Source organism: Culex quinquefasciatus, chromosome 3, assembly GCF_015732765.1.
Source record: "Culex quinquefasciatus strain JHB chromosome 3, VPISU_Cqui_1.0_pri_paternal, whole genome shotgun sequence".
NCBI classification, from domain to species: Eukaryota; Metazoa; Arthropoda; class Insecta; order Diptera; family Culicidae; genus Culex; species Culex quinquefasciatus.
In genome coordinates, this window is record NC_051863.1 from 145350609 (window position 1) to 145494787 (window position 144179).

The 144179-nt window shown below is 36.8% G+C and overlaps 2 protein-coding genes across 2 annotated transcripts; one reads left to right on the forward strand and one right to left on the reverse strand.

The window, feature by feature from the left end:
• Window positions 1–13577: 13577 nt before the first annotated feature.
• On the reverse strand, window positions 13578–84841 carry LOC6045816 (Krueppel-like factor luna). Its single transcript, XM_038261843.1, has 3 exons — window positions 84046–84841; window positions 83841–83972; window positions 13578–14242 (listed from the first exon to the last, which is right to left on the reverse strand). Exons 1-3 carry the CDS (start codon window positions 84830–84832, stop codon window positions 14067–14069), a joined length of 1095 nt encoding a protein of 364 aa, XP_038117771.1. The 5' UTR covers window positions 84833–84841; the 3' UTR covers window positions 13578–14066.
• Window positions 44270–46131, forward strand: LOC6045815 (leucine-rich repeats and immunoglobulin-like domains protein 2). The gene is made up of 2 exons (XM_001863076.2): window positions 44270–44364; window positions 44423–46131. Exons 1-2 carry the CDS (start codon window positions 44336–44338, stop codon window positions 45912–45914), a joined length of 1521 nt encoding a protein of 506 aa, XP_001863111.2. The 5' UTR covers window positions 44270–44335; the 3' UTR covers window positions 45915–46131.
• Window positions 84842–144179: the final 59338 nt, after the last annotated feature.

A 144179-nucleotide genomic window follows, 5' to 3' on the forward strand; every position in this document is an offset into this window, starting at 1 on the left:
CAGTCAGCTTGAGTTGTTTTGATTGAATAGAACGCGAATTCATAAAGGACGACACGCCCCATTCGACACTACGTTTATGGTAGTATCAAAATGTATTTAGTTAGATAATATAACCGGAATTAGGTGTGCATAAATGCACAAAATTATGGTGATGAATGCTTTCAAAAGGTTGTGATGTCCGATGACATGTTTATGCATATGCCGGAGCTTGATTGAGCTATAGTTTTGCATAAACAGTATGATAACTTTTCCAATTTGAATCTTGAGTGGCAAATTACAGCAAATTCAGTAATCACAAACCTTCTTTCTCTATCTCTAACCGAGCAGTCAATACATGGTACTGTCCAAGTCATTATCCAAACCCGGGCAGGGGACAAGAACCCTTATCATTTTGAACCGACGGCCCCTCAGCGCGTTGGTGGTGGTGGTGTAACACGGAACAACTCCGGTTGTTGATGATGGTTGGTTGCGGATATCGTTCTCGGATGATGTTCTTCACACTCCAGAGGGCCCAAAAACTGTACACTGTGCTGTACTGCTGAAACCAGAGGACCGCATGTGTTTGTGTACGATGTGCGCCGGGAAAACCGGAGAGAGTTTTCATCGTTTTCATCAACAACCGGGCCACGGGAACAAACAAACATTAATTACAGTGCTGTTTTGTGTGTGATCTATGCATCCCGGGGGAGTGATAGTGGCAGCAGCAACAGCATACAGCAGGGAAGAGGACCAGGGATGGAGGTAAAAAGTCAGCAAAATGTTGCACCAAAATGTCGCACGAAACGAGATATGATAACTACTGCTCGTTTTGGAGCGGAGCTGAAATCATGTATTTTGTAAATATGCTAGTCTCGATTAGAAAAAAAAAAGAAATGTAAATATTAAATTTGTTATAATCGAACAAGCCACTTTTCATCAATATTTGTCCGTTTAAACTTGATGTTTGTAACACAAAATGTTGAATACTATGAATTTTAGAAAGACCACATCTTTATTTTTTAGGCGACTTCCATCGTTGCAATGATTTTGCGTTTAGCGATATAAATTTCGCTTAGTTTACAGTATTTTCACAAAATTCTTATTAAAAGTTGTTTTGAATAGCACCTTACACGTGTTGATACTTTTTGGGTAAAGATTTGCCTGAGATCCTTCCTTATACAGTTATGAAAGCCATCATTAATTAATGATTGTTAACCATGAGGTCAATTATTGCTTCACAAATTTATATACATTTTAAGACACATTTGATTTAGGTGAAAAATTCCTTCAGCACCAGGAACGGCCCGTACAACTGGCACGTGCTGATTTTTTTTGGTGCAGAAATTAGTTAAATTGAACTAAATACGATAGGAAAATTTCTTTCAAAGCATTTTTTTATTTTTTTAAATAAAGGCAGAGCAGTGGAGTCGAAATAGGCAAAACTCGAAAACTTTTGAGAACCCTGAGTCAAAGTTATCTAAAATTCAATAAAAAATAAGATTTTTTCCTTGTTCAGTTTTGTTATAATGCAGTTTGATTCTTAAAACGTTCATATGTTTAAAATTGGTTTTTTAAGTCGCATGCACTGCGTTTCCATTTTTTAAAATTATTTTTTGTTTTGTTCAAGAGGTTTATCAAAAGTCAATATGATTTTGAAGCATTTTTATTGTAAATGGAAATCTGTTAATCCTCTCTTACCCTTAAGCATACTATTTTGGTATCGTTGCAAAATATTGTTGGATAAATCTCAAGATTATATTAAAAAAATGCCGTGAACCGTGAAGACATTGAAGGATTTTAATTTATTTTAAAATTCAATTCAGCCTGTAGAATTTTTTTCATAATGTCTGTGGCCACGTAAAATAGTTTCAATGAAAATTGGTTTTTTATAAGCCAAGGTGACTTTTTTGATCACTGTGTTAGCATTAAAGTGAGCAAATTTAATTTTTATGCAAAATCGATCATGAAGGTTATTTTTTTTATGTTTCATTTGAGAAATAGCAATGAAATATTTAAGCATATTAATTTTAAATAAATTTTATGTAAATTTGAGGTTGAGTGAATAAAAAGTTCCAATGATTAACAAAAATCCAATCCAGATTTTCTACTGAAAATGCTTTTAAATCTTGAGATATTAATGGTTTTCGATTTAATATCGTACATTTAGATTATTTACATAATCCTATTTATCAATTTTTTGAATTTATTCAGCAATTTCATTTGACTTTGTTTTCTTTTGTTCTTTTTGTTTATTTCACCAGTTGTGATTTTTTTCGTCGGGTTCTGTGAAACCAATTATTTATAGTGAACAATTGGTCATATAAGAACATTTATGGTTTCTTTAGTGCGTTTGTAATCCTAATTTTTTAGTGTATTCATGAAGTCTTTCCTATCATCGCTGATCGGAAAGCGACATAATGTATTTAATGTATGAAATTATGCGTAAAATGTCCAGATTCCTTTTGCCTTATGAATAAGCCCTAGGGTGACAATAAAAAAAATCGACATCAGGATTACCCACTGATTCGATTCCTTAGGCAAAAATAAGTATATGTGCCAATTTTGAGCCAAATCGGTTAAGATTGAGGGGTCGCTTTTTATCGTTGAAGCTCATTTGGGAAAAATTGCAAAAATGTATGCAGAAAAACATCGTATTTTTCTGCCAGATGCGCGGGTCTCGCTCAAAATTGTCAAACTGTGAGATTCTTGTAAGAAATTTGATTTCCTACAACTTTGTCGAAGGGTGCAAAACGATCCGAGCTGATCCTGATTTTTGGTGATTTTTTTTAGGAAAAATTATTTTCTTATATACATTTTGTATACCCCTTATATTATTCCAAGTATATAAGCCGATTTCTTTTCATCGCATTGATAATAACTCATCAGGATCAACTCGGATCTTCTTGCACTTTTGGACAAAATTGAAGGAAATTAAATTTCCTAAAAGAATCTCCCACTTGGGCATTTTTGGGCGATACCAGCGCCACATACAGCCAAAATACTGAAGCGATGTTTTTTCCCATACATTTTAGTGATTTTCCCCATATAAACTTCAACGATAAAAAGCAACCATCGTAGAGTAGCGTGGTTCACGTTTCTATGAAAAAGACAAAAGTTGTTATTTTGTCTTGCATCAACCGGAATTTCGTTCTTTTATGTCCCCAGAAGCACTCCTGAAAATTTGAGCCCATTTGGTAAGGTCTAGGAGCTCCAGTTTTAATTTGAAATTTATATGGGATTTTGATTTATTTTCCATGGGAAACTATCTTTTTTTACATTGTATTAGGATTTTTTTTTATAAATCGATGAAATGACTTGATTCTTATAGTAGGAGATAGGTTTTGAACTGGGGAACAACTTTGTAGAACATATCAACAAGCTAGGAAGTGACCCTTTAAAGATACAGACACTTTTAGATGGTGGCTGGCCCCTTCAAAAGCCACCATCTAAAAGTATGTGTATCTTTAAAGGGTCACTTCCTAGCTTGTTGGTATGTTCTACAAAGTTGTTCCCCAGTTCAAAACCTATCTCCTACTATAAGAATCAAGTCATTTCATCGATTTATAAAAAAAAAATCCTAATACAATGTAAAAAAAGATAGTTTCCCATGGAAAATAAATCAAAATCCCATATAAATTTCAAATTAAAACTGGAGCTCCTAGACCTTACCAAATGGGCTCAAATTTTCAGGAGTGCTTCTGGGGACATAAAAGAACGAAATTCCGGTTGATGCAAGACAAAATAACAACTTTTGTCTTTTTCATAGAAACGTGAACCACGCTATCGTAGAGTTGTCCTTTAATTGATTACTAACATTTTCCCAAAATATGACGGAATTCGGAAGAGATTCTCCCTGGCTCGATTCTTTAGGCAATAATAAGTAACTGTGACACAACAACTCTACGAAATCTTTTTGTGTCATTAAAATTGTTTTTGTTATTTAGAAATTACGAAAGCTGTTTATTGACGATCATGAATTTTGATTTTATCACATACAATCTTGAAAGTTCTTAACTGTTTTTTTAGAAAAGGCTCATTTTCAACGTTAATGCTGTATAACCCCGCCTCTGGACGAGTTTCGATCTAAATAATCGAAAAATCAATTTTTAAATCAATTTTTGATCTTTAAAAAGCATTGGAAACGTAAGAAAATTTATCATTTGGAAGTTTGATTTGTTTTATGTTACTTTGCCAATGTTTTTTTTAAATGGCATATTTCATGGGACCAACTTAGGCTGTGTTTTTTTACTTACATTTCCTATATTTTATGTAAAAAAAGTATACAGTAATTTTTGTTGTGCTTCAATTTATGCTTCGCAATTGTTTTTACAATTTAAGTGATAATGGTGCAATTCCAGAGCAAAAAATTTAAAAGTAAAAACATGAAAAAATAAGAAAGGCAAAATGTAATAATAGGAGGTGGTGGAATATGCTAATGCTTCTAACAACAAACATAAACTATACAAGATAAATGCAAATTTAAATAGGGGAAAGTGGGGCAAGAGTAACAAGCTAATGAAATTCTCGTTATAACCCATTAAAAACGTTTAAAAACCTGTCGGATTTTTTATAATAATCTTATTCCAGGTCTTGACTGAGACTTTGATAGAACAAGTGTTTAAAAAATCCTGTTTTTAATGTAAAAAATTGATTTTAAATTTTTTGATTTTCCGTACGTTCTACTCAACTAGTGGGGCAAGACGAACAACCTGTTGGGGCAAGAGGAACAATGCATGAAACAACATGTTAATTTGCTATCAATTGAACTGTTATCGCTTAAATACATCAGATTAGACTCGCCCCACCTGAACATGTTTTTTTAATCTCTCAACAAAAATAACCAAAAGATAAATCATACTTTATAATACTGATCTAGGAAAAATAGCATTTTGATAAAATGAGCCTTATTTTGTACTTTCCCTTATTCCCTTATTCTTTGTACTAAGCCTTATTTTGTACTTTCCAAATACTATAAGAAAACAAAGGTTTTGAAAAAAACTTCATTCAATCTTATGCCCAGTGGCGTTTACATCGTTTTGGCGGTTATGTGGTAGTATTATCAGCTAATTGCATTGCTATTAACAATTCCTTATACCAAACAAAAAAATAAAAAATAAAATTACTGCCGTACAAGCGATCGTCCCTCTTGCCCCATATGGTCGTCTTGCCCCACCTTCCCCTACTAAATATAAAACAAGATAATAAAGTTTTTCGTAGAACAAAAGTTGCTCAAAGTGACCAAAATGAACACGTGAAAAATGAAAATTTTCGAAAAAAAAAATTGGGAAGTAGAGGGTTAATGTTTTCCTAAAATCCAGCTCCCTCTTCGGCGCCAACTGTACCCCGGTGATAAACCCAGTTAACAACCAACCGCGCGCGCTGGAACCAGCCACCTTCCGGTCGGAAGCAAAGAAGACAACCACGCAAGGGGGACGGAACCGAGAGCATCCGAAGAAGAAACAGACGATCAACAAGAGACCATGTCGTTACGTAGTTTAGCACTTTTGAAAGGCACACGATGAGGGCGGCGTCCGCGTCGTCAGCTGAAACAAACGGGTGGGGGGAGACGGGAAATCCTCTCTGGGACTAATGTTCGTATAGTTGGTTGGAAAATTAATGTTTTTCGGAGTTCAGAGCAAGACAAAAACACAATTTGGGTTCATTTTTGTAACAGGAACGTACGTTTATTTTTTGTCCTTAAATTTAATATGCACATAGCAGAATTTTAAGCTGTAACTTTCATTCACGTTTGCGTTTTCCACTGCTCTTTCTCTCGTTTGCACTCGCTCTCTCTCTTGGATGAAAATGGTATTTTTTTTTCTTCGTTTCTTTTCAGTGGTTGTGGTGAGAACCGAAAAGGGAACCTCGTCGCCATATTTGAATTTTGGGTTTGGTTTTTGTTGTGGGTAATTTTTTTTTGCTTCAATATAGTTATAATACAAGACTTTGTTTTAATTCTTCTCCTTTTTCTGTTACTTATCGAAATCGAACAATTTTCACGATGGCTGCAGCAACTGATTGTAACACTTGATTATTTGATTAACGTTTTCCTCTTAGCTGTGGCTGGCGGAAAAATTGAGAATATTTTGCCACTTGCGCGTGCCCGATAAAATATTAAGCTTTTCACTTCAATCGATAAATGGTAATAAGCTGGGTTTTTGATTTAAAGTTATATATAATGTACTTAACGTTTCAATTCTATATTAAATATATCTTGCACAACGAAAGCCTGGCTTTCACGATTTTTCTCGTCATTCTTATTGGGTTTAAATGTTCAATAAATATATCTCTTTTTCTTCTTGAATCAGCAGCAGAAAAGCCAGCAAATATACGGTTTTGTGTTTTATACTTACAGTATTACAGCATTTTTCGTTTATCTTTCTTCATGTTGTTTTCATTGGTTTATTTAAAAAGCTAGAACATTAAGATGCAAACAATGAATATCTTACGTGATGCCAAAACATTTAGTAAAATTTGTCATAAAGATTATTTACGATTCTTATACAGTCTGAATATGTCTAAAAAGCAACTTAGACTGATGTTTAAGGAATTATTCGATTTATTTCTGGTTTCTTTTTCATATCAACAATTATGAGAATTTTGAATTCCGAAAGGAGTCTGCTCGTTTAACTTCGTCTTACGCTTTCTTTGCACAGAAATTAACTAAACCATTTACACATTATCTATACACAGAGTCCAAACAAAAAGATCTACGAAATGATGCCGGTTTCTGCCCCGATCCTCCTACTACTGCGCTACACATCGATCTCGATTCAATCCCCCAAAAAACCCTTTCATTTAAATCCCACGTTCCTGACTCACTCTCGCGTCAATCAATACAGTTAAAGTTATAAATTTTCATAAAAATAGCTTTTCTCTCATCTCTCTGTGTGACTCTATCTCTCTCGCATTTTCTCTCTGTTGCGCTCTCCCCACGCTTTCTTACGTACTAATTATTTTCGTTTGAAAACTACTGAAAAATATCACTTATTTACTTATAATTACTTATTTGCTTCATTTTTCCTATGTACAGGTGTTAGTTTTCCTCTTACTTTTTGCATTCTTTCAACACCATCGCTCTAACCAACCACATTAGTTTGCTTTTATTTCACCTTTTTTGCTTCATAAGTAAAGTAACGTCGCAAAATCATTGCATTCTGTTGCGATTGTTATCTTCAGCGTATAGTTTCTTTTTCATTACAACCAACTCAATTAAACAAATACGTGGGTTCTTAGTGTTTCCAATATGGCGACGAGTTTTTCAATATCCACTCTCTTTCTCTTGCTTACTCACGTTCTCTCGCTTGTTTGATTTCTCTTTCTTGTGTTTGACAAAAGAAACTTCTTCTCCTTTTTCTCGATTTGTCTCGATACCGGGGCGGGACTTAGATAATTACAGAATAAAAAACAATAAAATTAATTACGATTCAAACTAGCGGCTGTAGAATTAAAGTTACCTTTGCTTATGATAATCCCTTAAATACAACAAATTACATTTATGGTAATCATTTTTTTGTGTGTTTCCTCACGATGATTGTTCGTGAACGTTTTTTCCTTCTCTCATTTTCTGTAAAATACGCATTCGCTTTGTCCTGGATTTCGATTCGTGCAGATTTTGGATGATTTTGCGCTTTCTTGCTCGCATAAGACGAAATATCAAGATAAATACAGAGAAAAATATCAAGAGTCAAAAGAATGTTTAAAGTGTGTGTGAGGTTGTGTGTGTGGTTTGTATCTGATCTAACATCGTTTCGCTACACTCATTCGAACAACAAAAACAGCTTTTATAAACAGCAAAATGACATAGAATTAGCCTAGCAAGAAAATGGTTTTGCACCACCACTTCAAATCTCTGTCTAAAGCAATCAATTTGCAGCGCGTTCTTTCATAAAAAAATTAAACAATTTCTGAAAATATGTTGTTCCACCAAAAGGATAGATCAAAGTAAGGATTCTTAACAACACCAACTTCAACAAAATAATAAAACGATAATTTTTTGATTTTTTTTAATTATTAATTACAATCTTGAAAAAAGTAAAATCTTGAAAAAAGTATAAAGTTTAACTGTTTTGAGCCTTATCGAGAAATTAAAAGTGAGAGTGTGTGCAACATGGAGTTGAACTTTCTGTGAAAATTATCATGGAACTTTGAAAAGTTTAACTCCATGTTTCACGCACACACTCTCACTTTTAATTTCTCGATAAGTCAAAATCAAGGGTCCTGATTACTCCAAAAAGACTCATTCACTCGCGATCACAAATCGAACGCGGCAAAAAATTGCGCTGACCGTTCCCTACCGTTTGTCGCTTCCACACCTATCGCTACTGAATACTCGCTCTTTGATCTCCCTCTCACTCCAATCGGGTAGTACAGCGAATGGCTCAGAGAGGCTGATTGTGCGATGTTGCTCAGAGCTGACTCGAAATAGTCCGCGATCGGCTTTGTTTTGATCTTTTATTAAACTGCTTTAAATCAATGTTATCAAAAATGTTTTGCAATTATGTTAAATTGACGGCAAACTGTGGTAGCGCAGGTCAAGTGAGCGCCGAGCTGGAATTTTGTTAGATTCTCTTCTCTCTGAACAAATTCGTTTGTGACTCGGGTCAACGGACGGAGTAGGCTTAGAAATTCATGTTTGCTCGCGAATGGTTACAGGCTCCAGTAGGCAAAGTTTCGTTCAGCGATGAGTGAGTGATTTCTGAGCTATGAGCAGAAATTCAGGACTCTTGGTCAAAATTAAAATAAACAAATAAACATCATTTAAAAATAAATGCATAAAATAATAACAAAGCGAACTTCACAACTCGCATTCACTCAATTCCAACAAAGTTTCCTCAAATAATCGCTAACCAGACCAACAAAATGGCTGATTTTTCCCCCGTTTCAATTCAGCACACGAAACAACCCCCGCTTTCTTGTGTAGATCAGCATTTTCACTTGTTCTAGGATAAAATTCTCTGCCGGTGCCAATAAACGGACTTCCTCTTTTTTCTTTGTTTTGCATATGATTGCCCTAAAATTATACGGAATTCAGTTACAAAACCTTCTAGCCTTACCGAGTAGATTGCCCTTAACTTACGTAACATAGAGTGTTTCTTCTGTTTTTTTTTTCAAATGTTTTTGCGTTTTTTCTTCTTCTTTTTTTCTGGTTTGTTTACCATTTCTTTCTTACTTAAATTTTCTTAAATATAGCTTGTATAAAATTCGTTTCTTTATTTTATTGTTTTAAATTTATCTTTAATCGTATTGGATTTTTTTTCTGCTTCACTATTTTACACTTGCTTCTGTTGTTTTTATTCTTTCCGCTTTCGCTTTGCACGTGTGAGTGTGTTTTGATGCTGATGAGGGTTCTTTAAATTTAGTTTGCGAACAAGCTATAAACATATTTAACAGAACTTAAAACTTAAACATTTACGCGGAGCAATCGTTTAAACGAACAAACAACAGTTTCAATTTTTGGTATCATTCAATCGTGATTGTGTGTGTGTGTGTGTGTGTGTTTGTGTGAGTGCTAGTGGGAGGGAAACATTAACCTTAACCTAGGAGTGTGCACCCTTAACTGCTAAACATTCGAAGAAGCGCTTAAAAAGCGGAAAAATTTGTGCTACATAAAGTTCCGTGAAATGTGCGTCATAAAGTATACTTTGTTGGGTAGAATTAGCTAAAAAGAGCAAAGATTTGAAAAAAGATTAGCCAAATTAAAACTAAATCGCACCTTCTTAAAGTGATCAGCACTCGGCCCTCCATTTACAATTTTCTGCTTTTCCCCATTTTACGATTTTTCCGGTTCGAAAAAAAAAAATCGTAAAAATATATTTTGTCTAAACTACGTTTGTTTTTACGTTTTTGCTAGGTTATTTTCTCTACAGTTCTCACCAATTGTTTTGCTGTTTCTTCTTCTCTTTTTCCGATTTCTACACTAGTGCCTAAATATTACACTTTTCATTCTCTGGCTGGTTGCCCCCGTTCCGTGCAAGTCCGCTACTCTTTGAATGTTTTTGCTCTCGTCGAATTTCATCAGTTTTGATTTTGAGTGTAAAAATTGTATTCTGTGTGTGTGTGCCACAAACTGCCACTGTTTTGTCTTGCTCTCTGTGAATATGAAAGAAAATAAATAGCTTTTTTCAAGTGTGTGTGTTTTTTAATGTTTCTTAGTACCTTTCTACCTTCATTTCCGTTTTATTGCATTTTTTGTTTTGTGTTTAACTTTTTTTCTGTGTGTTTTTCTTTGTTCATCCTAGTGCTAATCAGTGTGCTAATGCGATGCTAGAAAATTTTCTGTAAAACTTTTAATTTTTTGGGAATGAAAAACATACTTATACTGATTGAGGAGGGGAGGAATGGTTTTTAAGTGGAACGTTCGAAAAATAAACCTTTATTTTTGTGATGTTTTTTGTTGTGTTTTCTTGGTTGGGGTGATTCCTAACTTTACTTCGTACCGTTACGTGTTGTTTTTTTTGTTTAGATTCGTCTAGTTTGTTTTTAAAATACGTAAAAAATTATCCAGTCTTTGATTAATACTATTTTGACACATTTTTTCACTGTTCATTTTCAATCAGTTTTATGTTTCTTTAAATTTTTGGTTTTACGCTAAATTTGATCTAAAATAGTTGTCATTACTTTTTTGTTTTTTATTTTCAGAAGGGCGTCATCCAGACACTACGTTCGCTCTCTAAGGAGCCGTGGAAATCTTGCGATTAGCACTGCGTAGTTTACGGACGATTCCTTGACGTGGATTGGTGGTTGATTTTGTGTGTTGTTTTGAATGAGGGTGTTTATCGAAAGTGAACGAAAAAAGCAAGATTTACTGTACAAGAACATGCCAAACATAAAGTAGAGTAGAGTTTCTGAAAAAAATAAACTTATGTAAAAGATATCCGAAACAGACAACTGTTCGTTTTTTCAAAGTTTATGTTATCTTTCTTCAAAAATACACCAAAATCTTAGGTCAAATATTGCTTGTTTAATCTTTCGCAAATTGAATAATTTTAGAAGCGCAATAAATTGCAAAAACATAAAAAAAATGATTTTTTTCATTTTAAGAATTTAGATTTGGTTTTTTGTTTTGGATTTTAGCATTTTTTTCAAAAAATCTTAGCTTGGAAAACTTGTATCGTGACCCCTTATTCCTTCAAAATTTTGAAACCTATTTTTCACCAGTTTAGGGACAAAAAATATTTGCAACAGCCTTATTAAATTTAAGAATTGAGTTGGTCGAAATACAGTTGTAAATGATAACATGCGTAAGAAAATTAATTCAAATTATTTTTGAAATATTATTTAAAGGTTTAGTCTCAAGGTTCATATTTTTATTTTAACCTGAATTTCAGACAATTTTTTTTAGTTTAAAAATTAAAAAAATAAATTAAATTCATTTCTTCAAATTGAACACTAGCAAGATTAATAAAAAAATATTTTAAAAATTTACTTTTGAATGTTTTTAACTGAGTTTATTTACATTTATACAATTTAAATAAAAAGAAATTAAAATAAATAAATAAGACGTTGATGTTTTTTTTAAATAAAAATATCCAAATTTGTTTGTTGAAAGCTACTTTTTGAGGTTATTTTAACACATCTTTACCCCATCATACGGAACTTAATTTCAATACCCTAATTTCAAATATTGCAAATTATGTAGGTGTTTTCCGATGTGTAACAATGTAACTATTTATATAAGACAAAAAATGTCCATTTTTTAAAAAAGACAAAAATTTAAATTTTAAAATTTAGTTCAAGTGTTTAGCACTCCCTGTTTTTCGGGAAATTTACTCAACTAATCAAGCACAATCTTTCGTTTTTCCTAAATTTGGTTTTCCACAAGTTTGTGAGCAACAATCTTAAATTTAAGAAAACAAACGGGGCTGTAACATAACCCTACGATTTCCAGCATGTTCTTGCACAATAAAAAAAATCTAAACGCACTATAAACCAGCAATGAACAATGAATTCTACCAATATCGAAAACAAAATTGCATCAATTTCGAGTGTTTGAATGAGTATGTGTGAGTGAGCGTTCGTATGCGCGTGACGTGGACTCTCCGCATGGACTCTCAGGATGGGCCGAAAAATTTGATCTACGATCGTAAAACTCTTAAAAATTGTCTACAAATGCACTCTAATCCGGTATAGAAAAAGGTGTGACCACAAGACCTCTAGTACGTAACGTGTTACATCCACACACCCACACACTGTTTACTGCTGCTCTCTGTTGCACCAGTAGTTGTAGTAGTAGTTATCACCTAGTATTGTACAGGACGAGTTAACGGACGCTTTTTCTTCGCCCACACTACTACATCGAGAGACCTAAATGCCACGGGTACGGTACGAGTGTATTGGTGAGCACTACACGGTTTGCCGTCGACGACGCTGCGTTTCTTTGCATGTGTTGGTGTGACTGCGCTCCTAATTTTATCTTTTTTTTTTCAGAATCTCTTTCCGCTTTGCGTGTATAAACTTGTCGTTCGAAAAAAATGCTGTATGCACATCACATCACAGAATTTGCATATCACGCACACGGTAGACAGAGTATTTTTTTTTGTTGTATCTGTTGTTGTCCATTGTATCATTGTTCCGATCTCTCTTTCCGTTATGGTTGTGAGTGTTTGTTTGTGTGTGTGTTTTGTTTTTGGTGTATTCGTGCAGTGTGAAGCAGTGATGATCGAGTGCATGATTAAACACAAGCTAAATGTTTCGGGAAAGTTTAAAGGTGACGCACAAACAAAATGGCGACTGGAGCATCAAAATGGCGTCCTCTTTTTAGTTTAATTTACACGTTTCGTAATCGTCTACGTTAACATTAATAATTATTTATAATTAAAAGGCAGGATATGTTTAATTTTTCTGTTTTTTTTTCTTTCGAACAAAAAAAAAATCATAGAAATCAACAATTTAACGTAAGAAAACAAAAGCAGAACAGAAAAGAAGACCCTGATTCAAGCGACACTAGCAAAGTTGCGTGGTGGTAACTGTACGGACTAACTCTAGCATTCAAAATGTCACTAGTATTTGTGTGTGTGTGTGTTTTTGGCAGTGATGTTTCCTCTCTCGTTTACTTTGTGTCTGTGTTTGTGTTGCCCGCGTCGACCAACTTTGCATGCTGCGTGAGAACTTAACGTAAACTTGATTGACTCGTGTTTTTGTGTGTGTTGCTTACAAACGAAAATAAACAAAGTGAAAACAAAACAAAATTACACTCTAAAATGGCCACATATCGGTAAAGTTAAGTGAAATTAACGCTAAAATTAAACTACGTGGTATAACAAACTGATGGCGCATTCGTTAAATCTTTTTACAAAAAATAGTTTAAGTTTTTTTTTAATGGGATGGTGATGGGGATTGCAGTGATGCGATTCTTAACAAAGAGTTTAAAATGCACGTTTAAATAACCTTAATATTTTTCTTAATTTTCTTTTATACTAATACCGATACTTAACGTTTTGATTCGTTTCGAAAATGACCTGGAAGTTCACACAAGGATTCGCATATTTTGCTTCTTCTTTTTTGTTTAAACATTTGTTTTACATAATTTAATATTTCGTAGTAAAATCGCCTGTCTCACTCGCATTCCTAATTATAGTTCAACTTACGTCCTGATGTGTGAGTTTGTGTGAGTGTGTTTACAATAGTCTAATGAGAAAACTTTTTTGATTTTTATTTGTCTAGATAATGATGTGTTTATTAGAGGAAGAGGGAGGGGGGACGATAGCGAGCATGAGCGGAAACATTCCAATGACGATTATGTTGATGACGATGGCGATGACAGTGATTATGGCGAGGGTGGTTTTATCCTAAACTTCTGACCAGAGCTCGTGCATTTACCAAATGTTTTTCTTTTCCTTTTTCCAAAACTAATTATAACATGATGACGACAATTGCACCGCACAGAGACACTTCCCCTTCCGGGAATTTGCTTAAAAGTTGTGCCTTCATTGAATGTGTATGTGTTTGTGTTTTTTTTTTTGTTGCTGTGTGTGAGTGTACGTCACTTCCTTTGTGACATTTGGGATGGTACAAGCTCATTTAAAGTCTGGAGCATCCAAACTGCTACTCCTCCTCCTCCTACGTGATGAGTCCTCTCCTCCTCCTTATGCGTGGCGTTTCATGTGCAGGGCCAGGTGGTCCGACCGGGAAAAGCACCGGTCGCAGTGTCGGCACTTGAACGGTTTCGCGCCCGTGTGCTTCCGGTAGTGGCGCGTGAGTTCGTCGCTGCGCGCGAAGCGCCACTCGCAGCCCTCCCACGAGCACTTGTACGGTTTTTCGCCTGGAAAGATAAGAAAAAAAAAAAATAGATTGATTAGAGTTGGTCTAAACTAAATAAACTGAAATGGTTGCTTTGGGCGAATACCAGAACTTGACTGTAAAAATCAACGCATACCTTTATTTCAGATTTCAAGGTTAAATTTATACTTGAACCGTTTTATTACAACTTACATATGTATGCAACGATAAATCTATTCTATCGATACAAAACCCCCAAAACGGTGTTATACCTACTTCAAAATATTTATTTAGCAATTCTATGGTAATTGCAAAATTAAGGTTAGATAAGTTTTATATAGAATTTCCAGAGTTATATAAACTGTTATATTAAGTAGTTAGTTAACTTTATATTCAATCAAACTTATTTGTTTAATCTGTCAAGGATGTCTTTTTGGAGTTGGGACACTGGATTCATGGTGATTTGTCAACAAATGACTTTATTTTTGTTAATTTTTCGAAAGGTGTACAAACTTTTTGTGCACCTTTTTTGCTTTTGTAGCAGTATTTGTTATACAACTTTTTATAGAAATCATATTTTCATGAGCTTTTTATAGCAAAATGTTCGGCATAAGTTTCTGAACAAAACGTAGTACTAGGCAGGGTTGCGAATGAGCGAGCGAGCCAGAATCCATGCTCGCTCATTCATGAGCATGAGGACTTAACAGGTAGCTCGTGCTCGCTCATGCTCAACACATACGCTCGCGTTCAATGAGCGCTCATCAGCAAATCAGGTAGATTTTTAGTATTGTTTATGAATCTGGCACAGGCCAATTGGATTGCCACTTTTGAAGATAATTTCATCGCGAAAAAGGGTCATGAACTCACCAAAGTTGCATTGGTAATTTAATTTCGGTTAACCGCGGTAAATTCATCAAATTATTCGTTGGCGTCGAACTGTCAAAAATTGATCGCGGTGGATTGCGGGGGATACTCTTCTACCCCAGTTTTTTGTGTGATCAATGTGGTAATGATAAATTTATGAAACTTTAATGTTGTCAGCCTATATAATATATATTTTTTTCAGAGTTTGATAATTTAGAAAACTAGTTTTGATTAATTTCCCGATAAATGAAAAATGGCTGACACGCAAGTAAAGTGTCTCAATTTGCTAAGAATCCCAGACACTCTTTTTAGCTTATTTCACTTTCAAATTTAGAGTAAACTGCCAAGGAACAGAATTTTTAGGTCTTAAATAAGCTGTAAATAGGATGGTAATCGATTTTTTTTATATTAAACATGTTTTTACTTGTGAGCACGCTCATTTCTCATTTATTTATTTGGATCGACTCCAGCATATAAATAAGATAATTGATGTAAAAATTATCTAAGACACAGATTTGACATTTATTATGCAAAATTATTTACAAATAATAGACTAAACAAGATGAGGTGCCCAGAAATTAATAAATGACTAAACGTATTACCAAGAAAACATATTTGTATTCCTTAAAAGATACTTTTCAGCTTTATTAAATAGTTCACTTACACGTGTCACTCTATTATCAACTTTTTTTTTATTAATCGAATTATTTCTACACCGTAAAAAAGTGTACATTTGGAAGTTGTAATTTTGTAAGGTTGAATATTACCTCTTGAATGTTATAATTTTACCTCGATTTAGACTGAAAAAGTTGCATTACACCAGAAAAGTGGCAAAATTACACATTTTCAGAAGTAAAATTACGCATTTTTCTAACATAAAAGACGTACTTCCCAGATGAAATATTTCTATGGTTTTTTTTTACTGTGTACAGATCTTAATGTAACACCTTAACCACTTAACTCTGACTCCAAAACAAGTTTCAAAACAAAAAAATATGACAAATAACTTCATCCAATATTATTAAGATTAGCCTATTCAAGCCTCCATTAAAAAAAACAACCTCAAAGCTCTGCTGAAAAAAAAAGTTATTATCGTTTACCCGAAACGAAAAAACGAAACTATTGGCACTACGCCCCCCGGGGCATGGCCTTCCTCTAACGTGGGATTTCTGCTCCAGCGCCTCTGACGAGACAGGAGAAACGTTTACCCGTTACAGGTAAAAAAATACCGCTCATTTTGCTCAATGAGCAAAAATGAGCGCGAGTGCGAGCAATGAGCATTTTCGCTCATAAAATAAATGAGCAAACACGAGCACGAGCAAACGTGAGCTAGCTCGCGTCGCGCTCCTCCTCACGAATGAGCGAAAAATGCTCGCTCATGAGCGGATGAGCGCTCAAAATCGCAACACTGGTACTAGGTGTCTGTCAAACTTTAAATTGTTTACGTGTTTCATCACAAAATGTGCAGTGTGCCCAAGGGGTGTAAATACTTTTTTTTACATACTGTATAATAAATGAATAAATTCAAGAACTTACAACAACTAATCACTCGAAACACACACTTCATCATGACTGATCCAGAACGTTTGGTGCGGTATGTCCCGCATCCTTCTTCTAATGTAGACTTTTTAAAATGTGATCCGTTTACAGAATTGTTTCTGCGGCTAATACAACTCAGGGGGCTTTGCTGCAAAATATTTAGACAAATCAACGGTAATCGAAGAGAAACCAATCACCAATCAAGAAGTTGTTGGCTTGATCCTCGTCCCAACACGTTTTTTTTTCTCCAATACAATCATACAGTCGTCGGTAATGGCGATAATTGTCAGTTACAGACAGATTCCATGCTGTTCTGATATACTTTAATGCAGATTTGAGTGTATAACTCAGAAAGTTATTGATCCTTACACTGGATTGGACAAAATTATTATAACTCTAAGAATCAGTGTCTTTTTACATCAATTTTGTTTGCTAAACGTGTTGCCTGACACAGATTTTAATTCGAAAGCTCCAGGATTACGACTTTTTTCTGTCTGTGGTACTTTTTTTAAGCTCAAAATAGACAAATAAAACGTGTTTTGCCTTTCTTACTAAAGAAAGGTTACAGTTTGTGCTTCTACCCCCGACATCACTTCTATTTTGGTAAATAAAACATTTCATCTAAAAAAAAATTCGGCGGAAAAATCGCTTAAAAATCACAATACACCGATTTTCAACGCTCTATCCTTTGAAAATTACAGAACTCATTTATCTTGCACCCTCAATTTTTGAGTTTGTTTGCCGTACACAGAAAACAAATGATGGTAATATTCACTAGGAAATGGTGACAGATTTTGTGCCAAAAAAAAAAAAAATAATAATAATAAAAAATAATTCAGCCCCAGAAAATGATGAATTTTCATCAGTTTTTGATGAAAATTCAGCAGGTTCACATTTTTACACAGTTTTATGTAATATTACTAAAAAAGGTAATATTCAACCTACCAAATTATCAACATTACTAAATTCAACTTTTTTTCAAAAAGATGTGGCAAAAATTAGCAAAATTTTGTGTCGTCCAGTTCCCAGCTCCCATTTTTTCGGATGTGTGTTCTTTTGGTACATATGAAAGCTGATGTCCTGAGCCTGAACCAGTTGTTGATCTTATTGCGAAATTTTGTTTATTTTTAAGAATACGGATTTTTTTTTCAACAAATCATACAATATATTAATGGAAATTAGGTCGAAATTTTTTCATGTTCAAATCGTGTAAATATTCCATGTATTGCATTTCTCCAGCTTAACATCCTCCCAAATTTTCATTAAAATTCATAATTTATCATAATAGCTGTTTGATAAACCTACCATGAAACATAAAATCCCTTGAAAAAGCCTATTTTTCGACAATCGCAAACATTTTTCTTTTCGAAATATATCCAAAATTTATTTCTCTATTCATAAACCAGACCATGAATTAGCATTACAAATTTTCAAATATATTCCTAACGGTATTGTATCGATTGACCCTTTTGTTTTGAATCGTTTTGCTCTATTATTTTCTGGGAAAATTTTGAAGAGTACACGGAGAAAAATCAGATCTCAAAATCGTGAACAAGCGATTATGAAATTTCGGGACCATGATGGTTCAAAATTTCATGAACGCTTGTTCACGATTTTGGGAACAGATTTTTATATTTGTAGAGAAACGAAAACTATAGGTAAGACATGTGGTGGCCCTATTTTTCTTTTTTTTTGAATGCAATTTAATTTGTGTTTTGTGGTAATTAAAATTTCGATTGATTTCTTTTTAAAAACTATGCGATTTTTTATTGTTTTGAAGTTTTATTTCTTCTATGACTTGACCAAGAATGTCATTTAAAAATTATTCAGTACTTTTTCAGGATTAATTTGTTCTTGATTTACAGTCGAATTTGTAACATTTTGTTTTACAACGTTGGCAAAGTAATACAAAAAAAGTTCGCTTCTTGAAGAATTTTTGAATAAAAGTCATGGCTTTTGAATTGTAGAAAAAAATTGTGTGGTAATTTCAACAGAAATAATTTGAAAAGAGGATTTTGTATAAATGCGATATAATTTATTTAAAGACTGTTTCGCTGTGCTCTTGTTTGCTGCAGTATCCCATCCTTAGCACATTTTGAGCCGCTTAAAATTCACTCCATATTTACGACCATATTTGCCAAAGATCTTACGAAACGTGGCACACCCATCCAACCACTAAGCAGCAATGACATTCACCCCCCCCCCTCCCCCCCCCCAGCCACCCTCACCTCCCAAAAGCTTGGTTTACATTCCCAGCACGTGCAGGGTTCCGGTTGTCTGCTGCAGATCCTTTTATTATAAAGATGCACCACGCCCAAAAAAACAAACGACAAGTGACGGGGGAAGGGTCACCACCGGCGGAAGTCCGTGACCGTTTCGCGGATGCACTTGCCATGCCAGAGCCCAAAATGTACGAGCGAAATCCTTCCGTAAAACCACCACCGAACCCGCATTTTTTTTGCTGCTGTTTGTGGTTGGGTGGGTGATAGTGGGTGGTATTTACAGATCCATACACTTTTCTGAAATAGGGACTTAAATAATAATTCAAAAGCAGCGTTTGATTTGCTTTTGTAAATGTGGAATGTTAAAAAAGATTTTATTTTTTGATTTTCTCCAAATAACTGTACAAAATTTTCACTGTGTCAAATGTCGTGCGAAGAATCACCGCTCTATTGTCGCAAATTTTGCCTGCAAGAGGGCTTAGCCAACAGTTTGCGCATGCATAGTAGACAAATACGGGAAAAATCTAGCCCAAACTGAAGGATGCGATGTGGTTGCCGTTTTTTGTGTTCCCCTACGGCTTGGGAACCACGTTTTACAGAACTTTCTCCCATGAGTGGGACTGAAGTTGGCGGGAGGGGGATGATCAGTTTTGTATGCTGAGGCGTCGAAGCTCAACACGGGCAAATGCTGTGCATATTTGCACAGAGCTTTTGGAGTGGAAGATGCAGCATTTTTCTTTGGAAAAATAAGTTGAATTACTTAAATTCAACATAAATAGAAAGTTAATGGTGAAAATAACAGCAAAACTAAATTGAGCTTCGAAAAGATATGAAGATTTTTAACATAAATAATCACATAAATAGTTGAAAGAGAAACACTTTTTCCTTCTCGTGCCAACCCGTGCCGTATTTTGGCTGTTTGCTCAAAAGTTTTAATTGTAACTAAGCAAATGGTTGAAATGAATTTGTGCGTGTCGTTTGGCCTCAAAATTCCTTGCTTCGACTTTTCCACCCCACACCAGATAGTGTCACAAAAATTGCAAGAGCAAACTTTCCACCCCGGGCCCTTGTTTGAAACAATGTCAACTTTAGCGACTTTTCCTCTCAGACGTTTTTCCACATTCCAGCCCGCAACACCATCATAATTTGATAAATATTTCAATTTCAAACTTTTTTGCTCGAAGCAACGAAAAACTTCACCCTCTGTCAAGTGCGAGTGCGGATTAATTCAGCTCATTTTACAACCACCCTGTATGGTGAATGCAGCGAAAAGTGCATTTTTCAGCAGCCACACCAGTTACCACATCATAAAATTTTCCCTTTTTCCTCGACGCTTTTTGAGAGGAAATAGAGGGAGGGCGGAAAAAAGGGTTCACCGACCACCCGCACCGGAAGTGGTCATGCTCCTGGAGCCAGTTTGGATCGTAAGTTGCAGCAGGATGGGACCTGAGGGAAGATGTGCTGCTTGAAAAAAATGATGGCAATATTTTAGAATTACGGAAAGAAGATCGCATGAATTTGTTTGAATTAATATAGGTTGCTGCAAATAGACTATATTCAAAGTGCATCGTAAAACTGATTTCCCGAGCAGACGGAAATAACTTGGGAAGGTCAGTTTATGATATTGTGAGAAGATCGAAATATGTTATTGGGATGATCGGATTAGTTGTTAAAATAACAAAAATCAATAACAAAGATTTGTTCGAAGAATAACTTAAACTGTTATTATGTTGTTATTGCAATAACAAACCAATAACACAGAAGGAATCATGAAGGAATAACAAAAATTGTTATTTAGTGCGGAGAGGTGGAGCAGCATAATAACAAAAAATGTTATTGCACTGGTATGTCTCCATAACCAAAAAAAGTTATTGTTTTGGTTTATTTGTAATTTGCAAATAAACCTGCAGTTGCCATAACTCCTCTGTACTAGTCAGGGCTGCAGAGTCGGGTAACTCCAAGCGACTTTGAATCCATACTTTGAAGACAACTCCGACTCTGGATGCAGGATATGACGTCAACGACGACTTCAGCTCTCCAAAAATACCCGACTTCACAGATTCCGACTCCAAGTGAAAGTTGCTGAAAATTTGCTTAATCCGATGCAGTCTCCGAGGTCTCACTCCAGCTCGAACTTCAACGTCAGCTCCGACTTCCTGGCTCTGTGAAAATAATAACAGTTGTTGTCATTCACACTTCAAAAATTCTCAATAAATAAATCAATTTCGTTAGGGAATATAACAAAATAAAAAAATAAAAAGAATTCCTTAAAGTTAATTTTATCGGATTAATTTTAGCTTGAAACCCTATTTCATGGTGAAAATAATGACCCCGACGAAATTGGTCAAAATTATCCCATAGTTCTTGCCAATTTTAGCAAAGTCCCTTAGGGGGTATATCAAATAATTAAGAAAATCAACTTGCAAAATTTCAACTTTTTAGAATAAGTTTAGCTTAAGGACCCCATTTCATGGCCAAAATAATGATCCCGACGAAATTGGTCAAAATTATCCCATAGTTCTAACCATTTTAAACAAAGTCCCTTAGGGGGTATATCAAATAATTAAAAAAAATCAACTTCAAAAATTTCAACATTTCAGAATAATTTCAGCTTAAGGACCCCATTTCATGGCCAAAATAATGATCCCGACGAAATTGGTCAAAATTATCTCATAGTTCTAGCCAATTTTAGTAAAGTCCCTTAGGGAGTATATCAAATAATTAAGAAAATCGACTTCCAAAATTTCAACTTTAAGATTAATTTAAGCTTAAGGACCCCATTTCATGGCCAAAATAATGAAATTGGTCAAAATTATCCCATAGTTCTAACCATTTTAAACAAAGTCCTTTAGGGGGTATATCAAATAATTAAAAAAATCAATTTTCAAAATTTCAACTTATCAGAATAATTTTAGCTTAAGTACCCCATTTCATGGCCAAATTATAAATTAATTAATTAATTAATTAATTAATTGATTCCGACGAAATTGGTCAAAATCATCCCATAGCACTAGCCAATTTTATTTTTTTTCAACTTTTAAGATTAATTTTAGCTTAAGGACCCCATTTCATGGCCAAAATAATGAGCCTGACAAAATTGGTCAAAATTATCCCATAGTTCTAACCATTTTAAACAAAGTCCGTTAGGGAGTATATCAAATAATTAAGAAAATCAACTTCCAAAATTTCAACTTTTAAGATTAATTTTAGCTTAAGGACCCCATTTCATGGCCAAAATAATGACCCCGACGAAATTAGACAAAATTATCCCAAAGATCTAAACATATTTAACAAAAGAAAAAATAATAACAGATTGTGTTATGGACACTTAGAAACTTTTCCATTTGTGCGATTTATGGTAATTTTATTTCTAAGTCAGTATACCGAAAGAATAACAATTTTTTTTATTAGGAGAGTTTCTGAAATGTATAACGTTTTCTCTTATTAGCGTGTTATTAAACATTTTCAATATAATATCACTTCAATACCAAATTTTGTTATTTTATCAGAAACTGTTATTATGTTTTCTTCTTGAAGTTGAACTTCAGGATAAAATAATAACACTTTTTGTTATTTTAACAGGATTTGTTATTGAAATATTATTAATTTTGTTATTACCGTCTGCCCGGGTTGTTAAATATTTTTTAAACAATCAAATTCGATCGGATTTTGCATGCAATGAATCGTTAAAGGTTATAAGTTAGTTATATAAACGTTATGATCCTCCTAATTTAAGACGACACCTTGCCTCGTGATGTCACATCGCAGCCTCAAACGCAATTATAACCGTCTTAACACATCAAACTGCTCAGAGGGTGGCACCGGATGGACCAATCTTATTTATGGCCACATTTTTTTTTCTCTCGAACGAATTCCCTCTTCTCTCGGCCAGGATTCCGTTCCGTAACCTTGCCCATAATCCATTACGCCCGAATAATCAACATTAAAAATTCATAAACTGTACCAATTTTCGAAGGGAATGGGGGAGGGAGCAAGGTACGAGTCCGGTCATAAATTAGGTCCATTTTCCAGAACATTTTTTTCGCCCTCCCCCTTATCATTATGTTCTTTCATATTAAAAAAATAACAATTTTTCTTCTCGACATTCCATCGCGAATTTCCCTCCGTGCCGTCAATTTATGGCCATCTTTGGTGGCAGGCGAGGATAGTCTACACAATCCGGGATGAAAGCCCTGGACTATGCGCGGGATCACGCTGTGATGAGGATTTCGATGGGGAGGGGTGGGTGGAAAATCCCTACATAATGTTCCATCGCACACCCAGTGACGGGCCGGGCTTCATAAATGTCTTCATCTTGCAATTAAATTGAATAATGCATCGTTATCCTGACGAGTGCCCCGGTGGAAGGGACATAACTTGCGGGGGAGAAAATATCTTTCTGTTAAGGCGATCGGACACACCTTGTTTGCTTTATAATGTTTTTGAGTTAATCACAAAAAAAAAAACAATTTAATTTTATTGTTCTGGTAAAACTTCAAATAAATACACCGAGTTAAAAACAAACATTTTCCGGGAAAATCTCCTTTCCATCCGAATGACCCTCAGGGTAAAACAAGCTGCAAAACATCCTCAGAGCAGCGTGCAAGGAGTGTATCGAAAGCAAACAAATCGGAGCAGATTTTCTTCATCTGTAACAGCGCCCAGCAAGGCGAATCAATAATCGAGTAACATAAATGCAAATCGACTGAGGGGAACACTCTTGGAGCACATATGGTGCGCGCAGTGCATTTTGTTTGTGGACCCAAGCAAAAAAAAAAAAAAAGCGAGGAAAACTTGAATCAAAGAAAATTCAAACCAAACATCACCATAGGGTAACTGAAGCAAACTTCAATCTTAAACCTAAAGTTGCAGTAAACTAAAAATTCGATCGAAATCAAACGAAGCAACCCCGAAGGAGCCCGGAGGGGTTCGAAATTGCTTTATGTGAAAAGTTTAACCGACAGACAAGAGCAAAGTTTGCCTGGGGGGAGAGGGAGTGATGGGAGGGGAAAAGGGCCAATATTGCAGCAGCTCGGAATGATTTTATAGTCATGATACATGTGGAACGATTTTTCCCCATTTTTTCCCCCGACGAGCAGCATCCAGTATCACAGTGCAGCGGCGGCGGGTAATGACAGCTGAACAAATTAAGTTTCTGAAGGGATGTGTTTCAAAGTGATTTACAAATATATCTAGTCAGCAGAACAAAATTTCCGAACAATGTTTCACCATAAATTAACCATGAACTTTGCAAAGTCTGAGTTTTGTTTTCGTAGAATTTGGTTCGTTTTTTTTGTTTTGAATATTCAACTAAAACATTTATTGTTATGATTCCATTCTTTATGTAAGTCAGGGGTGACCAAAGTATGGCCACGTTTGGCCCGCGGTGTGATTTTGTGTGGCCTGCGGACCCATTTTGAATGAAGCGATTTTATACTTTTTTTAAAAATTAGGTTTATTTTATACATTTTTATGCTTATCTTTTTTGTCATAAAAATAATAACGATTTATTTTTATATTGATCCTCATTTTACGACAAAAATATTCTGTCTAATAATCTTAATAATTAAAACAAATTCACACGTTCAATTTGAGTAAACTAGTAAATGTCGTCAATATTTTCATTAAAAAATTTTGGAAATATTAATAAAATGTTCGAATTTGAAATCTGTGCTAATGGAATAATGACCTTTTTCAATGAACTGATCCTCAAACTTACTTTGCAATTAGAAACCCTCGGGATTCAGTTGCAAAGTAACCACCGACCTTACAAGTCGCATTATCAACGCCAGTCCGCAGTTTGTGTGCGCGTCGCCGCTTTTTTTAAAATGTGCACCGTAGACAAAAACAGTGTGGTTCTGGATTTTTGTCAACTCCATACCCAACCAAGCCCGAAGCTTGTAAAAAAATTCCTCGCAGACCTTCAAGTAAACCAAGAAAACTTGCGAGCATTGCAATTATGCAATAGAAGAAAAATAGCCATGTTGCAGTTCGCCGACGCAGCAGTGGCCTCGTCCATCATCGACAAACCTCTGGTATATCAGGGTTGCAAAATCCCGATTTACCTGGACAACAACGCTACGGAAGTTCGTGTGCTTGACCTACCTCTAGGCATAAGCAATGACGACGTAGTAAAAGTGATGAGTAAATACGGCGAAATTTTGACCATCGCCAACGACCGCTGGATTAACTTCTTCCCAGGAATCCCAAATGGAGTTTGGACCCTGCGGATGTTGCTGAAACAGCCAACGTCGAAATCAATCACTGTAAACAATGCTGCTGCAACAGTGACGATTATAGGCAAAAATCACTTTGCAAACTCAAAGCAAAGAACAAAAAATGTGCGGATTCAACTAAAAAGGTGAACCAAAAAAGCAGTACACCACCGATTGAACCTGAGCCACGTAGCAGCAGCAGCAGTAAAAGCAACAACAGTAAATTAGACCAACATCCAAAGCAAACAAGTCAAATTGACGAAGAAGACAACGATGGATTCGAGACCGTGCTTTCTAAGCACACTCGCAAAACCCGGAAGCGCTTACAAGCATATTTGGACGCGGATGACGAATTGACAACAAAACGAAGAGAGATGGCTGAAGAAGAAACAACAGATGAAGAAGACGAAGATGTCATAAAAGCAAAACATTATAGGAATAAGTGTTATGAGATAACTGTTAAATCCCTGGAGGAAGAGGACGAAGATAAAATTGAAGAACTCGATAATTTAAGATCAAAATTTTCCGCTAAATATTTGAAACATAGAAAGAAATCTTTAGAAAAAAGGCATGGTAACAATTATTGAAATATAGCCAGAAAAGTGATTTAAAACTCTGTAACCTTTCATCTTCCACTATCCACCTTGAAGAGATGAATGCACAATGGTGTAAAGTCTCTATAATAAAACAAAAAAAAAACCCTCGGGATTCAAACTCATGACAGTTGGATAACGAATCTGATCGACTACCATTTGATTCAGGCAGACAAAATATTGAAATCGGATGAGGTAGGCTGTTGAAAATATTTTACAAAGCTTTTACCGAACAACCCTTCCCTCCCCCCAATTAGATCAAAAAAACAGAGCGAAAATATGTTTTTCAAAAATTTCAAAATATAAATGGAAATTTAAATGCAATTAGCTAAAATCAAATGAAAATGCATTCCTCTGCGTTTTTCACTTTGAGCATGTTCGGGGTTATTCAAATAAAATTTGAATTTTCGTCAATTTTCGACGATTAAGTATTTTTCGCAAAAATGTTTTTAATTCATGTTTTGAAAATAATTATTGCAATTCAACTTTACGGGTGCTCAAAAACATTTTCTATACATTTTTGTATTAAAATGTTGAAATCAGTTACACTTAATTAAAAAATATAATTACGCCGTTGCATAAAGTCTTTTACATGTCACCATTTCCAAAACTCATTTTTCAACTTACTTTTTTTAAGATAAAACAATAAAAGCAACAAAATTGATAGAAAAGTGTCCTTTTGTAATTTCTTCTATTTTTAACTCACAGAATTGTTTAAAAATAACAAAAAATGTTGGTGAAACTAGAAAAGAAGATTAAACTCTATCTTCGTGTGTGTTGTGTTACAAAAAAAACTTTCCATGTGGTTTATGGATGGTCCCTTACCAAAAAGTGGATTTCTCAAAATAAGTTTTTTTTTATGTTTTCTAATCTATATTTTTCCTTGTTGCCTAAGAATTGGTAGGAAATATGATACCAGAGTTAAATAAAAAAAACCTTGCTTATCCACCTTTATGTGGTTGGTGCCTTCCTCTCATTTATATAGTAATTTCCCTCATCAAAGTGTCCACGTGGTTATTGAATGCCCCCTAACGTGATTGCAGCACCTAAGAGGAACTAATAAACATAAGTTTCGAATAAAAAAAAAAACAAATTACCTACAGTCTTTTTATCAAAAGTATACAGACACTGCATTTGAAGATAATGACAACCCTTAGAACCAGGCAATTTGAGGTTATGTTGAAAATTTCCCTTTTTTGTGGTCGTATTTTTTTCTTCACAATTTTAAAAACCAAACTGTACGACCTGAAACTGGGCCGAGTGGACCACATCCGTACAAAATTTGTTCAGTCAGAGCTGGGAAAATAAGGTGCATATTTTTGACACACGCACAGACATCGGAATTTGATTCTGAGTCGATAAGTGTAATTGAAGGTGGATCTAGGAGGTCATATTGAAAAATCTTTCTTCAGTGAGGAATATCGAAATTGTTTTATTTTTTAATAATAAGAGCAGATAATTACTCACAAATTAAACATTGAAAATAAAAAAAAAATACGATAAAAAAGAAGTGGTAGGAAATTTTCTCAACTAATTTTTCATGTTTTTTTAAATTAAAAAATAAACATTTAAAAAAAAAAAAAAAAACTTTCAAATAGATTAACGTGAAAACGTTTGATGTTGGTTTGACAATATTTCCGTAAGATTTATCAACTTGCAGTGATTAACAGTCAAAAAAAAATGATAAAAAATATTTTTCACTGTGGGGTCAGATTGGGTTATACACTCAAACGGCGGTCGCATGATTGTGATGCATGGCGGCATGAAAGTAGGGGAAAGTGGGGCAAGTGTTACAAGCTAAGGAAATGCTCGTTTTAACTCATTAAAACGTTAAAAAATCTGTCGGATTTTATTATAATCATCTTATTCTAGGTCTGGACTAAGACTTTGTTAGAACGAGTTTTTAAAAAATCCTGTTTTTTAATGCAAAAAATTGATTTTAAAATTTTTGATTTTCCGTACGTTCTACTCAACTAGTGGGGCAAGACGAACAACCCGTTGGGGCAAGAGGAACAATGCATGAAAAAACATGTTAATTTGCTAACAATTGAACTTTTATTACTTAGATACGTCAGATTAGAATGTATTCGAAAGGTGCTTCCATTTTTAGATTAAATAATAATATTTTACTAAAAAAATCATCGTTTTTACGAAAAAAATATTACTAAGATGATAAATAGGAAATATTTATAATATCACTATATTTTGTATGGACATTTTTTTTTAACAAATGTTTATCAGTTTTTAAGTACGTTCATGTATTTATTTCCCAATAAAATATGTTGTTGCAGCAATTCGTATTTTTTTTCCATACTAAAAATCCATATGGTACACTTGCCCCACCTGAACAAGATTTTTTAAAAGCTCTTAACAAAAATAACCAAAAGTTAAATCATACTTTATAATAGGTGCATGTCATTGGTAGGGACACTACTGATCTAGGAAAAATAGCATTTCGTTAAAATGAGCCTTAAAACGAACCGTAAGCCTTATTTTGTCCTTTCCAAATATTATAAGAAAACAAAGGATTTGAAAAAAACTTCATTAAATCTTATGCCCGTTTACGTCGTTTTGGCGGTTATGTGGTAGTAGAATCAGCTAATTGCACTGCTAGCAACAATTCCTCATACTGGAAATAATCAAAATTGTAAAAATTACGGCCGTACGAGCGATTGTTCCTCTTGCCCCACCTTCCCCTATATCAGAATCTGCATGAAAACTGTCCTCATGCATTTTTTGCGCTATAGGGGTATGACATTTTTGCCCGTTACCGACAATTATCGACATTACCGACGGCTTTTTGGTTGTATTTCACAAAAAAAAACCTAACAGAACGAGGATTGACCACCAACTTCTTGGTAGTTGATCCGACGCGCTACCACCGCGCCATGGACGTTTGATGAAATGTGAATGAAAGAGCACCAACATATTCTTCTCTTTGGAGTGTTTCTCGGGGTCGGGCCAGCCTTATATGTGTTGGTGAGAACTGCAGATCGCTGAAATGTTTACACGCGGTCAAAAATGATCTACGGGCTTGCTGCAAAAAATGTTATAAAACGTGACTTTTTCTGCAGCAAATCCACTGTTGCAGATTTTGAGATATATTTTTCCTTTGGGTGTACAAAAAAGCGCAAATTTGTATGACCCAATCTCACCTCCAGTCGCAATGTCACCCCTGATGACGGTACCTCCTTTTTTTTAAGAACCCTAATCAGAAACTAGAACTTTGGCGAAAACACCAAATTGATCAGAATAACTACCTTAAAAATCTCGATTTAATGTTAAATTGTATGGAATTACTCTACTCAACTGATATTCTGAATTAAAGTATGTTCATGATGAAGAGAATTTGAATAACAAAAAAAAGTTCAACGATCTCGAATGATTCACTTTAATTACACTCAAACCCCGATGGTTTGACACCAACTGTTGTCAAACGAACGGGGTCACTTTTTAGTTTGACACCCCTTTTACACGGAGTTCACACACACTACCAAACGTTTGTGTTGATAGTGTGCGTGAGCGCCGTGTAAAAAGTGACAGTTCGTCACTTTTTAGTTTGACTTTGACCAACCAACGGGGTACAAACTAAAAAAGTGTCAAACGAAAAAGTGACCAACCACCGGGGGTTGAGTGTATTAGTAAAAATTGAATAAATTGAAGCGAATAAAGAATACAGCTTCCTTTGCAAGAAGCATGATAACGCAGGGATTCCCCTATAATGTATGCCTCCATGTCCAAGTAGAACTCTGCGCAGAGCTTCAAACCGGCAGTGAACGAATACAGACAGTATCTCGCCAGCCTCTGAGCGAACCAGATCAAGATGAGGTCACTTTACGCGCTCGCCACGGTTGTTCTTGTTTGCTTGCAACTTGAACCGTGTAAGTCGGATTACTGGTGGTGTAAATGTCCAGTAGAAGATATAAATGTGATGCTCAATCGAGCAATTAGTTTGTCAGGTATGAACCAGAATGGAATCCCGTCCAATTGTGTGCAGAGGACATCCCACGTTCTAAGGCAACTGGAAGCCGACGCGAAGAAATATGAGCGTGACTTGGAAGATTTACGTACGCTGGAAGATGAAATCTACTCCCAGGGTACTGATGTGTCCGGTCAAGATTCGAGTAGTACGTTGCGCTTAGATCGATTGATTGAAATTTACGAGAAACGCGATCTGGAGAAAAATCAAAACATTTTGGATGGAGAAGGCGAGGAAATCGAGTGTGTCAAACTGCAACTGGCGCTGGAGGAAGAGCTGCAGGATATGAACCGGACAGATGGTCGGGACAAAATGAAGCTGGACGATTTGAAGAGACAGATCTATGAGATAACCAAAAAGAACAAGGCTTTGGAGTTGAGATTTCAAGGATCAAAGCCCGTTGACAAAATGCGTATCTCTGAGCGGAACCAAGTCCCTACTGAAGATGGATCAGAAGAAGTGACTACAGATTCCTCAATCTTCTAAATATAAAATTGTCTCCGAATAAAACATGTTTAATTCTTTGAAATCAGCTAATAAATGAACCGAACCTTCATCATAGTTTTATCTTTCCTGCCGGTACAAGTATTGAGCTCCCTTACTGTTTAACAACATCCCAAACATACCCTCATGTCAAATACCGACGAAAATATTTAAATCACAAATTTTAATCATCCTATTCCCAGCAGCACCCGCTGTTGAAACTGCACTTGTCGTCGACGACGACGTCTCTATCATCATGCTAGAACATCGTTTGTTTGGTAAATGCACCACAATTTTGGCTTCAGATTTGGGGTTCCCAGTTTGCTATCCTGAGTTACATTTGTTAGGTTAGGGTAGAAATGCCTGTAACGTGGCAAACATATTCTTCTACTTGTTTGTAATTCAACAGTCCTACTATTTTTATTTGCAGTTGATTCGATCTACTGTTTTTATTGATTTAGTGATATTCTCATTATTGCACTTTAACATAAAGTGCATAATTAATAGTAAAAAAAAAACGATTTTTTAAATTAATAATCTTTAGGGCATCCCAAAATCTTAAACTTGAATACTACTACCCTAGACATAAAATACAATTCTAGATGGAGGAAGGAGGGAGTCTGAAGGTCGAGGAACAACATTCAACTCGTTGCAGAGTGAATGAAACTATTTCCATTAACATGACTATAATCCCACGGGAAGCTTGTTGAAGTAAACATATTTGGCTACACATAATGGTTGTTGACTTGTCGAGAAAGACGTTTGTCTTATGGGAAATGTTGGAAGGTTCTTTTGTCATTTTTTTTGCAACTTTCCAACTTCGATACTACAATCTTTAAGAAGGAATGTTGAAATAATATTGGTGGAAGAATAAAAGGGAATAAAAAGTGTTTTGATTAAATCATTATATTTCAATTCTTGAATAAAAGATTTATTTTAAATTTATAAACTCGCAAGCTTACTATTATCGGACAACTTCAGCAAATCCACGTTGTCCGGCGCTACGCACTCCTTAGCGTCTACCAGGTTGCCGGTGATGACCCCACTCGATCCGTGTAGCGCAGCGGAATTTTTGTGAAGTTTTGCTTGAAACACTTTGTTCTGTATTTTCAAACAATGTAGATAGTCTTGTAGCTCCGAAATCGTAGAAATATTGTCCCTATGGTTTCGTTTCAGCTGATCCATCTCGTGTTCGATAGTTGATCCAGTTCCTTTGCATTTGTTTCCGCGTTTACTCAGACGGACGATTTGATTAATCTTGTTCGCGTGACGATCCTCGTAGTATTTGAGCAATTTCCGCAGCCTGGTTCTACCGCTGATGAGTCCTTCGTTGGGGATTCCCAGGTCGCTGCTTTTGGATTTTATTTTGTCAACCAGCGTATTGTAACGACTTGCACCTGGCATCACTTCATTCAGACGACGACCCAATTGTTCCAAAACGTAACTTGTTTTTATGGGGCATTTTTTCAATTCGCGGTTCATTGATAAACCATTGGATTTGGCTGATTTTTCTACAATATCCTTGATAAGAGATGACTCACACTCACACCCATACTCAATCCCATAACAAGAACTTAGCAAAACAAAACCGGCGACCGCAAAAAGAGCCCTCATTTTCGATGCAAACTGTTTCGCCTCTCGGGACACACTGTCTTCCCAGGGCATCGCTTTTGCTCGCGCAGAGAGCGATCGACAACGAACGAGATAAAGAGTGGTTCAGACGGGGCAGTTGGAAATGATTCTGGGGATTCCCTCGAGTTCATTGTAGTGAGACGGGTATGATTTTTGTTATTAGGGTAATTCTCTACCAACTCAGACGAAATCGGGAAAAGTTGCCCCGACCCCTCTTCGATTTGCGTGAAACTTTGTCCTTAGGGGTAACTTTTGTCCCTGAACACGAATCCGAGGTCCGTTTTTTGATATCTCGTGACGGAGGGGCGGTTCGACCCCTTCCATTTTTGAACATGCGAAAAAAGAGGTGTTTTTCAATAATTTGCAGCCTGAAACGGTGATGAGATAGAAGTTTGGTGTCAAAGAGACTTTTATGTAAAATTAGACGCCCGATTTGATGGCGTACTCAGAATTCCAAAAAAACTTATTTTTCATCGAAAAAAAAAAAACACTGAAAAAGTTTTAAAAATTCTCCCATTTTCCGTTACTTGACTGTAAAAAAATTTGGAACAGGTCATTTTATGGGAAATTTAATGTACTTTTCGAATCTACATTGTCCCAGATGGGTCATTTTTTCATTTAGAACAAAAATTTTCATTTTATAATTTCATGTTTTTTCTAACTTTGCAGGGTTATTTTTTAGAGTATAACAATGTTCTACAAAGTTGTAGAGCAGACAATTACAAAAATTTTGATATATAGACATAAGGGGTTTGCTTGTAAACATCACGAGTTATCGCGATTTTACGAAAAAAAAGTTTTGAAAAAATTGGTCGTCATCGATCATGGCCGTTCATGGTCACCCGCGACAGACACGGACGACGAAACAAAGAGAAACGCAAAAAGTAACTTTTTCAAAACTTTTTTTTTCGTAAAATCGCAATAACTCGTGATGGTTATGAGCAAACCCTTTATGTCTATATATCAAAATTTTTGTAATTGTCTGTTCTACAACTTTGTAGAACATTGTAACACTCTAAAAAATAACCCTGCAAAGTTAGAAAAAACACGAAATTTTAAAATGAAAAAAATTGTTCTAAATGAAAAAATGACCCTTCTGGGTCAATGTAGATTCGAAAAGAACATTAAATTTCCCATAAAATGACATGTTCCAAAATTTTTTACAGTCGAGTAACGGAAAATGGGAGAATTTTAAAAAAATTTAGTGTTTTTTTCGATGAAAAATACGTTTTTTTTGGAATTCTTAGTACACCATCAAATCGGGCGTCTAATTTCACATAAAAGTCCCTTTGACACCAAATTTCTATCTCATCACCGTTTCAGGCTGCAAATTATTGAAAACACCTCTTTTTTCGCATGTTCAAAAATGGAAAGGGTCGTACCGCCCCTCCGTCACGAGATATCAAAAAACGGACCTCGGATTCGTGATCAGGGACAAAAGTTACCCCTTAGGACAAAGTTTCACGCAAATCGAAGAGGGGTCGGGGCAACTGCTGTGTGAGTTGGCGGAGAATTACCCATTAGTGAGTGATTTGAGCTTTCAAGAGTTTTGAAGAAATGTGAAAATATTCATTCCAGACGAGTCATTAGATAATTGTTGTTTTGTTTAGAATAATCTAATTGTTTCATTTTTGTTTGAATCTTCTTGGGAGTCATGAAGTGACAAAATATGCATCTTTTTTTTTGATTGTTTTATTCTTTTGTATTTTTATTTGCAATTTGTCTCTTTAAATCATCCATTTTAATTTTGTCTTTTTTGCTCTGCTCTCTAACTTTGTAGTTGATTGTAAAATATCAAACTTTCTAAGCTCGTCAAACTGCCGGTATTCCGCCAAGAATTTGGTGCTACTTTTTGCCTTTATTTCGTCCTCTAGTGTATGTAACTCTTCCGATTCACGCTCGTATTTGATTGCCACAGCTTCCAGGTGATCCAGAACGTGGGATGTTCTCTGCAGACAGTTGGACGGAATTCCTGTCTGATTCAAACCTGTAGAACGAATTGCTCGATCCAGAATTGATTTTAAATCTTCAACAGGACATCGGCACCAAAAGTAATCCTAACTACATGGATGAAAATGCAAGCAAACAAGGGCAACCGTTGCGAGCGCGAAAAGTAACTTCATAATCGACTGTTTTGTTCAGAGTGTGAAGTGATACTGTCAGAAAAAAAAGGTATTGCTACACAGAAAAAATATCATGGTAAAATTACATCTGGGAAGGGGTACATCTTTTATGTCAGAAAAAATGTGTAATATTACCTCTGAAAATGTGTAATTTTACCACTATTCTGGTGTGATGTCACTTTTTCAGTTTAAATTGAGGTAAAATTACATCATAAAAGAGGTAATATTCAACCTTCTAAAATTACACCTTCCAAAATTACACATTTTTTTGCTGTGTATGTGCTGTACAATACTTGGATTGGGGTGGTAATGAAGTAGGGTAGGGTAGTCATCTATGAGACACTTTTGGTTTTCAACTTTCAATGATTTTTTCTAATTTTTACATCAGCATGTTTTAATGAGCTTTTTATTGCATTTTTTTTCTTTTTGTGTGTTCTAACATTGACCAAAATATGAGATCGATCCGACATCTACATCCAGAGTCAACTGTCTCATTGTAGACGCACTTGGCAGGAACAATGAGACAGCTGGGGAACAATGAGACACTTTACGAAAATCAATTCTTTTCTAGTAAAACATCATGCTTTTGTATTGTTCCATTACAGGTGACTTACCTTGAACATTTTAGAGCAATTTTGCCAACATGAAACTTTAATTAACAAAAGTTATACTAAAAAATATTTAAATTTTGTAAAATCCATATGTTTACACCAAATAACTTTGTATGTTTGGTTAAATGAAGTTAAAACTCTATAAATATGCCAAAAATCACTTTCAATTCATGTTTTGAAAGATTTACATGGATTTTGAAATGTTTAATGAAGAAAAATCAAAGTGTCTCATTGTTACCCATGGGCTAAAATGAGTGGGGAACAATGAGACAGCCCTGGATTCTGGGTATATTCCAAATTTTGGTCAAACCTAATGAAAGGACATTGTAGCCCAACTCATTCCCTTTGGAACGTCGAAAGAAATTTGAAGAAATATTAGTTTTGGTGTAAATGGCAGCCTACGAGCGAAAAAGCATTTTTTGTCCATAATTTACTTTTACACCTCAAAATCAAACATTCATGAATAACTTTTCAAGGGAGCGTCCATAACCAAAGCCACTATTATAGCAGACGTGTATCTAGTAGATACACCTTTCCCCCAAATATGAGCCTGATTGGTTGAAACTACGACTTGTGAGAGCCATTTTATCATTGTTCCCCGTGTCTCATTGACCTTGCGGTTTCGTCAACGGATTCACAGGCGTGTATCGTTCTTTTTGCGACAAGACTCCGCCTCCCGGGTCTCCTAAGTGTGAAGGTATGGCACGGGGAGAGGGCACCGAAAACCTATATTTACACTTAGAATTTTTTTGCGTCCGCCTCGGGATTCGAACCGGCGACCTCTGGATTGTGAGTCCAGTGCGCGGTCCGATTGATCCACACAGGCAGCAATTTTATGTAATTTTACACCCTGAAATATGTAGCCCATCAGTATGGGAAACCCACTTGACCGAAATGTCAAGCTCATATATGCGTTTATCCTTACAGCTTTACATCGGTCTAATGGCCGAGTGGGCTAAGGCGCCAGTCCTTACACAGCAAAAAATCCTGTGGTAAAATCGCATGCAAAAGCATGCACATCACCTTCGTCAAAATAAACACTTGATATTACACACTGCATGTACAATTTTTGCAAACACAAAAAAAAGTTGCAACCGACGGGATTCAAACCCAGCACCAACAGTAAGGACTGGCGCCTTAGCCCACTCGGCCATCAGACCGATGTAAAGCTGTTAGGATAAACACATATATGAGCTTGACATTTCGGTCAAGTAGGTTTCCCATAGTGACGGGCTACATATTTCAGGGTGTAAAATTACATAAAATTGCATAAAATAATGCAATAAATATTTTACACCCAGGCCTTTTACACGCAGCTGGGTTACTACTTTTTTAGCTGTGTAACAAACACTAAGAATCAATATTTTACATATTACTTTGGTAGCACGAAATGTGTTATCCTGGTTAAACTCAAAAGTACCATGCAAATGTGTAAAACCAAACTGAAAAATGTGTAATGCCGATTCTTAGTGTACGGGTGCACTGTTTGATCGACCCAAAGAAAAAAAAGAAAAAAAGGTAAACAGAAAAATCACTTTTTTCGATATGAATTTTCAGCCAATATTGGGATGGAATCTCCAAGGATATGATAGAATTTACCATCAGCATCACAATTCACGTGTTTTTTCAGACATTTATCGTTTGAATTGCGGGAAATTTGAAAATTAAAAACCCAAACAATGATTTGTTATGGGCTACCATTTGACAGTTAGTGCTTTTGTTGTGGGCTCTCATTTGACAACCGTGCTAATGTCGACTGTTGTCAGTTTGCTTAGGTCGGAATAGGGTTGCCATCCCCCCGGGTTTTACCATCGGATTTTTTGCTGTGTAGTGGAGTCACAATGTTTGAAAATGATTTCATGAAGATAGTAGAAAAATAATTAAAAAACAATACTTAAAAAAATCACATTTTTGATTGAGATGAGAAAGGGTAAAGTTTCTACAAATCGTCTCCAAAAAGATTTCAAAAATAGTAGGGGAAAGTTAGGCAAGTGAAACATGCTGAGGAAATGCTCGTTATAACCCATTAAAAACGTTAAAAAATCTGTCGGATTTTTTTAGAAAACATCTTATTCCAGGTCTTGAATAAGATTTTGATAGAACAAGTTTTGAAAAATTCCTGTTTTTCAATGTAAAAAATTGATTTAAAATTTTTAGATTTTCCGTACGTTCTACTCAACTAGTGGGGCAAGACGAAACAACATGTTAATTTGATAACAATTGATCTGTTATCACTTAGATACATCAGATTAGAATGTATTTGAAATGTTTCTTTCATTTTGTAGATTTAATAACAATATTTTACTAAAAAAATTATCGTTTTTAGGAAAAAAATATTACTTAGGTGATGAATATCAAATTATCTTAATATCACTATATTTAGTATGGACAATTTTTTTTACAACTGTTTATCAGTTTTTAAGTACTTTTATGTAACTTTTTCCATACTAAAAATCCATATGGTATACTTGCCCCACCTGAACAAGATTTTTTGAAAGCTCTCAACAAAAATAACCAAAAGTTAAATCATACTTTGTAATAGGTGCAAGTCATTGGTAGGGACACTACTGATCTAGGAAAAATAGCATTTCAATAAACTGAGCCTTAAAACGAACCCTAAGCCTTATTTTGTATTTTCAAATATTATAAGAAAACAAAGGTTTTGAAAAAACTTCCCGGTGGCGTTTGCGCCGTTTTGGAGGTTATGGGTTAGTAGAATCAGCTAATTGCATTGCTAGCAGCAATTCCTCATACTTGGAATAATCAAAATTGTAAAAAATACGCCCGTACGAACGATTGTTCCTCTTGTCCCATATGGTCGTCTTGCCTCACCTTCCCCTATGTCGTTTTAGAGTAATCGAAGAAATACAAAGCGTAATGCCTGCGCACTATGCGAGGTTTAACTATAATACCATATTTTTTTCTGTTTATCTTATCAGGTTTATTGGTCAACCGTAAAAGAAAAGAACAAAAACAATATTTATATTTTTCGTCTTTATTTAAACAAAAGGTTTTTTGATTGCTTTGAATTTCGCTGTTAGTTGTTAATTCTACATCGTTCGGTGGCTCACACGGCTCATCAACATTACTATTATTAATATTCCAGTTGAGACTAGCTGATTGATCTGATAACTAATGTTCTGGTAAATTCCGTCGTGGTGCTCAAGCAATCTGCGCAGCTTATTACGGCCACTCGTCAGATCTTCATTGACGAGTCCAAGTTCACTGCATTTCGCTTGAATTATTGCCATCAGCTGATTGTACTGTTGTGATTCTGGTTCTACCGCAACAACCCTTGCACTCAAATGATTCAAAACATATCTTGCCGTTTCGAGACATGAATCCATTCGAGTTTGGTTCAGCGATAAACCGATAGATTCGGCTGATTTGTAAACTTTATCGTTGATCTCTTGATCATAACACTCGCACCAATTATTTCCTTGGCTCGCCCCAAAACAACTGCCCTCGCCAAAAGAACCTTCATTGTGGTGCAAACTGATTCGATGCTTCAGTTTAACTGCTCACACAGAGCAGGATCCCATTAACTAGATAAGCAGCAGGTCGGCAGAAGCAATTTAAATTTCCTGGGTATTCCCATAATTTCGACTCGTTGAGACTATCATGGGAACACAAGCTTGTTCATTGGAATGATGCAACTGACGACCTTTGGATTAGAGTCAGGTTAGACCGGGGCCAACATTTACTTCCCATCCTATAGAAGGCGTGATCAGGCTATCGAAAAATGCCACCGGGACCGTCTGGGATCGAACCCAGTCCAACTGGGGTGAGAGGCAACCACGCTTATCCCTACGCCATCGGTCCCGCAAATTTATGTAATTTATATAATTATATTTGATTCAATAAACGTTTTTCAGTTTTTTTCAGTGAAAAAATTAATGCAATTCCTCTCGCTGAGTAAAATGAACCAACCGAACGTGTAAACTTTCTAGCTAGCACCCCGGAACCGGATCCACTCAGCTTTTCCTGAATGAATTCAATGTAGGTACAGCTCTTCAGCTAAATATACCCAACAACACTTTTGAAACTCCCTACCAACAACCGGAGCAGTAACGGCTCTCGACACAACCGTTCCGGAAAGTCGCGTTGATGGACGCGTCCCAAAACTACGCTGCCAAATACCTTCGCAACTAATTGGGAAACGTAGTTTCTGGCCGCCACCCCATAAAGTCATTATTCGGCAGCACAGCACACCCTCGAGAAGTTGTTTGTCTTGGTGGGCGATAATGGGTTGGCTGTTCAAACACGCACGAGAACGCAAAGGAATCTCTCCGCTTTCACTGTCTCTGCACGAAGGAAGCACTAATTCAGTTAAATGTTTGTTTAATGCTAAAGTCTAGTATTTTGTAATTATATTATATGTTTATTTCTCTGTTCGCAGGGCGAAAACTTTTGTCGCTTCTGTCGTCGTCCTCTTTATTTTCCAAAAGGGGTTGTAAGGGGAAACGCTGGGGTGCAAAGGGATCGTTTTTCCTGATGATGGTGCTCCAAGCGGACATGACGACGGAATCCGGATGTTTGACGATGTCTCGGAGGAACTCTTCAAACGAAGCGGGGATGCTTTGCTGGTTGTAGTGTGGAACCAGCAGTAGCAGCACGAAACAGTCTTGCTAATGAAGTGTACCGATTGGATTGAGCTGCTTACGAACGGGGATCAGAGCGAATTGTTTACTGTACACTTGACGGTGTTGTGTTTAGCTTTTGAGGAGTTTTGGTAGTTGAGGAAAGCCTGACATATGAATTTATTAAATTAGGGTTTTAAACTTTATTTTGACGAGAATTTTAATTTTGTGTGTCGAACAGTATTGCAAACATAAATTCAGAAACAGCAAATGAAAGGAGCAAAAATCGAAACAAAACGAACGAGATAACGGGACAAAAAAGCCCCGCGACCCGCGACCGGGGAATCCCCGCGAGTTCAATTCTGTCGTCGATCGACGGTGATCGGGCTTCACCGAAGTCAGTTGCTCAGAACGAACGGCCGAAGATAGAGCGGTAATTGAGGCCAACATGAAGCACCTTTTGGTAGCGATTGTGAGTGTGACGTGTTTCCTTAGTGTTGTGTGGTGTTACAGTAACGCACAATGCAGAAGCTTCGATAATGCTCTGCAAGACATCAACTACGAGCTGGATCAAGAGTCCAGAAAGCACAACTTTTACTTCCACTACACACAAAACACCTACATTGCCAAAACGAAGCACGTGCTGAAGGAGTTGAACACAAGAATCAAGCAAAAACAACAAAGTCGAGACTCAACGCAGTGCACCGCCCTGGAGAATGCAGTCAAGGTGAAAAGCCTCAATTACGGGCTGGAAATCGAGGGTCTAGAGGACAGCGTTAGCCGGTTCGAGAAGCTGATCGATTTCCTGGACGAGCGGAACCTCAACCAACGCAACGACACCGATCGGAAGCTGGTTGTCTCGCAGCAGATCGCCCTCGCGTACGTCGACCTGCAGGAAGATCTCAAGCAAGCCAACGCCGTGATCGATCGGCTCAATCAAACCAACAGCGATCTGACCAGGAACTACCAAGTGCTGCAGCAGGAGTACCACAGGCTGCTGGCGAAATTGCACGCAAACGCGGCTGCGATTCATGGAAAAACGGGAAACATCACCGGACTGCACAACGAAACGGCTACAATTAAACCGGAGCTGTTGAACTTGCCAACGGCGAATAATGTCACAACACTGACAAACTCAACGGAAGAGGCAGGTGCTTTAGTTAAGGAGCCATTCGATGTCGATGTTAGGACGAATGTCACTACGAATAAAAACAACTCTACGAACGATGAAACGGATGATTATGAATAATGAAAACTTTATACTGTAAAATAAAGAATGATTTCTTAGTCAATCGTACTATTTCAACATCGAAACCCTCCTACAATATGTCTAGTGTAAACGTATTGTTTAATAAGAGTAATACTTATTAAAGCAATCGGAGATAACACGAAATAGCAATCGGAGATCTACGAAATCGGTCTATTTTTTAGAAATTTATGTTTTGTATTTTTTAAACCGGTCCGGGACCGTGGTGTAGGGGTAAGCGTGGTTGCCTCTCACCCAGTCGGCTTGGGTTCGATCCCAGACGGTCCCGGTGGCATTTTTCGAGACGAGATTTGTCTGATCACGGCTTCCGTCGGAAGGAAAGTAAATGTTGGTCCCGGTCTAACCTAGATGTTAGGTCGTTAGCTCAATTCAGGTGTAGGAGTCGTCTCCCTGGGTCCTGTCTCGGTGGAGTCGCTGGTAGGCAGTTGAACTAACAATCCAAAGGTCGTCAGTTCGAATCCCGGGGTGGATGGAAGCTAAGGTGTAAAAAGAGTTTTGCAATTGCCTCAACAATCAAGCCTACGGACACCTAGTTTCGAGTAGGAATCTCGCAATCGAGAACGCCAAGGCAATGCTGTAGAGTGAATAATTTGATTTTGATTTTTGATTTTTTAATCCGACTGAAACTTTTTTGGTGCCTTCGGTATGACCAAAGAAGCCATTTTTCATCATTAGGTTCCATACAAATTTGGAAGCTGCTCATACAAAAACGTCCTCGTCCCGCCCGTGTGGATCAATCGGACCGCGCACTGGACTCACAATTCAGAGGTCGCTGGTTCGAATCCCGCGGCGGGCGCTCTAAAATTCTTTGTGTAAATATGGGTATTCGGCGCCGTCGCTCCGTGCCATACTTTCATACACTTAGGAGCCCAGGGCGGCGAAGTCCTTGTAGATCAAAAGGAAGACACTAGTGGTTGGTACTAGCAATGGTGGCCGACAGCTATAAAGTCAACTTCGTTTTTTTTTCGTTTTTTCATACAAAAACGATGTATGAAAATTCAAAAATCTGTATCTTTTGAAGAATTTATTTGATCTTTTTGGTGTCTTCGGCAAAGTTGTTCAGTGTACATCGAAAAATGAAGTTGAAAAGTTGGACTACACTGGAAAAAATGATACACGGTAAAGATTTTTTTGGTGATTTTTTATTTATCTTTCACTAAGGCCGATGCAAATATTTAAAAAAGTTTTTGTCCCTCGGCCCTGGCCGAGGTCAAGGGGGGGGGGGCAAAAAAATAAAAAAATATAAAAATTTAAATAACAAGCCATAGTCTTGACATTTAAATGAAAAAAGTGTTTTAAAATGCATTTTACACTAGTTCAGTTGTTTTGCAATCATTAGTTTTCAAAAAATCTAAGATCTGACAAAAACAAAAATTGTATCGAAAAAAAAGATTTTGCATCAAAAATTTTCAAAAAATCTTAAGATTTTTTAATAAACCCAAACATGCTAAAATTGATTTTAAACGCAGAAGAATGTTTTTTAATTTGATTTCAGCTGGTTGCACATGAATTTTCATTGAAATTTTGAAGCTTATTGTAAAATTTTTTTTTGCCCCCTGATTTTTCGGGCCAATTTTGAAGGGGGGGGGTGACAAAAACTTTTAAAAATATTTGTACCAGCCTAATACTTGATTTGCATAAAAACACAATTTTTGATTTTTTTTCATATTCTGATATGTTATAGAGGACATCAAATGCCATGGCATTTTTTCAGAAATTTCCCGGTTGTGCAAAAAATCTTTGACGAAGTTATAATTTTTTTAAACAATACTGATTTTTTTCAAAAATCGAAATATTGGTCGCAAAAATATTTCAAGTATTTTTTGATTGCAAGTTTGATTTTACATCGAAAAATAGAGTTGAAAATTTTTTGCGACCAATATTTCGATTTAAAAAAAACAGTATTGATTAAAAAAATCATAACTCGGTCAAAGATTGTTTGTACAACCTGTAAATAAAAAAACATCAAAAAAATTTACCGCGTTTCAGCTTTTTTCAGTGTAGTCCAACTTTTCAACTTCATTTTTCGATGTACACTGAACAACTTTGCCGAAGACACCAAATCGATCAAAAAATTCCTTCTAAACATACATATTTTTGGATTTTCATACATCATTTTTGTATGAACAGCTGTCAAATTTGTATGAAAAAATTACATGGACAAACTAATTATGCAAAATAGCCTCTTTGGACATACCGAAGAAAGAAATTAATTTTCCCAAAGAAATAGTTAATTGAAATAATAAAAATTGTTTTTATAGAACACAAATTGAACAAAAAATATTGCAAAATGAAAAATAATAATTTAGAAAAACATAAATGCAAAATGGCTGAATGGGTCAATTTTTTCTCATGAGCAAAATTTGTTCAAAATTGCATTTGAAGCAACGAGCAGGTGGGATTTAAAAAATCGATTATCCAAAGTTCTGTTATCCGAAGGTTTGTATGGCATTTTTTTCGTTTTATTTTATTTTCTTGAGTTCGGCGATCCCATTTTAGTCAAATTTTAATAGTATATGGTTTATTAAAAAACACTGTTTTTTTTCAATATTTTGTCACCGCCATATTGGTCGCCATTTTTGATTTAAAATTTTTAAATCCTTTTAATGTAGTTTAAGGGTCATCCTTAAGCTCGACCATTAAAAATCAGACGACGATAAATAAAAATGTTTTCGTGATTCAATTATCCGAAGTGAAATTTTTCCGAGGCCATCGGATAATCGAGTCTGGACTGTACAGATAGTAACATTGTTTATTTAACACCAATAATCTTTTGAAAATTTAAATGTCTTCAAGTAATTCCAAAGCATAGCTAGTCCTGGTGGTCAAGTTTAAAATTTGAATTCATGTGCTTGTGTCAAGCCTTGATTTTTTATACTAAACAAGACACTTTTTGTTACCGAACTGGTATTTAAATTGTTTAGACTATTGAAGCATGATAATTAAAAAAAGTGAGCCTTTAAATTTGTAAAATTAACTAATATATATTTCAAAGTGCATTGTAAAGATCCATTATAATTCGGGTTAGTGAATTTTTAACGATTTCGAGGACAGCGTGAAATTTGTAAAATTTCACAATGTCCACGGAATTCCGTGAAATTTGAAGATTTTTCGTAATATGCATTGATTTCGAAAAATCTTCGAATTTCACGGAATTCCGTGGACATTGTGGAATATAACGTAATCGACAAAGGTTTTAAGTATGAAATGTTATATTTAGTTTTAAAACTCTTGAATTGAACTGTATTCTTAGAAAAGAATACGAACATTAAAATGGAGTTGTTACAAAATTAAAAAAAAATGTTTTTTTATTACCTAATTGAACTTAAAAAAAATAAAATTAATATACATATTTATTCGGAATGATCAAATAGTATTAAAGTGAGAAAAGAAACATTGTAGTTATGTCAAAACAAACTTTATGTCTATATTGTCTTGCTATCTTGACATAGCCTGAAAATTGATGTAAGTGTGACAATTGGCCAAAGGGATTTCGGGTCAGAACGCATTTGACACAGGAATGAGCTCGACAACCGTAAACATTTTCAATTATAACTTTGGACTCTAGCAAACAAATTCAACTACAAAACGTGTTTGTTATTGTTTACGTTAAGTGTTCTCGCAATCCACTACACTCAAACCCCGATGGTTTGACACCAACTGTTATCACACGAATAGGGTCAGTTTTTAGTTTGACACCCCTTTTACAAGAAGTTCACACACACTACCAAATGTTTGTTTTAATAGTGTGCGTAAGCGCCGTGTAAAAAGTGACAGTTCGTTACTTTGTAGTTTGACTTTGACCAACCAACGGGGTATAAACTTAAAAAGTGTCAAACGAAAAAGTGACCAACCACCAGGGGTTGAGTGTATTCTGATAACTTAAAAATTAAGGATTCCATTATCGGCATAGACGCACACATTCCACAACGTTAGAATTTTGCAACTGTATTCGTATTTGACTTCATGAACTTGTTATCACCAAGATTCAGTTTGTCCAAACAACCGCATTCTATTTCATTCTTAAAATGTGGCAGCAAGTTGCACTCGTTCTCAGGTAAACGCTAATAATTCCTTAAAATAAAATGCTTTTTAACAAATTTTGCTCATTTTAGCATCCTAGTGACGCTGTCCCCGGCAGCCACCACCCCCTGGACGTACAACTGTGCTCCCCCCGTGAAACCGGGAACCTGCCTGCTGAAAGCAGTCAAAATCCAGGACAAGGATGTCATCCAACCGGCAGCAACCCCGTCCTCCGATCTGGAGGTCCGTTTCGAAGGCTCCCAGCTAGACTATCTTCCGGAAGCTTTGTTCGGGAAGTTCCCAAAGCTGGAAACGCTCGGGGCTAGCAGAGTTGGGTTGAAGAAATTGTTGGCGGGAAATTTCGCGAAACCTGCCACTTTGAAGCGCGTGGACATTTCGAGCAACTATGTGGGAGCCCTGCCGGACAGTGTGTTTGGGACGTGCGTAAATTTGGAGGTCATAAACGTGGCTGAGAATAGACTGCAGTTGTTCAACGGGGTTGAGTTGATCGGGTGCGGAAAGCTGCGCAGCTTGAATGTGTCTTCCAATCGGTTGATTTATTTTAACTGGGATCCGCTGGTGGATTTGCGTCAGCTGGAGGAGGTTGATTTGAGTGATAACTTGGTTGGTGAGATGGTGGTGCCTAAATATGTGAAGAAGATCGTTGCCAGGAATAACCACATCCATAAGCTGGGAACCGATCGGGAATCGTTTATCTTTATGCTGGAGCAGCTGGACGTGTCACGGAACCGGCTTGGCAACGTTGATACGCTGGCACGGTTCGCCAAGATGACACACATAGACCTTTCGTACAATAGGTTGTTGAGTTTGGATTTCGGTTTGTTCCGACACATGAGGGGGCTTCGTGAACTCAACCTGGCTAATAATAACATTTTTGCTGTGACGACCTCTGAATTGAAACCATTAACTCTGGAGTTGGTGGATCTTTCCAACAACGAGTTGACCCGGTTATCAGCGGTTGATAGTGCTGGAATATCTTCGGTGGAACGGCTTCTTCTGAACAACAATTACTTAGTGAGCCTCGAGGTTACAAAGGGAGCCACCAACTTTCCAAGGATTCGCTCGGTAACATTGGATGGGAATGACTGGGCATGTCGGGATATTGAGTCTACGATTGCGGAGTTGAAGACCAAAAAGGTTGCAGTCCCGTCAAGCGAAGCCAAGTGTAGTCCCAATCAGATTATTCGAGAAGGACTATGTTGTCGCGATTTGGGATCTTCGTTTGAAGAACTGGTCCTACTTAAAGCTGAAAAGCTAGCTGAAATTCAGCAAAGTTCTGCAACGCCTTCAACTTCTACTATCAAATCCGTTACCCAAAAGGCAGCCACGGTTGCAACCCCCCAATCAACAACAACCAACCGTCCCACCAAACCCGACTTGGATCCAACAACCAGCGCCCTAAAGCAAGCCGAAGCCCAAATCGCCACCTTAACCAGCGAGAAGGCCACCCTCCAGGCGACCCTCGCGAAAGCTCAGAACGACATAAAAGCTCTCGGCGAGAAGTTGGCCCGCTGTAAATCCACCGTAAACCAGCGCACCGGCCAAACCGTCCTCATCGACTGAACCGAGACCCCTGAAAGTATGCTGCTGTAATTATTGTCTCAGAAAACTGGTTCCCGCGATGGCAGCCCGACAGCATAATTCTCACTTTCTCCTGCTCGGGGTTGCATAATGATGCTGTCATTACGGAGTGGAAGGGGAGCGCGACGACGTTGGCGATGACGACCAGGAGCAATAAAATAATCAAAATAGGCAATAAAATTTTATTTTCATTGGCCGACTTTAACGTCTTCTTTGGGGTGCAATGTTAAGATGGGGGGTTTTTTGTCACCGGCGGGAGATTAGAGGCAGCTTGTTGATGACTTGGAGGATTGGGATCGTTTGAGATATGGCTGGGAATCCCTTCGATGGAATTAACGTAGCTTTAGGAGTTTAAAAATTTTTGAACACCGTAATCCGTTTAAATTTCAAAAGTTGGTGGATTTTTATTACAAAAATTTAGCTAAAGAGCAGTTCAATACGAAATCGTTTTATTTTTCATTTTAATTTTTCTGGAGCCTTCGGTATGCCCAAAGAAGCCATTTTGCTAGTCTGTCCATGATACATGAAAATTCAAAAATCTGTATCTTTCGAAATAATTTTTTGATCGATTTGGTATCTTTGGCAAAGTTGTAGGTATGAATAACGACTACACTGAAAAAAATGATCCACGGTAAAATAAAATTTGGTGATTTTTAATTTCACTTTTTGTCAGTAAAACTTGATTTGCAAAAAAACACTATTTTTAATTTTTTTATTTTCTGATATGTGTTAGGAGACATCAAATGCCAACTTTTCAGAATTTTTAGAACGGGCAAAAAACATTTGACCGAGTTATGATTTTTTTTAGAAATCGAAATATCGGTCGCAAAAATTTTTCAACTTCATTTTTCGATGAAAAATTAAATTTGCAATTAGTACTTTAGTGAAATTTTCATAAAATGCACCGTTTTCAAGTTAAGCGATTTTAGGTAACTTTTTAAAAAAATAGTATAAGTTATTGATTTTTTTAAATAGTGCCCTGGTTTGCCCACTTTAGATAAAAATATTTTTGAAATGCTGAGAAAATTTTCTATGTTTTGCTTTTTTGAACTCTATTGATACGACCCTTAATTGCTGAGATATTGCCATGCAAAGATTTAAAAACAGGAAAATTGATGTTTTCTAAATCCAACCCAACAACCCACCTTATTCTTATGTTGATATCTCAGCAACTTATGGTCCGATTTACAATGTTAAAATATGAAACACTCGTGAATTTTTTAGATCTTTTCGATTATAATATTTTGAAAAATCTTGAAATCAAGACTAACATTTCAAAAGGGTAAAATATTGAATGTTTAGGTTAAAGCCAATGCATAGTGGGCGAAATTGAACCCAAAATCGGACTAAATTGAACGCGGCTGGTTCTCTGGTATGAAAAATAGTGTTTCTTGCGTAAAAAAATCCTGGAAATCGATTGGTGATGGTTTTATCCACCGCACGAAACGGCAAAGGGTTCATTTTGCCCCAATTGCCCATTTTTTTAATTTTTTCTTGAAAATCGGTCTGTATTTAGAGCGGAGGCTTTTAGCGGCCATCTAAAATGCACTTAACTTATGTGAAAATAACCACTTGCACTGCAAAAATCATCTAGAGTCCGTTTAACCCCAATTCCATTATAAAAGCATTTTTTGCCATTTTCAAATGTTAGGTCAGATTTTACAAATCTGAAAATATTTTTATCGTAAAGATCAGACAATTTTACTTAAGTATGACGATTTGCACTTGATAGTTTAACACATTTATGTTGATAAAAATAAAAATTATGTAAAAGGCAGTTTATTCTGCGTTTGGGAAAATTGGAAAAACTGATTCTTCAATCTTTTTATTTAGTTTAATTCCTATATCGAAAATAAAATTTGTATGAAATTACTATACTATGTATTTTAACAGTATGAATTGACAAAGTTCATTTTTTATTTTTTTATGAAACTAACACCTTAGAAGTATACTTTACTAAACGGTTAGGTCAGAACCATGGACATTGTTTATTATATCTAAATAATTTATATTTTTTCAACTAAATAATTTTATTTTATTCATTGAAAATGAAAAAAAAAATACAATGTCAGTGGTTTTCAAACGAATGTTTGTGGTTACCAACCCCTTCAAGGTGTCATCCCTAAAGTATGTCACTAGAGCGTCCAATTTCCCGTCCTGGGAATTCCCGGGATTTCCCGAAAAAAATATTTCCCGTTTCCCGGGAAATTTGTAAATTTCTCGGGAATTCCCGAAATTCAAGCGGAAGTATACATTTTCTTAAATTGTTTGAACGATTTTTTGAAAATGCTCTGAAAATATAATAAATGAACAAACTAAACATGATTTTGTTCAATTAAATGCATTGTTTGGTTTATATATAATTAATCAGATTATCAGAAATTATGATATCAGAATTAGGCGTCATCCATAAAGTATGTCACGCTCTAGGGGGGAGGGGGGGTCTGAGCAAGTGTAACATTGCGTGTTATTAGTATAGGATCGTGATGAAGCCTTATTTCTGATAATATTATTTTTGAAGCAACTGGAAATAGATCTATTTATAAATATTATTACATTTAGGTAAGTTTTTAACAGATTGATGTTATTTCATCAAATCAATATTAACTCCTTGCCTCCAAATTAAAACTGAGATTTTTTTTACGTTTTTGTTTATCATGATCAAATGTAATGAAAATTGAATTTGTGCAAAAAGAATTAATTCAATCGTTTGCAACTACAGGTGTTAGATGGTTTAATGTGAAGAAATAAAAGACTTTTTGTGGAATGATGTTAATTTATGAAATAAAAGACTTTTTGTGGAATGATGTTAATTTATCGTATAATTTAAATCATATTTCATAATAATACAAAAAAATCATTGAAAAATTACTTTTTATTGTTTGTTCTCAAGAAATGCAAAAATATAATCAAAACTTGCTTCAAATATTTCAAAACATTGAGTTGTTTGGAGTAAAACCAACACTAAAAAGCTTTACCATTTGTTCAAGAGCTGAAACCAGTATTTGTCATGAAAAACATAATTTCTGCAAGTTTTATTTCTCATTTCAATAAACTGGTCACAGAGGCAAGTTTAAAAATTCTCATCAAAAAATACCAAAATACATTTTTTTGTAGTTGAATGATTTTCTACATGCAGTCAAGCTGTTAATCGATCTTCACACTTATTTAAACCATTAATGTTGTATAGGATCTTGTTGCATAATATTAATTAAAACCAATATCATAACAATTTTAAATGAATTTAAAATTTCCCGGGATTTCCCGGGAAATAGGCTGAAAATTTCCCGTTTCCCGGGAAATTTGTAACCCCGGGAAATTGGACGCTCTATATGTCACGCTATAGCCGACCAATTTATTTTTCTTTGCTTGCTGGATTTGGACATTTATGCAAACAACAAACCATATGGCGACCCAAACCAGTTAGATTTTTTCCGGAAAAAATGTTTTTATTTGATTATTTCCAAGATTAGTTTGCGGATATTTTTTTATCTTTTAGAAAAAACAGGATTTTACGATAAATTTGTTGCTGCTGACATAAATTTGCATATTTGTCCAACTTGTTTGAAGTTTTTCTCCACCTTACAAACAAATCTTTGTCTTATTGCCCCTTCCCAATTATGTAAATATTTAACTTATTTAAGATTATATGACAGCATAATTCTTGATTTAATTCTGAAATCCAAGAAAGTAGATTTTGGTTTTTTTTTCTTTTGAAGATTAATTATCATTGAAATAACTTTTCAATGACTCAAATTATGGATTTATCGTTAGTTTGGATCATGTTTTAATTGTAATTTCTTAGTGAAATAAAAAAATGGATATATTTCAAATTAAAACTGTTTTCAGAATTTTTTTTCTTAAATTTGACAATCCTCCGAAGACGAAAATAAATCATAACTAAAATTATATTATTCCAGTATTTTCACTTAACCTTGTAAAAATGATTATTTTTGAAAAAATGTAAGCAAAACTAATCTTAATTCTAATCTCAAAAGTTATCAAATCGACCTACGTGGTTTGCGCCTTCCTCACTTTCAACCAAATGCAAATGGATGGACATCATTTTCATGTAAGTGATTTAGATTTACCTTTTAATAATTTTACAACATCACTACTGTGACTATATCTTGACATCTTGACAAGGATTAGTCACATTCAACATTTATGTTTCATAGAAAAAGTACTTCAATCTTTTATCCAGAAATGTTCCGGTTTGTCAAAATCCATGGAACAGTCAATTTAAATGGAAATGTAGTGTTTAGTTGATTCAATGAAATACGAGGAAATATTCCTTTACAAATGAAATTTATACAATTTCTCTTATTATTTGTACAAAATCTTGTGTTATTTGTTTTAAAACAAGTCCACTGACAATGGGGGCCCAGCTTATGTCACAAGAAAATAAAAAGTCTTCAAATATCAATAATCAAAATGCAGCTCGAGTATTATCAACATTTCAAGAAGATGTTTACATCAGAGAGTTGAAACAAATGCAAACTATCATGTTTCTATTCACTGAAAAAATCTGCAGCAAAATCACAACTGAAATTGGCCCCTGACATGAACGTTTTAATCTGCCAGCTTCGCCGTCATCACCACCTTCCGGAAGTGCACTTGGCGGCTCGGCCGGATGATCCGTTTAGCTGGAAGCCGGCGCGTTGTAAACGGAAGCGCACGAACGGTTTCCAAAGTGAGTTCACTTTGCAGCTTCCCGGCTTCAACACTTGCTTGCGCTTTTTTTTGTGCTGTTGCTTGCTTCTTCACTGCTCTATTAAATTGTGCAATGAAATATGATTATCCATTAAAAGAGCTATAAATTTTATGGACCTCGTTGCACTGAGTTGGTCCGGACACCGACCGGTTCTCCGCTGGGAGGAGCGGGTTGGATCACCGGAGGTCGTGGGGCCACAGGCCGTGGACGGAAAACTGAAACCCTTAATGGGATGTGCGAGGAAAAGTTTCATTAAGCTGGGTTTCTGCAAGTTGGCGGATAGAATTTTTCCTCTCTATTAATCTTTGGCAGCGGGATGTACCCGGCTTGGTTAGAGAGTGTAGTGTTCCAGGCCACAATCGAGTCTTTGCTTGAGCCATCGCCAGGATCCGTTGCATGCAACCTTTGACCGTGCACAGAGTCGTGGGTCGAGGTTGCCGGAGCAGATTGATTTAAATGTTTGCCTTTTAAGGTGTGAGGAGATGATGTTTTTAAATATATATTTTCTACATACTTTAGGATGGTAGGTTGCCCAATTAATCAGAAATTGGAGATTTAGGATTTGGTGGTACTTGGAATGTTGCTGGTTACAAACCTGGAAAGAGAGAAGCAGAAAACAATTTTTAAGGAATTTTTCAATAAATCACAAAGTATGATATTCTGGTAACATTGCATCCGGTTACCGATGCATTGGTTAAGATATCATGACTCAAATGAGTTTTATACTACTTTTGAAAAGGATTTCAACTATTTTTAAACAGTATTTAGCATTTAACTTCCCATTGCCAACAAAAAAAAAAATTACCAACAATTTGGAAGAGTACAATATTCTGCAGTAATTATGCCTTCATAATTTAAATAACACCGAAGGCAGATTTGACGCAGAATCCACCCAAAATCGCCAGTCGAGCGTTGCCGGGAAAGTTATGTTACGTGGCGGTAGTCTCTCAGGCAGCCGGAAAATACCTTTCTCAGCCCAAGGTAAGGTTACGCGAGGGTGGAAATCATTCCTTCCAGAGCTCGAAAGCATTCAGCAGCCGGCGAAAAGCAGCTCTCCACGTTACTTTCGCCGTTCTACCGAGGAGCGGAAAATGAAATGAATTCATAATAACAAAAACGAACGCGAAATATTTTGGATTTTTCATTACGAGAGCAACATTTTGCCCCGCAGGGAGCAAATCTCAAGAATGCCTTTTATATCATTCCATCTGCTTTCCCGAGTGGGGTACGCGAGCATACCTTAACTCCAAACCCTCACCGCATCCCCCTTAACGCGTATCGCCGTTAATGTTGATGTAACATTCGCCATCCCACAACCCACTTTGGCTGGTGGTGCGGGGGATGTTTCATAAGTTTCTGCGCTCTCCCCTCCCCCTGGGATGCCGATTACTAAACGTTTCAATCGGAATCACAGGAAATCGCGCTCTAATTATAGCGCTGTTTGTACAAATCAATTAGCTTTGACGGTGGCAAATTAGCGTGAATCGCGTGAAAACATGAAGGGAAGTGGCATCCGTGATTGGGATTCAATCACCATTCCTCCCCTACCGCGGTTTACTTCCCCCCAGGTTATGGGTTGATTTATGCGCCGCTGATTGTTGATTGGCAAGTAGGCAGTTAACGGTGCGAAAATCTAGTTTTGATTGACGCTAAATGTTGTTGGTGGTGATTGCATCAGACATTATGGAAACCATTTTGAAGAAGCTTTATCCATTATCGGTAGATGCAGTTGATTGACAAAGGTATACATAATTTAATTAGATTTTTTTCTACGAATCAACTTGATAAACTGATTTTTTAATGTGTGCATGAATCAAAAAGGGCAATATTATTTATTTGCATAACTTTGCTAAAAAATCAAGTAGCAATGCCAAATGTGTTATTTTGAGAGCACTTTGCGTTGTGAAATGTTCAAAATGGTCTTCACATAAAACTAACATTCTAACATTTTGTAGAAGTTTCTAGATAAATACAAACATACCGTCAGCTGTGTGCTATTTTGTGACAACGACCATTTAGTACTTTTCGAGAAAATCGATTTTTAAAGTTTGATGATAAATATTTTCAAAACTATGAATGGTAGAGCCAAACTTTTTAAAGCAATCGGTTCGTATACTATCGCTTAACAAACGCTCCAAGTTTCAACTAATTTGGTTACACCAGTTAAAAGATACAGTAAATAATGTAAACAAAAATCTGAAAAGCACGTGTCACAAGTGTGTTTCGAAAGTAAAATTGTACTACGTGTCACAAGTGTGCACAGAAATTCCATACAAAATAAAATAGACTTAAATCAATAGTTTACCCGACTTAATCAGTATATTTTCAAAAACAAAAGATTGCATTGACTTCAGAAAATGTGTATCAACATAAATTTGTGAAAAACAAGGAAAATTTTCTACATTTTCCAACAACATGTATGACGTGTCACAAGTGTGCACAATCATTTTGATGATAAATTGGTCTATGTCACAAGTGTGTATTGCGATATCCGGGAAACGGAAGCGAGTTTCCAAAATCGGGTTAAAGCATCTTGTAGTGTTTGTTTAGTTTGTTAGCAGTTTTCTAGGATTTCGGTCATTCGATTTTTTTTTGTATTTTTTAATCCGACTGAAACTTTTTTGGTGCCTTCGGTATGCCCAAAGAAGCCATTTTGCATCATTAGTTTGTCCATATAATTTTCCATACAAATTTCGCAGCTGTCCATATAAAAATTATATATGAAAATTCAAAAATATGTATCTTTTGAAGGAATTTTTTGATCGATTTGGTGTCTTCGGCAAAGTTGTAGTTATGGATACGGACTACGCTGGAAAAAAATGATACACGGTAAAAAATTTGGTGTTTTTTGCCTTCCTCACTGAGGTAAGGCTATAATCCTGCTCCGAAATTGAACTTTTTATTTTAAGCTCGAAAACCCACCTTGATGTATACATATCGACTCAGAATTGAAAACTGAACAAATGTCTGTGTGTATGTTTGTGTGTATGTGTGTGTGTATGTGTGTGTGTATGTGTGTGTGTGTGTATGTGTGTGTGTATGTGTGTGTATGTGTGTGTGTATGTGTGTGTGTATGTGTGTGTGTATGTGTGTGTGTGTATGTGACCAATAATGTCACTCAGTTTTCTCAGCATTGGCTGAACCGATTTTGACCAAACCAGTCGCATTCGACTTGGTTTACGGTCCCATACGGTGCTATTGAATTGTTTGAAGTTTCGATAAGTAGTTCACAAGTTATGTATAAAAATGTGTTTTCGCATATTTTCAGAGATTGAATAAATGGCAGTAAACTGAACCAAACATCATCATGCTATACATCATTAGTTAGGTAATTGAAAGACCTTTCCAACGAGTCCAAAACATGGTCAGAACTTAAGACAGGGTTGTCAGATTTTCAATATTTTAGACTCGTTGGAAAGGTCTTTTGATTACCTTTCCAACGAGTCTAAAATATAGAAAATCTGACAACCCTGTCTTAAGTTCTGACCACTTAAGTGATACTTATGTACTTTTTTTTTTGTAGCCGGATCTCACTTACATGTATGTAAACAATGTCCGGATCCATCATCCGACCCATCGTTGGTTAGGTTATTGAAAGACCTTTCCAACGAGTCTAAAACATTGACGATCTGGCAACCCTGTCTCAAGCTATGACCACTTAAGTGACATTAATGTACTTTTTTGTATCCGGATCTCATTTAAATGCATGTTAACAATGTCCGGATCCACCATCCAACCCATCGTTGGTTAGGTAATTGAAAGACCTTTCCAACGAGTCTAAAATATTGAAAATCTGGCAAACCTGTCTCGAATTCTGACCACTTAAGTGATACTTATGTACTTTTTTTGTAGCCGGGTCTCACTTAAATGTATGTAAACAATGTCCAGATCCATCATCCGACCCATCGTTGGTAAGGTTATTGAAATACCTTTCCAATGAGTCTGAAACTTTGAAGATCTGGCAACCCTGTCTCAAGCTATGACCACTTAAGTGATATTTATGTACTTTTCTTTGTAGCCGGGTCTCACTTAAATTTATGTAAACAACGTCCGGATCCATCATCCGACCCATCGTTGGTAAAATAATCCAAAGACCTTTCCAACGAGTCTAAACAATTGACGATCTGGCAACCCTGTCTCAAGCTATGACCACTTAAGAGCGAGTTTTTCACCGATGTGAAACAGGTCGTATCGAGGTGCTCCGATTTGGATGAAACTTTCAGGGTTTGTTTGTCTATACATGAGATGAACTCATGCCAAATATGAGCCCTCTACGACAAAGGGAAGTGGGTTAAAACGGACATTGAAGTTTGAGGTCCAAAAAACATGAAAAATCTTAAAATTGCTCGCATTTCCGTAAAACTTCATCAATTCCAACTCTCTTCGATGCATTCAAATGGTCTTTTGAAGCCCTTCAAAACGTGCTATAGACATCCAGGATTGGTTTGACTTTTTCTCATAGCTTTTGCAAATTACTGTTAAAAATGGATTTTTTTAAAACCTTAATAACTTTTCCCAACAGCCTCCAACACCCTTACTCCCATAGGTCAAAAGTTAGGGAATTTCATGGACTATAAGCCTACGGTATTATTTTTTTGGCCAATCGCAGTTTTTCTCATAGTTTTACGGTTTTTCTAGAACAAACATTTTACAACGTTAGTTTTTGCCCTGTAGGCCTCCATAGCGGCACTTTTTGGTCTCAATTTTGACATATTCGGAATCCTCAGAAAATTTTACATTAGGTTGAGGTGTTGTAATTTTGAATTTGATTGTAAAAAATGCCATTTAGAAGTAATTAAAATATTATTAAGCATTTTGTCGGATTAAGGGTAAAACAAATTTTCGCCTACTTGATACAGCATTTGACGTATTGAGCATAGGGTAAATAAGATCTATTTCTTTTTTCAAAAATGTTTTATTTAATTATTTTTTAAAGCAATATTACAACTCCAATACTTCTAACTTACGTGAAATTGTCCGAGGATTCCGAATATGATAAAATTGAGACCAAAAAGTGCCGCTATGGAGGCCTACATGGCAAAAACCAACGTTGTAAAATGTTTGTTCTAGAAAAATCGTAAAACTATGAGAAAAACTGCAATTGGCCAAAAAGTTAATACCGTAGGCTTATAGTCCATGAAATTCCCTAACTTTTGACCTATGGGAGTATGGGTGTTGGTGGCTGTTGGGAAAAGTTATTAAGGTTTTAAAAAAATCAATTTTTAACAGTAATTTGCAAAAGCTATGAGAAAAAGTCAAACCAATCCTGGATGTCTATAGCACATTTTGAAGGGCTTCAAAAGACCATTCGAATGCATCGAAGAGAGTTGGAATTGATGAAGTTTTACGGAAATGCGAGCAATTTTAAGATTTTTCATATGTTTTGGACCTCAAGCTTTAATGCCCGTTTTACCCACTTCCCTTTGTCGTAGAGGGCTTATATTTGGCATGAGTTCATCTCATGTATAGACAAACAAACCCTGAAAGTTTCATCCAAATCGGAGCACCTCGATACGACCTCTAGAACAAACCGAACAGAATCTACAAATACTGCCTCTTAAGATGCCACTTATGAGCCCTTGAGTGATATGTGTGTTTTTTGTATTCCGGAACTTAACGAAATCAAACGAAATTTGTGTCCAAACCCATCATATCACATTTCACCCATTGCTGGAAAAGAGTGAGGAAGGCACCAACCACATATGTGGATTAAGTTAATTTTTTATTTAACTTTTTATCACTAAAACTTGATTTGCAAAAAAATACTATTTTTATTTTTTTTATTTTTTGATATGATTTAGAGGATATCAAATGCCAACTTTTTAGAAATTTCCAGGTTGTGCAAAAAATCATTTACCGAGTTATGAATTTTTTAATCAATACTTATTTTTTCAAAATATCGAAATATTGGTCGCAAAATTTTTTCAACTTCATTTTTCGATGTAAAATCAAATTTGCAATCGCAGAGTACTAGCAAAAATTTTGATAAAGAGCACCGTTTTCAAGTTAAATCCATATTTAGGTGACTTTTTTGAAAATAGTCGCAGTTTTTAATTTTTTTTAATTAGTGCACATGTTTGCACACTTTTGGAAAAAATATTTTTGAAAGGCTGAGAAAGTTCTCTATATTTTGCTTCTTAGGACTTTGTTGATACGACCTTTAGTTGCTGAGATATTGCAATGCAAAGGTTTAAAAACAGGAAAATTGATGTTTTCTAAATCTCACCCAAACAGCCCACCATTTTTTAATGTCGATATCTCAGCAACTAATGGTCCGATTTTCAATGTTAATATATGAAACATTTGTGAAATTTTTCGATCTTTTCGAAAACATTATTTTCAAAATGTTCAAATCAAGACTAACATTTCAAAAGGGCCAAACATTAAATCTTACGCCCTTTTAAAATGTTAGTCTTGATTTGAAAATTTTGAAAATAATGTTTTCATAAAGATCGGAAAATTTCACAAGGGTTATTTTTTCATTTAGAACAAAATTTTTCATTTTCAAATTTCGTGTTTTTTTATCTTTTTAGGGTTATTTTTTAGAGTGTAACCGTGTTCCTCAAAGTTGTCGAGCAGACAGAGTTATTGCGATTTTACGAAAAAAAAGTTTTGAAAAAGTTAGTCGTCCTTGATCATGGCCGTTCATGGTCATCTGCGACAGACACGGACGACGAAACAAAGAGAAACGCAAAAAGTAGGGGAAATTCTCGTATGTTTGGCAGGTTAAGCACTCGCTCCTAACTCCATCCAATTTCACTATTTAAACAACTAATTTAGCAAAATATTTGATTGAAACTTGCTTGCTCACTTCTTATTGAGCTATTTATCACTCGATTTCAGTTGAAAACGCTTTTAATTAGCTTTAATTGAATGTCAAAGTTCTGACCTGCCAACATTAGAGGCACGCTGGAATTAGATGCTGTTCCCCTAACTTTTCCAAAACTTGTTTTCGTAAAATCGCGATAACTCGTGATGCTTATAAGCAAACCCCTTATGTTTCTAAATCAAAATTTTTGTAATTGACTTTTTTACAACTTTGTAGAACATTGTTATCCCGAACAGACGGTAATAACTAAATTCATGCCATTTCAATAACAAATACTGTTAAAATAACATAAAGTGTTATGGAATAATCTTAAAAATCCATTTTTGCATAAGAGTTCAATAACATTTTATGTTATCATAACAAAAATTGTTATTGGTCTGATATTGGTTGACAGCAAAAACAACTTGAGAATAACATTTTTTGTTATGGAAGAATAACTCCAAACGTTATTGGGATGATCGGATTAGTTGTTAAAATAACAAAAAATAATAACAAAGATTTGTTCGAAAAATAACGTAAAATGTTATTAGTCTGTTATTACAATAACAATCCAATAACAAAAAAAATCATAACGGTGAATAACAAATCTTGTTATAAATAACATAAAATGTTATTGGCCTAGTATTTTCAAATAACAAAGAATGTTATTCCCAAGTAATTTCTGTCTGCTCGGGATACCCTTAAAGAAATAACCATGAAATGTTAGAAAAAATCATAAAATTTTAAAATAAAGAATATTTTTCTAAATGAAAAAATGACCCTTCTGGATCAATGTAGATTCGAAATGTACATTAAATTTCCCTTAAAATGGCACGTTCGCAGAGGCACGATGGCACGAAAATCGCAGAGTTTTTAAAACTTTTTTAGTGTTTTTTTCGATGAAAATACGTTTTTATCGAAATTTTGAGCACGCCATCAAATCGAGCATCCAATTTTTCATAAAAGTCCCATTGACACCAAATTTCTATCTCATCACCGTTTCAAGCTGAAAATTTTTGAAAAACACCTCTTTTTCGCATGTTCAAAAATGGAAGGGGTCGTACCACCCCTCCGTCACGAGATATCAAGGGACATTTTTTGAATAATGCAAAGTATATTTTACCCCATTTGGCTTAGAGTAAGGCACCCCTGTACTCTGATATTTTTATCAGTGGCGGGTCGGAATTAATGTTTGATAAAAGTTGATTAGGTCAACTGATTAGGTTTATTACTGAAAAGTTGTTCTAAATTGTTTTTGCTTACCGTAAACTGGGGTGACTTTGATAGCCCGGGGTGACTTTGATAGGTTTTTAAAATGCCCATCAAATTAATATCTAAACATTTTTGAGAATTATGAGTATGCAAGCATTAAGGGACAGCTTATTAACGAACATATAAGCAAAAATGTGACTGTTATATTGGATGTATCAAAATTAGTGGCCAAATCAAATTTCTATCAATGTCACCCCGGGCTATCAAAGTCACCCCAGTTTACGGTACTCATTTATTTCAAAATCAATTTATTTCAAGTTCCTCAAAAAACTTTATTTCGAAGTAAACACTGTTGAAACTGTAAGAATTTTAAATGTTGTTTCTTTTTGTCCTTTGGAAAACAATCCAGTTTTTTCATTTATTTAAAACTTTTACGAAATGGAAAATTTATGTTTTCTTGCGTAATTTTTCAGTTGAATAATTGATTCTAAAAATATTTCTATAGAAATGATAAGAACCAAAAGAATGTCTAAATTTCAAACAAAAACAATTTAAAAAATCAGAGACAAAATCAAAAAAGTGCTGAAAAAGCAAAAAATATATTAAATATAATATGCGAAAATTTGATGTTACTTCTTTTATTAAAATTTAGACAATCAATTAATTAAATAATTAAATATTTCATGTTTAGCCTTAAAGGCTAGTCATAGAACTATTTTGAAAAGCCGTCACGGGCCGGACGTTGGGCAGGCTTGGTTTAGACAATTATTTATTTAATTTCATAATTTGATTCATCGGACATATCTTTTGATAATTATTTCATGTTTTAAAATTAAACCATTATATTTTTTCGCAGTTTTTATTTTTCAACTTTTCAGCACTTAAATGGGTGTTAAAAAGTTGAACTAAAATAATCAAAATAAGGGTCATTCCAGGTCAACTGGGTACACTTTTGGACTCGACCTTCACCGATTTGGACCAAACTTGGAGGGAACGTTCATCTATCGATAGTTGACAGAATTTATAAGTTTGGTGCTGATTGGACCATTCCTCTATTTTTTATTGTTTTGATCATAACTTTGCAACTGTTTGAGCAAAAGACTTTCTAGAGGTTACATTTTATAGAAAATTGTCCAAGGAATTCGATAAAAATAAAATTTTAACCCTATATTATATTTTAACATTTTAGGTATTAAAATTCAGTTTTGGCGAGATACAGCGATTTTACTGAAAAAAGTATGATTTTGCACAAAACCCGTGAATTTTAAACATTTTCAAATGCCACATGTAAATAGGTAGTAATTTATTCAAACGGCTCAATTATGATAATATTTAACTCAATGAAGTAACAATAATAATAAAACACAAATTTCTCCATCACTATACAACTTCTGTCCGCTCCGACGCAGTACATCGAAACATATTTGCAGAAGTATACTTCTTCCGAGGAAAGCAGAGTTTTCCAAATAGAATTTTATGCTGTAAGCTTAAAAAATGTCTGAGGTTAAATTGTTTGCGGTTTTCGTTGAATGCGCAACCGTGTTCGTTCTCGTCGACCGACATTGCAGAATCTCTCTAACGAACCGGCGGTGCCCACGTGGTGGCCTTACCTGCCGGCCGAGGGGAATGGTAAACATTTTCCACCTTTTCTTTTTCCCTCCCCGAACGAAAGTAACAAAGTTCATGTTTGTGTGCTGCGCGTAGTGATATACAAGTTCCTTCTCCGGAGACCGGCCAGCGTAGACGGGTCCGGGTACCGGGTACATAAAATATGATTTTAATAAGCTACCTCCGCCAAAAGGTCGTCCTCGGTAGGCCTGAGTTACGGTCCCAACCCCCAGGCTTTCTGCGGAACGCTTTAATCGTGCGCCAGGAATTTAAAGTTATTCACCGGAGCACGAGATTTTCCTTTGGGTGAATTTCACGGGGCATTCCGCGGGGGCTGAATACCAGTAGTAAATTTGTTCGCCATCAAGCCCAGGAGGGGGTGAGCCTAATGTGTCTTAGGGATTCACTTAGACACGCAGCACAGTCTGCCTCTGTTGGTACGTGACACGTGTCACACAGTGATTTTCCGGTGACGCGCCTGGGGCGGCCACTCCGTGGGTGGTTGGCATCATCTTGTCATTTTCTTAAGCGTTTTCCGGTTTCCGGAGTGGTACGACTCCATGCCGTGTGCGTCAAGCGGAGCTAATATTGGGGAGTTGTCTTCAAGGAATGTCACCGTAATGGATTTGTCTTTTGAACGCTGGGAGTGGAGTATCTCAGTGAGCATTCATCATGAACTTTCATGGTTACTTTTCTGAATCATGTTTTCTTTCAGAATTTACAGTTTTAGTTATAGTAAATACTATGACCATAATACATCAGCTGTAGCAGTCAACATCATAATTCTGGTTTATTCATGATTTCTAGAGTAAGTTTTTTGGTTGATTCCAATACCTTGGGATTCTCTGAATTCATTATGCATTCTTACCAAATCTGATTCATCTGAACTTGTTATGCCCATATATTTTCCACTTGGCCAAGCATTCACCGGATTCTCATTCCGATTTTAGCCAAATCCTGTTCCATTCCCTCCAGAGACGGCACACACAAACTCCCAGTTATCCCTGCACGAGTGACTTCCTACCACTTACATAGCAATCGTGCATCGCATCCAATCCAAACCACTCGAACCATGTCATCCCGTACACCACACATAGTGACTTCCTTTGATAAGCACTGGTCGAGCTGGCAAACCACACCGAGGAAATCGGTTCCATTTCGGTCGGTTCAACAAACCTTTCGCCGTATCGAGTAACAGTAACGTCCTTGGTTCGCGTGCGAACGCTCCGCTAAAAGCTTTGAGGAAGTCATGTACATTTGGCCATGTTCCACGGTTTCGTGCGCCGGATTATGCCTAGAAGATTTGTCGGTTTCTTCTCGGGGTAGGGTAGAGTTACTGTAGTTAGAACGTCTTGGAATCTTTGGAAGAACTATTGTGGTTATGCCAAGAAATGGTCCTTTACCCCGGTTGGACTCTATTAAAAGGCTGCCACAACCGAGCCACAGCAAGTCCGGATTAGCTGTCGACACGTTGACAGATTTGGCACCCGGATTGTGCCTTTATCTGGAGGCCAGCAGCACTACTTCTAAGTCGCACCATCACTCTCTAAGACGATATCGAGCAGTTTTTTTTTCACTCTCTCTTCAGCTTCCAAGGCGCTTTACTTTCAAAAGCTGAAAAAAAAAACTGCGGAAGTCTGCGGCTGATGCGCTTCGGATTCTGCTTCCGGAAACGGGAAATGTAGTCTGAAGGGATTCCAGCAGGCTCTCTCCGGCAAACGCTAATGCCTTTTGGCATGTCACGCCGTTCCCTGCTCTCCGTGGGGCAGGATAACTTAAGAAGCTGAAGTAAATCCATTTCCAAAGGATTATAATATTCACGCTGGATGTAGAGGAAACACTCCAAGATGTTTGCCAGTGCTGCCAGCTGGGGCTAAACTATGTTGACTTCTGGGCGGTAATCTTATTCGGAATAAAGAGCGAAGGAGACTTGAGCTTAAAACGCTGTGATGGTTACTTTAGTCAGACAGCCTAAATTCACGCTTTTAGTCTATATAGTTGAGTAAATTTCACTAAACAATTTTTGTAGCATTACCTTCCATAAAACTTAAAATCAACCGGCTAGGTTCAAAAGCGCTGATCTGTAATAAAACCAAATTCCAAATCTGCGAGTTATTAATCAGCCGATTGATTTCGACAGAAATTGGAGCAAATTTGTATCGCGCCGTAGCGCGATTTACTACCCGGCAAATGTTTCTGCATCGCGTAGCCGTAATTGACCGCAATTACTCTCCAAATGTCGAATCGATGCATCGATTTCGCCGAATTCGCGTCCTAGATTAGCAAACGCACTCGTGCTAATCATTCTTCCACACATGGACGGTTATTGTTTTCTGCGTAAGAGTTTTTGTCAGATTGTGATGTCTTCCCAAAATTAATTTGAAAAAAAAAATCAAATACTTCTCAAAATTTCTAAAGCTTCTAAAATGCAATATGAAATTAACAATTATGTCTTTCTGAGCATCCCCAGTTTCTCCACTGCCCCAAAATTCGTTTCAATTCACGACTGTTTAGTATCGAGAGGGCCTCCCGGATCCCGTGACCACTTCCAAAGCTCATTCATATGCATTTCGATGCAACACCGGAAGCTTTATTGTGCGAAGCTGCAAAGCCGATCGACCGATTCGCGAATGAATTTGACGGTCATAAAATTTGAAAGCGATGCCGATGGTGGAAACTAATCGAACGATCCCATTTATGGTGACCGGGACACGAGAGGTAAATTATGGGCATCTTTCAGAGTTCAATAGGTTGTAAATGGATTTGGGATAGGGGATGGTTTTATGTAACAGTTGGTTACAGTTACACCCAGAACTGGGCATCGGTATACGAGAGGATAAAGAGCATGGTAGTAAAATGTCACTACATCCCGAAATGCACATGGGTTCATTTTCCAAAAAAAAAGTGTCGATACCGAGACTTGAATCCAAGACCTTCGGCATACTGAACTGCGCCTTTGCCGTATCGACCACCATGGTTCAGTGATTAAGTGGTGGTTTGTTCATATAAGCATTCATTTAACCTGTTTTGATGTACACCCAAGGGCTCAGTGCCAAAATCAAAAGAATAATGCTACCAAGTCACACCATCATAACAAATGTGTTCATTCGTTAACTGAAACAATAAATCTCCACAAAGTGTCTTATATCGACTTCTGACCACTCCTTGGTCACCAAGCTGTGGTGGCCGAGGCAGTTGAGTCATTGGGTTAGTCTGTCAAAGGTTTGTGGTTCGATACTTTTGGTGTTTTGTTTGACGGATGAAGTTTTTTTTTGCAAATGAACCTCGAGAGAATCATTCTTTCGTCCATCTCAAGCTGTATTCTCTGTGTCCGTGAATGGAACCACTATTATCTCGACTCGAGGCCATTGTTCTCTCAGACGTTGCTGCCCAGTTTTGGGTGTATGAATGAACACGATTTGTTGTTGTTGTAGCGCGAGAGGTCTTTACTCTCGCCAAATAGTACTTTCCTCTCGTTTCTTTTTTTAAAGGACTATCCACATAATCAAAGATAGCGGTTAAAATGGTGGTGATAGAATATTGGAAATGTTTATACAGAAATGAAAAGGCAATCAACAGGTCAAATTTAACTAATTTTGGGTCGCTGATTTCGAATAAGACACCTAGAATACTCCAAAGTACTCAGGAAATGTTTAATCCAAGCGGCCAATATGACGAAGTTAGAATATTGGAATTTTGGCCTGTTACATTTTTGTAAAAACATTTTTAATATTGGCCGCAATTTCGGATAGCACAATCCCTGAGTACTTTGGAGTATTTTAAGTGTCATATTGGTCATATTGGTTTCAGCGACACCAAATTAGTTAAATTTGACCTGTTGATTGTTTGTTACATTTCAGTATAAACATTACCAATATTCTAGCTTCGCACATATTTGCCGCCATCTTGGATTACACATTCCCTGAGTACTTTGGAATATTTTTGGGGTCATATTCGAATTCAGCGACCAAAAATCAGTTAAGTTTGACCTGTAGATTGCCTGTTACATTTCTGTATAAAGCTTTTCAATATTCAAGCACCACCATTTTGGCCGCCATCTTGGATTACACAATCCCTGAGTACCTTGGAGTATTCTAAGGGTCATATTCGAGTTCAGCGACCCCAATTAGTTAAATTTGAGTAGTTGATTGAACTTAAAAATCCTTTTATTGTGATTTTTCCATTAAGCCGCCATGTTGGACGCCATCTCCCTTTGAGAATCGAAAAAATTTACAGGTAGATTCGGATTCAGGAGGGTGTAAAATGTATTTCAAACACTTTTTTCAATCAATGGCTTGTTATTTAAATTTTTATACTATCGAGTATCAATGGGTAAATATTGACCGATTTTGCCGATATTTGGCCCAGAGTCCTAAAATAGCTCAAGGAACAATGTTCAGCTTGTAATGCGAGGCTTTGGAAAAAGGCCTTTTTTGGGCACCCTATTTAGCCCACATTTATCAACAATCGGAAACAGTTTGTTCGATTTTGAGTGTGTCAAGCATTCGTAAAATTTTCTGCTCAAAGGATAGCAGTAACGAGTAACGTAACGTAACGTAACGTAAGTAACGAGAATGAATGTTTTTTTTTCACAAAATTTCAATTCTAAAAATCTTGTCTCAGCAAATATTTCATTCGCATCATTTCACCTTAAAATATGCATAATTTGGTTACGGTACACTTTACCAAAACATGTGTCGTTTTTAATTGCAATTAAGATATTGCATTCGTAATTTTTATTTCTGGTTTACTTTTTCAAAAGGCCCCATGTACATAGAATTCGAAGCGAATTGTTTGTTTTGAAAAAGTACTCTAAATATTGTTAGTTATTATTTTCAATTTTTCAAAAATAAACTCTAGCGCAAAACATGTTTAAAAATCTCAAAAAATAAAAATACTTATTTCGAGAATTGAACCTTTATTGATAAAAAAAAACAACAAAAAAGAAATTCTGATTTTTTCCATGTTTATATTTTTTCTTAAAAGTCCTAATCAAAACCTACAACTTTGCCGGTGTCAGTTCGATGAGAAAATCCTTCGTGAGGATACAGATTTTCGAAAAATAACATGCCCTGGTCAAACAAGCTTGCAAAATTTTAACATAGGGAACGCATGAACAAAGTTTAATCAAAATCGTAAAAAAATACAAAATTAAAATTCGCGAGATTTTGCTTTGCAAAATTACTCATATTATTATAATTTTGGCTCTGCTTGAGAATTTTTTTTATTGTTTGTGATAAGTTTGGATATAACAAATTTAAAAATGAATTTTTTTTTTCATAAATTAGAAGTTATGAATTAATGAGACTTCAATTCTCAGCTTCAATACCAAAGTTCCAGAAGTCGCCAAGTCCTCACCGATTCACGAAACAAACACGCAAGTATTAACCCTGATTACCATCGATGTTTTCGCATGTTGGCAACCCAGTCGAACGCACGCATCACCCCTAATTATCACCGAATTAGTGTTCCACAAGTATCAAAACCGATGTTCCCGTCTCTTCGCGTCGAGTGCTGTTTCCACCCAATCAATAGTGCTCCATTAGAGACGGGAGCAGCAAGCACGGAAAGTAAACATGTTTTTCGCATAAACTTTTCCCGTTCGACGCAAAGTTCCTGGAATGGTAAGCATTGTGTGCTTCTCAACTGTATTCGAAGATAATAAATACCAGACGGTTCAATGCTGGATGGAGGTGATGCTTCCCATAAAAATATCTTCCTCGGGGACACCTTTGCCTCTCAGCCCGGGGTTTGGTCCAGAGGAAAGTTGGTCCAACGACGGAGGAAGAAGTTTTGCTTGTAGCAAAGGGCTACACTTGGTAGTTTGAAAAAGTTTTGACTTTTGTTATCGCAAAAAATTATATTTAAATTATGTAACTAAATATTTATTAATTTTGAAATAAAAAATAATAATTTAATTTTTTGAGCAACTGAGTGTAGAACATGGAAGATGTCATCCTCGGCAGCTTAAGGAGGTGGTTGTCCCGAAAACTTTGGCCAAAAATTAGTGAATCAGGTCACATAAAACCCCCACTAATTCCACTCAACCCCCTCCCTACACCTTCTGACCATGCTCTATTAATCCATTGTGTCAAGTTAAAGTTTCTTTTACCGTAGAGAGAGATAGAAAGATAGCATCTCCTCCACCAAACTCCGACGACTTTTGCACTAATTTATTCAGCTTCAATCAAGTGGTCTTTGCGGGTTTTCTCAGCTAGGGAAGAAGCAAAATCGCCTCTGCGATAAGTAGTTGGTTCACCACGAATCACCCTAGTTTTTTGGGGCTGGGGGTCAGGATAGGGAAGGAAAAGTTTTCAACCACCCCTTCGTATCCCTCGTAAGCATGTGACGATTTGCGAGATTGATTTGAATAATTAAATGATGACCGGACCCCGAAATGTTCGCAATCCCGGTATGATTGAGTATTCCACCGACGGTTTGGGCAAGTTGTAAAATATTTCGATTGAATATTCATGCCACCGGAAACTTCATGCCAGCGTGTTTCGGAGCGGGGTTATTCACCTCCTCCCATAAATGATTAAAGACGTTTAAAGTTTTCGCCCCCCTCCCAAACTAAACCGCAAGTTTATTTGTCGTTTGGTTAAATTTTGTATCCTTTCCGGATCCTTTCCGCATGGTCTCAAGCAATTTCAGTGCGACGTGATTGATGTAATTTATCAAATTAAAATGTGTTCCGACGCCGCAGGAATGTGTCCCCACTCATGAATGGTGGAGGAGTGGGGCCAAACCAGAACATAATGAAAGTTTTATTGAGTGGTTTCCACCGTCCCGTGTGGAAAAGGTCCATTTTGTGGAAAATTCAAAACGGATGGACGACGGACACGAACATAATTAATTCCACTCTCTAGTTTTGCTGTTTGCAGCTATCGCCCGTGACCGTCAATGAAAAATCCCATTAATGCCCACCGGATTGCCGGTGATCTGCGGACGACCCCGTTGCTATTCATCGGAGTTTACCAATGCAAATTACAGCTCTTCGATAATCGTGGGAAAATTGTGGGAAAGCGCTTGTTTGGTGCTTACAATGCGGTGCTTAATGGGCTTGTGCTCAATGGTAGGAAATTATGGGATTTTGTGGAGTTTAATGAATAGAGGGTGCACGGAGAAAAAAGATTCCCAAAATCGTGAACAAGCGTTCATGAAAATGGGAACCTCGAACAAGGTGTTCAAATCCCATGGTACGATTTCCAAAAACTTACCATGGGATTTGAACACTTTGTTCGTGGTTCCCATTTTCATGAATGCTTGTTCACGATTTCAGGAACTCTTTTTTCTCCGTGTGGGACTGAAACTAAATTCTGTATGCATGTGAATTTCCTATGTATTTGTATTCACTTAGTTTGCGAAAGAAATTTTCAATAGTTTAAATTGAACTTACATTAAGTGTAATGCAGGTGATTTCAGAAAGTTGTCATTTTTTTCAGTTTGTTGGGTTAAAAAAGTAATTCCACTAATTTTCCATTTCTTCCTCGAAACTCTTGTGATATCAAATTACAATAATGAATAACCAATAAAACCAACCAATAATGTGATTTTTAATGAAAATCAGAATTATTCTTGCGGATAGAAAAAAAAAAACCGGATGAAATTTAGCTCAAAAATCTAAGTTTTCATATTATTATTTTTTTTTATTTTTGTTTCAGTGTATTTTTATCAGAAAGTCCGTTCAATTTCCTACAAGTTTGTCTTTGACCACTTTTTGATACGATGCAACGGCTTCGAGATACAGTAATTTTTAAATTGCAAAATACTAAAATATTTAAATACTTTACGCCCTTCTTAAATGTTATTCCCGAGTACTATTGGCTCCATATACACAAAAATGACTTATATAGGCCTAGGATAACATGTCTACAAAGTTTCATTGAAATCGGAGAGGGTCGGGTACAAAAGTACCAGAAAAAATCCTGATTTGAACTGGAATTGCTCTTATTTATTTATTTACTCTTGATATCGCAATTTCGAGGAGGCCGCGTAGTCTGTGAATTTTTTTCTTGGTTATGAAATTTGGACCGCGAAATGTTGAGAAATTCGAAAAAAAATAATGTGTGGGGTAAAAAAAGTTGGCGATGCAACTCCACCGGCTCATACAACCCATGGAAAAAAGTTGGTAACGTTAGTCCGATAATTAAGTGATGGAGACCGTTAAAGGAGCTGTGTTTCCAACAAGATGAGTTTTGAGGGGTAGAAAGCATGAGGTCAGGATTCTCTGTGGTAAGTGATGCGACATTAAGCAATTTGTTTATCGGTTGAAATTTAAAAAATCTTAGGTAGCTGGCTGCGGAAAGATAAAATGTTAATTATTTAGAAAGTTTTTTAATCATAAATGTGTCCTCTAAAGAGAGGCAAAAAATCAAGCGATTTTTGAATTATATTTAAAACATCCAATTCTAAAACAAGTTTGATGTGTTCATAGAAGAAAATTGTTTAAAGTTTCCTAAAATGCAGTACGTTTTCTTATTTAAATCTATTTTATTGGGTAAATCATGGTACTTCAAGAATATTGAAGTAATAGTATTTAACAACATTTTCATATCAAAAGTTATGCCATTGCAAATATTTTGCAATATTCTTCTCTCTCCCTCGCTCTCCCCTTCGAAATTGGCTCGAAACATCACAATATTTTGTTTTAAAACACCGAAATTTGTTTTTGCGTTGATAATTTTTGATCGATATTTAAGAAAATCAAAATCATTTTTTTTTTCAAAAGTGTGAATTTAAAACTCTTTTAGTTGAATGGAATGTCAAAATTCATTATTGTGTAAATTTCAGAAAAAGTCACTTCCCATAATAAATATGCGTGTCTCCCATCTTAAACCAAACATGTATTAAACTCATCTCCAGGAACAATCACCCCGGGAAACCGACACAAGTGTTTCCATTCCCAGCAAATATAGAGAATAATCGAAGGGATCGAAACCTGCAAGCAGTAACGGTGATGCTGCAACACGTTCCCCGGTAAGCTGCAGCTTCATCTTGGAGCATCCAGCCGCACTCCGTCTTCAACGACGCGCGTGCAGCATTATTCATATTTCTCAAACTGAAGAGTGTAATTTTGTAGCAGCGGGCAAAAATAAACACCGAATCTCACACCCACACCGCACAATCCCGACCAACGGAAGTGCATCGTTATGCCGTATACTGCAGCTCCTTGTACAACTGCGATGGGGGATGGAAACAATGGCTTTGTTCTGCTTGAAAGCCCAGCTGGAAGCTCGTTGATCATCGTCGTCGTCTTCGAGCTGTCCAGCGCGCTGGGAGTATCCGTCTCCAAGTCGTTAATCTTGGCGCTCACTGCTGAAGACGAGAGACAAAGCACTGCTGCAAGAGAGATGGCGTTGACCATCGTCATCATCCAACTCATCGTGTCGTTACCGCGCTGAAAGCTTTAAAGTCAATCCCCGAGTCATTCTTGGACTCTTGCAAAAGTCGGCACTCCAAAGAGTTAGACTGTGTTTTACGAACGTATATATTTAAACAACACTCGAGCGCAAAGATCTACTGGAAACAATCACCCCAAATCCCCACTTCCGGACGGCGGTGTCGTTCCCAGAACTACTACGGAAAGAGGTTGGCATCACGCTCGGTACACAGTTTTATTATATTTATGGAGTCTCGTGATAATAACTATATCATATTTATGAAATTATGCTTCCTTGTGCAAGCTCAAGTCTAGCTCTCTTGTTCACCCAGGATGATGCCTCGGGAAGCAGGCACGCCGCGTGGCACAACTTGGCACAACGGTGAAGATATCATGATACTAAGAGGGGTTCGGTAGCGGACGCCGGCAGGGCAATCGCTGCAATAGAATAACAGAAATTGTTGTCATCCGAGAACCACTTCTTGGGAACACCCCCCGGTCGTTGTCCCAGTTTTGGATCCCGGCGTTGTCTCAGGCGAACCAGCATTGTTATGCCTCTTTACCTGAGTGTGTGTACACGTGTGAGCGTGTGTGTGTGTGTGTGGGTGAGGTTTCGCATCAGGTGTGTGTTTGGGTGTGGGTTGCTGGAAGAGGATACTTCATGATCCGTAACTGGTTGGCTATTATGATGGGTGCTGCCGGCATCATTGATATGCATATTCCATGGGGTGGAAGCGAGCGTGCAGTGCTGCTGGTTCGGTGATCCTTATAATGCAAGGCAACAGGAGGAGATACCCAGTATTCATGGTAGGATGAGCTGAATATTGATTATGTTCTGAAGAGAAGTGACGCTGGACTAGGTCCATAAGGGGTAAACAATAAGGGAAGGTCCGAGGAATAGTTCAACGTGGTATTATTAACATGACTTAGGGTCCTTATTGTCTTTAAAATCGTAAATTGTTGCCAAATTTGGATATTTGCGTGTCAAACCATTACCACATTTTAGTACTCGGATATTTTCAAAATTTTAATAATACAAAACTAAGCTGTGATAGGCAAGAACTGCCAGAAATTTTGGTACATGTTCCTATAAAGTCCTTATACCATGATTTCGTTTTTGTCTTCATTCATATACACTCAAACCCAACACACCGACTGTTGTCAAACGAACGGGGTCGCTTTTTAGTTTGACACCCCTTTTACACGGAGTTCACACACACTATCAAAAGTTTGTTTTGATAGTCTGCGTGAGCACCGTGTAAATAGTGAAAGTTCGTCACTTTTTAGTTTCACTTTGTCTAACCAACGTGTCAAATGAAAAAGTGGCCAACTAGCTAGGGTTGAGTGTGTGTTATGTTATTGTATATTTTTCAGATCGAATTATTTAAAAACATATATTTAAATATTATTTTGAGTAGTTTTTTTATGTGGCATTCCACGCTCGCACTGAAGCATTGTTTAATTTCGATGATTAATCAATTTTAAATATTATATTTGAATATACTCTTAACCCAAATTTTACTGTAGTCGCAATACAGTCTAGACTCACATATCTTGAGGATTAAAATCCTATAATTATATAATTATTATGATTATAATATATTTAAGACCAAATTTTGGTATCATATCTATTTTTAGTATTGTTCTGTTATTGAAAAAAAAAGCTGAAACTGACAATTTGGCAAGGTCATTAATTTTGAATCAAACTAAATTATCTAAATGATTGGTATTCTAGAATTTCAGTTTTAATAAATGTCGTAAAATTTGAGAGATTTGTTACTTGGGGTTCAATTTAGTAATTTTGTGGTATAAACGTTTTTCTTAAACTTCTCGGAATCATCAAAAGCATTAATTTTTTTTTCTCAAGTGAGTATTGTTACGAAAACCTCAAAAATTGCTTTTATTTACAAGTAACTTGTTAAACGAGGTATTAGACTATGACAAACAAACGAACAAATTTGGCCGTATTCGTGTTTGAAAGCTCGCATAACTCGAAAACAAAGCTAAATGTATGCAGGCTGACGTTTCTGCAAACAAATGCAGTTTGTTTGTTAGTTTATCGTAGTCCAGTGTTTCTCAACCGGTGAAGAATTCCCCCCTGGGGGGGAATTTGGCCGTTCTTGGGGGGGAATGACGATGTAATAGAAATCCAATGCGTATTTGTGAAAATATAAATCTTTGGTGGTATTTAAATAACCTGTGAAGTTCACAATATATTTTAAATATATGGGAATTTCTGTGATAAAATACCACAGCAATTTTAATTTTATTTTATCTTTGCAGGTATTTCAAAAATATAGCTAACAAAACCTAAAATTCAAAAAAGTTTACTCCTTGAAATTGTTCAGAATGATACCATCATTTTTTAAATATTTGCATTCTCTCAAACATGAGCAATTTTTGAAGAATGGAATTTCATAAATAATTTTATAAATAATAACATTATTTTAAACATGAGCATATTTTGTTATAAATTTAAAAAAATAGCTGTACTAATATTTTTTTTAATAAATTCAAGCTAAATTTCATTTCCTTTCAAAATGAGAATGTTTTGAAAATATTTTTATTTTATGTCAATTCTGCTTTGGTTTTGTTAAGTTTAGTTTTTTTCAACTGGGAAGCTTTTTATAAAATATATTTGTGAAGTTTTTCGTTGATTCGTTTTTTTCGAACATTATTCAAATTAATTCCTGAGAGTTTTTGCATCGTTTTGGGCAAAATTCCATTACTTTGAAAAATAATCGAGCATCAAATATTAGTTTTTGTAAAAATTATATGAAGTCTATTTTGTATTTTTCTTTAAATAAAATATCAGTCATGATTTCTGTCTGTGAATGATAAAAACTAAAACTGTTAGTGTTTATAATATTGCAACATACAGGAACATTTATTAAAAAGATTATAATAAAAAGATTTTTCGGAAGCTTTTGCATTCCATTAAATATGAACAGATAATGAAAATGCATTTTAAAAATGCTGCAAGTATGTGTAAATTGTTGCGAGTGAAGAAAAAATTAAATGTTGTGAAAAATTTAAAGTTTCTGCAAACATTAATACCAAAATTATGACATTTGTGCAATGATACCCATTAGTTGGGGGGAATGATGTTCCTGAAATTAAGCCAAGGGGGGAATGGATCAATAAAGGTTGAGAACCACTGTCGTAGTCTAATACCTCCTTAAGTTGTAGCTTTGTTGATCTTTTAAAAAAACTTGCAACTAGTTTCAATTTATTTACTACATGTTTTGCAGATAATTGGCCTATAATTGAAGTGCCTTTTTTTCAATGACAGATGATAGAGCAAAAAATGTCAGATTGAGTCAAAGGCAAATCTAGAGTCCCTTTCATGAGGCTAATAAAAGGATATTCGAGGGACCATCGAAGAAAAGAATCATCAGTTCACAGAACGATGTAAAATGAACACTCGATTGAAAATATGTTTCGTTGAACCTTGTTATGGAATCATGGCAACGTCCAGCGAACAAAAACATACAAATATGGAGCAACATTTGAAAGGGCCGGTACAAAATTGCTCCTATACGTTTAAAATGTTGGCCCAGAAATGTCAAACGTCCTTCAAAACATCGTTTCGCAAAAAAATGTCCTATGCAAGCCATGGTAATGTGAAATTATTGACAATAGGAGATGACAATAGGAGAAAGAGATCCTTCAAGCAAGAGAAAATATCTAGGAATGAATGTTCGCATAAATGTCGCATGAGCATGAGCATGAGCATGAGAGACCACCCATGGTTGTCTTTCTCCGTTGCTGAACAGGACCATAATATCATATCAATACAACCGACCATACGGTTAAACGATCAAATGATGTTTCCCTTATCAACAGCATGCATGAATGCGCTGAAAAGATAAAACATCACGATCATCAAAACTAGAGCCGTTGCTAATAGGAAACAGTCGTTGGCCACCAACGGCGCCCGCCATGTCAGTTTGTAGATCTCGGGGGATTGGGACGGGAATGTTAGTTAGCACAGGTTGCTACAAAGGGTGGGTTCTATACGATATCCACACCCCCACGTGTGCCGGAAAACTATTTCTACTTGGGATTTTGTTAGTGGGAAAGGGTAATGGCCAGGATTCAACATAGAGGATGATGATGCGACCCAATAATCAATAAATTTTGTTTAATGGTGAGATGTATTATGCATTCTTAAGGCAAACAGTCGGAGTATGCGGATGAGACTATTCCCGGTTATTTGGTGTTGAGTAGAGCGTCCAATTTCCCGTCCCGGGAAAAAAATTCCCGGGAAATCCCGGGAATTCCCGGAAAAAAATATTTCCCGTTTCCCGGGAAATTTGTAAATTTCCCGGGAATTCCCGAAATGCAAGCGGAGGTATACATTTTCCTACCTTTCTGCACCAATATTTTGAAATTATACAAAAAATAATAATTATTAAACTTGATTTATTTTATTCATTGCAATCTACTGTTCATATTGAACTAATTAGTTTGTCTGTAAATTTCATGTCAAGGTTTACTTCAGATAATATTTATTTTTGAATTGAATTTGAATTGACATAATTAAATTTTTCAAAAAGGGTTCTGCGAGACGAATTTGTTTAAAAGTATTCGTGAAATTACAGTTTGAAGTTATAAATTTATGAAACACGTGAGCTACCAAGGGCGTAAGAGGGTTGAATATAAAAAATATCGATTAATTTCAACCACTTCTACACTTAATTTAACTTAACTTAACAAAAATCATACCATAAATGAAACCATGAAAAATCGTTAAAAAACAAATTCGCATAATATGGAATCAACCTAAAGAATGCAACCATATTTTCAAAACTCGCTTCATATATTTGAAAACTTTGAGTTGTGGTTTCATGAAATAGTGTTTCAAGTTAAAAAGCGCCAGAAATTAGATTTTTAAGGCAAATTCAATGATTATCTATTTATTCACATGTAGAAAATACTTATTCTGTTAGAAGTTATTTGCCATGATGAATAATATTTCTGCATGATTTTTTTTCATTTCAATTTATGGTCACTGAGAAAAATTTAAAAGCAATTGTATGTTGCCATAGATTTTAACTGTTCAAACAATTTGATTAAAAAAATACTACTTCTCAACAAAAAATTCAGATTTTTTTTCGATTTGGTACGATTTAAAGACAGCCTAAAAAATTATAAAATTTATTTATTTTCTCAAAGCTGGATGATTTTTTTACAAGCAGTCAAGCAATTAATTTATCCTAACAATTATTTTGATCATTAAAGTTGCTGTTCTATACAAATGTGTTGCAAAATATTGATCAGAAACAGGATCAGAATGATTTTCGTTGAATTTCAAATTTCCCGGGAATTCCCGGGATTTCCCGGGAAAATTGTTGAAAATTTCCTGTTTCCCGGGAACTTTGTAACCCCGGGAAATTTGACGCTCTAGTGTTGAGTTTAGTATAAATGATTAAATCTTAGACAGCCGGCTGTGGAAAGATAAAACCAAATAAAATGCGAAAACGCGAAACCGCCCGGACCGAAAAACTCACACAATCGTGGTGACAACAAAGACGGAAACGGCAACGAAAATCCTGCGTGATGACCGCGACGCGCACCGTTCAAATTTTCCAACGCAACTGTCAAACTGCGTGATGACCGCGATGCGCACCGTTCAAATTGTCCAACGCAACTGTCAAACATCGCGAAACCGCCCGGACCGAAAAACACACACAATCGGGGGGACAACAAAGACGGAAACGGCAACGAAAATCCTGCGTGATGACCGCGACGCGCACCGTTCAAATTCTCCAACGCAACTCAGCCCATGTTCGCATAAATGTCGCATATTGAAAAACAATAAGCTGAGAAAAACGCTTTTAAATTTTGTCCCACGCATAAGGCTTCGTGTTTTAGGGTTTCGTGAAAAATCTGGATTTCCTCCTGACTTCTAGAACAAAGTATTGAATGCCTGCAGGCTATTCTGAAAGAGCACGTTTTTGCCTGTGGATTGCCGTTTATTTATAAAATGCATTTTTATTAATAATTCCACGGCCACTATTCACAGATCACTTAAGATCATTTTGGCGCCATATTGTTAAAAGCTCAACTAATAATATGGACTAAATTTGACTTTTTTGTTTCCTGAAGTAACAAATTATTCCAATAAAAAACATTATTATTAATATAAAACAAAACAATCATTTGATTTTAAAGGGTTTTCAACATCACATAACACCACAAAACAAAATGCATCCTCTTGTTACGTCGATTTACGATCTTACATCATTGATCCGTTCATTCATCCCCAATCATACTCGGTAAAACCCTCAACCGGGCAGCATCGCCAGCAGCCGAGAGAAATCAATAAAAAATCACAATTTACAACCATCTGCATAGCGCTCCGAATCCGAACCGAAACGTCAGAGCCAGACTTGGGGCGGGCCCAACTTCAAGACCCCCAAAATCCGACCAAAGCAGCTGTAAAACATCTTCTTTATGACCAATTTGTTTCCCATGAAAGGGGCGGGGAGGGAACTTCAAGAGATCCAAAATTTTACCTTTTTTGCTTTCTCTCTCTTTTGCGTGTCTTACCACGTGGCCATTTGCGGTGTTGTGTGGCGCAATTGTGGCAATCGGAGGAAAACGGCCGGCGGCTGGTCCACTTTTCGCGTGTCCCAAATCCCTTCCGGAAGAATAATCTCTCCAGGCCAGGCAAATTTCACGTGTCATTGCCATTAGTATCGAGGTTTTTTCCCGCCGGGTTGTTTTTCGGTTGTCTTGTCTTGGAGGATTACTTCACGGACTTTTGCTTCCCAGCAGCTGTTATCTTTGTGGGTGGGTTTTTCGTCTTGTGCCAGTAAGTGCCCTTTTGATTATCTCGAGCCACGCAATTTGTGATGGGAAAAGGAAAAATTTCTGTTTTTGTTTTGAACATTTTTCATGTGTATTAGTGAGCTTTTTAGGCCAGCTGATGTTTACGCACCAAGCGCAATACTTTTCCTCATTGAAAATATCTAATGATTCCAAACCATGACAGAAATTCACTCGACTCGAGAGTGGGCAATTAGGATGCTTTTTGCCTTCCCCTGGAACGATGATAATTGGGGGAAAATTCGATTCCATGAGGATGCTATCGATTCCTTAAAAAAGGATCTGAATGACTTGTAGATTGAAGTCAATGACCTTCTTGTGGGAAAATACAGCAAAATAAGAACGCAAATTTGTTTATTATGAGTTATTATGAGTGTTTCAAAAGCTACTCAAACAGTCTTTAATCGAAAAGTGGGCAAACGCTCAAGACCTGGATAATTCACGAGACGTGTCTTATCGCTAGATCGTCTTATTTACCGCTTAGAGTTCGTGATTTAGAGCTCTTTCGCAAAATGGCTCACTTTTTTTTCTCACACCGCAAACCCCAGACACCATTAGTTTTTACGTCGGCACGTTTCGTGACATTTTAAAAGCAAAATTTCTCAGCCAAATGACGTTTAACAAATTTCAACCCCCAAAAAAATCCAGCATCCATTTCCCGCCACATTTTTTCGCCACTTGTTTCTCGGGTGTTCCTCCTCAAAGTGGAACGTAAATAATCACTTCACGTGCCGAGAGGTGCTTGTCGTGATGATGATGATGATGATGATGCTGGTAAAGCCCCTTGAATTAAGCGCCAGTGCGATGATGGATCAGCTACATCAGATTTGGGAACGAGGCACCATGAAACAAACATTGATGGTGGTGGGTTGTTTTTACTAGTTGTGTTTTTTTTGTTTTTCTTCTTGGATTAGTATTTATTGGATTCATTTCAGAACTGCCAAAATACACGTTTTTGTTTATAATTTTGTATAAATTGAGTCTCTTTAAAGATTTACGAATGTCAAACATTGTTTACATGAAAACATTTCCACAATAACTTTTTTTTTAAATATAAAATAATAAATATTTTTTAAAGAAAAGTGCAAGTGACTATGGGTTCAAAAACGATACACCTTTCGAACTTTCAAAACAATTTAAATAATACCGTAAATCTTATAACGTTGAATTGTTCGTAAATAGTTTACTAATATTTTCCCAAAATATAAAAATGTGATAAACTCTACCATTCATTTGAAAATTGGTCCAAATCTAACCCTTTAGAGGAAGTGACATTGGGTCATAGAGCAATTCCAGCCCAAAACAGGAATTTTTCTGGTACTTTTTTTTCGACCCTCTCCGATTTCAATGAAATTTTGTAGACATGTCATCTTAGGCATATATAAGCCATTTTTGTGTATATGGAGCCAGTTACACTCGATAATGACATTTGAGAAGGGCGTAAGTGTTTTAAATATTTTTGTATTTCGTAATTTAAATATTGCTGTATCTCGAAGCCGCAGCATCGTATCGAAAAGTGGTCAAAGACAAACTTGTAGGAAATTTGACGGGCTTTCCGAAAAAAATACACTGAATGAAAAAAACACTCCACATTTATGAGATTTTTAAATTTTTAAGTTTAAAAGTCAAAATTAAGGGTGAGCCCACGATTTTTTTTCGTTCAAAATTTTTGTGAAAAAAGCCTAAGATGTTACAAAAAGACTCACAAAAAATGCAGGATGGAGCAATTCACCTTAAAAAAATACAAAATCATTTACTGAAACTGTTTTTTTGAAAAGTGCTCTAAACATCAAAATTTTCAAAAACCGATTACGGGAATCGATTTTCCTGAGAATTTTACATAAAAGTCTCCATATTGACCATTGTCCTAAGTCCAATCCTTGTGAAGTTACAGCGGTTTTAAAAATAAAAATGTTGAAAAAATAGGTTTTTTGATGGCTTTCCGGTAAAAATATTTTCGAGACTGAAAAATCAAGTCGGTCATATAGAAATTGTAAAAAACCATCATTTTTATTTTTAAAAACGCTGTAACTTCACAAGGATTGGACTTAGGACAATGGTCAATATGGAAACTTTTATGTAAAATTGTCAGGAGAATCGATTCCCGTATTCAGTTTTTGAAAATTTTGATATTTAGAGCACTTTTCAAAAAAACAGTTTCAGTAAATGATTTTTGTATTTTTTTAGGTGAATTGCTCCATCCTGCATTTTTCGTGAGTCTTTTTGTAACATCTTAGGCTATTTTCACAAAAAAATTGAACGAAACAAAATCGTGAGCTCACCTTCAAATTTGACTTTTAAACTTAAAAATCCAAAAATCTCTAAGTGTATTTTTTTCGGAAAGCCCGTCAAATTTCCTACAAGTTTTGTCTTTGACCACTTTTTGATACTATGCTACGGCTTCGAGATACAGCAATATTTAAATTACGAAATACAAAAATATTTGAAACACTCACACCCTTCTCAAATGTTATTATCGAGTGTAACTGGCTCCATATACACAAAAATGGCTTATATATGCCTAGGATAACATGTCTACAAAGTTTCATTGAAATCGGAGAGAGTCGGGTACAACCGATTCCCTATTTGACATGGAATTGCTCACATATGAAATTAAAATGATGCTCAAATACAAAGATATGGTAAAAATAAGTAATCGAGGGAACCATACTGACATGCTACAAGGTTTGATGTAAAGCTTTTTTTTAACATAACATTAAAGTACTTTCGAGAAATTCCAACAAAAATATTAAAAAGTTGATTTTTCGAGAAGTCATTTTTGGTCAAAAACGTACCTCAAATTATGACAACATTGTTTCATTGAGAAGAACATGAGAAATTGTAAAATCCGTAAAAAATCACTTTGACCCAATCTCACACCCCAGACATTTCAATACATTACAATACAGCTGATTTTTCTTTGAATAAATTTTAAATTGTCAATAGAATTCCTGTTTCCATTTTCAAGCGTCATCAGTTACGATAAAATCTTCTTCCATCATGGTCCAGATCGCAAAATTAAGTGTAATGTGGATTTTGTTGTTGTTGCAAATAAGAAAGGGGAAATATTTTTTTTGTTGAAAAGAAGGGTGGTTCACGATCAGATTGATTTACAAATATTACTTTTCAGGAATATATTTTGGATTTTATTGTCTTCAAGAAAGTTGTTGGGCTTATCAATCCAGGTAACTTTGTCGAGTAAATTTAGAGAAATCATCTGAGCTTACCTTCAAAAATCAGTTCTTCGAGCGTAGCAATTCAGGGTTAAGTTTAAGAGAAAAGTGATTTTCGACGCACTTTAAGAGCTCTAAAAAACAAACTATTTTTTTACAGGTCAATTTGGTCAAAAGTTACAGCCGTTTAGGTAAAAAAAGATGCAAATTGCAGCTTGCATTCAAAAGGGGAGATCTAGGTTAAGAAAAGGCTGAAAAAATCTCATGGGGTGTTTTTCTTTAATCTTGAGATATCTTCATTTAAAAAAATGTTAAAGTGTATGTATATTAGTGTGGGTACGGATTTTGAAAAGTTCTCAGATCAAGTTCTGGTGTGGTTCCCCTTGTAGGGCATATCCATAGGGACTCTCACGCCAAATTTCAGCTCATTTTTTTAAAAACTGGCTTGTCTCAAGCGAGTTCAAGTTTACATGGGATTTGCCATGGGAAATTTTGAATTTTCGTTCATTCGCTCCTACAGGCTTAGGGAAAACATGTAGAAACTTCTAGGATGGCCAGAAATGAGCGGAATCGTCTGGAGAACAACTTTCCCTAAGAGACCAGGCCGATTCGTTCAACCCCCATCGAGCTCAACGGCAATACCTACATCCGGGGTTTTCGGAACCAATGGTTTTCCCCAGAAAAGCATCAAATTTTCTTTAGCATTCTATGAATGCTTGATTAAAACCGCGACGCCACATGTCAAACAGCTACCACGTGGACTAGCATTGACTATAAAAAATACTTTTTATTACTTTTTGAACCATAGAATTAAAATTTATGGTGATCCTGATACTATTTAGCTGTATTGTAAACCTCCAAATAAGACAAAAAATAATTTATGGTGCAAATTTTACAATCACGTGGTAGCTGTTTGACATGTGGCGTCGCGGTGTTCATCAAGCATTCATAGCATGCTAAGGAAAATTTGATGCTTTTCTGGGGAAAACCGTCGGTTCCGAAAACCCCGGATGTATTGCCGTTGAGCTCGATGGGGGTTGAACCAATCGACCTGGTCTCTTAGGGAAAGTTGTTCTCCAGACGATTCCGATCATTTATGGCCATCCTAGAAGTTTCTACATGTTTTCCCCAGGCCTCCAGGAGCGAATGAACGAAAATTCAAAATTTCCCATAGTGAATTCCATGTAAACTTGAACTCGCTTGAGACAAGCCAGTTTTCAACCAAATGAGCTGAAATTTGGCGTGAGAGTCCCTATGGGTATGCCCTACAAGGGGAACCACACCAGAACTTGATCTGAGAACTTTTCAAAATCCGTACCCACCCTAATGTTCGAAAATTGACCAATTGCATGTTTTGCCTTCCTTGCCTTACTGAGGAAAGGCTAAAATCACTCAAAAAGTGAAATTCTTAATTTGACCTCCTAGACCCACCTTCATGTATACTCAGAATCGAATTCTGAGCAAATGTCTGTGTGTGAGGTGGGATGTCGATCAAAAAATTTTGCACTGGGTTATCTCGGCACTGACTGAACCGATTTGGACCGTTTTGATCTCATTTGATCTGTCTTGGGGTCCCATAAAACGCTATTGGAAATTATAAAGTTTAGTTAAGTACTTCAAAAGTTATGCTAAAAAACGATTTTAACAAAAGTCCGGAAGATTGTAAAAAGGGTGGTTTTTGTAAGAAACCCCGTCATGTTATACATTGTACGAAAGATATTCAAAAGAACTTTTCAACGAGATCAAGAGATTGAAAATCTGACGACCCTATCAAAAGTTATACGCACTTAAGTGTCATTTATGCACTTTTGAGAGGCCGGATCTCATATATTTCGATGAAAACGTTGTCCGGATCTATCATGCGACCTGTCGTTGGATGGGTTATCAAAAGACATTTCCAACGAGTCAAAAGACTGAAGATCTGACAACCCTATCAAAAGTTATAAGCACCCAATCAGATGGTATGAATAATGAATCAAATTGATAGAACACTAAAATGTCCACCCTTTTGTATCTATTTTGGAGAGCATTACCTTCTAAATGAGAGGAAGGCATCAACCACCTAAGGGTGGATTAAGTAACGTTTTTTCATGTACTTTTAACCTTTGAATTTGAATCTGCCCTCAGAATTGAGCCAAAGTGTTAAAGTATCAATTTTCGAATCCATAATATAACCAAAACTCGCACATTTATGAATAACTTTTCAAGGGAGCATCCATAACCAAAGCCACTTTTATGGCAGACGTGTATCCTATAGACACACCTTTCCCCAAAATATGAGCCTGATTGGTTGAATGTGACTCTCACCAAATTGATGTTATTTTTGGGGTGAAGATGATGTTTTTTTTTGTCTTCAGTACATGACACCTTCCCAAAAAACCATCCAACTCCAAGTGATATTTACTTGAAGATATCGTGGAGATTTTCCTATCTTGCAGAAAAAGTCGAGCATCAACAATTCCCGACTTCCAAATCCCCTTTCCTTGTCCCTGATGGACGCGGCCGGCAATGGATGGTTGTCATGGTGTTGAGAATCTGGTTCAGGTAGAGTTGATTCTATGTCCAATTATTAATTCCTAATCCTAATCATAATCATTGCATTAATAGGACGAAATCCAGTATGCAATCCGCTGAAATAACCGTTTCCAAGCAAATCGAAAACTCATAACTTTACCATACCAAAATTGACCCCATTAAATAATCTCAAACCCAAACGCCAAACGCACTCTCGCATCTCCAAGCAACGGACCCCATTCAAGTTTAGTACAAAGGCGTCACTGATGTCGTTCGTGTCCAAACTACTTCTCTCCCAGCACACATTGTGTCATCTAATGGGGCAGCAATCAAACTACTTTCCCCGAACACACACACGTTCTATGTGCTCCGTTTGGGCGAAGAATCAAATTCACTTTACATCATGATTGAATTGATGCATGCCGTATGATGACGAACGACGACTCTGTGAAAAAGCTTTTTAAGGCCAGCCAGCAGCTGTAGAAACGAGGAAGAGAGAGGCTGAGGCTTTTCAGGATACAAAGTCACACACACGAGAATGCTAGGAGGAAAGTTTGCCTCCCCCCTGTTCCTCCCATCCCATAGAGATGATGGAAATGTTTGTATACTTTCATTGAAAAATTCAACAATATTTACTGCCAGAGCAACGTTTGTACTTTTGCCGGCATTTTCCAGCAGCTTTTCCGTCTGCCGGCGTCGTCATGGAGTCAGAGAGCTTTCCCACATGCTTCCCCTTCCAATACCCCCAAGCATAGTCGAGTTGCTGCTGCGAGGAGGAAAAGCTTTCGAGCGTGTACAATTTACTGCAACATAAGCACTTTTTGAGTAATAGCAAATCGTCCTCGTTCCGCGGGGATGCCTTCGTCGAAGGGGTGGGCGAGGGTTTTGGGTGGAAAAATGGGGGCAAATCGGTCGCGGTACGATGCTTTTCTTACACTTGATTGCATCCTCGATTTCCTTCTTTCCCGTCGCGAGGCGAGCGTCTTGTTCATGTATTTTTTAAATGTTGCCAAGATTTGGGAGGTTCACTTGAGATGATAGAGTGGGGTTTTTCAATTTTGTTCACAGTTCAAATCTTAAAATATCTAACGGCAAAGCTTGCTTTTTAGCAGAACTTTCAAAATTTATGAAATTATTTTCTCCTCAGTTTGTTGCGGTACAGCTGACGACGAATGCGCCCTGTTCATCTTGCAGTTTCAATGAACTTTCCCGGGGTGGTGGTGGCGCGTAAAGTGACGACGAAACAAGAAGCGAGAGAAGCGGCGAACGGGTTGTCACATTTCAGTGGATGCACAATCAATTATTCATGCACCGCTGATTGATTACACTTCCCAAAAAGGATTGGCGCGGATGGCGATGGTGATGATCATCAGATGAGAGAGAAACTTGGACCTCCCAATGGAAGGGTACATAATACTGGGTTAAATGAGTCGAGCTAAATGATTGAAGGAGATGCCGTTGATGGCACTGAGTTTGGTAAGCATGAAGAGGATTGTCAGCAATCGTTGAATTAGCATGATTGCAGCCTTATAAGATGTACAGGTGAAAGTTACAATGGGTGACTCTACCAAAGGATTACGAAACTGGTGGTTTCAATGGTTCAACCAGTGACTTCAAACATTTAAGAAATTTGAAAGGGTCTCAACAGAATATTTCCTCTTACCTGTATGCGTTCGCTGGTGCGCCTTCAGGTGCGAACTCTTCGTGTAGACCTTCTTGCAGCCGAGGAATTGACACTTGTGTATCCGCCGCTTGGAGTCGGGACTGTGGTCGTGCTGCCGCTGGTGGTGTTTCACTGTTGAATCGGTTAAACAATTATCCTTGCATTAGTATCAAACATAAAATCAAGTCGAGGGATCGTGCAGTACCTGTTATCGCCGCGCTCGGTGAGGACGACGCACTTCGCTGGGCGATCGCGGCCTGCAGCTGGGGACTAACTTGTATCACTCGCGTCACGCCCAGGTGGCCACCTTTACTGCTGGAGGTCGTTGTCAACCGGACGATCGCGTTCCGTGGTATGTGTCCGGAGGCCGTCGATACTCGCAGGATGCCGCCGCCCTGGTGTTCCAGCAACGCAATTTCCGGCTCAGTCTTGATCGTGGCCGCCAGGGTCGTCGTCGTCGTGAGGGGGTTGGACGTTGGGCTGCCGCTGCCTTTGCTGAGGTGTGACTCGGGCGAGGAGGGAGGCGTCAGCGTTGGTAACAGGTCCGAGGTCGTCGCTCGCGCCACTAACCTCAGCTCGATGGCGTTCGGGTGGTGGTGGTGATGGTGGTGCAGGTGGTGCATGGAGATTTTGCTAAACTGTTCCGGCTCGGGCTCGTCGCAGCAGCTGTCCGAGTTGTTCCCGTCGTCTTCTTCGTCCTCCGGGTCGAGGCGTTCCTTTTTCACCACGACCGCACAACTCAACGCGGGACTGCTGTCCCACGAGGTGGAGCACGGCGACGAGGAGGAGGAGGAGGATGAGGAGGACGAGGACGAGGAACTCGAGTGCCGGTCGTGCAGGTTCAGCTCCTCTAAGCAGTACGAGTCTACTTCTACCTTCCAGCCCGAAATTGGCCCGGGCGTGGCAAACAGGTCCCATGGTGTGTCCAGGTCGGCTGGCAGCTTCTTAAAGGTCGTCTGCAGCTTCGGCTCATCCTTCAGGTATCGTTCCATCTCGTAGCAGGTCTGCGCGAGAAAAGAGAGAGAGAGAAAAAAAAAATCAATCAAAAATTCAGAATCGAAATTCGCAGCAGTTGCCCCAGCAGTCAACTGACTTTTTGTTCGCACCCCGAAACGCAAGAGGACAGTTCAAGAAACCCGGAAAGAATAAATAAAAAATGTGAGAATTTGTTGAAAAGAAAGTTCGCCAAGTTTCCCATCCCCCAACCCTCAACCAAAACTTGCCCCCAAAACGTCGACGTTCTCCCCGGAAGTGCTGGGACTGACCGAGGCGAGCAAATATTATGCAAAATGTTTTTGTCACCACAACATGACTGACTGTGGGGGAAAATGGGAAAAATGGAAGCAAGAAGGAGAAAAGTCCTGCGTAAAGGACTATTCTTTTCACAGTTTTTTTTTTCATCTTGCCCGAATGAAAAAAAGAAAACTTTTCTAGGGATCTGTTAGTTTGAAAATTTTATAAAATTCAACTTTTAGACGAAGAAACTTTCATTTCTGGGTGCTCCTTCGTCCGAAATATCTTTTATTTAGTTATGAACGGTTCTATGCCTCGTAACTGAAGGTTCCACCTCTTGGGAAAGTTTTTTTTTTTTTGGGCTCCTCTCATCAAGAGTCTTGCACACGTGTGGTGAGGTACGCCTACTGCTGACAGTCTCAGCATTGAGAGCCACGTGGGAGTTCGTTGATGATATTTATTCTACACTCGACTTGGGATTGATCCTTGGGTGTGTGAAACTTTGGTTCGTGAAAAATTGAAAATTCATCATCTCGTCGCCATCGTGCTAACTTGTCGTACGTGCATTTTGGGCCAAATTAAGTTAAGAACGCCATTTTGTGCAGCTCACAATGCCTCACCTTTTGACCTTCACAGATCCCCAAAATTCGATTTCAATCCTGAGATATTCAACAAAAACCGAAAAAACTCAGTGCATTTTTGTCACTTTACATATGAAAGCAGTTTCAATCTTGTCACTCCATGAAAATTGATGTAAGTGCGACAAAAGGCCAAAGGGAGATCGAAGTAGCCGTGCGCGAGATCGGATGTGAAAATTTTACGAAGCTAAAAATTGTGACAGCTCTTTTGTTTCCCGATTAATTCCCTTAAAACGAGTTACTTCCTTTCGTGTTAAACTACGAAGATTCAGTCCACATTGTTGGTGATGGCAAGTACCAGTGATTGCCAAATATGCTCGAGCAAGTTGAAAGGAAAGAACGGCAGGATCACCAGTCCATTAGTTGGTTGTAATCATGAAGATGCCATCGTTCCTGTCCCAGATGCTCTTCCAGCAGCTAGAATTTACCGTCCGTCATTAGCTGATCAAGTTCAGAAGTCTCAAAAGAATTGCGAATCAAGTGGCATTTTTTGATAGCTTGAGCTGTAGAATCCTAATTTGGTGAGATCATTCCTTTTCATTAATCATTATTTAACAGATGATTTTTCCCTTATGTATGTATGTATGTATGTATGATCCCCATACCCGCAGGCAACTTGGTCCTGGAACACATGTGAGCGCTAGGTGAACAATTCGATCATCTTTTACTCCATAATCTGTACACCCACGTGCATAAGTTTTTTTGCACGAATTTTAATGCTACAAATACCGGCGCATAAATCAAAATAGTTTCCAGTTTCCCTCCCCAAGCGCCGGAAATTTGTAGCGGGTGTAGGACACTTCGCATAGACGCCCTTGCTCCCATCACGTCACTGAGGGTATGGAGCGACGAGAAATTAATAAGCATGCCCCCCCAGTCGAACCTTCATTAGAGAAGCAGGCAATCCACAACTCACAGCGAACGACCAAGGGAACACCCTACCGCGTATATAATAAGGTTGGCGTATTTGTCTTGATTGTTATGAGAGTATGATAGAATAAGTGATAAAGTGTTTGTGTTGAAAAAAAAAGAACGGGCTCACCAAATTTGGAATCGGATCCTGGTCCATTTCATTTTTCAAGAAATTTTGAAACACGAACTTCACTTCCGGCTTCCAATGTAAAGATTCTCAGTTTTAGGATTTGAATCGCTTCCAACGACGTTTTGCTTCTCCTGCTGCTGCTGGGAAAGCTGACCGTGGGGATAACCGGAAGGAGCACCAACTGTTGCACAGGTTGATGATGTTCTTGAGCAGGTCCGGATCGGTCAGCATGCAATTTTTGATAAACTGGTCCAGGAAGTCCTGACGATACTTTAGCACTTCTTGTAGAAGACTTGCCAGTTGGGTCCGATCAGCTCGATCATGCGTTTTCAAAGTTCTGGATGGCAATCAGCATCTTTTGTCGCAGCATGAACGCCGATCGGTACAGCTTGGCCGTTTGCGGCGCGAACTGCTTCGTCCGGTTGACTGGAACCACTACTTGAGCAATTCCATCACGAACAACACCATTGACCACTGCACTGATTAGTTCCGGAACCACTTTTAATTTTTTGGAACGAATATTCATGGAAAAAGCAGCAGCGAAAAAATTTGACGTCTTTCTCCGATTGTAGACTACTTCGATCCAACAGATGATTTTTCCCTTATATATAAAAACGATATTTTATTCTATTAATTGAATGATATATCCCTATAACCCTTCCCTTTCTCCAAACCCAATTTTCTCCCTCCCCCCCCCCTTCTCTCACCCTCACTCCATAAAAATATTATTATTTGCCAAAATTACACTAACACACCTAACCACAACTGATCCGGAGCGTTTGGTACGGTATGTCCACGCATCCTTCCTCTCCTGTTGATTCTGTGAAATGTGCTCCGTTCACAGAATCTATCTCTGCGGTTAATGCAACGCAGTAGGCCTGGCCGCTTTAATTTTTGCAATACGTTTTCGGGGTTACTCAAGTGTACTGCAATAATTAATATTGACAAGAAAGAACTTGGGGCGTAATCTAACCCCAAGTTCTTCCAGGATGCTTTCTTCGGACTGGCTGCGCTTGTGTTCGATTAGATTAGATTAGATTAGATTAGTAAGTGCGACAAAAGGCCAAAGGGATTTCAGGCCAGGAAAGTCAGGATGCGTTTGTCGCACGTGCAAGCTAGACTACCAAAAACATTTGTAATTATAACTCTGGACTCCAGCAACCAACTTCAACCAAACTTCGGGGAAATGCACATAATGGTCAGCCAAACAAAACGTGTTTGTTATTGTTTACATTGCGTGCTCTCGTTTATGTATATTCAAGGTCATACATTAAAATGCGTTTTTCTCGGAACGTCAAAATGGCGGGTGCGACATGATAGCACGACGACGTCGATCTGTTATATTTTTTTCTTAACAAATAAATCCCCTATACGAAAAAATAGTTCACATTATCTGATTTTTTCTCCGTGCAGTATTTTGCAAAGGAATGATCGCACAACGCTTCAACTGAGCGATTTAAAATATTTCCCTTGAGCCAATATTTGCTGACGACAAAGAAAATGGATAGTTTAAATTACAGAAAGAGGTGAAAAACATTTTCATTCGAACAGTCCAGCATGCCAGCATCAGTTAACCCTTAACAATCCAGCCCCAAAATTATGAAAAATGTAAAAAATAATTGCAGTTTATGATGGATTAAGGTCTAACCAGTTTTGAGTTTACAAAATCATAATCTTTTGTCATGAAAAACACAGGAAAAAAAAAGAAAAAAAAATAACAGCAGAGGGTCAAAGCTCGACCCGAGCACTCTCTTTCACATGAGCAAACAGATCAGATTGGACAGCGTTCTAGCTACACTTGTGAATACAAATCACTACCAGCTGATATCATAAGGGGAGGAGGGTAGGAATGGAATGGATCATGCCATTTCCTCGGAATAATGTTTTCTGACCACCTCCTCCCACTTCCATACCAACTTTTTTTCTCCTCCAAAAAGGAACTGACGAAATGAAAATAAATGGATCCGTAATTAATGCTCACTTCATTAACACTTTCCGCTGGGGAAAATCTCGTACATGTGCTGAATTTAATTACTATAAATTCGCTCTAATGAGTACCAGCGGAATACAAATAGTTTGTTTGCTTTGTGTCTTTGTGATTTTGGGCGAGTAATGGTAATTTATTTGTTTGTCAAAAGGTTCAGCAGCTGTGCTGCTTTTATTTTCCAGCTCCAAATTTGAAAGCTTACGCAGAGTAGTTTCTGTACCTGAAAAAGTCACATTCTTCAACATTTGTAATAACTGAAGTTTCCGCTTTGAACAAGTACCAGAAACAATTCCGAAATTATCGCTCTAATTCCACCAACTCGAAGTACGAAACAACAGCATTTACATTTTTCCACCCCACCAACTTTTCCTTGATGTCTGAATATACCTTTCCCGGGCTGTGTTACATATGCTAAAAGCACCCGAACAACGGCACGGCACGAGAAATCTGAGAACTTCTTAATTACAAAATACTTCGCAGGTCGCGCGTCTCAACCTCCCAACTTCTCCGAACAACAACAACCACCAAGACTTTCCCCTCCCACGGGAAATCTCAATTTCATTTCCCTCCACCCCCCATCTTCCTGTAGGGATCACTTTTCTTCCTGGTTTCAAAAGCCAAGATATTCACAACGAGGATGCGTGCTCTGCCACTGACAAACAATAAAAACCGTTTTTTGGCGTTCAGCTTTGAAAATTGTCACGGTGCGACCTGCAGCCTTAGCCGTATTTAAATTTATTTAATAAGAATAATTAGCACACGCTTAGGGTGACTTGAAAAAAGGGGTGTGTGAAGGAAATGGCTTTTTTTCTGAAACTCAAAATGACATTTTTATTTTTTTATTTAAAATTAGAAATATTTTTTTTAAGCTAAAGCAAATTTCGATTTCTAAACTGATTTAATTTTATTTGTTTTCTATTTCCCCTAAAGCACATCTCCCTCTCTCTGGTGTCGCGGATAATGAAAAGCCTTTGACGCGAGCACAAAAGTTTGAGCAAGGGTTCTAAAAATGGAAAAGTTGAGGCATTACACACCGGAACGTTCACGCGTGTCAAGCGAAAAGCGCCAAAGTGTCAGTTTATGTGTAGCGCGCGGCCCCGCTAATCTGGGCTGTAAAACGTGAGGGTGAAGGAGGATTGGATTACATTTTTCAAACAAAACATCAACATCTACCCAAAACTGCTTTGAAAGGTTTAAAATTACCTCGGGACAGAAAACAAAACACGATTGAAACCCGGAAGGCCTCCCCCCCTCAAGCGGAATGCATTAATAAATAATCAGCAAATTGCAAACGTAAGCCAATTGGCCAACGTGTGACGATACGGATGAATGGACCAGGAATGATGACAGTTATTTATTTATTAGATTATTTTCCACATTTTTTGCGCCCCTCAGTCACGGACCGATAACCCGACAGCGCGAGTGGTAATTTCATCTTTTGGCTTCCTCTTTGGAGCTCAGAAGAACCGGGAGAAAACTGAAAGAAGCTTCGCCATGTCCCTCAAAGAGTCAATTTTGTAAAAGCTTTTATAGCAGGTGGGTCCGATTGGATTACGAGTAATAAATTGAAATGACTTATAAACTCTTCCTGTGGACAACGTTCTTTAAAAACTACTGCTTTTTTGTCAAACTTTTCTGTTAAGAAAAAATGGTTCAAAAGTTATTTAAATATAGATGATAAGACGATTCATGGTCACATAAACGACTTGGGTTCTTTTTAGTTTAAATGATAAAAATTCACAGCCCTAAACAGATCAAAACTGGGTAAAATTTGTAAGTGTCAAATTTTCTCAGAAACACGACGATGAAGTCAACAATATGTTTCAATGTGAAAATTAGACAATCAGTTATCATTTGCGCAACACTCCATGAAAACTATTAACAATTTGAAAAATGTATCGCACCAATCATCTTTGCACAGTTTTCGTCAAAATTAGTCCTGGATCAACTTTTTGTCTGTTGATGTTCCAGAGATATTGTATTTGTCCTTTTTTGTTATATTTGTATAAAAACTAACATAATCCACCTATGTGATTAATGTCTTCTTCACTCTTTACCAACAATGGGTAATATAGAGGTTTTGGACACAAATTTCATCTATTAGGGTTGCCAGATATTTAATGTTTTGAACTCGTTGGAATGGTCTTTCGATTACGTAATCAACGATTGGTAGGATAATAAAAAAAATCCCAACATGTTTCTTATACATTTTGGGTGAGATCCGGCTTCCAACAACTACATAAATATCGCTTAAGTGGGCATAACTTGAGACAGGGTTGCCAGATCTTCAATGTTTTGGACCCGTTGGATTTTTTTTTGAATACCTAACCAACGATGTGTCGGATGACAGAACCGTACATAGTTAACATACATTTAAAAGAGATCCGGATATTAATGAAAACATGGATTTATACATAACTTTCGAAGTACCTCATACTTCAAATAATTCAATAGCGACGTGTGGGACCCTAAGCCGAGTCGAATGCGACCAGTTTGAACAACATTGGTTAAGCCAGTGCTGAGAAAACTTAGTAAGAATTTTGGTCACACACTTACACACACATACACACAGACATTTGTTCAGTTTTAGATTCTGAGTCGATAGGTATACTTGAAGGTCGGTCTACGACGTTTCTGATAGAAATTAATTTTCCTTGCAGGATTATAGCCTTACCTCAGGTGAGAAAGACAAAATTGGAATTCTTGCATGATTTGCACTTTTTGTGTACGAATGAGGTGGAATGAATTATATCTATTTAATTATCCAATGTTTTCAGTAATGTGTGAATTTTGTAATCTGATGGAAAAAAAAACTGCGCCAAAAGATGGTTTTGGAAAACGTGATTTTTTTGCGAAAATCGTCAAAATTGTCATTTTTGGACCAACAAAACAAAAATACGTGTACACATTTTTTTGGACAGAAAATCCCAGACCACATTAGAGGCCGATCCAAACACTTTTGTATTAGCCCTCGCCGTTTGCGTAGGAATTGTTGTATTGGAACACCGTAAATATAACATGTTAATTCAATAATTCACTTACGGCACTTAGCAGAATTTGGTAAGATGCGCAATAATTAGTCAATGTGTTTTTTTCACAAATAAAATGAGATTAAAATCTGACTCAGGATTTTCGATTTGACGAACTGGAAATGATCGAGGTGGCTATATTTGACATGAAAAGAATAAATATCACAGAATTTTGAAAATTACCTTCTTTTTTACAGTAAAGTTGGGTTAACTTTTCAGAGATATGATGTAATAATTATCTCAAATTTATTCTAGATGATACTTGCAACAAATCCACACAGTCAGTGATGAATTGAGATGAATTAAAAAAAAATAAATAATGAAAAAGACCTGTTTTGCACCTAATATCGATCAAGGTAATTTTTTTCCTTGATGTAAGATATTAATGACATGTACATTAGGGTGGGTACGGATTTTGAAAAGTTCTCAGATCAAGTTCTGGTGTGGTTCTCCTTGTAGGGCATATCAATAGGAACTCTCACGCCAAATTTCAGCTCATTTGGTTGAAAACTGGCTTGTCTCAAGCGAGTTCAAGTTTACATGGAATTTACTATGGTAAATTTTGAATTTTCGTTCATTCGCTCCTACAGGCCTGAGGAAAACATGTAGAAACTTCTAGGATGGCCAGAAATGAGCGGAATCGTCTGGAGAACAACTTTCCCTAAGAGTCCAGATCGATTCGTTCAACCCCTATCGAGCTCAACGGCAATACATCGGGGGTTTTTGGAACCAACGGTTTTCCCCAGAAAAGCATCAAAATTTCCTTAGCATGCTATGAATGCTTGATGAACACCGCAACGCCACATGTCAAACAGCTACCACGTGGACTAGCATTGCCTATAAAAAATACATTTTATTACTTTTTGAACCATAGAATTAAAATTCATGGTGATCCTGATACTATTTAGCTGTATTGTAAACCTCCAAATAAGACAAAAAAACATGTTATGGTGCAAATTTTACAATCACGTGGTACATTGTACATGGTACATTGTACATGGTACATTGTACATTGTACATGGTACATTGTACATGGTACTCGAAACTAATGTTTTGGTGCAATATGACCAAAAAATATCTTAATTTTAACGATGAAAAAACATTTTTTACAAACAGTTTCCCAGACTCAGGACGGTCCCCAAACAAGCTCCGGAGTGAATTAGCAAGGTTCATTAAAGTTCGATAAAAATCACCTTTAGATAAGCCATGGGTATAGGTTTAAGATAGTGGACAGAACATAAAAAAAAACACAAAGTATTTTGAAAGGTTTGTAGTTATTTGGAATATGAAATGTTCCATAAATGTTATTTTTAATAAATAAATGTGAATATTCTTAATAACTGATTCTAATCATATTTCTTTTTTTAAACGATTTGGAGAATAATGTTTTCCTGAAAAAAGATCATACTTACGAACAAAAGAAAAAAAAGCACACCCAAAGTTGAAGAACGAGAGGATAGTCCTCACGAAAAGAAACGTGAGGAAAGTGCTATTTTGCGAGAGTATAGTCCTCTCGCGTGTTCATTCGTTCATTGGAACAGTTCATCCTATTGAGTGGCTTATATGGACACATGACCGCCACTTTGTCACCGAACCGCGGTGGCCCATACGGCAAAGGCACGGTTCAATATGCTGAAGGTCTTGGGTTCGAGTCTCGGTACCGGTACTATTTTTTTTGCTAGATGAACTTTTTTTGAAGATGAACCCATGAGTAAAGTACTCTCGGTAATTTCGGGATTTATCCTCTCAGTCCGCACACAGTACCATTTTACTACCGAACCGTGCTCTTTATTCTCTCGTATGCCGATGCCCAGTTCTGGGTGCAGTGATAAGTAAACAAACATTGAATTCAGAAAGATAAACCATAACTTTGTCTTAATGATTTTTGTTTTTTTTTGAAATTAAATATGTCTATATTGAACTTTCTTATAATAATTACATTTCATTTACATTCTAAGTGGTATGGCTACATGCTCTTCATCTTTGTTATAGTTTTCGTTTTCTTATTAACTGTTCACATTCATTTATTTACTTCAAATTGTTTTACATTTTTGCATTGAATCGAATACATTTGGGTAAAAAAGAAAAAAAAAAACACTGTAACAACTAATCCTAACTTAAAACTAAAAAAGTAAATTCATTGAAATATTCAAAATCATTAGAACGAGTAAACTACGAACTGTATTTCAAGATAAATCCTCCAAGCGTTCTTACTTGTTCCGCACGAGTTTTGCAACCACGCAGTGTTGTTGTTATCTCGATGAAAATGTTCAGAAGTTCTTGTGGTGAAAACAGGTCACTGCTGCCTTCATCCGTTGATGCTGGTTGGTTTTCCCTCGGTTGCTGACTGTGTTGTTGTATTCTCTGCAACTTTTTGCCGCTGATTCAACGGCAATGGCTGCAGATTTGGAACCACTCGAACAGATCCCGCTCCAGGTGACGCCAAAGCAGGAAAATCCAAGTAGGTGGTGTTTTGCGACGATTTGGTTGGTGCCTCGTCGTCGCTTGCTGCCGAATTTTCACAAACTCAGCACGTTTTGGGCAGCTTCGATTCTTGGTCGAATGGTCACCGCCGCAATTGAAGCATTTGGCTTCAATGTTCTCGTTGATTGTGTTGCAAGCTTGAGTTTTGTGCTCACCTCCGCAGGTTGCACAACGACTCTTGATGAAACAGTTCCTTCCACCATGTCCAAACTGCAAGCAGTTCGAACACTGTGTCACGTCACGGTGCACTGGACGATAACGTTCCCAAGTCACGATGATGTTGAAAATTGCCCGAACTGCTTTCAGCTCAGACGGCGTTGTCGATCCTCTCTCGAGATGAACCAGGTACAGTTGATCACGATACTTGATGTCCTTGTTGTGTCTCGTCATCTTGAAGACTTCGATCACGTTCAACTTAAGAGTTTTGAGCTCTTCTTTCAGCACACTCACATCCATGTCGTACAGGCCACGGAGGACCTGTTTCATGGGGCGTTTACCTGGATCGTCATGGCTGTAGTATTCAATCTTTGTGTTGTTCAGGAAATCCCGAACGTAGTTGTAATCCTTTCTGGTAGGTAGCAGAATTTTGAGTCCATCAGCACACAAGCGAATGGAAGCTCGTAAAACACCAGATTTGATAAACCCGGTCAGCCACTTTCGCACCGAGTCCGATGACGACGTTTTCACAAAAATGGGTGGCAACTTTTCCCGTCGTTCAAATTCTTCCTTCTCGCTCACGTCCACAGGGAGGGTAGCGAACTGGTTTCCAGACAATTTTTGAGCGTCCTTGCTCAATCTGCCTGGCTTTGCAGGTAGCTCTTCGGCATTCTTTAGCTTCTTCAAATCTGCTGATCCTGCTGGTGAGGACCGCCTCTTTTTCTTGCCGTGAGGCATTTTTTGCACTTTTTAGCACTTTTTTGGTTTGTGAGGGACGCACGTCTGACTCGCTTCTCTGCTGATCGCTGACTGATGATTTTTGTTTAAGTCTACCCTAGCGTAACATTTTTTAACTTTTATGTTTTTTATGATTCTGAAACCCTGCATACAACTTTAAGGTGCACAACCTTTATAGGCTTCTGAAAGCTCAAAATATTTTTCGGGCAAGCATTTTAACCTGACAAAAACCTAAACTGGCACCCCTGCCGGAGAAGTAACTGTACTTCGAACCATCAAAGGACGATAGTGGTTGTTGGATAAAAAACCCGGTCACGGTAGCCATGCAAATCGCTAATCCTCTTCCTCTAATCGACCCGATTCCGAGAAATTTCCCCCTACCAATCAGTGCTGCCAGCTGGTTGGCAGTGCGCACAGCAGTCGGACAAAATTGACTTGTTTATAAAAGCGATTTTCGTTCGCAACATTATGCGGAATGAAAGCAGGTGGATAATCCCTGTTTAGGACGGGGAGGTCCTGGAGTAGTCCAATCGGTGGGAGACTATTTATCGTTCCAACCGTCGGGGCTTCCAGCCAGGTTGGATGACTGTTAAGTTCAAAGAGTGTTTGCGGCGAGGGGCATAAAGCATCTCCTTCCCCCTGTGGCCGCAATTCCACGCAGCTTATAGTGGATGAAATGAGGTCTGAAATTTGATTTATTGCCTTTACGGCAGAGTGACATCTTGGGTGGTGCTGCCAATTTCCCCACGGCGGGCGTCATTGATCTCCAACGGTGTGCTGAGTTGGGTGTGGGGAGTTCCACGTGGCATCAACGTGCGAAATAAGCGAAAGTGTTTATTGATTCCGGTCGACTCTTGGTGCTGACGGCGTCGTGTGCCACGTGTGTGTCGCATTTGTTATTTATTGCGTGTTAATTTACACCTTCCGTTTCAAGATCTGACGGGTATGCCACGAGTCACCCAAAAGTTTCCACCCGCCTTGGGAGGCGGCACGACGCGAATATTAATTCGAGTTCTAAAAATTTTAACGATTCACGTGCGCGGCCGGCCTCGAGGCCGGGCCTGTTTTTCCCTAAACCAGGTAAAGACGCACGGAATAAAATATGAGCACCGTTTTGCATCATCGTGCCGCACCGATAAGAGCACCAATAAAATGAACAACGAGATCGCTGCAGCCAACCTTTCCTTTAGGAAAATGTCGGTATTTTGGTTGCAAATTAGGAGGATTTTCTCGAAGAAGGCGGAAAATTTGATCAAGAGGGATTTTGTCCACGGGGATAGCATTTTTAATTTCGACCGTGAACGTAACAGCACAAAAAATCTATAATTTTTTACGAATAAAATCTGTGATAAAAATCACAAATCTCTTACAAACCAACATCGCCACTGAAGAGAATCTTGAAATTTGACATAAAAAGCATTATTTCTTATTTCCATTTACAGTAGAGGTGGGCAAAAAAAGAGCGAACCACTCAAAGAGCCGGTTCACTAAAAAGAGCGAACGAATCATGGCTCACAAAAAAAGAACCGCGGTTCTTTTTTAAACCGTTCCGTTGGAATCATTTTTAAACCTGTTGTAAATATGATTTATTGAATTTCGAGCAAATCGTAGCATAACATTTGTTTTTAGAATTTAAAATACAATTCAAAATTAAAAAAAAGCATTCAAAAATTAATCCCAAAATAGCATTGCTGCCAAAAACCACTTTAAAAGTTTTCAAACTCATTTTCAGTTTCCAACCTTTCTAAGAAAATCCAAATGAAAATGATTTTCTAAACAAAATGAAAAAAAAAACTTTTCATTGAACAACTGACCTTACATTAAAAGTGTTACCCGAATACAAATTTGAGCATTTAAAATTGCTTAGCTTGTAAAATATTACCAAAAAGCTACTAAATATCTTAGAGATTTTGAATAAAAAAATATCTTGCTCGATAAAACTTCAGCGTATATAGACTTTATTATTTATAGCAAAAATAAACGCAATTTTAAAATTGATAGCAATTTCTCCAAAATCTTAGATTCAATTTTGGATTCCATTCAATGGAGCTTTTCCATTCGATCAGTTTTGTTTTTTTTCTACAATGTATTCCTTATGGGAGAACTGTCATTTCTACCACTCGAATCGGGTGCTCTATATTATTTGAACGTTTAACTTCGAGTAGAAATCTTGACATAGAGACCACCAAGACCTAAGATTTTCAAGGCCATTTTTTTGGTTTTAGAGCTTTTTTTCAAATGATTTATAAAAGTACAATGTGAAATAACTTAAAAAATCACACCATTCTTAAAAATAACCTTTTTATCAAAATTTAAAAAAAAAGCGAAAGAGCCGTTCAAAAGAGCGGCTCTTTTTGATGAGCGAACGAAAATGAGCGGCTCCTTAAAAATAACGGTTTTGCCCACCTCTAATTTACAGCTATAACAACTTAGTGTTCGCTCAAAGAAATCAACACGGGAGAGGTTTAAAGATTATATGCTTTGTAAAATTGGTTATTTTTCTTATCAGTGCTTTAGAATACCTAATTTTTCAAATATTTCGTTTTCTCAAGATTCTAAACTAACCTACACGGAGAAAAAAGAGTTCGCAAAATCGTGAACAAGCGTTCATTAAAATGGGAACCTCGAACAAAGTGTTCAAATCCCATGGTACGATTTTGAAAAACGTACCATGGAATTTGAACACTTTGTTCGTGGTTCCCAATTTCATGAACGGGTGTTCACGATTTTGGGAACTCTTTTTTCTCTTCTTTCTCTTCAAACTTTTAAACGCATAGAAAATTGTTTAAAATTCAATAAGTTGGTCAAAAAGATTTAAAAAGTAGTTTTTTTTAAATCTCTTTGACGTTTTTATTTGTTGATTGTTAACTGCTAGATTAAATTTTCAAAAGGTCTTATCTGCATAGGAAACTCATGAGGGATAGGTTGTTTTGAAAATTTAATCTTTACTAAAGTCTGGAAAGTCTCCAGGGTATCCAACTCTAATAAAAGGAGAAGTCTTCTCTAGCTCAGCTCTTTATTAATTTCCTCCCTTCAGGCAATCACTTCGAACCTCCCAAGAGCAAGTACAGCAACTTCAGCTGCAATTCCACCACACAAGTCACAAGCGCTGTCATAATTCTGCAACCAAACAATACCGGACGCCATTTGTTTGCATGATTTAGCTGCTGGAACGCATCTGCGTCAAGTGCCACCATTAACCGTTTCTGCCCTGCCGAGGGCGCCACCACCGGCTTTGAGTGACATCCCGAACAATTCTCTGTCCGGCTCCGGGTTGATTGTTGCGCGGATCAATTAGAAACAAATCACGCCACCAGCAACAATGGCCACCGAGAGAGAGGACCACTCTTCTGTCACAGTAGATCATGACAGTTGGACGGTGCAGGCAGTGTTGCAAGCTTGTAAACAAAAGCTGTCCTCAATAAATTTCCACGCGATTGCGCTCGATGCCTTCCGGCGGGACAAACCAGTGCTGGCGTTCACGTGGACATGGAGTCGTAGGCGTGCTGTCTTGACACCGTTTTGTGTAAATTTGACGTTTCTGATAATGTAAACAAAAGCTCTCTCCAAATCGAATCAACAAATCACTTCTAGTTAAACATTGTAATAGGGCCGAAGCCGAATTGTAAACAAAGAGTCTATCCTGCTAGTTCCTAATGTAAACATCAGAAGCGTGAGCAGGATAGACTCTTTGTTTACACTTCGGTTTCGGCCCTTGTACATTGTTTTGCTTGAGTTCGTGCATCGGCCAATGCGTTTGTTATTGTTTACATAGTTAAAATCGTCAAAAGAAGATATCCGGGAAAAGGTCCTGCAGCAATTCGTATAGATTTGACGTTTGCTGATGGTGCCAAAAAGTTTGGTTATGTTACTGCTTGCAAAAAACAATGCTGTTCAATTTGGCACCAGATTAGATTCGCAGAGAACAAATTGTGTTACACAGTTTGCACAATGGTACGCAGTTCCTGAATAACCTTGTGCAGCACAATTTGTTAAAATTTATCAATGTATCTTTTAAAATGTGTCAAAATTTATGTGTGACAAGATAGTACCATCGCGACGAGTAATGGGACCGGCAAAAGTCGAATCGAGCAAACCGAATTCATAAATTTTACTTCGATGTTCTCTCTGCATTTTTGCGTACATTTCACTGCAAGTGCTGTCTCCTGGCTGCAGTCGGAGGCTGGTTGGCAGTCCCACAACCACAACCAATCAGCAAACGAATTCATCGAACTGTTTGGCAAACAAGCAAGCAAAAAAAAAAAAAGAAAAAGGAAAATCGCACAGGAAGTTAGCTTCCTGCAAACTAATGGCGACAGGCAGCAGTGTGCCCTCGTTGGGAATGCTCGGAATGCTCGCTGGAATGGCAATATCAATTACAGTGCCTGGCATTTCCAGGTAGTCATTACTGGATTTGCAATACCCTTAATTAAGGTGAATCATCTATTTGTGGTTACGGGGCGCGCCAATTAGTGCGGAAGTTTAATGTCAGACGTAATAATTGAACGATCAATAACGACGAGCGTGGAATGCTTTTGATTTAATTGGATTTGATTTAATTTTGATTGTAGTTTGATTGGTTGCATAGTTAAAATCCTAAAGGGACTTCAAAAAAAAAGTTGATTTTGAAATCATTTAACATCAAAATTCAAAATATTTAAAATTTAAAGGATATTTGTATTAAACTTGAATCAATCTCGCCAACCGCCAATCCTGGTTGTTGTTGAGGGGACTGTTCTGAGTCAGAAAACTCCACCATGTGATTTTTCATCAAAAAGTTGTTTTTTCGAGTTTCCTGAACATTTTCCGACATCCTTAATGATGAATCCAATCTTGCAAACAAATTGTCAATCTGAATGAAAAACTAATAAAGGGTATTCAATTTCATCAATTCACATGGACGTTATTTCTATTTTAGCGAATTGTCTTCAATTTTCTATGGTGTTCATTTTGTCCTTGTCATAAACAACTACTTTCGTGTGAGCAGCAGTACCAGGATGATGGTTTTATTGTCGTGTTCGTTTTGTAATTTATTTGTGTTAAAATCTAGCATGGTTCTTTGTGGTGATGGATTTTATTTGGTTGTGGTGGTGTTAAGTAATAAGAACATTCAACTTACTAACTTTGAGTCCAAAACCTCCCTACAAACATCTATACCACTAGGTGACGTAGAGATCTCTGCGCATTCTAGATAGATGTTTACTAACATACCTTCCAATCCCCGAGGTTAGCAAGGTACCGGCCAGGAGCCCCTTATCTTACTGGGTAGTATTACACGCTCATCTAACGATGAAAACATGGTATCTCCCGTGTTGGAATTTCGTGACCGGATGAGAGTCTAGTGCTATTATACGTTTAATTACAGTTAAACAGCAAGATAAGCGTTGTGCAGCCATCCGGAATTGTGCGACCTTTATTGCTAATGCTAATGCTTATGCTAATGCTAATAAACAACTACTAAAACTTTATAAATGAACATGTTTTAGAAAAATCTACTAAAAGTATAACGAAATTGTAGCATAAAGCAAAAAAAAATAAAATTTGCTACGGTCAAATGATTGATCAAATTGAGTTTTAAAATCTTAGCCTTTTTTCGATACTAAACTATAAAAAAAATCATGGGACAAGTCAATGGCAGGGAAGAGAGCGTTCAATTTCCGTAACAAAATGGGATCCATACAAATTTGGCAGCCGCCATATCTATATCTTTTGAAGCAGTTTTTTGATCGATTTGCCGAAAGCAAAGTTGTACGTTGGGATAAGGACTATACTGAAAAAAAAATCAACTCGGTGAATTTTTTTGGTGATTTTTAATTTCACTTTTTGTCTTTTTTAATTCGCAAAAAAACATTATTTTTAATTTTTTTCGTACTCTTTACAGAGATTTCCAGAACGGGCAAAATAAAATAAAAATCTTCTTCATCAAGACTGGTATTTCAAAAGAGCGTTAAATTTAATGTTTGGCCCTTTTGAAATGTTAATATTGATTTAAAAAAAAATGAATATATTATTTTTCAAAAGGACGGAATATTTTACGAATATTTTATGCCATAACATTGAAAATCTGTCCACTAGCTGCTGAGATATCGACATTAGAAAATTAATGATTGTGTTTGGGTAAGTCTAAGAAAACATCAATTTTCCTGTTTTTTAATCTTTGCATGGCAATATCTTAGCAACTGAGGATCGTATCAACAAAGTTAAAAAAATCAAAATATAGAGAATTTTCTCAGCTTCTCAAAAAAAAAAATCATCAAGTGAGGGCAAACATGAGCACTAATTTAAAAAAAAAAGAATAACTGCGTCTTTTTTCAAAAAAGTTACCTAAAAATGGATAAAACTTGAAAACGGTGCAATTTATCAAAATTTCACTAAAGTACTTTTTGATTGCCAATTCGATTTTACATCAAAAAATGAAGTTTAAAAATTTTTGTGACCAATATTTCGATTTTTGAAAAAATCAGTATCGATTCGAAAAATTATAACTTGAACAAAGATTTTTTGCCCGTTCTGGAAATTTGTGAAAAGTTGGCATTTGATGTCTCCTGAAACATATCATAAAATGAAAAACAAAAAACAATAATAGTTTTTTTTTTGCAAATCAAGTTTAATTGACTAAAAGTGAAATATAAAATAAAAAAAATACCTTTTATAATTTTTTAAAGTGTTGTCCTTCTAAAGAAACAGATTTTTGAATTTTCATACATCATTTTTGTCTGAGTAGCTGCAAATTTGTATGGAAAATTAGATGGACAAACTAATCATGCAAGATGGCTTCTTTGGGCATACCGAAGGCACCAAAATAGTTTAAAAAATGTTATTTCAACTGAAATATTCAATAAAAACCTAAAAACCTTCGTGCATTTTTGTCACTTTTCATATGAAAGAAGTTTCAATCTTGCCGTGCTATATTGACACACCCTGAAAATTGCTGTAATTGCGACAATTGACCATAGGAATTTCGGGTCAGAACGCGTTAGACACACGTACAAGCCCGATTGCCGTAAAAATTTTGTAATTACAACTCGGCAACCAAATTTAATCAAACTTCGGGACAATGCACAGAATGGTTAACCGAACAAAACGCGTTTGTTATTGTTTACATTCACAGTACACAATAATGTAAATTTGGAAGCTGTAATTTTGGAAGGTTGAATATTACACTCAAACCCCGATGGTTTGACACCAACTGTTGTCAAACGAACGGGGTCACTTTTTAGTTTGACACCCCTTTTACACGGAGTTCACACACACTACCAAACTTTCGTTTCGATAGTGTGCGTGAGCGCCATGTAAAAAGTGACAGTTTGTCACTTTTTAGTTTGACTTTGTCAAACCAACGGGGTACAAACTAAAAAGTGTCAAACGAAAAGTGACCAACCACCGGGGGTTGAGTGTACCTCTTTTATGATGTAATTTTACCTCAATTTAGACTGAAAAAGTGGCATTACACCAGAAAAGTGGTACAAATACATATTTCCAGAGGTAAAATTACACCTTTTTTCTGACATAAAAGATGTACCCCTTCCCAGATGTAATATTACCATGATTTTTTTTCTGTGTTGCATGCTCAATTTTAGGACGCGTTTTTCTCGGAACGTCAAAGAGCGACGTTCGAAAAGATTGCACGACAGCGTCGAACTAAAGAGAATATTTATGTGGTATTGTAACCGAAGATCTACCATTTAAATTTGAGTAATTCCAAATCGTTGAACACGAAAATATGCCCTTATATGTATCATCAATAAGCAATTTAAGCGTTTTTGACGGATTAAATCAAAGAATGGATGAATTTCGGGCAGGGAACATCGAGTAATCAAGAATTTATTGTCAATAGGAACTTCATGTTGATGTTTAATTGAACGTATTATGCGTTGCATAAACTTTCTCGGTTCTGTGACTTCGAGAGCAGTTCGGTCCCCTCGGAATTCCACCCAATTCATACACCTTTCACCATCTTCAATAACACACAAAACCACGTGGCAGTCATAACAAGCATGCAACTTCCACCGCCCTACCACCAACCTTCCCTCAAGGTACAACTGAAAAGAGGAAACTGCAACTAGACGTTTCTTCATGATCAATTCCCGGCGGTAGTTTTTCTCTGGCCCCCAAAATGTACTGGTAGCTGTGGCAACCCCGTCCATTTTTCTAATGCAGTTCGTTACGTTTTGCGGCATACGTTCGCTGCATTTCAAGTGCACGCCGACTCTAGCGTTCAGCCAAACACGTCCTCGTGCTTCAAGGCAGCCATGAACCACGACGTCTAGCGTGATGAAATGATACCGCGCGGGGGTGAACGATCCTGGGAGAGAACTATGCCGAACCTCACGTACTGACCGGGAACAAAGTATAGGAACTTTGCCGGGGAGGAAACCATTAGTTAGGATAATGCTGATGCGCTGCCTCGGGAACACTGGAAAAGTCCGGAAAAGACTACCCTCTTGTGTCATGTTGGAGAGGAGACAGACAAAAAATGTGTAAGAAAAGCTGAAAGAAAAATGTTGGCGAGGGAAAACACTCGGTTCGGTTCGGTTCGGTTATGTGGTGATTATTATTCTGCTCATAATTTTAATTTCAAGGAGAATTTTTTGTTCGCACCCTTCACATTATTGCTTCGTTGTCATTGCAAGACAAAGGGACCTGCTGCTCAAGAGGGGAAAACATGAGCGAATATGTTTGGTTTATTTACCCAAGAGAGTGTAGAGCGAGCTCGGGAAAGTCTTGAAGAACGTGCTAAACTTGATTTATGCACTACGATCAGTCAGAAAGGATCTTGTACCTCTTCTTACGCCAAGACAAGAATGATTAATTGTGCCACTTGAGGCAGATGCTGCTGAATTACAATGTTTTACTTATTTTCCGCAATGCTCGTGCTCACCTGCACTGAATTTACTTCTTCTCATTAGAAAAGACAACTCTCCCTGCATCGTACTCATTGAACTCAACATCTGTCAGCCAGAGAAGGAATACCGTCCCCCCTGACACACAAACACTTCTTCCAATAAAATGCAATTAATTTTACTTGCTGTCACTACCCTCGTCAGCGCGTCCCTTGCTTCAAGTATGTCAGGAAAAGACTAAGAAAAACTTGTCCTGAACTTCTTCGGTTTTTTTATGCTGCCGACTCTGGGGACGAGTCCCTTCTGGAGTGAGTCTGTTCTTTCAATAATCACTTCTTGTTCCAGTCAATATTTGGTCCCCCGATGGGGAACCTTGTAATAGGCTCCAAAAGGGCCTTCGGGACTACTGATTAGGGGGAAAGTTTCGAGCGCAAGAATTTGCCGCAAAGAGGATGATTTGCCAGTGTTTGGCATGAAATAGTTAGAAAATGGAGACAAAATTCCAAATAAGTTGCATATCATGTATGAAAGGGTGTTGCACAAACATGCAAACACGTGGAGCATATCTATACGGATTCAGATTGCGGAGTAAAAATCGTAAACCAAATAGATTCCTGGGCATTCATTCATTTTTTCTATTTCCAATTAGGTCAGAATCTAGAGGGTGACAAATTTCCCAAAAAATAGCGATTTGGGCTCCCTGAAGCAAAAAAAAAAATCAATAAGAGGAAAAAACATGCCATATCGATTTCACTAATGCTTCTTTGGTTTGAAATTTAAGAAAATCTTTTTATTTTTCAATTAGTGTTTTATTTGAATTTAACAGTTCTGCCCCAGGATGTAACATTTTCAATAAAGATATTTAGAGAACCTTACAACTGAGGTCAATTCATAAGCCTTACTATCTGAGTGCTCTTTTAGGGAAAATAAATTTTGAGAAAAAATACTAACTGATGTATGAGTGTAAGATTAAACTTGCAGAAATTCTTTTATTAATAATTGATGCCACGACCACTAAGTTGGGTAGCCCAAAGTTTACCATAAAAACAAGCAGTCATAGCTTAGAAATGAGAAACTGTAATAATTAAACTTAATAATCTTCAAAGTTTTTCCAAAATTTGAAGGCAAGTAATTTTTAATATCGAAAAGATCCAAAGTCAATTAATATTTAAGTAAAATTCTGGCATTTTGTGTAGTTTTCTGGTGTAGTGCTATCTTGTCACACCCGCCATTTCGACGTTCCGAGAAAAACGCGTTTCAATGTTTGGCCTTGAATAAACAAAAACGAAAGCACGCAATGTAAACAATAACAAACACGTTTTGTTTGGCTGACCAATCTGTGCATTGTCCTGAAGTTTGGTTGAAGTTGGTTGCTGGAGTCCCAAGTTATAATTACACATGTTTACGGTAGTCTTACTCGTACGTGAGTCAAACGCGTTGTGACCTGAAATCCCTTTGGCCAGTTGTCGCACTTACATCAATTTTCAGGGAGTGATAAAATAGCGCGACAAGATTGAAACTACTTTCATATGTGAAGTGACAAAAGTGCCCGGAGTTTTTTCGGATTTCGTTGAATATCTCAGGATTGAAATCGAATTTTGGGGATCTGTGAAGATCAAAAGGTGAGGCATTGTGAGCTGCACAAGATGGCGTTCTTAACTCAATTTGGCCCAAAATGCACGTACGACAAGTTAGCACGACGTCGACGATTTGTTAATATTCAGTTCAGTTTTCCTTGTAAATATTCCTTTACAGTTAAAGAGGTATTGAGAACGATAAAACAACTTTCAAATGATTTAAGGTGAGAAATCACGGACTGTGACAGAAAAATAAAAATTAATGCTAAAAAAAAAAACATTTCGGTAATTGCTAAGGATCCTCATTTGTCACATAGCAAAAATCACGATCTTGCATATATTTTGACTATTAAAGGTAAAAAACAAGTTGATATCTACTACGCTCCAAATAGAATCAATAAACTCAGAAAAAATCATTCAGATTAATAACAAAAAATCTGTACAAAGTAACAAACTCTTGAATTGAACTTTTAATAACAAAACATAAAAAAAAAACATTTTTAACTAGAAGAAAGTCTTTCATTTGATATTTGGACATAAAATTTCTATAGTGTTTCTCACACAATATTAGTTTAAAAGTGACTAATTGATAACAAATTTATGGAAATGTTATAAATTTTTAATAATTCTTTAAGGTTTTGTTCAACAAATACATAATTTTGGTAAAAAAACCGGAAAATGGCAAAGTTCAACTCTTGATTCCCGGGATATCCGAAATTTCGAGAATCGCCAACCATTAAGATTTTTTTTGCGATTCCGCTGTGAAACTGTCAACTTTTCCTGTCCTTCAGGAAAAACGCAAAGGCTAATTTTTCCCTACCAAAAATAACATAATGGAAAATTATTACCTTTTGAAAAGATCAACTTTTCAGCACTGTAATGTTAAGTTTAATCGTTTTATTTGCCAGTGAGCCTTTGGCTCTTAGTGGCAGACTAGTTTTACCGTACAGTACATTTTAGTAATGGGTGCTGAAAAGTTGAACTTTTCAACACTAGTATCGATAAGTAACATTTTTCAATAATTTTTGTTTGCTTTGAACTGTGATTTAATTAAACACCTGAATGTTGCAAAAATTGATTTTTTCAGCACTCGTCGTAATTATCCAACTCGGTAAACTTCGTTGGATAAATGTACGACTCGTGCTGAAAAAACATCTTTTTGCAACTTGTTGCATTAACTACTATTTAAATGTAGATATTACGTTTTAAAATAAATCAATCAATTGTTTACAATGTTTTTAAAATTATTTTGTAGGACTGGAATTTTGAAATAAACATTCACAATACTATAAAAGTTTGCCAACATAATTTATAATTGCTGTCTCAATACTACAGTAGGAAAAAAAAAAACAAAAATGTTAAACGTAAAATATACAATGAGTCTTCTGCCTGAACATTTTGTAATTTTATTAATTTGCGTAAGTGTTGTATAGTTGCAAGACCAAGTTAATTAAATTTAAATATCAAGATTAGTTAAAAAAAAAACAAATCCTAATGTTAGAAATTTTTAACACATTATTAAAGTTATGTTTACCAAAATTAGTAAAAAAAATTAATGAGTTCATGTGTACTTTTTTCCCCAAGTTTTTCTGATCTGTGATCTACAAATTAAAAATTTTGTAACAAACTTTAAAGTGTCTGGTATATTGACAAAAATTATCGTTAACAGTTTTAAATCGACTGAGCATGTTTCATATATGAAAATTCCAATATTTGATAATAAAAATTATGCTCTCGCTGTTTCTTTTGGTAGAAAAATTTGGATTGGAGTGACAAAATCTTTAAACAGTTTTTTAACTGGTCTAAGTTATTTATTACAAAATTGACGTAGCATTAAAAAAACGGATGTTTAACGGACAAAAATCCACAAAAAAGGTGCAAGGCGGTTCAACGCTTTCCAATTTTTCTTATTGATTAATTTCTTGTTTATTCGACAGTTTTTCAAGGTTTTACTTGTAAACATCGATCATAAATTGCCTTAAGAATGATCGGTTTTAATATATTTTCAATATACTGTTTACGATACAATGGCATGAAGGAACCAAATTAACTGAACTAAGCGGAATGAACTGTTTGTTTACATCAAAGTACTTTTTAGAAAGATACATTACAAAATAAACCAGAAATTTCCAACTTAATTCCATATATAAAATGACAATGATATGGAACACTCAACGATTCAGTTGCAAGTTCAGTAATCATCATCCACATAAGCCGTCTACAATGTTTTCGTTCAACCGGATTCAAACGAAATGGAAATTTTTGGACCAGTCATCGCAATTTGACCACATTTTTGCCGGAAACCACCCGAACCCGCACCACTACCGCAATATCGCTCGTCGACGAGCTTTAACATGGTCACTTATTTTCGCCATTTCATGGTCCAGATTCTGGCGCTTCCAGGACGGAAAATTCATCGAGATTTAACCCTATTTTTCCGTTATTTTTTTTGGCTGCCACCCGCGCGATTTCGGTGTCACGTGGCCCTTTTCGCTTTGTGCACTCCCTTTTATCACTCCATGAAGTGTGTGCATTAGGCTCTTTTGTGTAGAGATTTTCGTAGAGATGAGCTTAAGCACTCAAAATTTCAAATGAACAAAAAAAATTAAACAGAAAGTTAAAATTTAAAGACAATAAAAAAAATATTTTATTAAAAAAACCTTTTTGAGGACCTCTACCCTAGCGCAACTCCCCGTCATGTGTGCCGTTCGGAACTGATTCCGGTGGCAACCAGGCACGGCTGGCCACGGCATGTTGTCGTCCACGTGGCAACAACATCCAGCGAGGTCGAGGTTCGTCCGCCTGGTTATGTGCAAATTGCAATAAAGAAGCTTTTCCGCATTTTATCCCCATGAAGACAAGTGTGAAATTACATTCAAATGGATATTACTGGTGTGGTGCTGGCTGGATGTTGTGTGTGTGGCGTTGCCACCAGCTTTGCTCCGGACAACGGAACGGAGTGACGTTCTGTTCTTTTTGCTTTTTTCTTCATCATTGTTGGTTAGAAATGGTAGCTAAACCATTTGAGATTGCTATAAAAAGGTGGTCATGGACATGGGTCGAGTAATTTTACGTAAATAAGCAAACAATAGTTGTTCAGGAATATTGAAAAAATAAGTCGAGTAATCCGAAATTATAAATTTTGTTGAATATTCTTGCAACTAAATGTAAGATAATAAAATATTTCCCAAATCTCTCTTTGATCAAGCTACCAATTTTCCCCCGAAACACATAAAGCTGAAAGAAAAGAAGCCCCGTCAGTTAAGTAAGATCACATTTCTTCACCCATCATCCCCTCCCTCCCAATCCTAAACCGCAGCCTATCACGAGCAAGCATCTGCCGGACTAGAACTTGAAGGCCGTGTGGCACAACAAAATTTCCTCGAAAAGGACGAAAAAAAAAAGCGGCGGCCAACCGACACTGACAAGCGTCGCGCCAAGGCCGTCAGACAGCCAGCGAGCAGCCATTAGCTGACGGTTGACTTGGCTTGACAGGCCCGTCGTCCCCAGCCCTAGAATCCTGCTGCCACACAGGGCTAGGACCAAAACTCGATTCACGAGCGAGTGACTTGGGACGGGATAAAAGCGTTGCTTTCTGGTGTGCAAAATTATATTTGTGTTGACAGCTCATTTAATTAACTTGGTTTCAGTTTTACTCATTTTCGCCGTATTTCGAGGGTGCAAAAAGGGGGAGAAAAAAATCTGGCTGCTCACAGCTGGTGCAGGACAATGTCGTTACTAGATGGGGCGGCCATTTTCCAGCCCAGCAATGAATGAGCGTGGTGACCAATGAATGGTGAACTAATTAGCATTGCTGAAAGGCTGGTGAAAGAGTTGAAAGCCTGGGAAAAATATTACAAAGTTTTGTAGAAAACGCATTTTTCTTTAAATTCTTTATGTTGAAAGTTGGAACAAAAAGGATTTGTTTTAATTCTCAAATATTTTGATTTTAGGGTCATTCTCCCCCAACACACACAGCAGTTGCCCCGACAACTCTTCGATTTGTCCCTGATCATGAATTTGAGCTTCATTTTTCGATATTTCGTTACGGAGGGGCGGTACGACCCCTTCAATTTTTGAATATTGGAAAAGACGTGTTTTTCAATAACTAGCAGCCTGAAATGGTAATGGTTACACGCAAAGAAAATCCGGTGAGCATTGGACGCTCATTCGACTTAACCCATCCGATGTTCACAAACTAGAACATCGGATGTTCAAGCCGCCGTAAACAAAACTCACACGTATAAGATGTTTGATGGTGTGTGTGATTTTTCCGTGTCGCGTACTGTGAAGCGCTGCATACTGCTTCTTCTTTTTTATAATGGCCGAGAGGTTCTTCTTCGCAAGTGTTCGAGAAATGTCAAACAAATAAACGATCAAAGCAAGCTCGACGGAGCAATCTTTTCTGTGAGTTGCGTTTCGGGTTTGTATCATCACGGAATTGCCGGCGCGGCGGAGAAAAGCGGCATCTTAACCACACCGGATTAGATCTAGCGAACAAATAAGTTATAAAAGTGTTGTTTTAAATCATCTAGATTGGCCAATCTGCTGGAGGAGGAACATTATCCGCGACTTGGCTTATTTTTTAAGGTAGGGATCAGCTGACAACAATCGTAATGCATCAAATAAAAAATCATATCTCTGTGCAGAAAATGTACACGTCACCCTACAATCTCAAATCGATCCGGAGCAAAACCCACTGACACGGACGTGTCAACAACGGCCGAGGCCGAACTGGTAGACGATTCAACCACCCAGGAGAAATCTGATGCTTCCGCTTCCGTTCTCGTTGGCAAGCCACAAGAGCTGTTACCGCAACTGTGTGTGGGGAATGGTGAGTTTGCTTTGCTAAGAAATTTCTCAAAATACATAACCTTACTTTCAGATTTGTCGGTACATGATTTAGTCCTAACAAAAGTCTGCGGCCAATCGGTCCCCAACGAGAACGTGTACAAACCGCCGTTCACCTACGTCAAGACTCCCATTATCGGAAGCGGGAAGCTGCTGCGATTCAATCCGAGTTTCAGCAGCCGTTGCCAGCGATTTTGACGTGAGTTGGTTTAATTTTGTTTTTCTTTTTTCCAAATTATTTCCTAAACCTTTTTCCAGACCCGTTGTCCTATGAGCCAGCGTTCTGTTGAGAGCCAGCGGTAAACGGACTAAGCTGAAGTTTGCGGCCAAAGTAACGCCCTGTCCAACACTGCTGTGACTCGACTTGATGTCGGATAGGTTGAAGATCTGCGAACCGCCACTATCCAGCCGAAATTCCCACCGGGTCGAGGAAGCCTTAACGATGCATTCAATTATGGACCGCATCATTTTACGAAAGAGGAATGCAATACCGGAGACTGCAGAACAAGAACCTGTTCCAGCTGAAGAGCTATGCAAGATCCAGCCGCGGCCGGAACCGACTCGTCGTAGAAAGTCCGATGTTCATGAATAAACGTTCCGTTTGAAATGGTATTGGTCAGTACCCACGAACCGGATACCTGGGTCCAAATGTACTAGGTCCGCAACAAGCAGCTCGATCTGGTCCTGTCGCCCGAGTTCAAGCAATCGTCGACAAAACAATCCGGCAAAGAGTCAGTACTAAAAATGTTATTTGTAGATGCAAAATCTTAATCATGTATATTTCAGCTAACCCTGAAATCGTCGGCGGGACAAAGTCGAAGTTTGCCATCGCAAGAATGGCATCGACGGCCAGCTGCAGTTCAATCAATCATCTGTAACAGAACTTCCGGTCGGCCAATGGGATGTTCAACAATGTAATCTGTCGTTGGAAACATTTTAATCTGTCGGGGTGAACTGGTCCTGCGCAATTGTTAAGAGGAACCAGAAGATCCAGAACTTGTGTATAAATTATGGTTGTAGAGATGACCAGAATCTACGGTTCGATTTAGAAATTTGCATAATCAATTAATTGAAAATTTACGTCTTGCGTTAAAAGAATAAAAAGATTGCTGTTTGTTTTCATCGAATAGTTTCTCTCTTGGGAGGAATATTGATCAAAACAGGCAATCTTAGTTGCTGAGAAACCAAACAAAACTAGCTGGAAGGTAACTTTATTTTGACTGTAAAAAATGACAGGAAATAAGTTCATTTTAGTTTAAATGATTGGTTTCACTGCAACATAATTTGTCTGCTTTGATTAATAATCCGATCTCAGCTGATTTTTGGTTTGTGTCCAGGGTAATTGAATGCATCCATCTGGTGGTGAAAAGCGGTACTATTTCTGCTGCGCCGATGTACAGTGGCGGCGCCAGTGGTGAATAGTGCAAACTTCCAAAAACTGCGTGCGACGACACGCACACATTCAAACGAGCTGTCAAAATTTCCCGAAAACACAGTGACCATCGAATGGTCATCGCGCTTTGAACATCGGATGCGCATGATCGTTTATGACCATTCGATGTTTAAGAATTTGATACCGACGTTCAAAAAATTCACATTGGCGGTTTTGCGTGTAGGTGTACGAAGGGCTTTAATGTAAAATTGGACGCCAGAATTGATGGCGTACTCAGAATTCATAAAAAAATGTATTTTTCATCGAAAAAGACAAAAACAGTATCAAAAACTGTCCCATTTCTCATTACTCAACAATAAACAAAATAGGTACATGTCACTTTAAGAGAAATTTATTGGTTTTTTCAAATTTGCAATAACCCTGAAGAATATTTTTTTCATTTGGAAATGTCGTGTATTTTGCAACTTTGCAGAGTTATTCTTTAAGAGTGTAACAAAGAATTTTCAATAATGTTGTAGAACAGACAATTACAAAACAATTCATGTAGAAACATAAAGGGGTTTTCTTGTAACCATCACGAGTTATCGAGATTTTCGAGAATAACCCTCTACCATCCATTTTTTTGACAATTTGAATTGAGCAACTTCTGTTCTACGAAAAATTTTACTTCTCTTGGTTTATGTTTTTCTTGTTTCATTTTTAGTTTTGTTTTATTTGTTTTTATCTTGTTTAGTTTTTGGTAGTGTTTGGCCTATTCTACAACCTCATATCATTACATTTGGCATATCTAATTTTTTTTTTCATGTTTTTACAGTCAGTTTTTCAATGTTTTGCTTGTTTTTCATATTTTCTGCTTTATAGAATGGCACCGTTTTCATTGAAAGTGTAAAAAATGCGCTGAAGCATAGTCTGTGAGGTGACACTACAAAAACTACTGCATACTTCTTTTTAAAATATAGGAAATGTTAGTAAATAACACGAAAAAATATTTTTTTCAAACATTAGCATAGCATAGCATAGCATTGGTGTCTACCCGTAGCTGCTACTTCGTTATTGACCAGAACCTCCAAACATTGCTCCGTGGACCACAGATGAAAAGTAGGAACCAATCATCACCCCTTCGCAATTTTCAAAGGTCCCTAGGTTCAAAGGTCAATACCGACTCCGGCCACAACCAGAGGTAAGACACGGGGAAGTGGATGGGAATGTTAGCCGATACTTGGGTGATGGGACCGCTAAATCGGCTGCGTCTCCGACAAAGCATCACATGAGTTTTGAGGGGTTAGTAAGATGGGTATGAGGTCAGGATTCACTGTGGTAGGTGATGCGACCATAAGCAATTTGTTTATCGGTTGAAATTTTAAAAAATCTTAGGCAGCCGGCTGCGGAAAGATAGCTATCTAGGGATTTAAATATAGTATTAATTCGACCGCGATTCTCTAGAAACTCTCCGTCGGCGTGCCTTGCGATCAACAGTGATGTAGGAAGGGCTTCATTCATTAAAATTATGTTATATCATAAGCCTCAAAACATATTCGTCAACTTGTCTTCCGATCCTCGATGATATGGAAAGGACTTAATCCAGCAATACGACGTACTTGTCTCAAAAAACTATAATCGGATCGTTTGTATCAAAAAACTATATAAAGATAACAAAAAAAAAAAAAAAAACTCATCGGCCAACGAACCCGTGAACTAAAAAAAAACGAAAAAAAAAGAAGAAGAAAATCAATCACCCCATGTACACAAATAGCGACACAAAAGAGACGAAAATAACACGAAAAAGCAGGACTACGCGTCCCCACAAGCACCGCATTACAGATGCCATTATTTAATTATAATGACCAATCACCAATATTTTCTTTAAAACATTGTCATAAAACAAGTAAAATATCCAACCCTAAAATTTTCCAAAATTTAAAAAGTTCTTCTTTTCAATGGTTTTTAAAGATCTAAAATTTGTTAAAAAAAATGATTTTGTATGTTTTTTTTTCATTGTCTCCCTGCTGGCAGTCAATTTGAATGATAAAAAACTTTTATACCATTTTAGAAAATAAAAAAAAATCATTGTGTAAGCGATTTGACTTCTTAGATTTCACAAAAAATGAAAAAAAATATTGTTTACAAAAACACATCGTTTTAAAAACATTCAACTTATAAGCCTCAATTCATTAAAGATAAACTCTTATGCAAGCAAAAGTATTTCTGTTTCAACCCTTTCATGCCTTATGGGTTATCTTAGACCAAAATATAATAAAAATCTTTATCTAGTCTATTATTTTCTGAAACGTTAAGGTAGTTGCCTTCAATAGGATAAAAATATCGAGTTTCAGGATTTTTCATGAATTTTTGAAGGTAAGATTAACATTATAAAAGATTAACATTATTTATGTTTTTAGATATAGCTAAAACTTGGTGGAGCATCCCTATGATCAAAAATCATTTGTCTGTCATTAGTTCGCCTATACAAGGTTTCATGCAATATTGGTAGCTGTCCATACAAAAAATGTGCGTAAATATTCGTGCATCTGTATATTTTAGAGGATTTTTCTGATCGACCGCAAGTCTTCCGAAAAGTTTTAAGGACAAGGATTTTTCAGAAAAAAGGTACACTGAAAATTTCAGTGTGCTGATTTTGAAATTAACTTTATTTTAAATGCATTTCCTAAAATCCATATTTTTAATTTATTTTTTGTATGTTTTACGGGACAAAAGTCCACAACTTTTGATCAATAGAAAATATGCAGAAAAATATGATTTTTTTTGTATTATTTTGTTTTTTTTTTTTTTTAAATAAAACTCTTGCTAAAAAAGTAAAACCTATACCTTTCTTTAGTAAGAAAGGCAAAAAAGTTCGAAGTCACAAAGTGCACCGTTTTGAGATAGAGCCACTTCAGCTCTGTTTAGGTATAACTCAAAAACTCCTATTTATTCAAATTAAAAAAGGTTATTCAAAGTAGTGTCCAAAAATTTCAGGAAATTTCCTTTATGTTTTTTTTTTGTTCTGAGAAACATTGCAGATTGGACCTTTTGTTTATTTCTAGAATCGAAAAACTGTTTTGTTTTAGATTAAATCAATCATTTTTTTTAATGCCCTAAAGTCGTGGGTTTTTGTCTCCGGGTTTTAGAAAATAGATTTTTATGTAAATGGAAAAAAATCAAGAAAAAAAAACAAATAAAATCGATTTTCACAACTCGGGAACAATTATTAATAGCATTGTCATTGTCATATCGACTTTCTCATTCTGTCGCACAATGCTCTTTGAAAACAATTCCAAACACGTTTTGTTTGTCAGACCGTTTTGAGCATTGGTCCGAAGTTTAGTAAAATTTGGTTGCCGGTTTCTCGAGTTATAGATAACAATGTTTACAGCAATCGGGCATGTATGTGTGTCAACCTGGATTAGTCAAGTGGGTCTCGTGGCGCAGGGGTAGCGGCTTCGGCTGCCGATCCCGATGATGCTATGAGACGCGGGTTCGATTCCCGCCTTATCCACTGAGCTTCTATCGGATGGTGAAGTAAAACGTCGGTCCCGTTTTCTCCTGTTTCGTCAGAGGCGCTGGAGCAGAAATCCCACGTTAGAGGAAGGCCATGCCCCGGGGGGCGTAGTGCCAATAGTTTCGTTTCGTGTGTCAACCTGCTTCTGACTAAATTTCCTTTGTCCAGTTGTCGCACTTGCAGAAATTATTAGGATGTGTTTTAGTTCGCACGAGCAGATCGAAGCTTTTTCCTTGTAAAGAGTGACAACAATGCACGGGGTTTTACGGTTTTTGTTGAATATCTCGGGATAGAAATCAAATTTTTGGGATCAGTGAAGCTTGCATGGTGAGGTATTGAAAGCTGCCAAAATGGCATTATTTACTCAATTTGGCCCAAAATTGAACTGTGGCAAAAGTACTATCTGTTAATATAAAAAACGATTTTTTGGTACCTAATTCAAATATTATATTTTCTATTTACAATTCATCAAGTTAAAACATAAAACAATGAAACTTTCTTGAATTTCAATCCAAAATAAAAAATTCTTTATTACTCACATAAGGTTCTTGAATACTGAACCTTACTACATTTGACAACCACGCTCCACCGAAAGAAATTGAAACAAATAAAATTATAAACATTACGTTCCTAACCCTTCCTTAACTCTGTCAACAGTGCACACAGCTAAGCAAACGTAAGCACTCCTTCCATCTAAAACATAAATTGGCTGTTTTCCTCAGTCAAAGAAAAAAAAACCTGTATGAATTTTCTTTTTTCACGAATGAAAACATACTTCCCAACAAGATGAGGGAGTACGACTCCATTCAACTCATCGACGAATGGGCCGCCTTACTCCAAGTCCAACCCCATTCAGCGTGCGTTATAAGCTCTCAACGCCAGCGGCTCGACAAATAATAAATATCGAATAACGCTCTGCTGCTGCTGCTGCTGCTTGGGGGGAAAGCTGAGACCCAAAAGCTCGGCTTCCGCTGTGAGTGCTTAGTCGCATCAAAACATCGCTAATGGCGTGTGGCACACAACACAAAACGGTGGGGGAGCTGGGGGGGGGGGAAGCATTATTGATTTCCCAAATGTAATTGAGCAAAATTATTTTTCGCCATCTTGAGCTTTAAGAGTGGGGTGTGGGTGGCTTTCACGGAAGTTGGTTCAAGGAGCAGCTGCTGGATTGGCAGTGATTCTTGAGGAGAAGGAACTCGACTCTTGGAGTGGTTTTTGGGGATGTTTAATCGAAAAAGAAGAGGGAGTTCTCGTTTTGTTTAGAGTGTGATGTGTTTTGTAAAAGGGATTCACTATTGGCTAATGGATAATTGACTCCTGTTATGAGGTAAAAGACAGCTCTTGGTTTAAGAAAATATTCTTCTATGAAGATTATCTGTAGGCTGATTTGATACAGTTTATTATCTTGAACAAGATATTGATACCTCGGTTAACTTTCTTCGTTTTGAATATCTGGAATGAGGGCATATCATACAATTCCCAACTCAACAAACTTTGATTATTCACAACCAATTAGAATAAATAACCACCACTTGGGCTGGCGGCTGCAAACCACAATTACTGCTGCGTTCCAATGTGAAACCTTGTTCTATATTCTACTGAGAGAGAGAGAGAAACTTATTTCACCTGATTGTGCAAGGAAAATCCACTCCAAAAGAGACTCCCAACCTGTCGAGGCGCCCCTCATCAACTGGGCTCGATAGCAGCAGCAGTGTCCAGACATCTCTGATTGCAACCCAACCCTCCCTCCAAAGAGACTCTCGATGCTGTCTTGTTCGAGCATCCTGGAAGCACAACCGAAGCCGGAGGTACGATGCACCGATGGGAGTACGGCAGAGCTTAGATAATGATACTTAAACAAATTCATTAAAACAGATAATATAACAATCTCAAGGAGCTTCCTGCACCGTTCGGGCAGGACTATTGTTGCCTTCGGGATGCAAAAATCTCTCTTCTCCACACCCTGGCGGCTGGTTTGGAAAGTTCATGTTCAGCTTATTCAGTAGATTTCCTGCCTTTCAGCCCGGAATGCACCATCATACATGCAGGACGATTGCGGAGGCCAAGGGATGCGCCCAGACAATGGGGATCGAAATTGCAATTAGATGGTGAATTAATTGAAACTATCCAAGTACCACTTTTGGGGGGTGGTGCAACTTGAGCGCACGAATGAAAACTGGAGCTTTGGGGTTTCAAATTTCAGGGGGTAGGACCAAATCGATTTTGTTTTGAAGGGGGGCGTTCAGATGCTCGTTGAGAGTGCGAAAGTGAATGTGATCTCCGGATTAGGGTCTTTTCGGAGGAGGGCTTGAAGTTTAGGAAATTGAATTATTGAGATGGCCCTGGATAAACTGGCATGCTTGCAGGTTAGCCTTGCTCTTAAAGTTTGTTTAGTAAGCGGTTTATCTGATGGATGAATTCTACCGTTGTGCCAAAGTTACCTTAATTGCATTTTGCTTGTAAAAAACCTTTATGCTCAGAGTCTTTTGAAGTCAACTTTAGATTATCTGTCAGTAAGATAATTTTAAAATCTGACGAAAAGAATCCAAAACGATCTGTTAAACAAACAAAATTAATGCAAATATCGGCAGAAAGCTTTTACTACGATATCCAATCAACGTGCTAATCCACGTTCATGCTCTTCACCCATCGCCACTTGTGCTGACCGATTTGTTTCAATTTTTAGCGCAATTTAGCCCACAGCGATAATGGTGCACGATAATCGCCCATTTTTTGTTCGCTGCCCCCCTCATCCCAGCGCCTGTGAGTCCAGAACCAAACCGAAACTTCAACTTCAGTGAGGATGATCGTTCCACCAAGAGCAAGACGAAACTCAAGCGAAGCTCAACTTCCCATTCTGATAAATGACGGATAATCATGACCAGGCACGTGCCGTTTTCGCGCCCCGATAATTGAATAATGAATTTCAAATCAGGCTGGTTCAGATGGCCGTTAAAACTGGCCGTTAATGGCGAACGAAATTGGATCGAAATGGTCCTCTCCGATGGAAGTTAATGAGTGAAATGGGACGGAAATTTAATTGGAGCCTAAGCTTAAGCAGCGATTTAAGTGAAGGAGAGGCACGTCTAGTAACGGTTGATTTTCAAGGAGGGTTGAGATCATCAGGTGACAAAACTGAGTTTGTGTAAAAAAAACTGGGATAATTTATTGCCCCCTGTAAAGGGAGCAATATTTCAGCAACACTGGAAGTAATATTGATGTTGCGTATGTGTAAGAGATTCGTGTTCAGCAATTTTTGCAATTTGTTCAATGGAACCATAAATTTTGATAGACCACATCGTTTAGGCATGGGATGTGAAACTGGAGCGATTTGGGAGCACATGAAAATTTTATGCAAACGATTGGTGTCTGCGGATACGTATGATAAAATCAATAAATTTAATCGTTTTAAAAGCACAAAGGACATTCAAAAGCATGTGTTGAAAAAAACCTGTCAGGAGCTGAAGCATGACAAAATAATCCAGTTTGTGTACTTAAGGGATAGACTTTGACATCGATTTGATTATCCAGAATCAGTGTTCAAGCAACAGGGATCAAAAGCAGACATGCATCCGCTCTAACTCCTCTTTTAGAAGAACTTGTTTGGCATTTCACGTAGAAGATACCCAGCATGTTGTGCCAGTGATTAGAATACACTGATTACGCTTGTCTTTTAGGCTCCCGAAGACCCTGAGAGATTATTTTGAAATCCAACCGAGATATAGGTTAAGAACTCTTAATTGCACTCAAAGAGCATTTAAGAAGTTCTTCTTGAGAGCTTAAGAGAACATTTACATGAACATATAGCTAAATTCGGGTTTTCCAATGAACCAAGAGATTTTTACCTAGCAACAAGCATAACATTGCTTTAAACGAAAATGCCATCTATAACAAGCTGAGTGCCGTTAAAAAGAACTCATAGTGCCGATGCATGTCTGATCAAAAGATTAAATTTAAGAAGTTTATGCGAAGGAAATTCATAATCGACGTTGTAGATTGCTTGTACGATTTTTGAAAACGCTGATAGTTTAGAATTTGTAGAACAATAGTTTAAATGCCCAAATTTCAGAAAAAATATGGTAATATTCATCAAGAAATGGTGACAAATTTCGTGTAAAAAAAGTGTAATATTACATCAGAAAATAATGAACTTCCATCATTTCTACACAATTTTAAGATAATATATGAGCAACTCTCGGCGAAATCGGCCAATTTCGACCATTTTTATTTTTTATATTTTTTTATTTGACTCAAACTTTGTGGGGGCCTTCCCTATGACCAAATAAGCTATTTTGCGTCATTGGTTCACCCATACAAGTCTCCATACAATTTTGGCTGCTGTCCACAGCTGTAACTTTTGAGTGAATTTTCTGATCAATTTGATGTCTTCGGCAAAGTTGTAGGTATTGTTGAGGACTTTTGAGAAAAAAAAATGGTACACGGAAAAAAAATTTGCAGATTTTTTATCAACTTTTTTTCTACTAAAACTCAATTTTCCAAAATATGTATTTTTTGATTTCCGAGATTTTTTTATATGTTTTAGGGGACAAATATCCGCAACTTTTGAGCCATAGAGAAACATGGTCAAAAAATCTGCCGCTGAGTTATGAATTTTTGAAAAAATAGTGATTTTTGGAAAAAAATTAAGTTTCATGCAAAAACAAGTTTGACATTACTTTTTAATGCAAAATTGAATTTGCAATCGAAAAGTACTCTACAGCTTTTTTGATAAAGGGCTCCGTTTTCAAGATATAGCCACCGAAAGTTTGATTTAAGCGAAAAATTTGCAGTTTTTCAATTTTTAAAAATAGTGACCATGAGTGACCATTTCTAAAAATATTTTTTTTGAAAAGTTCAGAAAATTTGCTATAAAATTGTCTAAGAGCCATTGAAGATTGGACCTCGGGTTGCTGAGATAGAGCCGCTTTAAGAAAAAGAAACACGAAAATTGAAGTTTTCTAAATCTCACCAAAACAACCCACCTTTTTCTAATGACGATATCTCAGCAATTAATGGTCCAATTTTCAATGTTGATACATGAAACATTCGTGAAATTTTCCGATCTTTTCAAAAAAAATATTTTGAAAATTTTTAAATCATGACTAACATTTTAAAAGGGCAGAACATTGAATATTACGCCCATTTAAAATGCTAATCTTGATTTAAAAATTTTCAAAATATTTTTTTCGAAAAGATCGGAAAATTTCACGAATTCATTGCTGAGATATCGTCATTAGAAAATGGTGGGCTGATTGGGTGAGACTTAGAAAACTTCAATTTTCGTGTTTCTTTTTCTTTAAGTCGCTGTATTTCAGCAACCAGAGGTCAAATCTTCAATGTCTCTTAGACAATTTTATAGCAATTTTTCTGAACTTTTCAAAAAAAAAATATTGTTGGAAATGGTCACTCATGGTCACTATTTTTAAAAATTGAAAATCTGCAAATATTTCGCTAAAATCAAACATTCGGTGGCTATATCTTGAAAACGGAGTCCTTTATCAAAAAATCTGTAAAGAACTTTTCGATTGCAAATTCAATTAAGCATTAAAAAATAATGTCAAACTTGTTTTTGCATGAAACTTCGATTTTTTCCAAAAATCACTATTTATTTCAAAATTCATAACTCGGCAGCAGATTTTTTGACCATGTTTCTCTATGGCTCAAAAGTTGCGGATTTTTGTCCCCTAAAACATATAAAAAAAAATCTCGAAAATCAAAAAATATGTATTTTGGGAAATTGAGTTTCAGTGTAAAAAAAGTTTAAAAAAATCTGCAATTTTTTTTCCGTGTACCTATTTTTTTCACTAAAGTCCTCAACAATATCTACAATTTTGCCGAAGATTGATCAGAAAATTCACTCAAAAGTTACAGTTGTTTGAATATTTACATACCATTTTTGTATGGACAGCTGTCAAAATTGTATGGTGACTTGTATGGGTGAACCAATGACACAAAATAGCTTATTTGGTCATAGGGAAGGCCCCCACAAAGTTTGAGTCAAATCAAAAAATACAAAAAATAAAAATGGTCGAAATCGGCCGATTTCGTAGAGAGTTGCTCTGCTTTGGGATTATTGAACAAAGTCGAAGAGCATTAAAATTCAAATAAAAGTCTCATTTTTGCGAAAATTTGGATGAAAGTAGTGCATTCTACTGACTAAACCGTAAATTTATTGTGTTTCTTTCATTTTCAAGTTCTATTTTGTGAAAAATACAATATAAACAATATTCAGCTTGTGAAGAGAGGATTTGAAAAAAAAAATCCAATATTCTAGGCAACTTAATATGTGTCCATATCTTTTTTAAGCCTTTGAAAATCGGATAAATAAATGCAAAGATTTAAAACAATTTTAATTTTACAGATTTTTACAATTATTAGTCTTAATTTTCAACTAACGATAATCCGGCAAATATTAATCCAATATTCAATGTTAAAAAATGTGAAATTTGCAATCATAAGAATAAAAATATTGTCTAAAATTTTTAACATTCCAACCTCCAAGGCTCTAAAAAGATGGAACGGTATCTTTAACTTGCTGGTTCACGGGCATAACTCAACCAATCAACATTATTCTTCTTTTCAGTGATTTGTTAGGATGTCTAGATGATTCTAGAACTTTGTAGAATTTAATTTGATCAAATCTTGATTTTTGCGATCAAAAACATCGTTCCAATTCGTCAAAAATTCCGCGGAGGTAGTCGTTTTAAAAATGGTTCGGTCGCAGAAATTACAGATTTGTTCAAATCAAGTTCTGCAAAATTTCAGGACCATCTAGACATTTCTACAAATCACTGGAAACAAGAATCGTCCCAGTTGGTTGAGTTGAGGCTTGGGCGTCCGTGTAATTTGGATAGCGTTGGGCGTTCCAGTGTTAATCAGGCAAAATATTGCCCAGAGATTGCACAGAGGTTGAATATTTTAGCAAAGGCCAAATTGAAAATAATATAGCAGTTCTAGTCGAAAACAGGATTTTTTAGGTACTTTTCCTCAGCCCTTCCCAATTTCAATGAAACTTTGCACACATGTTATCCTGAACTTATATAAGCCATTTGTGTATATATGGAGCCAGTTGCACTCGATAATGATATTTGAGAAGGGCGTTGGTGTTTCGAATATATTTGTATTTCGTAATTTAAATATTTCAGGAACTCGAAGCCGTTGCATTGTATCAAAAAAAGTTGAAAGACAAATGTAAAGGAAATTTGATGAGGTTTCTGGAAAAAAATACGCCGAAAGAAATAAACAAATCTTTTTATAAGATTTTGTGACTATTAAGTTTAAAAGTCAAATTTGAAAGCGAGCTCGCAAAAAAACTCACGAAAAATATAAGATGGAGCAACTTTCCTTTAAAAAAATAAAAAAATCATTTATAAAAACAGGTTTTTGAACCGCTCTAAACGTCAACATTTTCAAAAACCGATCGGAAGTCGCGCAATGTGAGGCCTAATTTTTCAGTCTCGGAAATATTTATTATAAAAATGCAATAGGATCACTGTCTCAATTTGAGGAAAAATATAGAGATTTTATTATCTCCTACAAATTTCATCAATCCTCTAAAATTTTCAACCAATCAGCTCACTCTCCCAAAATCGATACCACCCTCCGCTCAAGGTTCGATTTAACGCCATCCGACAATCGTTCGCAACTAATTAAACCGTCCTGCCCGCGGGAAACTCTGGCACCCAGGGTCAGCGGGGCCAATTTCGGGACCCCAAAAAAACCCGCTCACCCGTGACAGTTTGCGGTGGCCTTGAGGCTCGCGGAGCAAATTCGCTAGGGAAAAGCTACGTTTAAAATTGGTATTTATCTTCGCAGCGGACGTCAATGTTGATGTTGTGGAAATGCTCCCCGGAAAAGGAAGGATTCGACCGCGGTGATCTCCGGCTAATACACTAAATGTCCGTTGTCAGGGGGGGGAGGGTCCGGACTTGTTTGCATAATAACATATCCCTCCTCCCCCTACTCTTTTTTGACGCCGGACACTTTCCGGATGTTTAGGGTTGGAAATGGTTACCGTTTTTCTCGAAACCCGGTTCGCATAACTCACAACTACAAGTTGGGAGTCGCGTAGAGAGCACGTTGTTTAGAGTGAACTCATTTGAATAAAATGGTCTCGTGAATCCCGAATGGACCAACTTTGTCATGAAAGACCTGCCAACCGCGCAGCGTGTTGATTCGGTAGAAAAGGTTGGCCTCACTGGCCTTAAGGGGTCAATAGTAAATCAGGAAGGTGCGAGATGGACATGTTTAGGAAGATGATTACAGTGCTGAATCAATGCCAGATTCAAATATCGTATTTCTTATTCATGAATAAGGCTACCAACTCTTGCTGAGCAAAAATCCGTACACTTTGCCGATATGCCACCATGGTATAACAAAAACTGTCATTGAATTATTTAGATAAATTAAATTTAATTAATCTTAGAATTAAAAATATAAAACTGTGTCGTTTTTACAGCTAACAAATTTCACAAAATGCTATCAGAGTGCTTATAACTTGCACGTTAAAAAGTATTCATAAAATAAACCGTGATTTGAATCAAATAATTATGTTCTTCAATTTTGTTTTGTTAAACGTTTGAAAGTTTACGAAATGTCAAGATAGTTTTTACGAATAATATCGCTCTTAGTGTTTTCACGAACACTTTTCCAGAGTTTTTTTTTTATTGAAAAGGTCCTAGAGCATGTGAAACACAACAGTTTATAGGACCTTTAAAAAAACTCTAGATTTGTTAAATGTTCAAATGTTTTCACAAGTTTTAGAAAGATTTTAGAAATGGAATATATTTAGTGAGGAATTTCTAAAAGAACAATTCTAGAGTTTTTTTAAAGGTCCTATCAACATAAGCAAGACAATAGTTTAAAAACTCTAGAATTATTGATAACACAGTTCAACAAAAAATCAAATATTTCTTGTCTCTGAGACGAGAATATGTGTTCCTAGTAGATTTTTGCCTGCTGAATCCGAATCCGGGTCCAGAATTGCTCCAAATGGTCCCAATTTTGAGATACACCCGTTTGAAATGTTAGTTTAGGCCAAAATTAGCTACTTTGTCCACTATTTTACAAAAGAACTATTGAATAAACAATAAAACCAATACATTTCTCTTAAAGTTCACGTTCTCCCCTTTCTGAAACACCCCTGGTTTTTAAAATTTGATTGTTTCTACGCATATTTATAGCCATTTTAAAATTAGAATTTGACTTGCATGCAAGTTGGAAAAACTTGAATGAGACCAACTGAAAATATAATTTTAAAATGGCTATAAATATGCGTAGAAACAATCAAATTTTAAAAACCAGGGGTGTTTCAGAAAGGAGAAAACGTGAACTTTAAGATACATGTATTGGTTTATTTGTTTATTCAATAGTTCTTTTGTAAAATAGTCGACAAAGTAGCTAATTTTAGCCTAAACTAACATTTCAAACGGGTGTATCTCAAAATTGGGACCAGTTGGAGCAATTCTAGACCCGGATTCGGATTCAGCAGGCAAAAATCTACTAGGAACACATATACTCGTCTCAGAGACAAAATCTTGTTGGACTGTGTAATCAAGTTTGAATTGAACAAAACCCCGGAAACTCTCCCTTTTTTAATCAAACTCACAGAAACCAAAAATTTCTAGTTAACAAAAGCTTCGACCAAATCAAAAAAGCAATTCAATGATTAAAAGGTTTTTTTTAAATTCCGTACTAATCCGTATTATGCGTAAAATTCCCTACAAAAATTCCGGCCTGTTAAAAATCCGCGAAGAGGTTCGAAAATCCGTATGGTAAGGAAAAAATCCGTACAGTTGGTAGCCTTATTCATGAACATAAGTTTATCTTTAAAAAAATATTTTTAAAATTTGCATGAAACTGTTTTATCCATAATAATTTAAAATTTTGTAAATTGATGAAACTCAAAACTAGAATCACGGAGACTTTTTTTGAGGGGTAATATTTTTTGAGAAATAGCAAGAAAACTATCTTATACATATGAAAATGTGGTATATCCCCGTTCATTTGCGGGGTGAACGAAAATCCTTGGGCGGGAAAAACTAAAGTTATCCTCATTTGAAGTTTTTGAACTTTTTTTCCTATGGGAAGAAATTTCGCCTGTTTCAATTTAGTATTGTTATTAGTCCATATGGACATGATTTGTGGTTCAGATCATATCATTTCTTATGGGAAATGATGCAGGGAACATTTCTCCTGAAGGACGCAAAGTGATTGGAAATAAGGGAAAAAAGTTATAAAGGTTTTATTGGAAATTTGGGTGATTTTTTGATAAAATTGCACACCTCTTCCCCAAAACCGCAATGTTTTTGATATTCGGGTAATTCTCCGCCAACTCACACAGCAGTTGCCCCGACCCCTCTTCGATTTGCGTGAAACTTTGTCCTAAGGGGTAACCTTTTGTCCCTGATCACGAAGTTGGTCGTCATCGGTCATGGCCATTCATGGTCACCCGCGACAGACACGGACGACAAAACAAAGAGAAACGCAAAAAGTAACTTTTTCAAAACTTTTTTTCGTAAAATCGCGATAACTCGTGATGTTTATAAGCAAACCCCTTATGTCTATAAATCAAATTTTTTGTAATTGTCTGCTCTACAACTTTGTAGCACATTGTTACACTCTAAAAAATAACCCTGCAAAGTTAGAAAAAACACGAAATTTTAAAATGAAAAATTTTGTTCTAACTGAAAAAATGACCCTTCTGGGTCAATGTAGATTCGAAAAGTACATTGAATTTCCCATAAAATGACATGTTCCAAAAAGTTTTACAGTCGAGTAACGGAAAATGGGAGAATTTTTATAACTTTTTTAGTGTTTTTTTCGATGAAAAATACTTTTTTCAGAATTCTGAGTACGCCATCAAATCGGGCGTCTAATTTTACATAAAAGTCCCTTTGACACCAAATTTCTATCTCATCACCGTTTCAGGCTGCAAATTATTGAAAAACACCTCTTTTTTCGCATGTTCAAAAATGGAAGGGGTCGTATCGCTTTTCCGTCACGAGATATCAAAAAACGGACCTCGGATTCGTGATCAGGGACAAAAATTACCCCTAACAACAAAGTTTCACGCAAATCGTAGAGGGGTCGGGGCAACTTTTCCCGATTTCGTGTGAGTTGGTAGAGAATTACCCATTCAGAAAATTATTTTGATAGATTCTGTTTTTAGAAATGTTTCTGGGCCCATTGAGTATACAAATCACTGAAGAAAAGTGTAATTGGTTGGGTTTATGGTCAACTGTAAGTCACTTTTATTTATTTCGGATTTCAACCGAATCAACATATTTTTGTGTGTTTTGGTTATAAAATCTGGAGTTTTTTTTTTTGAAAAGGTGAGATAAACCAAATTTTCAGTTTTTGCTTTTTGGGTGTTTTTAGTCAGGGGTATTAAAAACACCCAAAAAGCAAAAAATGAAAATTTGGTTTATTGGTCCTTTTCAAAAAAACTCTAGAAATGAACCTTTATAACTTCCCTTATTTCCAATTACTTTGCGTCCTTCTTGGCATCATTTCACATAAGAAATGATATGATCTAAACCACAAATCATGTCCATGTGGACTTATTACAATATTAAATTGAAATAGGCGAAATTTCGTTCCATAGGAAAAAAGTCCAAAAACTTCAAACGAAGATAACTTCAGTTTTTCCCGACCAAAGATTTTCGTTTGCCCCGCAAATGCACGGAGAAAAAATCGTGAACTAGTGTTCATGAAAATTCGAACCTCGAACAAAGTGTTCAAATCTCATGGTACGATTTTGAAAAACTTATTATTATTTTAAAATCTTTTTTCTCCGTGTTAACGGGGATGTTCAACATTTTCTTATGATAGTTTGCTTGCTTCTTCTGAAAAAAATACTACCCCCCAGAAAAAGACTCCGTTAGAATATTTTCTAAATTTTATAAAAATTAAGCATTATTCTTTTTACTTCCTCGCTGAGGAAAGGCTATAAAAACCTTATAAAATTGAACTTCTTAAGTAAACCTCCTAGACCCGTCTTCAGGTATACATATCGACTCAGACTCAAAAAGTTAACTCAGTAAATAATTGAAACATAACTTAAAATCGAACTAAATTGTGTTTTCCATGAAATATTATTTCAAGCAATGCATGATAATCATGAGCTTAGGCAACTGTTTAAAAATGTTGAACCAGTCTAGTAAACATAGCAGGTCCTTTCAATTTCACCCGCGGTTTAGATGTTCAACACCCCCAAAAAAGGTGGGGTGTTTCAAACACACATTTCCCTTAGCAGCTGGGGACCAAGCAAATATTCAAAACCCGCATTCGAGTGTGTCCTGCGGAAAAGGACGACGCAACATCCCATCCCCCTCCCCAGGCACCAAGTGTAAATGTAATCTCGCGCTACTCAAACATGGAATCCTTTTGAGGAGTACACTTGAGGAGTAGATAGTAGTCAACGGGGCTCCCATGTTTCGCTGGACAAAGTTTACCAAAGCTGACAAAACAAATTGCTCTGAGGTTTGAGCCCCGGCATCGTGGAGTTACTGCGGGTTTTGATCCTGTCATAGAGGTTGACCCACCCGAAATCGGTGGGTGGGTTTTTATGGACGACTGGATGGTTTTGAAGAGATTATCGCGGGGGTGGCTCCGACCCGTGTATTGGGTGACAATTACCCACATAAGCACGTGTGGACCATCCGGGATGACCTGAGGGAAATTTCGATGGGAAATTGCTCTGCAGAGGACATTCCTTAGTTTTGGTCCAAGGACCTTCCGGGAAGTATCAATTTGTGGTTGAAATGATTCTCTTCAAATTCAACGTCAAAATTATTCAAGAAGATTCCTTTCTTCGAGCACAGTCTTAAAATAATCCATTAGCTTAAGAGACCTTATTTCAAAGTTCCGGAAAAAGCTCAACAACCACAAGAAAAAGCATTACCAGAAAATGTCAACTTCACGTGTAGGTGCACCATTATGACGACCTAGAAGTTCTTCCTCGGCCGTATGAGCCCGACACGACGACGCTACCACGGTGACTTAATCGCATCCTAATCCAATCGGATTACGTTGATTGTTTTGTCACGACCACATTTCCCAGACCATAAAGCTCGTGGTGCCGCTAAATGTGAGAGGACATAACGTGTTGTAGCTGTGATGCTAGCTTGACGTATTTTCTTCTATGAAAACGTGGAGCTCAAAGATGTTTGCCATAGAGAGCACAACCTCAACAATGTGTGTCTAAAATCATGTACCTGGAAAATTCCCCACCAAAAAAAAAAAAAAAAAGAACGCGTGACATTTGGTTGAGCTAAAACCTGTCCCCCCCCCCCATCCCACCAGGAACAAAAATGCTCAGCTAGAGAAAAGCTCACGTCAAAATGATCACACGCCACACGAAATGGTGGTGAGCGTGGGGGTGGGAGGAACGCGAAAATTTGTTTTTCATCACCGCGGCTAATTTTGGCGGATGAAAGATGAAAGGAATGGCGCACGTGGCGTGTTTGCTTGCGTAACACATTTACCATCTTTGCGCGTGTCACGTGTGATTTTTTGCTGTGTGTTTTATTTAGAACCTGAACGACGACTAACGATGTGACGTTGTGCGCTCGGGAGGTAATCGCTGCATAATTGGAGATTAACGGGGATGATAATTACCTGGAAAGAGAAAGGGGAAAATGGAATTTGCATTAGGAATAATGTTGACTTGACTTTGAAAATCAATGTGATTTGCAAAAAAACATGTTTTAATCCGACAAAATGCAAGTAATTCTCCTCTAAATGTTATGTTTTCATCTGAAAGCAGGTAGCTACTTGGGTGGTTCAAATATGACGTCTTCCATTACAGAGCTGAAATGTATAGGGATTAGGGTGGTTCATAGTGAAGGAAAATTGTGCCTTTTTGAACTATTTTAATGGGGACACTCGTCATAAGCATAGTCCATTTCCCTCGTTTTTAGATAAATTAAGCACAGAATGGCTTATATTCTAAAAATTACAATAACTGAAAAAGTGGCTTTCCCCACACAACATCGTATGAAAAATGTTACAAATAATACAAATAACTAAATTCAAATTGCAATAAAATAAAATTTTGATAAAATTACTCAAAAATGTTCCATTAACTCTTGAAGATTTAACCGTTTTTTTTGGTTTATGAAATTTTATATTTACGAAGATAGGAGTGATTTTCAGCAATTTAGTAAAACATATAGAGCAATTCTCTGAGATTTTGGTCTTTCTATTTAATTATTATAATTTTTAATCCGGCTGATACTTTTTTGGTGCCTTCGGTATGCCCAAAGAACCCATTTTGCATCATTAGTTTGTGCATATGATTTTCCATTCAAATTTGGCAGCTGTCCATACAAAAATGATACATGAAAATTCAAAAATCTGTATCTTTTGGTGGAACTTTTTGATCGATTTGGTGTCTTCGGCAAAGTTATAGGTAGGAATGACGACTACAATGAAAAAAATGATACACGGTAAATTTTGTTTTGGTGATTATTTGTTTCCCTTTTTGTCACTAAAACTTGATTTGCAAAAAATGCTCCTTTTCTGATTTGTGTTAATGGACATCAAATTTCAGTAATTTCCAGGTTGTGCAAAAAATATTGGACCGAGTTATGAATTAATGAATCAATAATGTTTTATTTTTAAAAAATCAAAATATCGGTCGCAAAATTTTTCCAACTTCATTTTTTTAATAAATTGAATTTGCTATCAAAAAGAAATTTAGTGAAATCTTGAAAGAGTGCACCGTTTTCAAGTTATTGCCATTTTATGATAATTTTTTTGAAAATAGTCGCAGTTTTTAATTTTTTTTTTATTATTGCTCAGGTTTGCCGACTTTTGATTTTTTTTTTTTAAAGCTGTGAAAATTCTCTATATTTAACTTTTTTGAATTTTGTTGAAACGACCCTAAGTTGCTAAGATATTGACATGCAAAAGTTTAAAAGCAGGAAAATTGATGTTTTATAAGTCTCACCCAAACAATCGTTCATTTTCTAATGTCAATATCTCAGCAACTAATGGTCCGATTTTCATTGTTAAAACATGAAAAATTTGCGAAATTTTCCGATCTTTTCGAAAACAATATTTTCAAAAAAAATAAATCAAGACTAATCTTTTAAAAGGGCGTAATATTGCCCTTTTGAAATGTTAGTCTTGATTTATTTATTTTTTAATATTATTTTCGAAAAGACCGGAAAATTTCACCAATGTTTCATATTTTAACATTGAAAATCGGACCATAAATTCCAGAGATATCGACATTAGAAAATGGTGGGTTGTTTGGGTGAGACTTAGAAAACAACAATTTTCCTGTTTTTAACAAAGTTTAAATAAGCAAAATAAAGAAAATTTTCTCAGCTTTTCAAAAATATTTTTTGCAAAAGTGTGCACTCATTTAAAAAAATGAATAACTGAGATTTTTTGAAAGTTACCTAAAAATGACTTAAACTTGAAAACGGTGTTCTTTATCAAAATTTCACCTAGATACATTTTGATGGCAAATTCAATTTTACATCGAAACATGAACAAATTTTTGCGACCAGTATTTCGATTTTCGATAATATCAGTATTAATTAAATAAATTATAACTCGGTCGAAGATTTTTTGCCCGTTCTGGAAATTTCTGAAAGGTTGGCATTTTATGTCCTTTAAAACATATTAGAAAATGATAAAAAATATATTATGTTTTTGCAAATCAAGTTTTAGTAATAAAAAGTGAAAATTAAAACCCCTAAAACAAATTTTACCATGTATTATTTTTTTCAGTGTAGTCCTTATCCATACCTACAACTTTGCCGAAGACACCAAATCGATAAAACAAATCATTCAAAAGATACAGATTTTAGAATTTTCATAAATAATTTTTGTATGGACAGCTGGCAAATTATATGGACAAACTAATTATGCCTTATGGCTTCTTTGTGCATACCGAAGGCACCAAAAAAGTTTCAGCTGGATTTAAAAAATACAAAAATTAAAATTAAATAAGATAACCTATTTCGTAGAGAATTGTTCTATATCTGTCTTAAGTAAGAAAGAAAAAAAAACAAATTTTCAACCTCCTAAAATTCCTTTTCTTCAGTTTAGTTAAAAAGCAGTCAACGTTGAAAAAAAATCGCAAATTGAGGTAAGGTAAGGTAAGGTAAGGTAAGGTAAGGTAAGGTAAGGTAAGGTAAGGTAAGGTAAGGTAAGGTAAGGTAAGGTAAGGTAAGGTAAGGTAAGGTAAGGTAAGGTAAGGTAAGGTAAGGTAAGGTAAGGTAAGGTAAGGTAAGGTAAGGTAAGGTAAGGTAAGGTAAGGTAAGGTAAGGTAAGGTAAGGTAAGGTAAGGTAAGGTAAGGTAAGGTAAGGTAAGGTAAGGTAAGGTAAGGTAAGGTAAGGTAAGGTAAGGTAAGGTAAGGTAAGGTAAGGTAAGGTAAGGTAAGGTAAGGTAAGGCGCTTACTCACAATAGCTGCAAGTTAACTTCGTACTTTTATACATATTTTGAAAAATTAACAAAATATATTTTTGAATAAAGAACGTTTCTGGTTTTACCACTGAGTGCACTAAAGACAGTTTCGCTCACCACAAAACCAGCTCACATCACATCGATTGTTTCACCCACTATTAGTTCAATGCCGTGCATGTGTTTGTACGGCGCTTGCTCCACCAAGCTTGATATTGGTTGATCAATCCGTGACATCTTGTACATCGCCGTCCGTACTTGATGGTAGCCTCTGCCGAACGACGACATCGCCGGCTGGAGAGAAGTGTTTGCACTTGCTCCTTGCTCGGCCCCAATCCACAATCTACCGAAAAGACCTCCTTCTGCGGAGAGATCGGACGGCCCGGCAAGAAACATTTCCCACAGCGCGCGACAGCAAGCTGCGACCAAATGTAGCGTGAAAAACAATTTCGCAGCAATTTCATCGGGGACAACAGCAGCAGCAGCCACAGCAGACACACTTGCAGCAAGAGCCGGGCAATGATTAATCGAACTAGTTTGAGGTTTTTGCCGGGAATGTCCTGGCGAAAGGAGGAAACAAGGCCCTTTGGGGGTGTTTCGGGGTTATGTGACATGTCCTCGGAAAGGTTGGCTTCCTAGAATGCATTGAGTGGGGGGAGATTCAACTCAGATTTGGGAAGTCGATTGAAAGTCTTGTAAAATTTATTCAAAGAATATTGAAACCAACTATGCTGAATGACCGCAAAAATGATAATAATAAAGCAGGTATCTCTTAAAAGCAAACTGGAAGGAAAAATTTCTCGAGGAAAATAAAGCCACCCACTTTACATTCATTAAGCTAGCAAACATTGCCTAGAGCACATACACACAGACATTTAGCTGAACCGACATGGAAAGACTCTGTATGTTTGTGTACGTGTGTGTGCGCGTTACACTAGGACCATAATGAAGAGTGAGTAGTTACTCGCTGTTAATTTAATAATTTAAGCAATGTGTCACGTTGATGTAATTTAAAATTCATTTCATACATGTCCTTATTCAATTGTGTGGTGGCAGCAAAAGCAGTTGCACAGTGTGTGTGTGTGTGTGTGAGAGCATGTGTGTCTTTTTGCAGCAGTTGTACCATCCTAGGTCCAGTGTATTCCATCAGGGGAAATTGTATGAAGTTGCCCACTTAGTTGGGGTAAAATGGGCTGATTAAATGCTAAGAAGCGCTCACTAAATTTAATTGAAAATTTTGATTTCAACCATGTAATTGCAATCATATTTCATTTGCAACTTTAGAAACAAATTTTGATATTCAATTTAACCTGAAAACCTCAAAATATGCTCGAATTTCATCACCCAACTAGCTAGTATGTGGCTACTTTCCACCTCCCCCAAAAAAGCCTCTCCCATGATAACAACACCGGAAACACATTGTTGCGCAGCTTCTGCGTGTATGTGTGTGGCACACACACACACCAACTCGCCACCGCGTATGTGTGATGCTGAAACTGGCTGCAGTCGGGCCCCTAATTCAATAGAAAAAGTTGCACACATTTAAAAAATTCCAACACGCTCTCTCATTTGCCGTGGCTTCCACATATTGGGCACTTTTTCAGAAAGGCAAATTTTCGCCATGATTAAAGAATTTTTGGGACGAACTAGGCAAAAACCATCACCATGTTGCATCCCCATCACTCGTGTACATCACTTTCATGTGGGGCGAGATAGTGCAATGAGTGAGCACAGACAAGTGGAGTTTCAATTTAGAACATTATTTCTGAAGTAAAATTATTTCCAAATTTGATGCCATTTATCTGTGACGGTTGTTTTGCTGTAGAAAAAATTGCATCCATTAATTTTTTGCGTGTCGTTTTGAAGCTGAATTTTCCTAGCGATGGTTTTTTTTTCGCATGTTTTTCTAGTGCATGTCAATCCAATGTTAATTGGAACGAATGAACAGCCGTTTGTAGCGCCTGATGTCACATTTTGTCGCTGGGATTGATTGATGGTGGTTGTTTTGAATTTTTTAAACATTTTCCCTTTTTATGTAGTTGCATCCCGTGGGAATTAATTACGGTTGACAGTGACCCATTTGTTTTCGATTATGGTTTCGAAGGGTCCAACGAGATCATCAATTTCAAGAACAGTATAAAATATTGCCTTGAAAACAAATAATGCAAATTAAAATAGTCGGGGTCAAACTCTCACTCACATGTATTAAGTAATTTTTAACTAATTTAGTTTGAAACAAAAGATAAGGTTTGGTCAAGAATGAGATTCTTGAAATTTAACGATCTACAATTTTGTGAAAGGGTGCAAGGCGATCCGAATTGATCCTGGAAATTTATAAGCGTTTTAATAAAGACGTTTTTGCTTATATTTTTAAATCAGCTTTGACGTTCTACAGCGACCTCTAAATCTTAACCGATTTACCTAACGGATACTTAATTTTTCCTAAGAAATTGATCCAGGAATTAACCTGATTTTTTTTTGTCACCCTACACCCTACAATTCGGGAAACAATTGTTAATTTTTTAGTTCACTTTTATACACAAAATATCTAAAAAGACAGATTTACAGCTGACCTAGCATGGACAAAAAACATTTGGCAGTGCTGCCAACTTTAAAAAGACAAACCCCTTGAAAAAAAATCTTTCTTAATTTTTTGTTCCAAAATTTCATTAATGAACTAAAAATACTGTAGAGATTTTTTTAAAGATTAAAACAAAGCTTTTTTCAAATATGGTCTTGATTTTTTCATTACAGTTATTTTTTATTAGGGCCGCTCAAAACAAACATTGAACGTATGTTTCATTTTTTGACATTGAAAACCAGCTCAATAATTGCTGATATATCGGCTTTTGAATGTATAGCGTGATTTGAGTTATTATCGAAAAACCTTGCATTTCTTATTTCTATTGATATTTGCAGCATTTTTTCAGCAAATAGAGATCAAATCTTCATAATAAGAAAAATGTATAGGACATTTACTAAAATTTTCCAAGAAATATTACCAGACTCGATATCGATATCTTGTTAATTTTCTAAAAAATGTAGCTTAGCTGAATTTATCTCGAAGACGGGCGTGTCTTTAAAAAAAAAAGTTTTTGCGTTTATTTCAAAAGGTAAAATAAAATAATGGAAAAGACTTATTTTTTTCTTTTGCAGTGTTTTTAACTAACATTTTCTATATTTTAATTAAAAAGAAGTAGATATGCAATAATTTTTGTAGTGTCCTAGACTTATGCCTCAAAGCATTTTTTACAATTTAAATGATAATAGTTCAATTCTATAGCCGAAAATATGAACAACAAGTAAAAAATTGAAAAAGTGCATGTGAAAAATCATCCGAACATCAGAGAAAAACATAGTGTTTTGGAATCGGGATAATGTCAATTATCCATAGCTATTTTAATTATAAATTTTGTTTCACAAAAGTACGTATTTTTCCTGTATTTTGAAAATGCTATTTTTCTCGAAAAAAACCTCAAATTTGTTTTATTACAATATGGATTTTGCAAACACTTCGAAAGTAATAACATTTTTTTTTGAAAATACTGAAAATTTTTATAAAGCTACGTTTTTTTCGAAAAAAAAAAAACTCAAAATTTCAGTTTTTGCAATATGGGGGAAATATGCCAATTTTAAGCCTAATAGCGGTCGTGTTTGGATGATGCTGGATAATCTAGATTGTTCCTTAAACTAAAGCCAAGTATACCAACGAGTAGAGCAACTTTTTGTGAACATTTCTGTTTATTTTAACTTTTATTAAAAGTTATGCTATTCCTTTTACAAGCATTTAAAAAAAATATTTCAAAAATGCATTTTAATCAGTCGAGTGCATTGGGTCACACTCATTTTTCTATTTTCAGCTTATTTCTTTTTTTCTTCCAGCGCTCTTTTGGGTCTGCCTAGTGTTGCAAAAATTGATGAAATTTTAAGCGAACACTCACGAAAAGTAGCATTCATAGTGAAAGTCTCCTGGCAGTGCTTGCCAGTGCACAGTGGTCCAGATCGCAAAATTAAGTGGAAAATGGATTTTCCGAAAAATGGTTAAGTTTTGGAGCTTTGGTATTTTTGGGATTTTTTTCGTCTTCTAGAAAGTTGACGGGCTTGCCAATCCAAGCAACTTTGTCGAAGACACCAAAATTTTATCTCGTAATCTACGCCTTCTACGACCAAATTTATAGAAAGCATCTGAGCAAACCTTCAAAAATCAGTTTTTTTAACGTGGCAATTCAGGGTTAAGTTTTAGAGAAAAGTGGTATTCGAAGCACTTTTAGAGCTCTAAAAAACAAACATTTTTATTATCTGACAAGTCAATTTGGACTTAAGGATCAAAAGTTACAGCGATTTAAAGGTAAAAAAGATGCAAATTTAAAACTTAAATATCTCAAAAAGGCGCAAGCCAAATTTTAAGCACTAGGTTGCATTTGTAAGAGGAGATCCAGCACTACAAACGCTGAAAAAATCTCAGGAATGTTTTTCTTTAAACTCGAATCATTTGAAAAAGTCTAATTTTCAAGGGAAAACCTTATGAAACCACCCTAACGAATTTCGAAAATTGTCCAAATATATGTTTTTCCATGTAATTCTGCCCACTGAATCTGAATGAGCCCTCAAAATTGACCCAAAGTGTCGAAAAATCGATTTTTGGTCATATTTTGGGTTTTCATGTAAAATTATCATTTAAACCCAAAATATGACCAAAAATCGATTTTTCGACACTTTGGGTCAATTTTGAGGGCACATTCAGATTCAGCGGGCAGAATTACATGGAAAAACATATATTTGGACAATTTTCGAAATTCGTTAGGGTGGTCCCATAAGGTTTTCCCTTGAAAATTAGACTTTTTCAAATGAAGATATCTCGAGTTTAAAGAAAAACACCCCTGAGATTTTTTTAGCGTTTGTAGTGCTGGATCTTCTCTTACAAATGCAGCCTAGTGCTTAAAATTTGGCTTGCGCCTTTTTGAGATATTTAAGTTTTAAATTTGCATCTTTTTTACCTTTAAATCGCTGTAACTTTTGACCCTTAAGTCCAAATTGACTTGTCAGATAATAAAAATGTTTGTTTTTTAGAGCTCTAAAAGTGCCTCGAATACCACTTTTCTCTAAAATTTAACCCTGAATTGCCACGTTAAAAAAACTTATTTTTGAAGGTTTGCTCAGATGCTTTCTATAAATTTGGTCGTAGAAGGCGTAGATTACGAGATAAAATTTTGGTGTCTTCGACAAAGTTGCTTGGATTGGCAAGCCCGTCAATTTTCTAGAAGACAAAAAAATCCCAAAAATATTCCTGTAAAGTTAGATTTCCAAAATCACCCTAATCGTGAACCACCCTAATTTTCAACCAAACCAAAAGTTGCCCCTTTCCATATGCAACAACTCTTCTGAAGACACCAACGCTCCAAAACTTAACCATTTTTCAGAAAATCCATTTTCCACTTAATTTTGCGATCTGGACCACTGTGCAGTGGTGGCTCACTCTAACAGGCGCTGCACCAGCATGTTGGTGGTGTTGGTGGCCACCCTTTGTTCTTTATTTGCATTCGCTGCTCTCTCGGTTTTCTTCAGCCTTCGATTGGAATGGGTATACAAAATTTAAACGCCAGATGACTTAGCGCGTTTGTTTTTTTTATGGTGCTTGCTAATTATTTACATTTTTCGGGATTATTTTTCAAGTGAGTGACAAACTAATGTGCGAATGAACATGTTGCCGGTATTTGGGAGCAATTTTATATCTTATGCGCTTTGAAATCGTTAGCGCAAGTGAAAAGATATTGATGGCGACTTTCGTTAAGCAGTTAACCTTTGATCTTGCGTGATGTGTGTGCCACCAAAATGATGAGAAATGATCTCGCAAAATAGAAATTATGATCAAGAGTGCATTAAATTTGATTTTTTTGACCAGTAAATGGCATAAATTTGCGTGCTTACTTGAGGCGGTGCTTTTGCTGGTAAGTTAATAGCCTAAATAGTATTTTTGGAGCGTAAATCGAGCTTCAAACTCTCCATATGACGAAGATAGGTGTTTGATTAGAAAGGGTATATTTCCCCTAGGTATCGAAGCATCGGGTTTTTTCATACATTTCAAGTTTTTACACATTTTTTTAAGTGCTAAAAAATCACAAAACTACGTATTTTCGAAAAAAAATACTGAAATTTCAGTATTTTACGATATGGGTATCAAATGATCAGGAATTTTGCTTACATTTTGAAAATTATAAAAAAAAATTCAAATGCTCAACATTTTCACAAAACAACGTATTTTTTGAAAATTACTCCAAATTTCAGTTTTTTCTCCAATGTGGGTATCAAATGATCGAGATTTTTTCATACATTTTGAAAGTAATAACAAAAAAAAATGGAAAACACTCAAAAATTTTTACAAAGCTTCGTATTTTCAAAAAATGTACCAAAAATTTCAGGTTTCACAATATGCTTATCAAATAATCAAGTATTTTTTTCAAAAATACAAAGTTTTGTCTAAATTTTAAGTATTTAAAAAAAGTGTTATGGCTTCGAAATGTATGCAAAAATTCCGATACCCATATTGTTACAAACTTAAATATGGAGTATTTTTTAAAAAATGCGTAGTTTTGTGAAAATTTCGAGTATTTAAAAAAAAACTGTGTTATTTTGTTCGAAATGCATCAAAGTCCCAATCATTTGATAGTCATGTTGAAAAAACTGAAATTTTTAAGTATTTTTCGAAAATATGTAGTTTTGTGAAAATATTGAGAATTTTTAAAAATTTGTGTAGTGTCTTTGAAATGTATGAAAAAATTCCGATTATCAAACTGAAATAAGAAGTATTTTTTGAAAATAAAATAAAAATGAAGCTTTGTGATAATTCTGATTCTTTGCAAAACTTTTCATATTCCATTTGAATGTTTGGACAAATCCGGATCATTTGAAACCCTTATTGCAAAAAAAAAATTGTACTTTTTTCGAAAAACATTGCATTAAAAAAATATAGGAAATATGCGTAGTTTTATGAAAAATTTCATGTTATAAATGCAATGAAAGAGTTGAACCAGCCTCTGGCTGAAAAACTCTATAATAAATATAAAAAAGACATTATTTCGATTTCAAAACACTATATTTTTATGAAGTTTGGATGATGTTTCATAGAATTACAGCCAATGTCTCGCATACAGCCCAAATCACATAAGCTCTGTGCTTCAGTTATGCACTGGGCAGTGCTAACCGAGGCAGCTGAACAAATCAAAACCGGGGCAGTGCAAAACCGAGGCATGACTGTAAATACAAATTAAAATACTAAAAATAAAACACATAAAACATAAAACAAAAAGAAAAGTTTTTCGTAGAACAAAATATGCTCAAAATGACATCCTAAACACAGGAAAGATAAAAAGTGTCGAAAAAAATTTTGGGCAAACAAGAATATCCAAAGTGAATTTCCGGGAGAATTGCTCACGAATGTTTCAACAGACACTCCGGGAACGATGCAAAACCACAAACAGTTAGCAGGTTCTGCCCTTAAAATTCAGCCCAATCCATCACAACCATTACCGGGTCCCTCTTTACACTCGCCAACACATGACAGGGGGACCTAATTTCCATGGCCCGGCCATTAAACATCTCATCCCAAACTGGGCGACTCTACCGGGGGTTGCCAGCTGCACAACTTTGGGGGCGTTACCCTGGACACAATTCGCCAGCTGACTAGCTAGCTGGCTGGCACAAAACATTACATTAACACCAAACGAGCAAAAATTTCTGCCACTCTAAATCTTGTTCCCGGTTCCAACGGAGCTGTACGGCGCGTACTACCAAAGGAGCAATTATTCTCACACAACTTTCAAACACCACACCCGGATGGTCCTTCCTCCTGGATTTGATATGCTTCTAGGATTTACCAACATAGATCTAAGATGAAACAATCACTTTAAAATTTAGTTTTCTAAAAATTGAGCTAGAAATGTAGCTCTTGGCTTTTGATTGGAGATCACAATACTTAACAAATCAAAATTTGAAAAAAAAATCCCAAAATTACAATTCTACATGTCTGAGACCACCCAGTAAACACACGAGAAATTCCAGCAAATCTCGACGACACCCCACCACCCCACTCCAGTTCTGCTCTATCATCCGGACCATCGTCGTTCCGGAAGCCCGGAGTTCGACTCCGGGGGAAGAACCGTTCCTAATTCAGTCGCACCCGGCTGCGCTGTCCTCGTACTCGAGTTTTTTGAGGGGGAGGACGCTTCTGGGAGGCGTGTCAATTGGTGTGTATCGTTCTAATTTATTGCCCGCAATTAATCCTCCAGCTCTACGGATTCTTGCATGGTGGAGAAATCTCGGTGGGATTAACTCACCATCAGTCGACCCAGTTTATTAGAAAAAAAAATGCTAGGTGTTTTTGTCGTAGGCCATGGAGTAGGCTAGAATTTGTGGACTTGATGGGGGTTGTTTGAAAAAGAAGAAAAAAATAGGTTGAATTGTTTAAAGGGGCCAAATATGAATGTGATGAGGATTAATATGTCTTAAATTTTGAACAAAAGTTATTTTCGACTAGTTTGGATTGTAATAAAATTGTTTTTTTATAGGTTGCAAAAATGAGCCAACGTTCACTATTTAACCCCTGAAGACCCCTATATTATTAGTCAATACCGGCGCCCTTCCATAGAAGCTTGCAGTTCAACTAGGGAAGGAATTTTAGTCTTACACATGAATTTACAGACTCATCGGACATGGAGTTTGTAACATAATTCCTGATGACACCGAAGAACAATCAGTTGTAACAAATCAAGTACTGAAAAAAACAAGTTTTGAAACGAGTTTTGAACACATTTTTTTGGAAATTCCGAAAAAAACATCCTTTAAATTGAGTTTTATGTCAAATTCTTAAGTATTTAGTCATAACAACCTGATAAAAATGTGACAAACAGATTCATGTCATCTTGTTCAAACCATTAAAATGAACTTCTACTATTTTCTCTTTTTAATTGCACTCGCTCCAACTGCCCTCAGGGAACACAAATGAAAAGTCTTGAATCGTGCAACAAAATAAACTCACAAATCGTGCCCGAACTCCATTCGAAGCAAGTTTCGCTTCCCCAAGACAAAGTTTGCAAGCTTTGCGGCATTGAAACTGGAAGCAAGACGTCGAACAAACTTCTTTCGAAGATTACTGGTCAAACTTTAACCAACTCGAGTCATCTTCGGAATGGATCTTTAATAAATCATAAAAATTATTCCCTCTCAATGCGCTGTCGGCAAAACGAGACCCAGCTTGTTTCTTGGTCACGGGGGGGAGTGGGGGTGGAGAAACCAGGTCGAAGATTGAGCAAACCGTAATTGAACTCTAAAAGCGATATAAGATGCAGAAATATTTTGAAGAAGTGCAGAGTTAGGGTGATCTGTGTTATTCTTGTTAAATCAACCTTAAAAGTTTTAAATTTAGAAAACTTTTGTAGTTGAACTTTTGTGAATTTAAGGAATATGGAAATTCGACAATTCGTCGTTGTCGTTCTACCTTGTCACATGTGCATTTTAGTCCAAAAACTCATTTTTGTCACTTTTCGTATGAAAAAAGTTTCAATTTTGTCATGCTATCTTGATACACCCTGAAAATTGATTTAAGTGCGACAACTGTTGAAAGGGATTTCAGGTCAGAATGCGTTTGATACACGTCTATGCCCGATTACCGTAAACATGTTTAGTAATAACTCGGGACTCCAGCAACCAAATTCAACCAAACTTCGAAACGACGCACATAATGGTCAACCAAACAAGACATGATTGTTATTGTATACATTGCGTGCTCAATTTTTGGTTTAATCAAGGTCAAACGTCAAAACACGTTTTTCTCGATACGTCAAAAAGCGACGTGCGACAGAGCACGACATTCAATAGTTTTTGAGGTTATGTTTCCCCAAAAAGTGGACCACTCTAACATCCCTTCGAGCAAGCCATCTACCAAGTGCGCAAAGTGCAATTTTCCCAGAAAATAGCCAACCAGCATGAAATAGTTCTTCTTTGTGTAGCCCCCTTCCCATCCTGTTTGTAGCACCTCTCTTCAAGAATCTGTTCGGCAGTCCGACATCGAAGACGTCGAAGCGCTTTCGAAAGGGTTCCCCAATATCAGAACGCAGTGGTGAAGGTGCAGGGAAACGTCTTATCTTCACCACAGTTTCCCAAAGACCGGAAGGGATGGAAAACCAACCCGAACTGGAAGATACGAAGAGCCGGACTCTTGGATTTTGCCGGGGACAAGTTCCATCCAGACATCCTGAGGGCACCACAAACTGGAACCAGACAGCTCCGGCCAGGCCACTTGTGATTGGGAAACTTTTGCCCCACTCTCTCTCTCCTACTTGCTCGGAAAAGTTTCCTTCTAGCCGCTTCGATTTGGTGCCATTTTCCTTCCTTCCTTTTCGGCGCTTCCTCGGCGGACGGTGGCGGTCTCAAGCTCACATATATTCACATAAACAGTTTCATAAAATTTTATCAATAGGAACGAATCTATTTCCTGACTGTCAACTGCAGAGAAATAATTTTCCATTTCCCGAGCCCAACTATCCAACACCAAGCCACCAAAAGTCACACACAAAAAGACCTTTTTTTTTCTTCCAATTTTCTGCCCCGAAAGCTCAAAGTTTCCGTAACCTCGGACCAGCAGGGGGGGCAGCATCCGTCATGGGCAGAGGCAGGGGAGTTGGCGATCGATTCGGCAATCCAGCATCCTTGCACCTAGCAGGGGGGGAAATCCCCGGAAGTCGCAAGTCGAACAAACAGTTGATTTCTTTTTTTTTCGCTGGTGTGAATCAGACTTCCTACCAAATCAATGTACAAACATAGTGGTCAAAGTGAGGGTGGTTGGTTGAAGTAATTTTTAATAACTATAATGTATTTTCATTTAACTATGTTTTGAGGCAATTAAAAAAATAGTTATAAATTTCAGGCTAGATTTTTACAAAATCTACAAAATCATCGTTAAAGTGTGTCATAAAATGTTTTCAATATATTTATCATTCATTAAAATATTTTTTCAAGATTTTCAGGTTTGGACCGATAGTGATTGTAAAATTCAGAAGTTTAAAATTATAAAACATTCTTTATTCGATTTGAAATGCAAAAAGAAGCGTGGTAGAATGTATTCTGATTATTTTACAAAAGATTTTTGAAGTTTTTTCAAAAAAAGGTGCAGGTGGTTATGTTACACATGACCAGTATGACAAAGAACTTTGCAAGATGGTTGTTGAAATTTTCGATTACATTGTCTGGTCCAAATTTCCCAAGATTCACTAGATGCATAATTACCATAAAGTTTGATACCCATTTTGCCCCTACTCTTATGGTTCGCCAAATGTCCCCCCATCGGAACATCCCCGTGGCCTCCGGCCACTTCGGATTGTGGCCACTTCTGCTGAAATGTCAAATTTCATATCTAGTATCAAAAATCATAAAGTTTGATACCCATATTGCCCCTACTCTTATGGTTCGGCAAATGTCCTCCCATCGGAACATCCGAGGGGCCTCCGGCCACTTCGGTTTGTGGCCACTGCTGCTGAAATGTCAAATTTCATATCCAGTATCAAAAATCATAAAGTTTGATACCCATATTGCCCCTACTCTTATGGTTCGGCAAATGTCCTCCCATCGGAACATCCCCGGGGCCTCCGGCCACTCCGGATTGTGACCACTACTGCCGAAATGTCAAATTTCATATCCAGTATCAAAAACTAAAAGTTTGACACCCATATTGCCCCAACTCTTACGGTCCGGCAAATGTCCCCCCATCAGAACATCCGAGGGGCCTCCGGCCACTCCGGATTGTGGTCACTACTGCCGAAATGTCAAATTTCATATCCAGTATCAAAAACCATAAAGTTTGATACCCATATTGCCCCTACTATTATGGTTCGGCAAATGTCCTCCCATCGGAACATCCCCGGGGCCTCCGGCCACTCCGGATTGTGACCACTACTGCCGAAATGTCAAATTTCATATCCAATATCAAAAACCATAAAGTTTGACACCCATATTACCCCAACTCTTATAGTCCGGCAAATGTCCCCCCATCGGAACATCCGCGGGGCCTCCGGCCACTCCGGATTGTGGCCACTACTGCCGAAATGTCAAATTTCATATCCAGTATCAAAAACCATAAAGTTTGACACCCATATTGCCCCAACTCTTACGGTCCGGCAAATGTCCCCCCATCAGAACATCCGAGGGGCCTCCGGCCACTCCGGATTGTGGTCACTACTGCCGAAATGTCAAATTTCATATCCAGTATCAAAAACCATAAAGTTTGATACCCATATTGCCCCTACTCTTATGGTTCGGCAAATGTCCTCCCATCGGAACATCCCCGGGGCCTCCGGCCACTCCGGATTGTGACCACTACTGCCGAAATGTCAAATTTCATATCCAATATCAAAAACCATAAAGTTTGACACCCATATTGCCCCAACTCTTACGGTCC

What these genes read in the sequence shown, in the direction of transcription:
- LOC6045816 (XM_038261843.1), bottom strand. Translation starts at nt 84,832, where the DNA reads ATGGAACGATACCTGAAGGATGAGCCGAAGCTGCAGACGACCTTTAAG. An exon ending in ACCGAGCGCGGCGATAACAG is followed by an intron (nt 83,973 to 84,045) that starts GTACTGCACGAT and finishes CCGATTCAACAG; the next exon opens with TGAAACACCACCAGCGGCAG. An exon ending in GCACCAGCGAACGCATACAG is followed by an intron (nt 14,243 to 83,840) that starts GTAAGAGGAAAT and finishes TTATCTTTCCAG; the next exon opens with GCGAAAAACCGTACAAGTGC.
- LOC6045815 (XM_001863076.2), top strand. Translation starts at nt 44,336, where the DNA reads ATGTGGCAGCAAGTTGCACTCGTTCTCAG. An exon ending in CAAGTTGCACTCGTTCTCAG is followed by an intron (nt 44,365 to 44,422) that starts GTAAACGCTAAT and finishes TGCTCATTTTAG; the next exon opens with CATCCTAGTGACGCTGTCCC.